The sequence below is a fragment of the Silene latifolia genome, chromosome 7 (genome assembly GCF_048544455.1).
Source record: "Silene latifolia isolate original U9 population chromosome 7, ASM4854445v1, whole genome shotgun sequence".
NCBI lineage: Eukaryota > Viridiplantae > Streptophyta > Magnoliopsida > Caryophyllales > Caryophyllaceae > Silene > Silene latifolia.
Window position 1 is genome coordinate 10,459,205 of NC_133532.1, and position 121,774 is coordinate 10,580,978.

Consider the following 121,774-nt stretch of genomic DNA (forward strand, 5'->3'; position numbering starts at 1 on the left):
TTCCTAAATTTCTCATTTCAGGTTTCTTTCTAAATTTCTTAATTTCAAGGACATTATCAAAATCACTCCACTTTTTATTCCATTTTTTTGTTTTGTCACAAGACTATTTTCTAAGAAAACATCTAAGCCTCTTCAATTTAGTGAACAATTTAATGGTAGGAGAGCCCTTAGCTAACGACACCAGTGAGATTTGACCCCTCATATTCCAAGCACCAGGCTTCCACTTTGTATAATGATTGGATAACTAAGCAAGCTTGACAATTTAATGGTGCTGGATATTTGCAAACCGTAGATGAATTTTTGCAATTATACGTTGAAAAGAATCTACAAGGCCTTGATCTTAGCTATAATTCCTGTCAGGGCTCATTCCGACCGCAATCGACCAACTGGGTTTACTTCAAAAGCTTGATTTCATAGAGAAGCTAAATTCATTAAATTTTGTTGCGTTGATCAATAATTAAGCTAAAGAGCAACTTTCCTGATGGTTTGACCAAACTGGTTAACCTGCACTGCAGTACTTTATCATGGAAAATACCCCAATGATGATGACATTACATATTTACATTCACAATTTGGTAAATTGGTGAAATTACAAGAATTTGGCTTGCAATTTCCTGCTACTCAGGCGCCCTCGTTTTGCCAACTTGTGAAAACTTAATCACATTATCATTGCAAAACAACAGATTAACTGGTGAAATTCCTGCAGGATTAAGCTCCTTAATCACATTTAACATCTTAATGTTGCAGAAATTTCTTGGGAGGGTTTTATACCTTTTAATACAAGTTTTATGAGAAGATTGGTAAATGTCAAGCTTAGGAAGTAAGCAAACCTTGGAATTGGCCAGAAATTTAGGAAGAACCTAGGTACTCAATTGAAGATGACTATTCTACTGGGTTTAGGGGTTGGGGGCTTTGTTGTTAAGATAGATGGGTGAAATAAGTAAGGGTAATTTGGTCATTATAAATATCCGAAAGTCGTTAAACTGAAATCGAGTCAAAAAGTACACAAACACGTCAATACGATGTAAAATAGGTGAAAATGGTGGGATAAACACAAAAAGTAGGTGGTTATTTGTAAAGTTAAACTAAATAGGTGGTAATTTGTAAAAAATAAAACATAATAGGTGGTAAATCACAATTTTTCCTTAAATTTGACTAGACCAAAAAAAAGACATGATGGTAGGGTTGATTGTATTGCTTTGGACCGCTTGTGTAAAAAAAAACATGGCACTTTTGTGATCAAACATTTTATACGTAATAATGATTAAAACCGATGTTTGATTGATGTATGTCGTAATTTCTAATTCCTTTTTTCTTTTTAATTGCATCATTTCTATAAAACAAAGTAAAATTAAAGAAAATTACTCGGTATAATTTATTTTCGTATTAGAACATGCAAATACACAATCAAAGGGTATATCGAGCAGTAAGTGGATTATACATTTGATGTAGTACATCAGATATTATAGTTTTTGAGCACTAATATAAATTTTTTGAGTTTTAATCTAAAATTTTTGAGTTTATTTATAAATTTTAATCTCAAAAAGTTACATTATAACTCAAAAAAATTACATATAAGCTCAAAAAAATTTGATTTTTGACATCATAAAACTAAAATGTAATTTATAAACTCTATAATACTCGAAAAAAATACACAAAAACTCAAAAAGTCATTAAATATGATGTAGTACATCCGATGTACAATCTTTTTTCTCGTATACAGAGTACTAGTTCAATATCTAATACGAGTAGTACATGTCAATTATTTTAGTGAAGCAGTATCGAGACCGGTTTAACTGCGAAAGATTTGGTTATAATTATTTAATAAAATTGTAGTTTAAATCATCGTTAAATATTCAAACTACGCGACGTTCTCGTGAAATGTCAAAGGAAATCAATATAAATAAAAATAAAAAAAACAAGAGGAACAAGAAAAATGGTGGACATTAATAGAATCAAATGTGGTGAGGGTACGGAATTGAATATAGCAGTATGCAACTACCTGAGCATGATCAACATTTATGGGAAACTAGTTTTTGAACCCGTGCACTGCACGGGTGGCAACGTAAGGTTATTAGTAGATTTTAGTAGATCATAACTAAAATATTTATCTTCTGGACCGAGGGTGTAACGTTATTAGTAGATTTTAGATGGTATAATTGTTTGTTCACAAAATCTCATTTGTGACGGCATGTATCCGTCACTTTGAAGTGACTGATTTTTCCTCACAGCGAAGGGCAAATAGAGGAGAGAGAAGAACGTGGGGGTCTTCCCACCTTGTCCCCCTTATCCTTTTTGTGAGTGACATTATCCGTCACTTGCTCCGACCCGTCTTCAGCAAGACTAATTGTTGTTTGTTTTAAAATTAAGATGGGCCAAATATCAAACCATTTTTTTTATGTATGAAAAAATATATTGATTTCCTCTATACATACTTATATACACAACTGATGAATAATTAATCCGTCTTAAACTCAAAACGGATAATACCATCTTACGTTAAACTTACGAATACCCAAAATGAAACCGCAAGATAAACACCACATTTTTTTTGACACAACAACATTATTATATCCATAATTAAAATAGATAAATTGAATTTTCCTCAAAAAAAATAGATAAATTGAAGTGGCATTGATTAGGATTTAGGAACATTAATTAGGAACCATTCTCTTGTTAATTTCACAATAATGTACCAACCTTTCATCTTCATCTTTTAGATCTTACAATAAAGCCGGGATGTCAAATTTGATGAAAGCTTAGGATAATCTGATGAAAGCTTATATGTGGTGAAGAGCTACTATACATAAGTGGGTACAAATTTGAGTTGTTGTTGGCATTTGTGGTTATACAAAGCCAACTTTTCTATCTTCAATCCTCTATTTCCATCATATTTGCACAACCATTCTCTTTTGCATGTCACGGTATTTTTTCAGTTTTGTTATTATGATTGGTTTATTGTGATTTTTTTTGTTGCTTCTAAGATGAATTAATTTTAATCTTTTTTATGGTTCAGTTATGTCGTATTTTGTTGTTTCTATCAAAATAAATTTGGGGGCAGTGGTGGAGTAGGGAGGGGCTAGCAGGGGCGGTCGCCCCCGCTGACGTTTAAAATTTTCGAAATTTTTAGTTAAAATTTTTAAATTTTTTTGAGGCTCCCTTATAATATTACCGTTTCGCCCCATTGACTTAAATTCCTGGTTCCGCCAGTGTTTGGGGGTTTGACATGCAAGGGTCAGATCTTCATTTTATTGTATTGAATTGAATGAACTTGTTATTGGTTGATTTTTCTGGATATAGAATATGAAAAATGTTTCAGCTTACTTGTTTATCCCGTCGTAATTAATAATCAAATTTAAGGGTACTAAATTAACAATAGTTAGGCAATGGTGATAATAATAACAATGGTCTACAGCTCCAAGTGATGCAAATTGCTACGTTAAACTCAGTAAATAAGAAGGTAACACAGATTTGTTAGTACTATTGTTAACTAATCCAATCCAGATAAGTTACCTTGCCATTACAAATTTTTAAAGATATCCTTAAATACTACATTAGTCGTAGCATTAGAAATCACACCGTCTTTGTCACAAATAAGAATTTTCAGCCCCTTCTTGTAGTTTACCCTTGATATGGCTAGGTACAGTTGTCCATGGCTATAAACGGATTTCGGATGATGTCGGGCCTTTCACAAAATTCAGTAGGGTCCTCAAATAGAACCTTTCACCACAATTTGGTGAAACGTGATACATCCTACCAAGAGAAAACCCACGTTGACTTGGTGTCCACACTCGATTTTCTTGATTCCCGACAAATTTTGAAGGGATCTCGACATACGTTAATTCCCTAGCTTACGCATACTCCTCATTACATCTCATCCTGGCTAGGAACATTGTCTTCTCAATCAAGGGCCTTTGAATGACACTGTCTATTGGATCATCGTCATTAAAGACAACATTATGCTCATTCGGCAATCAACATGAAGTTTTAATTTTATGTTATAGTGCACGACATTAATTTTGTAAAAGGGTACAAACCTGATCATCCACTAGAATCATGTATATTGCAAATAATGCGAATTTTTTGCTGTATAAATCTGGGCATTCCCATTTGCGGATCACCTTAGCGCGAACATTGATGTACTCGTTTGGTTTCGTTGAACCTTGTGATGAGCGCGAACATTGATGTACTCGTTTGGTTTCGTTGAACCTTGTGATGAGCGCGAACATTGATGTACTCGTTTGGTTTCGTTGAACCTTGTGATGAGCATGCTTTGTACCATGGTTGAGAAATGAATTGTTGAAAAGTTTAGTTTTATTTTGGAAAAGGAAGAATGAATGGTTAAAAAATGGAATAAAATGGGGCCTATTTATAGAATAAGTTTTACATTTTTTAGACCCTTATTAAAATAATGTAACAATATTTTTTTATTTTTTAAAATGATATGAGCGAGATTTTTGATTAAGTTAAGATCACGGTTGTTACATATGACTTATTTTGTAGAATATTTTTGGTAGAAAATTTCGGTAAAATTAGTAGAACTGATATGAGGGAGATTTGCGATTATTATTGTCATTTAGATATCTTTGAAATTAGCTTGGAGTAAATGATATGATATGATCACTTCGGTAAATTGGCCGAGATTGATGTGTGATATCTTTTTCAAATTGACTAAAATATGGAGGCAATCATATTTTATAATCAAGGAGGAGGAAAGGAGATTTTATGGAATATTTTTTTTCATATGGGTACTAACGTTTTTCCTGGAAGTAATCAGTATCATTCGTAAAAATCGACCATAGAATATAATAGGGGAATCAGTTCGTTTTTCTTCAGACGGTTGTTTCTCGTCTGAAATAAGACGGGTAACATGTCATCATTTTACAATAAAATGTTGTTATTTTCTAATAACATGTTATCATTATTTTTCACATCATTTTCAGGATAAAAAATGACACCTCTAGTCATAACATTTTGTGGATTAAATGATTAAATTTTCTTAAAAAATGTCAACATTTTATCCGTCTTATTTCAGACGGGAAAACAGCCCGCCTGAAATAAGAATTTGCGTTGGGGAATATCTTAGTATAAAAAAGATGAGGTAAGATTGTTCCTAATGTAGGCAAGATTGTTTACTGACCGTGTCAACAGTGGATAATAGGATGAAATAGTTTAACAAATTAAAAAAATCATAAATTGATTCCATAAATTTCTCCTAAAATATTAAATGGCTCCATAAATATCTCCTAACAAAATTGTTTCCCTGATTGACCCGTGATTCACGGAACTAAAAAGACCAGGAATCATTCATTTCCATAAATATTTTTTGTCAAATATTTTGTAAACGCTAGTGGGGATTTAAAAATTTCGATGACATGTGGCAAGTAAATGGGGTGTGACACGTGGCAATCAAAGAGGTAGATGGTTGTTGTTTTAATATAATATATGATGGGACCATATTTTAAAACAACAATGTGTGTTGCACCGACTACTCTTCGACAATAACCCATGGGTTGTGCCCGTTGTCTGCGGGTGTTGGACCTCATTACATTGATTGACTAAAACGGTATAGGCTCCCAAGTGGGCTAGTTACGAGGACGGGTCGAAATGGATTTAATCGGGTCGTATCCGTGTTATGCTAGGCCTTTGAAATGGTCCGAGCTGTCTAGGTTTCTCGATATATCATTTTGGGTCGTGGTTGTGTTTATGGCGTTATAGCCTACATTGGACCTGACAAATAGGTCAACCAGGCCGGGTTCGGTTCAGGTCAGTTCAGGTCGGTCAATTTCGGGTTGACAAGAGTTTGGGTCTGGTTGTGTTTATATCATTTCATATTTTTGTCTATTGTACCCAATTTAGGATCTTGATTTATATAAAATGGGAAAGTATTAAACTTGTGGCAAATCTTAATTTATAAAATAAGCGGCCAAGATTTGAACACCTACTTTAGTGTCTAAATACTTATATACTAACTTATCGCGTACTAACCCTTCTATCGACGTAAGTATGTAACTAAAGTCCTCTATTATTTAAAACCGACCTAATTCATGTAACATATACTGTATACAACTATATTTGTTAGTTTGTTACATAAGAAAAAAGTGCTCAACTCAAATACAACAAAAATAGTGTTGTAGAACATTGTTGTACTAAATTTAACCATGCAATTTCATACTTCTTCCGTTCCTCATTTGTTTGTATTTGATTTTGAGTTTTGACATAGAGATTAAGGAAAAAGAAAAAGCCCAATAATTAGATTATCAGTGGATCGAATTGAGTTGAAGGATTTAATTACTCATCAACCTAAAATAGAAATGCAAATTAATAATCGGGATGGATGGAGTATTCATGAACAATTGAGAACTCACTATCCACTATGCTTGCTTGTTCAACTAAGGCCCTGTTCTTTTGGACTGAAACTTATAGGATCTGAACTGAACTGAACTTATAAGATCTCGAATCGAATCGAATCGAATCGAACTTATAGGATCTCGAATCAACTTATAGGATCTGAACTTAACTGAACTTATAGGATCTGAACTTAACTGAACTTATAAGATCTGAACTAAACTTATAGGATCTGAACTGAACTGAACTTATAGGATCTGAAGTTAACTTAAATTAAGTGAGTATAGGATCTGAACTGAACTTATAGGATCTCGAATCGAATCGAATCAACTTATAGGATCTCGAATCGAACTTATAGGATCTCGAATCGAATCGAATCGAACTTATAGGATCTCGAATCCCGAACTTATAGGATCTCGAATCGAATCAAATTATAGGATCTCGAATCGAATCGAACTTATATGATCTCGAATCAACTTATAGGATCTCGAATCGAATCGAACTTATAGGATCTGAAGTTAACTTAAATTAAGTGACTTGAAGTCCAAAAGAACAGGGCCTTTAACTAATAGAGAATGCGCCATTGGGCGTGAGATAATGAAATATATAATCTAGTGGTCTAAATGTGGCTTTTAAATCAGTGTTATTAATACACAAAATCTCATTATAGACGGTACATATCCGTCTATAATTAAAGAGGGGTCAAATACAACACCACATTTTTAATAAGACAAACAACAAGTGAGATGGTTGAGGCAAAAAATATCACCATTTTCAAGTTATTTAACCCGTTTTAAGTTATAGACGGATATATTCGTCTATAACAAGACTAGCTGGTGTTAATATTGATCAACTTTTGATAGTGCACTTCTTATGAGACTCCTCCTAAGTCATAATCATCCCTAATTGCTGCCTAATCTAGTACACAAATTCTCATTATAGACGGACACTATCCGTCTATATATATAGACGGATACCATTTCTCCTCACAAAATACCCATTTGTCATAAAGTGGGAAGCACATGGGGGGTGCCCCACCTTGTCCCCCCTACCCATTTTATTAGAGGTCTTTATCCGTCAATACGCCCCACCCATCTATACCAAGACCTATTGAATCTAGTAATCTACTAGTTACTTTGTTGACTTATGATTACGAATGTGGCTAATTGGGATCAATGCATAACATAAGGCAGTCAAATCTTGATTGGTTCGTCTCCCTAATTAAGACCGTCATATATTCATCTTAAGTATAAACTGGGTAAAATAATACGAATATCCTATAGTAAATGAGATAAGAGTTTGTCATTTATCTTTTTTACCCGTTTTATTATTTACAACTGTTCCGGGTGTAATTCCGGAGCAGGATTGTGACCACTTAAGCTTGTAGAATGATGTCGTTGCTCGTCTCTTCCTTTCACTCTTTCCTGTAAAGATGAACAAACTGAGGGCTCGGCTTGGGGCCGAACGTACTCACTCCGACGCTCAAGTCAGTAAACTTAGAGAGATAAGTTGTATGTTAACTTGGCAAAGTATATTGTAGAGAGATAAGGGAGTTTATACCAGATTTTCAGTTAGTTTCTCAATGAGAGATGATGAGTATTTATAGACTTTCACCTTTTGTCACGTAGTGGCCAAGTGGTCGTAAATGCGAGTGGAAAGATCGCTTACCCTCGGCCGATGGACCCATGACAGTCGGGCAGCTGGTTGACTCCATGCCGAGGGGACCGGATGTGAGTATACGGATATGCCTCTCGGCCGGCTAGTTGCCGAGCCGAGACCCAAGTGACAGGCCGACAGGCTTCGTCGGTTAGGCCGCTTTTCGGTTGACTTGTTGTCTTTTAGCTTTGACCTTTGGTCAATATGTTGACTCGGTCAGCGGGTGCAGAATATGCCCCATCAACAACAAATATATCCGTGTTAAAGTATAAAACCGATCTTGGGACTCCAACCGTCAGTTTAAGCTTTTGATTGAGATGATTTCTTGACATGATATCAGTCTATCAGAGCCACTGTGACCAAAAGGTCACTGGTTCGAATCCCACCCCCCTCAATTCTAAAGTGGAATATTAAGCACAAGATTATAGGAGCCTTGCAGTTGCATCCACACTTCAAGTTCAACGGATAACCTCACATTACTTGCTCATAAAGGAAGCATAGAAATAGGGGAAATTTCATTCCCTGCATTCATTAATCCGAGTCGAAAAACGACAGTTTATTTCAGAGCTTTGATTAAAATACTTCTCACGTATGTTGAGTGAACGTGTGAAAAAAAACATTAATCTTTGTGTTAAGCCTTATTTCTGGCATATAAACTTACTTCAGTTTAGGGATGGAACTAGACTTGGATCTGATCAACAATGTTCAAATTTTTAGAACGAGGTTCATGGCCAATCAGTTTGGATCGAGTTTGGGTCTCCCTCGAACCTGTCTTAACGTAACCGATATCAAGCTAGCGTGTTATCTTGGTGAAAAGAGTACTCAATATTTTCACACGACAAAAATAAATTCTAATACAACTTTCATAAACCCTATAGATAAATTATACTCCCTCTGTCCCGGTCATTTGTTTTCCTTTTCCATTTTGGGGTGTCTCAGTCATTTGTTGTCCTTTCTATTTTAAGAATGAACTTGATGAGTAATTTGATCATTCTCATTCAATTTGTTCTACTTGTCATTTAGTTATTGGCCTTTTTCCCATTCCTTGGTCTTTGTGCCAAAACGAAAGGACAACAATTGACCGGGACGGAGGGAGTAGTAAATATATTAATTTACTCCATTTATAAAATTTTAAAGAAATATTTTAGTTCATGTAATACACTATTAGTAGTCAGGTGATGTCTAGAGGTGGCCAATTGCACAAATTGGCCCGACTCAATCTGCTCGTGTCTCGTGACCACGTCGGGCCCTCTCTTACAAGGCCCCGACATGCCCAACTCCGACCTATGACAACCCCTTGATCACTTGGGCCGGGTTAGGGCTCATAATCTTGAGCCTGACCTGCTTGATCTTGATCCGGCTAAGGCCGGTACCTGAATCGACCCAACTATCCCGCCACTCCACAAGGATTCATTCAAGGCTAATCGGGCTGAGCTCGGTCGTCGAGTTAGTCCAACCCGACCCCTAAACCGACCCGTAACCACCTCTAAATTTTTATCAATGACATTTCCTTGTAAAGAAAAATTAAATGAAAATGGGGCAATCATAAACTTGAAATGAAGAACTATCTAGAAGACTAAAAACCCCTTAAAACACAACACAAAAAGTCACACACTCTTAAACCCCTCAAATTGACCAATTGCAAACCCCTAATCTCAATTCTTAAACCCTACTCAATTTCATTCTCCATTTTCTCCCTCATTTCACAATGTATCGAATCACATCTTCATTAATCAGGTATCTTATTAAATCAACCATTATTTGCCACTCTATCCGTCCCAATCATTTATTTACGTATTTTATTCTTTGTGAGGGGAATTTTAATCGGATTTATGGATTTCTCATAGTTGGTGGTGCTGCAAAGGTAAACAAATGATTGGGACGGAGTCAGTTTGATTGAATTTGAAATCTTTTTTTTTGGGTTTTTTTTACTTACCCTTCTTCAAATCATGTTTGTTGGCAGGTCCTCTGCTTCAAGGAAACTGGTATTTTCTTCTCTTTTCAATTACTTATGTCATACACTTTTCTGTAGTAGCGGAACTAGGATTTGAGGTTAGAGAGCGAAAAATATCAGCGGGGAGAAGCATCAATGTAATGTAATAAAGTAAAGTAGAAAAAACACTGTAAATTTTGATTGAAATCTTCAATTTTTAAATTGTTTAGGTGGGCGTCCGCCCTTGCTAGCCCCCGCTTAGCTCTGCCAGTGCCCAAGATCAATTATTTTTGCAATTGTGTAGGATTTTATTTGAAATAGAAAGCTTATTTGATTGTGGAAAATGGGTAGTGCAAAGAAGTAAAATTTGATTTGATATAGTTTATGATGTGGGTTAATTATGTTATTGACAAATAAAAAAACTCGATCGCCTTTGCTAGCCCCCACCTAGCTCCGCCAGTGCCCAAGATCAGTTATTTTTGCAATTGTGTAGGATTTTATTTGAAATGGAAAGCTTATTTGATTGTGGAAAATGGAGAGTGCAAAGAAGTAAATTTGATTTGGTATAGTTTATGATGTGGGTTAATTCGGTTATTGACAAAAAAAAAAAAAATCGATCCCCCTAGCCCTCACCTAGCTCCGCCAGTGCCCAAGATCGATTCTTTTTGCAATTGTGTAGAAATTAATTTGAAATTAAAAGGTTATTTGATTGTGGGAGATGGGTAGTGCAAAGAAGTGAATTGATTGATGTAGGCTTATGAGTGGGTTAATTCTGTTACAACAACAACAACATTACCCTAGTGCCTCAATGGCTCCCGCAAATTGCGGGGTAAGGGAGGGTCGGATGTACGCAGCCTTATCCTTGTGTTAGTAACACAAAGAGGCTGTTTCCGAATGACCCAAAATGAAACTTGCGTCGAGAACTGCCACTTCACAAAAGAAAGAAGCGCAGTCACTTTAGTGAGCCATTTTGATTTATTCCATTAGAATCCATAACCAAATAGTAATGAGTTTTTGGCTCCATTGGAAATATGGAAATGAGTGGGTTAATTCTGTTATCAGGAAAAAAATCGTTTTGAACAATGCAACATTTTTCGATCATTGAAGTCTGATTGTTTTTATATGGATGAATTTCTAGGCGAATAGTAGGTTAGTTGCCAGTAGAAACTATGTTGCAAAGGATATCAACTTTGGTACTGGAGCGCGGGCTGCGATGCTGCAAGGTGTTAATGAGCTGGCTGAAGCTGTGAAGGTGACTATGGGACCAAAGGTATGATACTGATGCTCATAGTGTCTTAATTGAGGAAGAACCGCATTACTGTAGCATTATTTGTGCATGTTAGTGAAGTGTATTTGTAATTCTTTCCTTACTTATCATATATGGTGTATATGGCCATGATGAGGCCAATACGGGGGGTATAAGTTAGACTACTCAAACTCTTCACATATTCTTGCGTACGTATGTTATACACTCGACACTTGTACATAGAACTTGGGAGATTTTATGAAATAGATGTGTTTGGACCTTTACAAACGTACCCATGGGGGGGTATTTCTAATCGAGTCTAGTAACTAGGCCAATAGTGGTGCTTCTAATTGAGATCGAGGGCATATAGTTGTAATGATATGCATGATATGTGCAATAAGGAAGCATGTGCAATCACCAAGACCTAAAGTTTGATCTTCAATGAAATTGAGGAGACATCCCAAATAATTTTTTTTTTTGCCATGTTAAATTTTATATGTTCGGCATTAAATTTTAGAGTAAGTGGTGGCTAATTATAAGTAACATTTTTCCGAATGTTTTTACAGGGTCGCACCGTCGTTATTGAAAGGGAACATAAAGGTCCCAAGGTCACAAAGGACGGTGTTACAGTTGCCAAAAGCATCAAGTTCAGTGACAGGACAAAGAATCTTGGTGCAGAGCTTGTGAAACAGGTTGCAAAGGCTACCAATACTGCTGCAGGAGATGGTAATTATCTTCTTTTGCTTTCACGATTATTTTATTATTACGCTAAACCTCTCACTATGCCATGATTTACTCAGTTCTGAATCTTATATCTGGTATGCACAATTTCATAGGCCTTTTGATATCATTGTGGTACTCCCATGAAAATAATATTTGGTGTCTGTTTTTACTAGAAAGAAAATATGTAAAAATGGGGTTCATCTATTAGTCATTCGGACGCATAGGGGTGTGCTCACTAATGCTTGAATTAGTTTATAAAGGGCTTTATCTTTATATTTAGATATTTGGTTCCAGCTCTTATAATATGACAATGTGATTCATCTGTTAGTCGTTCAATAAGAACTAGAGTGAAACAACTTTGAAGAACGTGCTGCTCTTATAGATGAACAATAGAGAATTTTAATTAGATTCAGTAGCTCAAGTTGCCACTAGTTAGAGCTTGCTTGGGATGGGGGAAGGAAACTGGTGGTTGTGAATGAAGTAAAATGAGGCGGGAGAAGTGGGCAAGCCCATTTTCCTCTTTTAGGTAAACTTTCGTGTCAACCATCGTTCTAAGCTCCCATAACCCAATCAAGACATAGTACACAACTTATTTAGTCAATTAGACGTACTTATTTAGTCGATGGAACTTTGACTTACAGCTTGTCATAATGTTTTGGAGAGTAAGGATCAACTTTGATAACATGTCATACATTAGTTGGTAGTACAAGTTGAAAGCTTTACCCCTTTTATCTAAGGCGTTCTTTGTATACTTTAGGTACAACTTGTGCCACAGTTTTAACCCAGGCAATCCTAGTGGAAGGCTGCAAGTCTATAGCTGCTGGTGTTAACGCAATGGACTTGCGGACTGGAATAAATATGGCAGTCGACGCTGCAGTATCCAACCTAAAGAGCAGGGCTGTGATGATAAGCACGCCAGAGGAGATCACTCAGGTAAAACTACTCAATACTTAATTGTGGCTGTGAGTATATCTACCTTTTTTTTATCCTATGAATCTGTGCTAGCAGGGTTGTTTGTAATGCCACATAATCGTGTAATTCACTGTTAAGTATACTATGATTCTCACCATCAGGTGGTGGCTGTATTTCTCAATCTTCTTTATAAAAAAATTTCACTTTCGTAAAAGGATATTAGGAGAAGAAATTTATGGGGACATTAGTTCATGAACTGTTGATATTTCTTTGTGAAACAGGTGGCTACTATTTCCGCTAATGGCGAGCGCGAAATTGGTGAGCTTATTGCTAGGGCGATGGAAAAAGTTGGAAAGGAAGGTGTAATTACTGTTGCTGTAAGTTACTTTCACATCTGTACCTTGTCCAGCCAGTTTCCTTTGGGGAAGTTCATAAATAATAAGCTGTTAATCTCAGGATGGTAACACATTGGATAACGAGTTGGAAGTGGTTGAAGGCATGAAGCTTGCCAGGGGTTATATTTCTCCTTATTTCATTACTGATGTGAAGACTCAGATTTGTGTAAGCAACACTCGCTAGAATCTCTGCCTAAATTGTATATGTATCACAAGATTCACAACTGTTTTATCTCAGAATTTTTGAATTTGTAGGCTCTCCCACTCTTTTTCTCTTGTTGTTTGCTATATGTATTTTGCGTCCTTGTTTTTAGAAATAATGAACTCTTTTCTTTCCCTTTTCGATTGGTTTTCTCTGCTTCTTGTGTATATGGTGTTCTTTTATGCTTGTATGCCACATTATGAGTGAGTTGTTTTGATCAGCTTGCCACTTATGATTCCTCTTGACAGGAACTGGAAAAACCTCTTGTGCTTATCCATGAAAAGAAAATTTCAAATGCAGAATCACTCGTCAAAGCATTGGAGTTGGCTATTCAGGTATTTTAATTTCTTCTTGTTTTATTGCTTAGAATACTTGGAACAGCTGGTGGCCAATCTTCTCGTATAATTACACTTATGTTTAAATGGGTTCTCAACAGACAAACAGGCCTTTATTAATAGTTGCCGAGGATATTGAGGGTGACGCTCTATCGCTATTGATTCTTAACAAGCATCGTGGTGGGCTTAAGGCAAGTGCTGTCCTTGCTGCGTTGCATTTGTTTTTTTGTGCTCTGTGATTATGTTGTTGTACTCGAGTTAATTAATGTGTTTGCACAATTTGTTTCATTCTGATTAATGATCAATTCATAGTTTTTAGAATGACAGGAAGAATCACGCTATGAAACATCTGCACGTTTATGGAACCAGAATGAGACGGTTTTACAAGTGATACCAACCCATTAGTCATACAATGTGATGGTTAATTGAGAAGAATTTGGTTGGTCTCACTTGCGAGACCGTCTCATAGAAGACTCATTGCTTCATAGGTGTATGTTTTATTTTGCCGATGGATTTTAATGTCGCTGGTTCACTCTTATGTAGTTGTGTGCCATTAAAGCTCCAGGATTTGGTGATAACAGAAAAGCTAACATAGATGATCTGGCTGTTTTTACAGGAGGAGAGGTATGACATTTAGATACACCGGCGAGCCATTGCACATGCATGTAATTATAACATCTCAGTATGTAATATGAGTGTCTTACTGTGCAGGTTATTTCAGAAGAGCGTGGGTTGAAACTTGACAAGATTCGACCTGAAATGTTGGGTAGTGCTAAAAAGGTATGATCGTTTTTATATTTGTTTTGTACACTAACAATTTGGAAGCCTTCTGCGAAACTGACTCTGAAATGAAACAGGTCACTATCTCTAAAGATGACACCATAATTCTGAGCGGAGGTGGGGACAAGAAGCTGATTGAGGACAGATGTGACGAGGTACGCAAATATCTTTGAACGGTTCAACATTATAATTTTACAAGTTGTAGTTATTTATTGTTACCTATTGACAATACATTTTATTGCATATAACCTTTTTCACCCCCTCTTTCTGTTAATGAGTAATGATCACAGTTTTAGCCGTGACTACGGAAATGGATGGAAAGGGAGGAGGGGGATAACAATTTCCTTATTTGGATACTTTGTCGGTTGGAGGGCGGCGGAGTGATTCATTTAGCACCCTTCTCAAGCCAATTTAAAAAAATTCCAACATAGGAAAATTTAGCAAGACTTAATTTTTTGGTAACACTCCGCCTGTGAGTGTTTTCGGGCATTCGCTGCCGGTCCCAAGCCCGGATAAAGGAGGAGGGTTGCGGTAGGTCTGTGGCAGCCAGCATAAAAACTTAGTCACATTTTATGGACATGAATCGGAATTTGAACTTCGTTGGGCGTCTCCTCTCGAAGCGCCGCACTTCTTAGACCGGGTGTAGTGAAAAGTATGTGAGGGTTGCTGGTCGTCGCCGGAAGCGACGCGCCATCTTTACATCCGGGGGTGGTGTCAAATAAGCAAGGGTGCGCTACATCTTCTAGACCCGGGTGTAGTGAAAAATATGCAAGGGTTGTTAGGTCGTCGCCCAAAAGCGGCGCGCCACCTCGAAGTATGGGTGTGGTGTCAAATAGGTTTGGATCTAGGAAGCATGGTCAAGAGCGGGTAAAGAAATCAGGACATGACTTTAGGAAGGGTAGTAGGTTACGGTTTGGTACGTGGAATGTTGGCTCTTTGACGGGAGATTAGGCGAGGTAGGGGAGGTTATGAAAAGGAGGAGAGTGCATATAATGTGTCTACAAGAGACAAAGTGGGTCGGAGATAAAGCAAGGGTGATAGCGCCTTGGGGTTATAAGCTTTGGTACACGGGCAAAGACAAAAGTCGTAATGGAGTGGGTATTGTCATTGATAAAGATTACATTGATGATGTAGTAGAAGTATCGAGAAAGAGTGATAGGATTATGAGTATTAAGCTTGTAGTCGGGGATGAGGTGGTGACGGTTATAAGTGCTTACGCACCTCAAGTAGGTTTGGATGCTTCTTTTCGACGAGCCTTCTGGGAAGATTTAGAAGAGGTTGTAGAACGAGTCCCTATTGGAGAGAAATTGATCATTGGTGGTGACCTCAACGGGCGTGTGGGTACTAGTCGAGTTGGTTTTGAGAACATTCATGGGGGTTTTGGGTTCGGGGAGAGAAATGAAGCAGGAAGTGACATATTGGATTTTGCTTTGGCTTATGACTTGGGTATAATGAACACTTGGTTCGAGAAAAGACATTCTCATTTGGTGACTTATAGAAGTGGAGGTAATGTTAGTCAAATTGACTTCCTTTTGGTAAGGAATGTGTGGAGGAAAGAGTACACCGATTGCAAGGTCATACCCAGGGAAAGTGCCGCAACACAACATAGACTAGTGGTTCTTGATTTTCGGGGTAAGAGAGACTTGAGGAAGAGAAAGATAATCGGTGAGGCACGGATCAAGTGGTGGAAGCTACAAGGGGGAAACCAACAAGCGTTTTTGGATAAGGTTGGAAGTAGCGATATTTGGTCGGATTGCGAGGAGAAAGATATTGATGCAACGTGGGATAAATTGGAGCATGTTGTAAAGGATTTGGCGAGGAGGTGTTAGGGAATCTAAAGGGAATAGACCATCAGGTAAGGACACATCTTGGTGGAACGATGTGGTGAGACAAGCGATAAAGACTAAACGTGAATGCTATAAGGTTAAGGGAAATGTATGAGTGATGAGAACTTTGAAAAGTACAAGGAGGCTAGACGAGCCGCTAAAAAGGCCGTACGGGATGCGAGGGCAAAAGTTAACCAAGAAGTGTATGCCGGGTTGGACACGAGAGAAGGAGAGAAGGATATCTATAAACCGGCCCGCATAAGAGACCGAAAGACGAGAGATATTGGGAGAGTTAGGTGTGTGAAAGATATGGACGACAAGGTTAAGTTCGGATAACGAGATAAAGGCTAGATGGTGTTCTTACTTTGATAATTTATTCAATGGACATCAGGAACAAGGTTTTGGGGATGTAGAGGTAACACCAAGCATGGTTAATCGGGAATTTGTGCGTAGAATACAAAAGAGTGAAGTTAGAAAGGCGTTAAGGAAGATGGGGTCAAAGAAAGCAGGACCGGATGGTATACCCATAGAAGTTTGGAGGTGCTTCGGGGAGAAAGGGATTGAATGGGTAACCATGCTCTTCAACAAAATTTGGAGGAGCATTAAGATGCCATCGGCTTGGAGGAAAAGCACTCTAGTCCCTTTGTACAAGAACAAAGGTGATGTCCAAGAGTGTTCCAATTATCGGGGAATTAAACTTATGAGTCATACAATGAAGTTATGGGAGCGGGTAATCGAGCAAAGGCTTAGGAGATATGTAGACATCTCGGAAAACCAATTTGGATTTATGCCTGGGAGATCGACTATGGATGCGATTTTTATCATGAGACAGTTGATGGAATACCATCGGGACAAGAAGAAGGATTTGCATATGGTTTTTATTGACTTGGAAAAGGCGTATGATAGGGTACCAAGAGAAGTACTTTGGTGGGCTTTGGCGAGAAAGGGTGTGTCGCGAAAATATATTGACCTCATAAAGGACATGTATGAGGGGCTAGTGCAAGTGTTCGCACTAATGTTGGGAGAACGGAAGAATTTCCTATTACCATCGGGGTGCATCAAGGTTCCGCACTTAGTCCTTTTCTCTTTGCTATAGTTATGGATGAGTTGACAAGGGATATTCAGGACGACATCCCTTGGTGTATGATGTTTGCTGATGATATTGTGTTGATTGATGAGACAAAAGAGGGGGTGGAGAGAAAGTTGGAAGTGTGGAGGCGGACCTTAGAGACTCGTGGGTTCGAGTTGAGCGGGAGTAAGACCGAGTATTTGAGGTGTCGGTTCACTAAGGTGGCGGGGTTGAGATCGACAGAGGCGGGGAGTATTATTTTCGATGGGAATGTTGTTGAGGGTTCGGATTTCTTCAGATATCTAGGATCTATTATTCAAAAAGATGGGGAGTTAGACGGAGATGTGGCTCACAGAATTAAAGCGGGATGGTTGAAATGGAAGAGTGCTTCTGGGTTTCTATGCGATAAAGATATGCCCCAAAGATTAAAGGGAAAATTTTATCGCACTACGGCAATTAGGCTCGCCTACTTTACGGCTCTCCGAGTGTTGGGCGTGAAACATTGTCACATTCAAAAGATGAGTGTGGCGGAGATGCGCATGTTGAGGTGGATGTGCGGACATACAAGGAAAGATCGGTTAAGGAATGAGGTGATTAGGGAAAAGGTAAAAGTGGCGCCAATAGAGGACAAGATGATGGAAAACCGATTAAGATGGTTTGGCCATGTGAGAAGGAGACCTATGGACGCCTTTGCCATTAGGAGGCCGAGACTTGGAGAAAGAAAAAGGTCCTTAGAGGCCGAGGAAGACCGAGACAGACATGGTTGAGAGTGATAGAGCACGATATGAGAGTTCGGGGCTTGAGGAGAGTATGGTGACGGAGAGGGCACAATGGAGGAAAGGATACATGTGGATTTTTAGTATTTGATGTTTTTGACAGATTTAGTGTTTTTTTATCCATTTAATTTAAAGAAATTAATTTATTTATTTTTCTCTCCTTTATTACACACTTTTTCAACAACCACTTTCCTATAGTTTTGACCTGGTTCATTCCGGATCCTTAATTCTATTTCGTTTTTCAAAATCGTTTTAATTTTTATTCTCGATTTAAATTTTAAGTTTTTATAAAAGAAAACCGGAATTCGATTTTAAAACCTGTAAGTTTACCTTGACTTTGTATTCCATTTCGCTCTCCCTTTTGTTTTTCATTTTTCCCTTTACTATTCGCATTTTGAGGAGGTGTGCGTTCACCCATTGACGGTTCTAAAGGATGATTCATGTCAGCCGACCCCAAATTATTTTGGGATTAAGGCTCTGATGTTGTTGTTGTTGTTAATTTTTTGGTAACCAAACAAAGGATTAAAGAGTGGTGCTGACTAGTAAAGTTTTGCAGCTTCGGACAGCCATGGAGGAAAGTACTTCCACGTTTGATAAAGAGAAAGCACAAGAGCGGCTGTCAAAACTTTCTGGTGGTGTGGCTGTTTTCAAGGTGTGCCTAAACTTCCTGAATCATGGTTGATATCTCTGAAAACTGTATCACTGTACCATATATTAGCAGTATATAATGTATTGTTTTTATTTGTCACACAGGTTGGAGGTGCAAGTGAAGCTGAGGTTGGTGAACGGAAGGATAGGGTAACAGATGCTCTAAATGCAACACGAGCAGCAGTGGAGGAGGGCATTGTGCCTGGTAAGTTTGTAAATCTTTATTCTTAACTTAGGAACTAGCGGCACACCCACGGAAACTTGTTTACGACAATACCAAATTTGTAAGTGATTAGGCTATTATCTAAAATTATATCAATCGTAAATATTTGAAAAATGCGACATAAAAAAATACTCATTAATTTAGGGTTTACAAAACCTCATTTGAGGTTCTCGACCTTTTAATAAACTCTAGCGATGTCTCTATTTCAGGTGGTGGAGTTGCTCTTCTTTATGCTACCGAAGTCTTGGAAAATCTCCAGACTAAAAATGAAGATCAAAGAAGAGGGGTTCAAATCGTCCAGAATGCTTTAAAGGTGTTTCTTTTTATCAAACAACAATTTATTCTTATCGGGAGTGTATTTGTCATCTATTCTATAACAAAATCTATGATTTTTTCAGGCACCTGCGTACACCATTGTGAAAAATGCTGGCGGTGAAGCTCCTTTAGTAGTTGGGAAACTGTTGGAACAAAATGATCATAATTTGGGCTATGATGCTGCAAAAGGTATGCTCCTATGTACCTTACCTTACTCGATAACATTTTACACACCAGTGAGGTTTTGCTCGAACCCAATTCCTTTTGATGAAAATATGTCTTGTCGAAACTTTTACAAATGTCGAAACTTTTGGAGGTAAGATGTCATCTCAAAAAATTGGCGAAGATCGGAAAACCGGTATCCTATCCGTCTCATCGTCATTATACAATTATCGTCGTTCTCGCTTTTGGCGCAGGCAAATATGTGGATATGGTAAAAGCCGGAATTATAGATCCTGTTAAAGTGATCAGGACAGCCTTGGCTGATGCTGCGAGGTAATTAAGGGGGCTTCTTAATTACTCTATGTTTAATATACATCTTGCATGGAATATTTGACTGCATAATAAATAATCTTGTTAATTCCGGTTTGTAGTGTCTCCTCGCTTCTGACAACAACTGAAGCTACCATTACCGAGCATCAGGAGCAAGGCAATAGAGCTCCCCAACGAGTACGGGACATGGATCAGATGGACATATGATTAGTTTGAGTCATGTACTCATGTAGAACTAGCTTGCATGCACCTTCGACTAGACGACTACAGACTAGAAGAGTTTCTAAAAATTTTTCCGGCAAACTTAAATCCTACTTCAAATTGAATGAGTCATTATATATTTACTTGGTTCTTGATCAAGGAATACAGGACCTCGTTTAATCGTTTTGTTCTTATAAATATACCTCAGTCGATGCTTTGATTTACCATTTTATTGCTCGATCATCGTAACCATTTTTTACTCAGATGCTCATTATAATGTTTTATAGATAGATATAGCCACAATACTCGAAAGTCTGTGTATTGTGACCTACAGTATATTACAAGTGTTTAACCTTTTGCATCTGTGGCCTATCGCCAATGTATTTTGATGACGACATGATATACGATTTTATTGTGTCATATTATCTCAATTGCAGTGACGGGTACCAATGTACCATGGTGTGACGATCCGCACACTTGAACCCTTAGATTTATTTATACTTATGTAATTTCATTTCCCTTGTACATTTGTAGTAAGTATTTTCTTAGTAGTTTTAGAATAGGTTTCCATAAATAGGTATATCGCTATTCTGAACTAAACTTGTAAAATCAATGTTTTTTATACTTCTGGGATGTAAATATCAAATTTCCCTCTTTAGGAAGTCTTAGTGAATGAAAATCTACTTCCTACCTTGTGCCTTCGTATTGCTTGTTGTTGCTTTGTTGTGAACGACTCTTAGCCTTCACTTTACTAACAAGCCGTGTTTGTGGGATCGACACTAGGATCCCGACTCACACCCCGAGACCCGAGTATCGTGCTAGTGGGCGATCCCTCGCTAGTACGAAGATCCTTGTCGCTTGCATCCTGCCTTGAGACGGGCAAAGGTGCGCGCCACGGTCCGGCAAAAGTAGCGGACCGTGACACATTGGTAACAAAATGGGTTAGTGGAGAAAGGGGACCACATAAATAGTGTTGCAGAGAGAGAATAAGTGGGTACTTTGTGAGGTAAAATGGTATCCGTCACTCAAGAGTGACGGATATGTGCTGTCACAAACAAGAATTTGTGCATAATCAAAGCTAATACACACTCTATTCCATATTTCCATTTATGTCCTTTTTTTCCCCTTGCATATTCAACTTTGATCGTTATTTTCTCATAATGGCGCTGTTTGGTAAATACATACTGCGTATTAGGTGATATATTCCGGCTTAGAAAGTATATTGACCGATCAATCTACTAATTTCATGTGTTTGATTAATAGCATATTGGCTGGAATTTACATGAAAATGGTAAATTTGTTCTATAATCTACTAATTACCAAACGCATTAAAATCTTCTATTTATAATATGCTTTTACAACCTGCTTTTGCTAATATAACATGTTGTTTACCAAACATGGTCTTAATTTGATGGTCAAACCTGCTATTAAAATCTGCCAATCGTATCCTACTAACGTTAACGGTTATTATAAATTTTCTGTGAGCCAACATAATGTAACTAAAATATTTTACAAAGATCGTATGAAACCAGTTCTTTTAAAAAAATCAATAGTAACGAATGTAACCTTATAATTTTACATAGAGTAATTTGATAACTTATACCTTGAATAAATCACTTTTTCAAATCTTAATCTAAGATAATTTTTTTTAAAAAAATCAATAGTAACGAATGTAACCTAATAATTTTACATAGACTAAATTAACGATACGACAATGTTTTTAATTAGTAAGGCTAAGTTTGTCAATTCAGGGCTTTCTTTCAGATATGGTATAAAGTTTGAAAGAAAATGTTATTTTAGGTATAATATTTTAAAGAAAGTTATCTTAGATTCTTAGGTATAAGATTTGAAAAAGTGACTTATTCAAGGTACAACTTATAAGTTGACAATTCGCTTTGTCTTATCTAACCACATAGGTATTACTTGACCGGTCGCAAGCTTGTGACGGTCACACAAGAGACTTGTTGTACCTATATTAATAGTTAAAGTTGACAATTCAATTAAACTCGTTAATTAACTAACCAAAGAGGAGTTTAATAAGAAGATTTTCACATAAGAAATACGTTGTACAACCTTTACTAGCACCCCTCTTATCTACTGTGTCCGTGCGCATTGCGTTGTTTATTTGATCTGGTATTCTTCTCAACTATCCTTTCTTTTTTCGTTTTCCATAATTTTATTCCCATTATTTCTTTGCCTTATTCTGCAAAATTGATACGTCAGTTTAATTCATTGATCAAGGTAATAATTTGTTGGGTTTTAACTAATGAATGTAATGATTAGATAGATTTGATTATCATGATTAGATCAATTGATTTGTGTTGTTAATTGAGTAGATGAGTACCATATTGAGTAAATTGAATTGGTTTTTTTTCTGATTGATGAATGATCATTGTTTCCTAATTTAATTACTACCCAGATTTTAATTTGAATGAAATTGTGTAGAATTAGCATAATTTGGATGATTTAGGGTTATGTAATTGTATCTGGTTGATTGCTTATAGCTAGATTGTTACTCCCTTCATCCCACTCAATCAATCATCTGTTTACCTGTTATATTCTATGTGACGGGTATTTTAATCAAAGGTAAACAAATGATTGAGACGGAAGGAATATATGATTGATGGTGCTTATGGTGGTGTTCTTTGTAGTTGAGAAATATATAGTGATAGGAACGATGGATAAAGTGAAGAGCTTGTTTCAAAAACCAAACCCTCAGGAGTTGTTGAGAGATTGGCAAAGGAAGCTTCGACAAGAGTGTCGAAACATTGACCGACAAGTGAGAGGCATGTATATACTGTCTTTCATTGCTTTCTAATCCTTTTGAGTTCCTGTATCATGTGAAAGATCAAAGATGAGAACTTGGTTCTTAAAATTGGGATATTTATGTGTGGCTTGATTTGTGTGTGAATGTTTAGATATTGAGAGGGAAGAGAAGGGTGTACAGAAGGCGATTAGGGAAGCTGCAAAGAGAAATGACATGGTTTCTGCTAAGGTACGCTACATACGAACTAAGTTTAGATTTTGGAGATTAACCAATGTTAAATCTGATCGTTAATATTTCCAAACTTATGTAGAGATACAATGTAAGATTTGTCATTTTTGATTCATCAAAAGAACTGTTCTTGGGTTATCATCTCTGAAAATTTGCAACTGTTGTGTGTTGAGAAAATATCGTTTAAATTCGGACATTGATTGACCAACAAAGTCAATTGGGGATAAATGGACAATATTAATGGGATGGGAGACATGGAGTGGGAGCGTCGCGTAAGTAGCATTGTTTGATTAAGTTTGTTCTGCATGAACAAAGGTCAAACAAACTTAATGTCGCTTCCACTTTATTTAGACTAGAGTACCCAACTATCCATGCTCATTGCACCGGAAATAAGAGTTGAAATTTGATCCTGCCCTTTGTTTAAACTTCGTCCCTGACCTGTGTTACTCCGACTCTCCGACACGGTGTCGTGTCTGACACGTGTCGGAGTGTCGGACACGACTATTTTGGGTGAATTTTCCTATTTTGTGGTCTAAATTGAAGTGTCAAAGTGTTGTGTCGGCGACACGTGTCTGACATGCGAAACGGCAGTTAACTGGTCTTTATTCATCTTTAAAGTGTTTGCAGTACATCCTGCTGCCTTTTTTCTTTCTCCTCTTACTCTTATTTGAGACCACTGATATTCAATCAATCAAGCGACGGTGTCATGTTTGATTGTGGCGGCATGTCGGATATGTGTTGTGTCGGCCTCCGTATTCATGTTGGACATGCAACACGATTTCTAACTGAAGTGTCAAAGTAACGTATGTTTAATTGCTTGAGAGACGGACTTTATTGTGCCCTTTTAATCACTCTTTTCACACATAGTTGATTTTTTTCTGTATCATCACCAGGTAACGATTCGTATCCGCAAGGATTTATATTGTAATTGATCGCATACTAACAATACATGTTTACTTTATTCGTTCAATTGAGGTCTCCCTCACTGCCAAGAGAATTATTTTGTTTGTTCAGTGACTAGTTTTTTTTTTTGGCTTTTAAATGTATCAGTCACTTGCCAGAGAAATTGTCATGTCAAGGAAGACTGTCAATCGTCTTCACGAAAATAAAGCTCAACTAAACTCTATATCAATGCACCTTGGAGAAAGTGTTGGTATGTTTATGCTTCTTATTCCTTAGATTTTTTTAGTTGTAACTTTCACAAATACTACTCTTGTGGCATTCTTCTGAGCGTTGTTCCCTATACAAAGCAATTGCTTTATATGGTTTGGCATATCATCAGATTTTAAGGTCTTACGGCTTCTGATAAGCTTGTACGTGTACTTTACTTTGCCCTACAGCAGGGTTGTTTTTTATCTGTCAGTATTCATGTTTTTGAGCTGTTGCTCGTGTGTGCCTCATTATTTGTCGCATCACTTTATTTCATCCTATTTATACGAAATTATTATGTTGTAGTAATCTATTTATGGTTCTATTGCAGCAATCGCTCGTACAGTGGGTCATTTGCAAAAGAGCGCAGAGGTAATGAAGATTGTTAATAACCTTATGAAAGCTCCACAGGTAGCTGTCACAATGCAAGAGTTTAGCAAAGAGATGGTCAAGGTACCTCTTCTTAGCATCTTCAAATTATTTGGTGTGAGCTGTTAAAGTGTAACAAGATTGCCATTTTGAAAGATCATATGACTGAGGCTTCATACAAAAAAATGAGTGCAAATTTTTTCCGTGTGTCGTAGTAAGATGTGTTTTCATTTCCAGTATAGCCGAAGGCTCACTATTATGTGCTTCTTTATTAAAGCGAAACAAAGCAAAATGACTATCTAGATTGGCTATGCCTCTTTTTATTGTGATGGGGCAGTCATGCAAAGCAATTCTCGACGCAATTTTATTACGGGTCATTCAAAAGCCTCTCTGTGATGTTCAGTGGTAAGGTTGCATGCATATGATCTCGTTACCTCGCCATATTGTGGAGCCCTAGAGGCATAGGCATAGGCATAGGCATTGGCTTTAAATTATTCAACTTTGTTTTACTTTTCTTCTTCAGTTTCACCTAATAAAGTTGTTTTCTTTCCTGTCATAACGCATAAAAAGAGATTCCCGTATTTATAGGGTTCAATTTGAGAAAACAAATGAAAAATTCACAAAAAGATTTATGAGACGTGTCGTATCCCTGTCTACAAAATTGGGCAGACACTCGTTTGGCGGAGTTCTGGTATCGCCAAATTTTCAAAATTCCGTCAGACACTGGGATTCGTGTCGGACATGACATTTCTCTGTCGAGTCGAAGTAACATAGTTTTATTGTCAGAAAGTTTTTTCAAAGACATTCTTGATTTTGTTTTGGACCAAACTTTAGGATTCTATGTGGTTGTGGAGCTCATTTGGTCATCATCGAGCTTCCCCGTGTGTAATATGGATTATGCATTTTTTTTCCCTGTTCACACATTCTTTTATAGGCAGGGATCATTGAAGAATTTGTTAATGAGGCTCTTGACGATGCGTTGGACTCGGAAGACATGGAAGAGGAGACGGAGGAAGAGGTTGAGAAGGTTTTGACGGAATTAGGCACTGAGACTGCTGCACAGCTTCCAGTTGCTGCAGGTAGAGTGAAGACCAAGGTACCTGCACAGAGCACAAGTGTACAGGTGAGTCGTTTGCATTCACTTTCTTACGGTTAATGGTTCTCAGTCCCGTATACGGAGTCTTAAAGTAGGGCCTTACCGTTTTAGTTTTGTCCAAAAGAATTAATCAATAATTAGTAGCCTAGTACGTGAAAAATGGAGGGGCTATTAAACAAGAGGGTAACATTCTTATCGAGTATAGAGGGCATTGGTTGGGAATACTTGGGATGACAATGACTCGGATTGTGTTCCTGATCCCGATCTGTGATGTCGAACTTATATACCTAGATCCGATTTGAATCCTTATGGTCCAAAATTATTACTTCCAGATCTAAGCGGGGATATCAAAGATGAAAAATCCTCATCAGAATGCGTGTTAACCTGAAATATGGATGATCCATATCAGACCAAATCTGTATGGTCTAAAATTTTAACGCCCCAGATCCGAATCCAACAGATGTAGATGGACCCGACAACCGTGGGATCTGGGTTTTCTTTCTATATTCTAAGTTATGAGCTTCAAATAATCTTCTATGTGCATATCTTGCAGGACGATGAACCCATTGCAGAAGGTATAGACGATGAGGAAGAAATGGAAGCGATAAGGGCACGATTAGCCAAAGTGAGATCGTAAAACTGTCATGTCCTGCCCAACTATCGTGTACTCTGAATGAGATTCTAATCTATTCGCAGATTTGGAGGTCCTCTGATTTGAATCATGTAACTATATTATTGCTTGATACCGATATATGTGATCCTGTAGCTCTTTAGATTCACATACATACATGTTAGTATGAAGGCATGTTTTGTTGTAAATAGGAAATAACCCGATTTTGAAAATTGGTACTCGTCTGTGATTTCACGGTATTTTAACCATGTAAATCTCATCGTTTTTTTCCTTTTTTTTCCCCCAATTTCGCTATTCACGAGCAATTGAGCACCATACAAATATACAATACACCCATCTTAACCATCAAATCAAAATATTGATACAATATCGGCTAGGGCTGAGCAAAAAATCCGATTATCCAAACTGATCCGATATCCGATCTGAATCCGATCCGAATTTTTGGATATCCGATTCGAAAGTTATATTTGGTTTGGATATCTGATCCGAAATCTTTGGTTTTGGTTTGGATATGGATATTAGAATTAAAACATTTGGATATCCGATCTGATCCGAAACTAAAGTTTTCTAGTATAATTTCAAGAAAATAAAATTTTATTTGATACAACAACTTAATTAATGTTTAAAATATTAGAAAAATATCTAAGTGGTACTTAAATTTTATAGCGAGAACATTGGAATAAGAATACGAAAGAAAATATCTTGTAAAACTATGAATATAATCGTGTTTCAAACTTAAGTTTAAAGTAAATTCAAAAGTATGGATATCCGATGGATATCCGCATCCGATCCGATTATTTTGGATACCCGAACATTGGATATCCGAGACATTTGGTTTGGATATTGGATATCTAAATTCAGGATTTCTAATATGGATATCCGATCCGAACTAGCACTTTGGATCAAATACCCGATCCGTACTCTGCCCTAATATCGGCTACGCGTTCATCACTATAGTCGACCCGTGCCTGGTAGCGTACTCTAGTGGTTGGCTTGTTGCAAATCAGCCATAATGAACGACCTGCATGATTACCGTCTCTCTCTTTTTGGGTGTACAGGGAGCCACAAGGGCAATATGTTGCCGGTGAAACTCAAATTGAAGTCGAATATTACCACTCATGATTTTAGTCTCTTAAGACGGTAATATTCGTCTTAGATAAAAATAGGTCATAGATGCTTCCACTTGCATGTTGAACAAGCCTTTTGTTAGTTCATAGACATCCTCCTTTTGTCTCATCTATCATACTTAATCCATTTTAAGCTTAAAACGGATATTACCGTCTTAAACACATACTTGGGTTGGTAATCTTAAACTAAAGAAGGGACAGGCGTCAAGAGCACTAGAAAAGTGAAAAGCTGAAACACATACACACATATAGACCTAACACAATAGCAAAGTGACAAAATTACGAGCATCTTCTCATCATCTTGTTGCATTGCATGTCTGTTTTTCTGTCTCTTTTCATGGGATCTTTCTTAGTTTAATCATGTCTTCAATTTATATTATTACTTAAATGATTGATCTAACTACTTGTTATTGTTTGGTAATCATACATGTTGGGTTTGGGCCCCCGAAACTTGAACGGTATCCGTATCTGTTATTGGGTTAGGTCTGTCTTGGGCCTTTATTAGGTCATTCTGTATTAGGTCTTAGAGAGTATTATATATACTCTCTAAGCCTCTACCTAAAGATCATACCGTCCAAATCAGAATCAAAACTCCTCACATATCAATAAAACTCTCTCCCTTCTGCCCTGTGGACGTAGCTAACACACCGTTAGTGAATCACGTAAATCTGTGCATTTGTCTCTTTATTGTTCTTTATTAGTTCTTTCTTGCTTCTGTTATAACAATACATGTTTATACAATTCTATCTACATACTCTCTAGTTAGTAGGTACACATATGATTAGACCATGATTAGTACCTTTAATTTCTCCCCACCATGCATCCGTAAATTTAATACTCTCGGAATTGAACCTAGGTTATAAATACCATTTCTCATGATTTTATTAGCTGAACTAGCAACATTAATTAAAATAAACAAGATATACAAATATAACCGTATTAAATAAGAATATGGCATATTTGCATATAGGACCCAAATTCTATTCCTATTTCAAAAACTTATAATAATATATATGGCATATTTGCATATATAGGAGTACCTTAAAGTGAAAGGTGAATAATTGGGGCATATTCAAGTTAGATCTACATCGTAAATCGTGGTACATACATACTACATGGACTATATCGTAAAGCTTAAGTTATATCTTCACTCTGAAAAAGTAAAGGGAAAGTGAAAAGAAAAGAAAAGGTAAAAGAATCCAGTTTTCATGCAGTAAAAGGACGACTCAAGGAAGTAGAAGTCAACTGTTGGGATCATGCATCCTTCAATATGTCATGTGTAAGTCTTTGTAAAATACTACTAAAACGGTTTTATAATATCATACTGTAAAATTGTATAACGAACAATCTTAATATCCTTATTATGAAAAGTGATAATTGATGAAAATTATTACTCCAACAATTTTGTATAATAAGAATTATTATTTAGGTAAAAGTAAATAAATAATTAAAAATAAAGAAAGTTATTTTACTGTAAAACCGTTTCTAAATCCTACCGTTTCTAAATTTTGTGTTATTTCAAGAATGAAGAACTTTATTAGGGTGGTATTATACACCACCTGGTTACGCCTTATCATCTTCCTTACTTACAAATCGTTTTACTTTAGTAGAAGGGGCGAGGCCACTAATGCCTTCGGCGTCGCAGCCGCTACACCAAAGTCGAAAAATTCGGTTAGAATTTTGTGATTTGCTACACCAAAATTTACCATTTTCACACTAATTATCTATACACTTTACCTTAAGTATATATTTTGCTACACCGAAATCAAAATCCTAGACTCGCTACTGTTTAGTAGTATAAGTCTTCTTCTATGTATATATATACTGAACAAATTGTCTGAATATTCGATTATTTTTTAACATGTCATGGTAACTTTCTTTGTGGATTTGGAGACATTTTTATCCAAATGGCTGACCAAAGTCAAATTGTAGGCCCCTTACATATCAACATCGGATTCATATAATGGCCAAAAAGCTATCACTCCAGTAATATATAAAGCATACAGTATTTACAAAAAAAAAAAAAAAAAAAAAAAGTTGTCCAATAATATGTTTATGTATTAAGAAAATAATTCAATTTTCATAATCTAAAGCGTACTTTTATGTCTCCAAAATGTCCTTGAGAGTACATAATTATATATATTGCTTAAATAAATATGGTTAATGATAATTTATCAATTCTTTTTTTTTTTTTTTACGAACTTAACTAGTTACAAAATACTTTCGAAAGCATTGTAGAATTGTTCTGTATCAATTATCTACATAATAAAAAGCTAACTCGTTATCACAAGCTAGTAGACTTGTTCGTCTTTGCCAATTAACAATAATGTAAATGTTCTTCAAAAAAAAAAAAAATTTAACAATAATGTAAATGAGAAGAATTTATTATTTCATGTTTAATTGTATGTAACTATGTAATTTATAAAAAGTTTCATGTGAAACATTTTCACAATAAAATTATCGTAAAATTACATTTTATTTGTCTAAACAACCGCATAAATGTAACTGGCCGGTAACTCTTACAATCATATAAGGGTAATCAAATGGGTTTGGTGTGTTGCTCACTTCATCCCTTAACCATGAAATCAGGGGTTCGACCCTTTTCCATGGGAATGGAGCAAACTCTTTGACCAGCCGTTTACCTCTTTGTGAGAGCACCCGACGAGGAGATTATACACTGTTGTCGACGATAAACACCCCAATTTAAACCAAAAAACAATCATACAAGGGTAACTATACTATACTACTATAGCCTCCAGATATGTAAAACAACGACCGATTTTACAATAACACTTCTGTAGAACGGTTTTTAATCAAATATTTTTCCTAAAAAGTAATGATTTCATGTGAAAATGTGATTAAGACTAATAAGGAGATTATAATGTGATAAGGGTGGACCACGTGCGGTGCATGGCCAGGCTAGAGTGGTCCATGAGTCCATGAACAAGAATTGACAGAAAGATAAAAGAGTCACTCATCTAATCTGCACCATATCACATGCACTACTAAGTACTAACACTATCATCAATATTATCTCTTAATTATTGCTAACAAATTCACCTAAACTAGCCTATTTTTCATTCCCATTTTTTGCCATACATAGAAATTTACGTATGCTTTTGCATTCATTCATTACTCTACTAGAGCTAAAAAAAACACTAGGGCTTCCTCTTAGGTTACATAAATATAGTAGTAATAATACTTCATAATATAACGATAATGTCTTAGTCTAATGATTGAGACGTTTATATAGACAAAGGATACCACGCTGTCCACGCGTGAATGTTATGTCCCTCCTCTTCGATTGGTAGTTATATTCGAAGATGTATTAGCCCAGTGGTTATCATTTGTCTTTTGTACGTTTATCAATGCTTATTTCATTTCGCTAATAACTTTATTTACATATTTATAAAAAATAATAAAATTTCATATTGTTAACTTACTCATTAAAATAAATCACATAACTGTATTTTATATAATATATTAATCCGTATAAATTATTTTGCATATTCTGTTCACTTATGAATAACGTCTAAAAAGCAAATAATGACAATTGACTAGACAGAACGAGTAACACTTAATTTAATATTTATGGAAGTATATAATAAATAAATAAAATATATATTTAACACCCAAAATAATTCCTTTGGGAAATAGAAATAAAAGAGCAAAATTGAGCTAATTAATTAACTTGCTAATTAATTAAACAAAATAGCTAATTAAATTTACCATGGTTTATGTAGTGTTTCTTGTTGATGAAGAGAAGTGGCATTATTACTAGTAGTAGTAGTACTAGTAGCATTGGTAGTTGTCATGCAATTCCCATAACCAGAAAGGGTAAAAATGTCATTTTGTGATAGTGGAGTCAACCCCAAAAAATCCCTAGTCAACCCCTCACTCCCACCACCACCACCACCTCCACCTCCACCGCGGCCGCTACCAAGTGCTTGTTGAAATGCCAATGCATCATCATAAGATGAGGAAATAGAGTTGACCATCATGTCTTGAAGAAAAGCTGATGGGCCTTGGTTTGGGCTTGGGCCTGACCCGGGCCCACTAGTGGTTGTTGGTGTGGGTGTAGCAGCTTTATTATTGCCAAAAGAAGACAAACCATGGTTATTATTACTAGTAGTACTAGATGACTGGTGTTGTTGTTGTTGTTGTTGGTCACGTGAGGATAAGTTTAGTCCAAACATCCCAGCTGTTGAATTTGTTCTTGTTATTGTATTTGAAGTATTCTCTGTCACGTGACCCTGTCCCTGAGTAGTACCCTGACCCTTGTTGTTGCTCATGGTTGCTCCCATTTGTGCTGCCTTCTGCAGCAATGCAGTTGCTGACATGTGCGGCGCTGCTATTGCTTGAGTATGATACCCTCCTCCTCCTCCTCCTCCTCCTCCGGCTACGCCTCCAGACGACATTGCAAATGTCGGTCCAATGTTAGGGTTACTAGGGTTTTGATGATTTTGTTGATACTCAATTTGTTGCATCATTAGATATTGTTGTTGTTGATCTTGATGATGAGGGGTATTGTCCATAGGAGGACAAGAAAGCCATGGCGGAAGATTAATCAAATTCGGCTGATGCTGCTGCTGCGGATGATGCTGTAGTTCTCTTTTGAGTGAGGATGCATGTAGAGAATCATGTTGTTGTTGTTGCATGTTCATGAAATGTGAATTTGAATTTGAAGGTCCAATTGTTGATAAAATTGGATTAATATTAATAATATTCATTGGATTTGTTGTTGTTATTGCTCTTGCTGTTTCTTCAGCTAATGCATCACAAAATGCCCTGTGTGTTATAAAACTGTCCCTCCTGCAACAAATTATCGACTCAGTAACATCTGGTGACGCCGTCTCATTTTAATTTCAGACACATGCATGCACATAACAAAAAGAAAAATGATTTCTGAATAATAAATCAGCTTTTGCTGTTACCTTCTCACTTGCTTTCTGTCTCTTTTATATCCCTATTCCTTTTACTCTGACAACCTCTACTGTTTTGGTGAAAGAATCTCTGCTAGTACTTACCTAAAGTCTATGCCATGAATAATAATTCAATCAAAAGTTAAAATAAAAGGTAAACTTTCAACCATGAAATCATTCTCTACATTAATTTTCATGAATTTATTTCCTTTTTCAGTATGTCCCTGGTCGTCTTAGTTAAAACCGTCTTAATTTAATCCTTCGTCTCACATTTCTTCTTTTATTTTTGCTTAGCATGAAACAAGGCCGTCATATCTCATATGTATACAACGGCCTTATTTGCGAGTAGTTTCTACTATTTTTGCTTTCAAAAACACATTTAATCACGATTTTGTAACAATAAGGAGTACAACATAGACACATAGTTACCTAAGTTAGCATTAAATGAGTCGCATAGCATGAAACAAGGCCGTCACACATATGTATATATACATCTGTCTTATTTGAGTTTTTCCGTTGCTTAGTAATTACGGAGTAGTTTCTACTATTTTTGCTTTTGAAAAAACACATTTAATCATGACTTTGCAACACAGTAAACATAGTTACTTTAAGTTAGCATTAAATAAGTCGCATAAGCATGAAACAAGGCCGTCATATGTATACATCAATCTTATTTCAGTTTTTCCATTAGGGAATAGTGTTACTCTTTTAATCATAAGTCATAACTTTGTAACATTGCATTAATCAAACAAAAATTCTTACTTGTGACAGTCACAAGTTATGACGACATCTCACAACCAATTTAAGTAATGTCAAAACAGAAAGGAGGATGTGAGACGTTACAAGCTTTTAACCGTCACAAGCAGAACTCGCTCGTTATTAATCAAATTGAAATATATACCTGGAAAAAAGAGTGCCACAGTCACATCTATATTCTCTGGTACCACAAACCTTAGAATGAGCTTTCCAATCAGATTGAACAGCATATTTTTTAGAACACTTGTCACATTTCCATTTTTTTTCACCATGTTTTCTGGAAAAATGTTTCTTAATACCAGTCAAATCACCCAATGCTCTTGATGGATGATTATGCACACAAGTTGGTTCAGGACATACATACACTTTCTTCTTAATTACTTCAGTTTTTGACCTTTGTTTTAACTTCCATGGTAAATTATGCCCTCTTCTGTGTAATTGCAGGTTTTGATCTCTTTGAAATCCTTTGTTGCATATTTCACATACAAATCTGTTTGTTGCTAGTAATGTCTTTGGTGATAATGCTATCACTTCTGATTCCGGGTCTGAAACAACAAACATAATTTCATCATTTTATTGCTGACGGGTTTTGAACCCAAGTTGTGAAGTACCAACCAGTGTCAGAAATTGTATTAAACCTTAGAAAATAGTGAAAGTTTGAATCTTTTTAATGAAATTTAAAAACCCATATCAGAAATTGTATTAAATCTTCAGAAAATAGTAAAAGTTTGAATCTTTTTAATGAAATTTAAAAACCCATATCAGAAATTGTATTAAGTCTTCAGAAAATAGTAAAAGTTTGAATCTTTTTGATGAAATTTAAAAACCCATATCAGAATTGTACTAAAACATCTAAAAAATGGTAAAAGTTTGAATCTTTTTTATAAAATTTGAACAAATTTTACTACTTTAAGACAAAACACTAAAAACCCATATCAGAATTTAGCTAGTAGCAATGAAAAACTACACAAGTTTGAATTTTTTTTAGGTCGTCTTTCAGAAACAGTCTCTTTGTGTTGATAATAACACAAGGGTAAGACTGCGCAGATTACAGAAGCACTTAAGGCACTAGGGTAATGTTACTGTCGTCGAAATGAATAAAATTTAGAAGTTATATATTAAACAGACCTGGATTTCCTGGTAGGTTTCTTTTCTTCTTAGCAGGTGGTTCATCAGACTGTTCTTGATGAACAGACAGATCATCTTGCTGCTGGTTTGAGAAATACTGAAGTTGGTGAGGATAAGTTGAACTACTCGGTTCGCCTCGATTATTGCTTGATGAAACACTTGCTTCCCCAGATACTGGTGATGTTAAATTTGACAAATTCTCTTCCACAAATACTTGCTCTTGATGTTTTATCATTTTTCACCTTTTTTTAAAAATAAAATAAAAATTTGGACTAACTGTATATAGACTATAGTATATCTCTAGTAGAAAAATACCCTATGGTGACGGTTGTACATGACCTTTTGTGACGGTTTTGATTTTACCTCATAGATCTTGGTAGATCTTATGTAATATATATGTATGATTATGAACTGATATATAGCATGTCTATATATGTATGTAGAAGAAACAGGTGCAGCAAGAACATCAGCAAAACTCTTCTTCTTTCTTTGGCTGCAACCTAAGTGACAACTTTCATTTTTTGTGGAGTTAGAGAGAGAAAGAGAAGGGAAAGAGAGTATAAGAGTATGTGTGTTTAGAGAGAGAAAGAAAGAAGGACAAAGAGAGATAGATGGAGGTCTCTTTAAGGGTAGAACAAGCCTGCCTCTAGGTACTATGTTACTTGGTTGTTTTGATAAGTATGCTTACTAAAAACCAAGAAAATTATATCCTAGGTTACTCCGATTTTTTACATTACTTCACGTAATTTATAGTTTTATCGGGAGGTTTATATATGATCTGAGTATGATATTTGAACATTTTATTTTAGACTTGAAGTATGAGTTTAACTTAAATAAGAAATGAGTTTAATGCTTGGGTATGCACTGTATCAGATACTTCTAGCATTACTTTGCGTAGTTTGTAGTTTTAGCATTTAGACTTGTATATGATCTGAGTATGATATTTGAAAATTTCATTTTAGATTTAAAAGGTGTATATGAGTTTATCTTAAATAAATAAGAAATGAGTTTAATAAACAGGTATGCGCTCTGTCAAATCCTTGTAACATTATTTCGCGTAATTTATAGTTTTACCGTTAATACTGTATATATGATTTGAGCATGATATTTGAACATTTCATTTTAGATTTAGAGTATATGAGTTTATTTTAATTGAGAAACAAGTTTAATACTTAGGTACACATCGGATCCTTGTAACCGGGAGTTTTAGTTAGTACTATGCTTTCTTGTTCTCTATGCAAAAATTCAATGCTCTCATACTCAATTTTAGGCAAAAAAAAAAAGAAAGAAAGAATAAAGCAAGTAATAATAAATGGGTTTTTCTTAATAATAATATTGGGTTTAAATTAATAAAATGAAATAATTTGTAAAATCTGACGTAGCAAATTTGTCTTGTCCTTTGTTTTGGGGTGTTTGGGAGTATCTTTTTCACCCTTACACAAACAACTACGAAGTATTTAATATCTTTTCTGTTGGTTAGAATTGTTAAATGTTTTTTAGCTTTTAAAAAGTTAGTAATTTATCATCCTCCCCACTCCCATAAACTTTTCTTTAATCTCACCATCTTTCCCATCTATGCTATAAAGTGAGGTGGAAAAGCAACCTTGTAGAAAGGGACAATCATTTGTAAATCAATGAAAATTGAAGAGGGAAAGAGGTTTGATCTAAAATTATTGTAAAGTTTGTAATACAAATTCAAAATTTTAGTGTGTGAAAACAAGTCCACAAATTTTGAATCCATTTTTAAAATAATGCTCAAAAATAAAATATTTGTCGTTTTGGGTCGGTTTTGAAAATAATTGTCAAAATAGTGTCCACGTAGGCTCGGATATGTGAAACACGGAGTAAACACGCCACTGTGAATGGCGTGGGAGAAATTTTTACTTGAGGTAGACACGCCACTATGAATGGCGTGTCTTTATCTGATAAAAATTTTCAAGTCGCTTTTTCAGTGCTATGGTATTTTAATCTCTCTTTTTCAATCCTTCCATTATCATCAACCTTCCATTCTGGCACCTCCATTACTTCCACCTCATAGCCCACAACAACAAGAGCCCACCATAAGTCCCTCAATCACCATTGATTAATCTCTCAGCATCATCGTAAACCACCATAGGCACACCATTAACAACTTAGCTCAACAATTAACTTCACCACACCCACTCACATAAACCAAATCTCTCTCCTCTCTAATTTTTAATCTCCCTAAGTGCAGTGATTACACATTAATAATATAATTGAAGATAGAGACCCCGACTGAGACAGAGGAGGAAGAACAACACCGTCGCCGTCGTTCGTCACCGATACTTCTGTTCGAGAAAACCGTCAGCGCCACAAAAGGGAGGGTAATTAGGATCGTAGCCACCGATATAATTGATGGACATGGTGTGTTTTGGCATTGACATTGTTTATCGCTAGAGGGCGTCCCAATCTTGAACCGTTGTATACTTGTATGTGTCCGAGTGATTTGGGAAGCTAGTGGTCATCTCAATCTATAGTCTTTTGCAATTTGTGTGTATTGAAGAGGACTTGTGAGTGGAGGTTGAAATTAAACATTGACGCAAAGGAAAAAAGGGTAGGAAATTTCTGGGTATCAAAAATGATGAAGTTTCTGGACATTAAGAGACACGCCCTTTCATATGGCGTGTTTATTTTAATAGACCCGCCATTATCAATGGCGTGTCTATTTTACAAGACACGCCATTCGTATTGGCGTGTTTGAGTCCAGTAGTTGCGCAAACTTGACACTTTCTTAGTCACTATAAACACGCCATTGCTAATGGCGTGTTTGTTCAAATTTTTAGGTTTTGAAAACCCGATCCTACGTGGACACCATTTTAACAATTATTTTCAAAACCGACCCAAAACGACAAATATTTTATTTTTGAGCATTATTTTAAAAATGGATTCACAAATTTTTCATTACTTAAGTTGAAAATTTAGTAAATCCTACGTAATTACGTGATGTTCCTATCTGACTTGATTTAGTAAATCCTACGTAAATTTTTCATTACTTAGTTGAAAATTTAGTAAAGCCTTAAAGGTCGCAAATGACGTTAGTATTCAAAAAATTATGAATCATTACAATAAGATATAAGGCTATTTACATTTGTTATTACCAAGAAATGTTTCATAAAATATATTTTTAACAATGATATATAAGTGCAAAGAAACGTGGTTAAAGTTCGTATTTGACCGTAAATATTTAGAAAGTTATGAAACATTATAATAAGATATAAAGTTATTTACATTTGCTAAAAATAAATATTTCATTAAAATAAAAATTTAACAAAAAATAATACTCCGTAGTAATATATAAATCAATAAGTGTAAAGAAATGTGGTTAAAGTGTTACCTAACAGACTGCAAAAAGTTAAACGGAAACATCATATCATGTACTGTAATTAGGAAGAGAATATTTTTTTTACGAGGGGGCCACTGGCTACGTAGTGGCAGACCGCGGACCTAATGGGTTTATCTTATTATATTACTCATTTTTCTCTACGAAGTTATTTTTTTTTTAATAGTAAATCCTGATTCCGTCATTGACACAACGTGACTTGCCATCCCTCTCGTTGCATCCGTCCAATCGCCCACTAATCTCGAAAAATAGTAGACCAATAAAATAAAATTAGGGCAAACAAGCGCTCCTGCTAATCGTCTCGTTCCGTATTTATCTGGAATAGTATCAATTTGTATATTCTGTAACATGACATGAAATAAAGATGATTAGTAAAGAAGTAGAAAACCTTTTAGGTAGCAAAGCTTTTCTTCCGGTACTTAAATTTGATTTTACGAACTTTATTGCTTACTACTTTTGTGTGAATATTCATTTTCTGCTTTTCTATTATAGTTGCTTCCACATGCATTATCGATCTTTATTTCACTCTCCAAATAATTGTTATCCTTAAGCTAAGAATTAGATCATCATTCTTATGAAGTTTTGTTACTAGTGATTTGTTTCTTCAATCTTGGCTACGTAAATGGATTTAATGCAATTATTTCATCACAATGATAGTCGATAGAGTTACCTAGAGATACTAAAACTCGATACTACCCTCTCACGCGCCCGGTTTAATCAATTTGATGGATTCTGCAACAGTGAATTTAAGTAGGGGCTATAGCAAGGGCGCTCGCTTCGATTGGCCAAGGAAAAATTAGAAAGTTTTAGTTAAAAGTTCTGAATTTTTTCATGTTTACGTTATGTCATTACTTTTTCGCAAAGCCAAAATTATTTAACTGTAAGGTCAATTCTTATGTAGTTGTATTCATTTCTTTTATTACGGAGTCTTAAAGACTTCAAATTTTCAAATCAGCCAAATTTCGATCCTGAAAAAGGTCAATTGTCGAAAAGTTTTGGTGTCTCAACTCTCAAAAGCCCGCTATCTTGTATGTGGCTACGCCACTAGCTAAGATGGTTAATCTAACCAAGTGGTGTTAGTCTAGTGGTAGCTGGGTTAAACCTTGAAGCTTGCAGAAATGAAGGAGTTGAGAGGTCCCGGGTTCGACTACCAGCTGGGGCGATGATCACTTGGCCACTGCAGCCTCTGAAAGGGGTGGCTTACATGGTCCATGTGGTGGTGCGGGAATGCATGGGCTTGGGGGGATTCAACCCCCTCGCCATCAAAAAAAAAAAATGTTTAATCTATAATTGTAAATCTTGGTTTTGTCAGTGTCCACTGAACATGCTGCATATATGAGAGGGTGATACGGAAACCCAGATATTATCGATGACTTCATATTCATTATTTTTTTCATTGCCTAATAGAATTCGGTGTATGAGTATGTATAGAACTTGGCAACTCGAAAGGTCACAATCTTCTATCATTTAAATGTTCCACAAAAATATTATACGATGTAATGAAAAAGCTGAATCCATCACAAAATGACAAGTTCTTTTTATAAATTATTAAGTGATTCAAATATTTATTTCTTGTACGAGTAGGTAAATTAAAAGCCACTCATTTTAATAATGCTTTGTGTTTTGATATGATGTTGATCCAACATTACTTTTTATTTCATGTTGGGTGTCATGCTCTATTATTATTAATTTGTTAGCAATTGTTGGTCTTTCATAATACACTCTCCATATTAATTCTATAACCTTTTAATTTGTTTATCATGCAAGTCTTTTACTTTCAAAATTAAACATTTTATTTCTTATGAAAGTTTTTCATATATAAGACTATAAGTATAATTTCATACAGTAACATTTAGTTTTTCTAACGTGTGCCCTTAGAGCACACATTAATAATCTAAATGTGGTAAGATTAACAAGATATTCTTACAGTAACATTTAACTTCTATAAATGTATAAATAATACACATTAGGTCTCAGGTTCGAATTACTCCACTCGTATATATTGTAATGTCATGTGGCTCATTTGACACACACACAAAACGCCTAATTAACTAATAAAATAGAGGAATATTAATACTTTGTATTATCCTTGACTCCTCGACGAAACTTATTTATCCGTCCAATTAAAATTTTTAAGTTCGCGATTCTTAGTCAAATCCAATAAAGTCAACTTTTACTAGTGTTTTCTCAATATTTAAAATTAACTACAATAATTCTTAAATAGGGAGTAACATAATATATTTGAAGCCAAAACGTAATATCAATATATTTTTGAAAAATTAATAATAATTACTATAAAAACACAAGATGCGGACGGTAGGTCCAGGGTTTGAATTCAAGAACTATGATTGAATCAGAATAACACCGTGTCAGTTGATCTGAGTGCTTATGAGTAGTGTTAACGCGTTATTGATTTAATCAAGTCATACTTTAATTTGACAAACATACATTTTGTAATAATAATAACGTAAATTTGATATCCATCCAATCCAGCTCATGTCATATTATCCACATCTATTATCAGTTTTGTTTCTTTCTAAATATGAGAATAGAGTCTAACAATATTGGTCATTTGTTATCTAGTAAAATATAGATGAAGCATTTAAGCTTGTTATCAAAATGATCATGCTCGTTCTTATTGTGACGTTTCACCCTTTTATTTCCTAAATACATTTCATATTGGTTTTAACATTTGTCTCTTCCAAATGCTTTTTTTCTTGAAATGAAGACTAAATTTGTCTTGTAATATTAAGAAACACAATTAATTATCTAGTATATTACATATTTTGTACACACAAGAATTTGTTTATGACAATTGACAACTTACCATTTAATCTAATTAATACCCGCATAAAAGAAGTGCAGATGTCAGCTAATAAAGTCATTAGGGTAGTATACTGGTATTCATGACCTAGGTTAAAATCCTGTTAGCGGCATATTGCCCTTGTGACTCCATGTATGTTACACCCAAAAAAAATTACAAGTAACCACCAAGTTTTTGTCATAAAAAATATACAATTGCGCGAATATTTAATGTACAGAGTAATATATAATACAAAGTACATAATAATAATAAGGGATAAAAACTAATTTAATTAAATATTTTTTATCGCGAATAACGATCTAACAAACTAAGTTACTTGTATTAATATGTTTTAAAATTAGTATACAATATATATATTATTAGCTCATCATATCCAATCATTGAAGTAAAGTGTAAAAACATTTTCCATAATGTACGTAAACTTAAAAGTTAAATATTAATCATGGTATTAAGATCAGAAAAGTAGGACGCTAATAATTATCCTAAAACAAAAGATTAGAGTGGTGTTCACTCGAAAAAGACTCGAGAATTGCTTGGTCACCTTCTATATAACTTCAATTTGTCACTTTGATATATAAGTACAATGGAATTCCTATACTTTTTCCATTCCAACACTTCTACAATAGCGTTAACTTGTACTCCCTCCGTCCCGGTCATTTGTTGTCCTTTGGTTTTGGCACAAAGACCAAGGAAAGAGGAGAGAGCCAATAGCTAAATGACAAGTGGAACAAATTGAGTGTGAAAGATCAAATTACTCATCAAGTTCATTCTTAAAATAGAAAGGACAACAAATGACTGAGACACCCAAAAATGGAAAAGGACAACAAATGACCGGGACGGAGGGAGTATGAAATTTGCTAAGATAAATAAAGCTGAAATAAGTTGAGTTGAGCTGAGGTGTGCTGAATTGTGCTGAACTTAAATGAATGCTCCGTTCTTTCTAGCTTAATTTCAGCTTAGTTCAACTTTATTTAGTTCAAGTTCATTCAGTGCAGTGTAGTATAGCTCGGTTCAGCTCATCTCTTCACTAATTAATCGTTACTTGACTACATTCATTCAGATTAATTTCGATCATTCGATTCAATTCATTTAATTTCATTCGATTCATTGTAGCTCTATCTGCAAAAAAAAAAAAGGGCTAAATAAAGTACATAACATAGAATAGACGAGTAGGGTAAAAATAAAAAAGAAGATAAAAGTCGATAATAAACTATAGTACGTTTAACTAAATTTGGCCTAAAAAAGACATCAATCAACGAACAATTGAGGTCAATTCCAGTAATAATACAAGAAGAGAAGGCAATTTGAATTGAATGCAGTTTTGTTGAACGTTCTAATTTCAATGGGACCTAAGATATTGTATTTTTCTGTTTTATGTTTTCTCGTAGTTTTTATTATCTCAAAGTTTATCGCATACACCCTTCAATGGCTGTCGTTTACTCGTTTATATCCCTAAAAAAAAGTTGTCATTCTCACTTTCTCAGTGTCATAAACACGTACTTGGCCCATCATTAATTTAAAATCTCCCTTTTTATTATTTTACAAATATTATAATATAAAATTATTGTAATTTCTTCACTTTTCTTACGTAAAATTGAGCAAAATATAGAAATGTTAGTTTATATGTTAAGTGTCGCGACACCAAGAATACAAGTGTGCATGGGATTAGTGTATACGACACTACGTAACACACTAACACCATCACTTATTCAAAGCTATACATTTGGCACGCACGTACATAAGCATGCTAGGGTTTTCCGTAATATCCGTCTATGACCACTGCACTAAATTTATCAAGATTCACTAAATTATTATCACAACTTCATCCAAATTCTAATTGAAGCGTTATATTTTCAAATGGGACTAAGCAAGCAAGGTTTTTGAGGTTTCGATAGAGATGGGAGTGGGTCGTGTTAGGCAGTGTGTTGAGAAGAAAATATCACGAATTAAAAATTTGTTTTTTTTTGGACCAAAATGATCTGATCTCAACTCGAAATTAATCGACTTATAAAATCTGAATCGAATCAACTTATAGGATCTCGAATCGAATCAACTTATAAGATCTGAAGTGAACTTAAATTAAGTGACATATAGGATCTGAACTGAACTTATAGGATCTGAACTGAACCGAACTGAACTTATAGGATCTGAACTGAACTTATAGGATCTGAACTGAGCTGAACTTCGTCCCGTGCCCGACAAAAGAAAATGGCGGTCCAAGCACAGTCCATGGTCCATGCGTGCCATATCATGTCGTACTATACTTGAGCGTGCCTTAACAATTCATTCACCTTAACCAAGTTTCTTTGTATTTTGAGCGTGCTGAAGCGTGTCGTGCCAAAGTGGGTTGTGCCTAGGCACGGTCTTTTTCTCAAACTTCGGCCACCGCACTGCCAATAGCCCACGACCAATACGTATCGTGTCGTGCTGGTCATGTCAATTCTATGTCGTGCTAAAATTGATCGTGGGCTGTATTGGATCGTGTCAGCCCGCGTACCACTTCCATATCTAGGTTATGATCAAAGTTAGTTTCCAAGGGCAACATTATTTTATTGAATTTTTGAAATAAAGATTAATTAACAAAGCACCATAAATTTGACTAGAACATCATAAACACTATAAATTTAAATAATTTAAATTTGGAATTGTATATTTAGACCCCCACATTAAATAAAAATCCCATGTCCATTACATGTGAACCCAACCCCACAAAAAAATATTCCTTACAAATATCCACATTATTATATTCCAAACTGTACATGCTCCAAAATTATTCAATATGAATAATATAAATCAAGAAAATGACACAAAAAAAGGCTTACAAGAAAATAATAAATCAATATATTCATCATGTATATTATTATTATATGGTTGATTGCTTAAAATGTCGTATGGTATGTTTGTTAGGATGCACCTAGCAATCGAATATTTGTAGCCATAATCATTTGATGGAAGAAGACAATTATCACTCTACTATTATTTATTCTATACATTATTTCTTATTTTATTCATTTGTAGTTTTGAATATATTCAAGAATTTTTATGGGATTCCCTTTATTTTCTTCAATGTCTTGTACTACTCCTATAGTAGCTAGTGTATCATTATGTTTGGAAAAATGGAGAAAAAAAATTTGTATTTTACGTTCGCTTTATTTTTTTTGTCGGGTTCTTGCAGGACGTAGCTAGAAACGAAATTTTGAGTAGCAAAATTTCTTTTTGCAGTTTAGTATCTTTGCTAAGGTATTTAAACCTGAAAAAGGTAACTAAAAATAGAAAAGTTAACTGAAGCATGAAAAGGTAAAGGCTAAAGTAGCTGAAAATTAGGAACTGATAAGATAACTGATTATATAAACAATATTTGACAAACTAGATGATAAGGTAGTTGATGTTCGGAAAATGATGTAAAAGGATATGATAATTATTTAATATTATCAATTGAAGGGGTAAAAATGGAAAATCAAATAAAATAGGTTATTTCAGGTACCTTATTTTTCAAATGCTACCCTAGTTAGCATTTCATTTCATGTAACTTACTCCCTCTGTCCCGGTCATTTGTTATCCTTTTCCATTTTTGGGTGTCTTAGTCAATTGTTGTCCTTTGTATTTTAAGAATGAACTTGATGAGCAATTTGATAATTCACACTCAATTTGTTCCACTTGTCATTTAATAATTGCCCCCCCCCCTCCCCAATTTCCTTGGTCTTTGTGCCAAAAACAAAGGACAATAATTGACCGGGACGGAGGGAGTATTTGGTTAAATAAGTTACTTGTCAAACACTTGCAAAACAACTAAAATATGGTAGCTGAAATTTTGGTTCAATAAGCTACTTAAAATGTTTTGCCAAACAGAACTTAAGAGTTCGTAAGAGTGGTCTAATGGTTAAAAATTGAGTGAAATTTCTAAGGGTCTCAACTAGAAGCAATTTTGTTGAGTGTTTATGCCTTGAGAGACTATGCCTTATATAAACTTGTGTCATTCTCGAATGACTTACCTAATATACATGGTTTGCAGGCTATTATGTATGTCCGAAAGCTAAAGGTTTACCCTGTATACAACAAAGGTCAGGACTTATTTCTGGTGAACATATATATACTCCCTCCAATTACCTATGTTGTTCTTTTTCTTTTTTGCCCAAGAATTAAGAGAAATCATTTGGGCCACACAATATACATGACTTCACATGTAGTTGAATTTTGACCACACAAACTTGTCCAAAAAAAAAAAGAGGGAAAAACAATGAAATTGGACAGAAAGGAAAGAGGAACAACATAGGAAATTGGAGGGAGTATTTTTTTTTTTTTTTTGGCTTTCAAAAAAAATTGTGGTGAACATAAAAGGTAGAACCACCTACGACTTTGAATACAACGTCCAATTTATAACATTCCACGATTTTTTTTTTTGCCTAATATTTCTTTATTGACTATTATTTGTTGTAAGAGAGCTTGACATTGATCTTGCTAACTTATTTGCCAAATATTAGAATTCCACGTGAGAACTCTATATTATACTTACTCCATAAATATATGGCGATGTTGTCAGTTGAATAAAAAGTCGAAATAATAATTTTAACTCTCTGAATAAATAAAACCCTATGAAAGGATTTAAATAATTGCAAAACGGACCAAATTATAAAAATTTTACATAATAAAATAAGAAAGATAATCAAATAAAAAAAGACTGATAAAATATTACTTAAAACCGTTTTAAATTGGCTACCAACAGGGTAACACAAGTCGCCGAGATTAGTTAACCGTTTTAAATTAGCCTTCAATAATTTGAATAATGGAGGTATATATGGACGACCTTCTCGACCTAGGGTCGTAGCGTTGTGTACAAACAACTATCAAAGGTAGGTCGTCCCTCGTGCCTCATGCATATCATGGCGGCTAATTCTTTTAAAATTAAGGCATGGTGCAAATTCGTGATTCAAACGTGTAATGTGTTACACAGTTGAAATTTTAAGTTAAAAAACCTATTAAGGACTCGAGGGTAATATAGCTTTTACAAATGTTTTTTCTTTTATAACGAGTTACAAAGCTAGTTTTAATATTAATAATACGATGACTAGAATTGAGATTATACTTGTACATATCACATGACACATGTTATGAGTTATGACTTTATTTTTATTTATTTTTTTATTTTTTTTTTATTTTTTTTTGGTGACGAGGGGTTAAATTCCCCCGGCACATGCAATATCCTGCAAACCACGTGTGCCATGTAAGACATCCTTTAGGATGACGGAAATCATGAAGACTCACAGCAGGGAGTCGAACACCTGGACCTCTCAATTGCTACTGCATTCGCAACGCTGGCGACTCCCAAACTCCACTACACCCAAGCCACTTTGGTTATGAGTTATGACTTTAATCAATTACGATAGTTAACATTTGTGGCTAGCCATTAGTGTTGTCCAGTTGGTGTATTTACAACCACCGATTTTGGTTAAGATAAATCAACCCCCATCAGTTAATCATCTAAGGACTAGGTAAGACTTAAGAGCATCCACAACAACAAAAACTTTTTGTTATTTTCTGCGGCTCTTCAACCATCCACCTCATCTTATCATAAAATGATTTTTTTTGCAAAAACTTTACACAACAATAATTAGTTTTAAATGAATCTTTACCTCCACTCAACAACAAGATCACATAAAAAAAAATAAAAAAAATACTTACCAACACCTACAATTCTCATTGTCAAACTCATCACATTTGGATGACAGTAGCAAAAAGTCATTTTTAGATTAGTACTTTTTGTTGTTGTGTGGTGATGAGCGTAAAAATATCATGTTTAGGTATAGATCTTTTTGTTGTTGTAGATGGTCTAATTATCAATTAATTTCAGTAGTTTTTGATTTCGTGGTTTTTTTTTTTCGTAAAGGAGACTGAAGCCGATTACATAGTTATGGATCGAGACATCAAGTAACACTCATTCCTTCATGAACATTCTGAGCCATCCCGTCTTAGATCCCGTGTGGAGGGATGTGAAGCTCATGGTCACAAAAAGACAATGTCAATGTCATTAATCGAATCAAATACTGTCCACCTTCAAGTAGTCGCTTACAAATTACCATCCTTGATAAAAAGCTCGTAAATTAAGTTACCAATTCCTTTTTTATTGATGAGGTTTACCACTACTTATGAGTTGGACTCAAGATTTTGCATTATGAAAGACCCCTCATAATTGAGATATATATACTCTTCATATCAGTCATATATCTAATTAATATTCATATATATAAGTTGAAAACAACATTCCTAAGTTGCATGTAGTACACGAAACAAAAGACCATATCTCTCTGTCCCGATTATTTATCGTCCTATTTTATGTTGGGTGTCTGAGTCAATTGTTGTCCTTTCTATTTTAAGATTGCATGCATTTGATGAGCAATTTTATCTTTCACGCTGAATTTAGTTCACTTGTTATCTTTTAATTGACCCATTTCTTTTTTCTTGGTTTTTATGCCAAAATCAAAAGATAAAAATTAACCGGGACGGAGGGAGGAATATAGAGAGGAGTCAATTTAGAGGGAAGAGACACAAATAACAACCAATTAAAGTGTGATTGAGTTGTCAATTTAGCAAAACTGTACTGTGTAATGGTAGTTCACGAGGGAGTCTTGAGCAGGCCATACCATCTAACCCTGTCGTATGATAATGAACTTAAAGTGTTATTGATTATGATTTCTCAGTCCCACTTCTCTTCTTCATTCAATCATTCACGTCTCGAGGTGAACCAACTCGAGCTATAGAATAAAACCATCTTACTGTATTAAAAAAGAACCATTGTATAGTATATAACGATCCTACACAAACAATAGGGTCATCAATAAACCACCATTCGATAAAGTTTTTCACATTTTCATCGGATTGTGTACTATGAATCTATATAGGGTCGAAAAAACAATTTTAAAAATCTAGCGAATATATGAATTCTTTGTTTCGGGACAACCATTGATGACTATACCGGAATCAGTTGTATTTGTCAAGATCAACTCTTGGTCTACCAAAGGACAGTCATTTCTGTCTTAAGGGTAAAAGGGATCAAATACTACCCATATAGATAGATGGGACGAGAGTTTGTCATTCCCTGGCATAGCTTGTCCACACCTAGGCATTCTGTTTTTTTGTCTCATCTATCTATTTGACCCGATGCTTATGTCGTGCATGTATTACTGTAGCTTCTAAATTCCACCTGAAAGAGCCACCTTCGGCAACCTCGTCATAACGAGTCAAGATTCTCAACACTAACTCACATACACCGTAAAACCAAGTATAAAAGTATTGGAATTCACCAGAATGCAGTATAAAGGATAACAAAACTTGTATACGTTTCATCTCCTGAAGCAGTACCGTCAATTTTGAGGGACGCGTCAAGGTGAATATCTCAAAGACAAATGTACATGTGAATACAAATTTGAGGCTTCAATGGAAGGGATGCAATTTGCATCGAATTCTATGAATGAACAATATACGGTGTATAAATCATCGATCTTGGAGGAAAGATTGTGACCTACTTAGTTATAAGGTGAATGAGAGAAGAAGACTAGAGTGTCACGGGCACACAGAGTCCGTCATAGCTCAACTCCACATCAAGTCCTTCTGTGTCCTTTAATTTTGAGAGGTACTCGCTAACTTCTTCGTGATCCATAAGATGCATCATTCCTTAAAATTAGGGACAGGTCAAAGAAAAGAAACAAGGACAGTCAGCATCCAACATACATCACAATCTTTCGCCTTCTAAACTTGATTATGAGACCAAATGCGGATAACAGAATTGATGAACGAAATGAGTCGAAGATAATTCATCATATGACATACACAAAGCTACATGTAGACATATCAAATCGGAACATGTAGTTGGCATTTGGGTAGGGTAATATGTCTCAAAATTTATAAATTATATAAAATCAAATTTTCAAAATTTATAATTTAAATAATTACGCATACCTTTATTATTCAACAATCAAGACACGACTAAACCCCAACCCTAATTTGCGGGTCATTTCAGATTCGCGTCATGAAACAAGAGATTTACAACTTCATGGCTGAAAGCGGATTGGATTAGGGTTACCGGCAAGATCATATTTTGACAAGTCTGACTGCATGCCCACATTCGTGGAATTATGACAGGCGAAGCGTAGATTAAGACAAACCTGTGAAAAGTGTCCTCTTTGGTTGGATTTTCCGTACTTCGTCTAATGCCTGAGGAAAGCATTGGTCAATAAATTATTGAGCAGTTAGACCACAATAGATGGAACAAGAAGTAAAAAGATCATACCCTCGGAAGCCCAAAATGGGTCGAAGAAGATCGGTCTGGCCTCAGAGCATCCTGGCAAAATCGACAACATTTGTTAGAATTCTAATGACATGAATTAGAAACCACTGTTAAAGTAACACAGAATATTTGGGAAGATACAGTACTATAATTAGCAGTTCACAGTTCTTCATAAGCGGGTAAGTTTCGTCCGGGATATCACTCACGTCACTGCGAGCAATAAGAGAGATTGATGAATGAATACATATGAAAATATTTTAGTAGTTGGACAACTACAAGTGACATTAAATGGCGTAGAAGCTGGAATACCTTATGTAACAAACATTGCCAAATCGAAAACCCAGTGAACGGTAGCCTTTACCATGCCACACAGGCAAAGGGGTAATCTGCAACAGTCGGGAAATGAAAAGAAAGCTATCACCAACAACTACGGTAGGTTACAAATCAAATGATCAGCCTTTTTTTTTCCGAGTGAATATATCTGCTATCGGCTATACAAACCTTTAAATCATGCACAACAAAAGGTTCTTCACGGATAATTTTGAACTGCAACTCAGATACAGCAGCACCAGGTATAATTACACTCGTATCGACCAAATAGTAATGGGTCTTCTTCATTACCTGAAAGTATTTTAGCAGCTGTCAGCATCTTCCAATGGAGAAATTAGAGCAATTGATGTCAATATTGCATTGTAGTCACCAGTTACGACAAGGCAAAAGTGATGGTGCACTGCAACATTTAAAGCTTTTAAGTTACATGACTCAGGCGTAGCTGAAAGCGAGATTGGTGTGTGTCGGACTGTCAAACACAAACTATTTTGGCGAAAATAGTTTATGTTAGTGATCTAAAATGAAGTGTCCGAGTGTCGTGTTGGAACCTGATAAACTTCCTAAGAACTCTTCTGTATCTAATAATGAGCAGTCCTAACACATCAGCTGACCCTATTCGCAGCCACTCACCATTTCCCAAAATCCAGTATAAATTCATGTAACAACTAACAAGTAACAACAATCTCCAAACGAAACATAAACTATAGAACTAAAAAAATGGAACATGGAGAACAGACCTCAAAATCACGCTCTGCAACATAGATTGGTATGGAGGGCTGAACATTGTTTGTCCAATCTCGAAGATCATCAAGGCCTAAACAATAGCCAAATACAGGAGGATCAAGCGAGTGATCACAAGTGTAACAAGACTAGTAGAATCTAGGAAAAGTAAATCTTAAGAGTGTTAATGTCGAAGACCTCCAATAGCATCAGCATGCGAATGAGTAATGACAACCGCATCAAGTGTTCTTATCCTGGCAGAAATTTAACTAGTCATGAAAAGGCAAGAAGGCAGTGCAACATACATGACAGCCATGTACATATTAGGATGCCACGTATTGTTTCAGATTTTTTTTTGCTAACTAGTACTGAACTACTGATAAATAACAATTAAGATACGAAGATAACTTACCCGTAAGTGGGAAACCAACGGAGAGCACTGTGGTAGAAAAACCTGCATAATATTAGAGCAAATTCAATGAGTATAACAGAATATAGAAGAACTGGTTACAAGGATGTGAATACTGAATACATAAACTTCTTTTTGAAATTAAGAGGCACATAAACCAACCAGTGAATCTTGTGACGTGACAATCATGCGAGATGAACATGACATACTGGATAATTTTGTGGTTGTCGGGATCTCAAAAAGGGGCCAGTTTGATATGTTTCGGATCAGGCAAAGCTTCTACATATGAGTGAAACATGCCACACTGGATCTAATTCTTAATTTCAAAATAACATGCCAGATTGAATAGACAAAAAAAAAACAGTACCCAACACCGAAAAAATTACAGGTAATGAGTATACAGATAATAGATTCTAAGGATCAGAACATAACATTTTTTACTTTAGATAATTGTCTATGTTTTCAACCCGAAAAGTAAAGAAACTACCAGGAACAAGCCACCTCAGACTCTAGATGGAAGTTTCACTTCGTACGAATATTTGGAATATTCGATTAGGAGACCTTCATATAATCTAAGTGCCTGGGCATATAATCTAGTTATCTAGGTAGCGAATAAGTACATACAAACTCACTTTCCTTCATCACCCCCATCCCCCTTATCCAATGTTTGCTAAACTTCACCGCTCTGTTCTCTCAGTACATAGTTTTAAAAAGAAGCCAGTATTTTTCTGACATGAACTTACTTTCCAGCATCTATAAGAATGTTGCGCATCCCTGAAGATCCAGGGTAGCGTACTAAGAGGCTTGTGTTGAGTCTCTTGTTTTTGCTACCTGGCTGAGTGGCCTTCTCGCACACCTAGAAGAATATTACACCTCATTGTTATTATTTGAAGACTAAGGAAATTGATGAATAAAAAATCACAGTATTCTAAAAAACACACAGTTCATACTGTACAAGTCTTGGCAGGATTAGTCAGGCAGCTCACACGCGGAATGCCCTCACTTGTTCCGGTTCCCACAAATATGATTTCTGACTTTTCTACAGTAGGTGTCACATAGCTGTTGGTGATAGGTTCTGCAGTTTAATGAAAAATTTACTTTTGTGATATCTCCGGCACTTCATAAATGGCATTCAGTAAATAATACAGAGTAACTAAAAGTCATGGGACCATTCTACACTAGAAAGACTCACTACACGTCGTCAAACGATTCAGTAAATGAATAGGATTGTTACCACCAGTAAAATAGTCACTAACATTATGAAAACGGTTAGTCGCTAAAAAGGGTCGCGTTCAGCATTAAAAATGTGTGATTTTATAAAACCCACTTTAACATCTGAGAAAAATCTTAGTAGTTAGTACAACTAGAAGCATCACGTACAATATCCGTAATGCTGCATATCACTGAGATGTCATTAATGAATTACTCTTTATAGTTAACTTATAAAAACTTAACAGGTTCATCTAATGAACTTAATGTCCAGCAGATGCATCACATGAAAGTTACAGACTTCATGCCAGCAGAAACTAGCTACTAATTGAAGTCAATAAGTCATTTCTTGAACATTTCGTATCCAAAACTTACTTTTAAAAAGATTTCATCAACAAGAAATTTCATTTGCATTAAATCAGATACCTCGCGCACAGACTACCAGTATCCAAACATTTCCTAGGATGTGCACATTAGTAGAACCAGGATGGACAAACAAATTAGTCATATGATAGGCAAATTCATATTTGCATACCCTTGATTAAAACTTAGAACTCTTCTTCACACACATGTCACACTTTCCGCTTCATTTAGCCATGTCCTAGTTTCAATCCATCACCCAGAACATGGAAAAGACGATGAAATCGCAAAGCCACTAACTAAACAGTCTACTCCCTCAACTTCTGATAATGGTACGCCAATTCCTAATAATGGACTCTAATACCATGTTAACTTGCTACATAATCCCAAATAACGTCCTATCCTAAAACCAACTGACGATAAGAGTAGTTCTAGTTCCTACGCCTTCCAAAATGATCGATTCTCCCCTCTCTTCGAGGTGGACTCTCACATACGACATTTATATAGGTTAGAGCTCTTCTTTGCACCATTTAACATCAATGTATTGATCAATCCCACATAACCAACTGCCATCATACATTATTCCCAAATTCTCAAAATCCAACTTCTTTGGAATATCTAAGATTAACTTAGATAGGTGCCATTACCAATCTACCAACAATACCTAACTCTATGATTCACACTCCCGCGTCCCAATCATTTGTTTACCTTTCTTATTCTTTCTTACGGGTAATTTAATCAAACGTAAACAAATAACTCCGTCGTCTATCTAAGATTAACTTACATGGGTGCCACTGCCAAACTACCAACAACTACATAACTCACTATTTCACACTCCCTCCGTCACAATCATTTATTTAACTATTTTAACCTTTCTGAGACGGGTATTTTAATCAAAGATAAACAAATAATTCTGAAGACGAAAAAATCAAATATAAGATGAAAGCAACATTAAAAATTAATGAAATTTACAAATTACAATAACAAGATTAATAAAGACTTACCAGAATGAAGAGAAGCATAAAGTTTAGGTCTGAAATTAGAAAAAGATAACCCATTTCTGGAAATAGAAATAGGGATTGGGAAGGAAGAAGATAAAGAAAGTTTGAGTCTTTGATCTGCAAATCTGCTTATACATTGATAATAAGGTATTGGTCTAATTGTACCCAGAAATGCCACCATTTTTTAGATTCTTAATTTTAGTTTATAATAAATATTTAAGCTTTGATTAAATATGGAATTAAGAAATAGTAGTACAATTTATATTGGATTGAAACTAATCAAATTGAATTGAATATATATTGCTTGAAGCAAGAGCAAAACAAAAAGAAAAAAGAGAGGAGCTCTTTTTCCTTTAGTATGGCTGAAGTTGTGGAGTCCGAGTTACTGGGAGATACACGTCGTCGATTCTTTGCAACTACTCCCTTGCTCTAGACCTGGCAAACGAGTCAATCAAGTCGTGGTCGGGTCGGAGTCGGAGTCGGGTTATTTCGGATTTTTCAAATTTTCGGTTAATTTGGGTCGGTGCATTTCGGATTACGGGTCTGTTTCGGGTGAAGCGGGTAGGTTATTTCGGGTCGGGTCATTTTCGGGACAATGATTAAGAGAGAAAAAAAGGCATTTCAAGTCTTTCGGGGTCAATTAAAATTATGTTTTGTCGGGTCATTTTCGTGTCTGTTACTCGTCAATGAAAGCTTGGGTCATTTTCGGGTCGGGTCGGGTCAATTCGAACTTCGGGTGTCATTCAGGTGTGACAGTTCGGGTCGAGTTAATTTTGCCCGGTCTACTTGCTCCTAGCATATGGATCATTCGAGCAGGTTGAGGTCGAATCGTTTTCGGAATTTCGGATCAACAATTATCGAGTTACATGGGTCGGCCGTCAGTGATTATTGGGTCGGCTCGCTTCGGGACTGGATTCAATTATCGTATCAATTTGTAAAAAATGTAATTCTCCTGTAAATGTTGTCAGACCTCAGACCAGTAGTAGAATGCACACATAAAGTCCAATTTGAATGTAAAAATGACAAGGACACCAAAACAGTCACTCCTATTGAGTCGAGTTTGGCTTCAGAGCTTCAATGACAGCTGAAAAGTCATGGTCGCTCAGACCACGTGATTTGGCGATCTTATAAAGTTCATTGGCAGCCGCTGCTAAAGGTATCGGCTGAGACACAGATTCCGCTAATCCAAGAGCAAGCCTCAGATCCTACCATTATTCCAAAAAAATGTGTGAAATTCAGCAATTGATCACACTTCACAGGGTGAACTTGTGGCAGCTATTGAGCTATGAATCTAAGATTGTTGTTCACTGACCTTCTGTTGATGCTTCAAGGGGAACGCAGTGGGATAGACGGATTCCACCATTGACGGCCCCTTCATTTTATACATTGGTGCACTAATTGCACCCTGTGAGACTACCTGAAATGTAACACAGCCAAGGCTTTTTAATGTATGGCATCACTGGCATGGACTTGAAAATAATGGTCATTGCTGTTTTCACGGGTTTACCTCCACGAGAACTTTAGGATCCAGTCCTGCCTTTTCACTAAGCAGCAGTCCTTCGGCAAATGACGCCATCATACTGTAAAAGGCAGAAGAGAATTTTGAGAGGATGGCATTTGTTTCAATCTTCTGAACACGTCACAAACATGCGTAAGCAAATAATCGCATTACCTCCCCATGATCATGTTGACTACAAGTTTCATAGCTGCTCCATTACCAACATCTCCGAGATAAAATTTTGACTACGAAGATAGCACAAGTTCACTGAGAGCATATCAGATTGAACAAGGAGAAGATATATTTTTAAGAAGAAAGGGATACCTTTCCCATGATGTCTAAAAGGGGAGCAACCTTTTCATATAATGACTGATCACCTGTGTGAACTCACAACAGATTCAAAAGTGTACAGAAAGACTACCGTATATGACGAGGAAAGGGAGGGTAAATTGTACGGAATAGAGACAAGACATGAAGACAACATTAAGAAATGGAAAAACAAATGCTACAAACTAAATAGAGGCAGATAGTTTTCAGAAATCGGGTAAATTATGAGAATGACTTGCCTGCAGTTAGAAATATCAGCTGACCATCCTCTGCTGGCTTCTTGGAACCAGAAACAGGAGCCTATTGCAAAACGGAAATGCTTGAGATTGCAATTTGCACGCAAGTTAAGTTTGATAGTATGATAGAGGTAGAGGTAGAGAATCAATGTGAATACCTCTAAAAATAACGCCCCAGTAGCTTTGATACGCTCACTAATAAGTTTAGAAGTAGGGCCATCAACAGTTGAAACATCAACGTACCTTCACATATCAAAGCAATAACAAGGTTCGGAACATATTCAGCACACAAAGATATAAGGTCAAAGTGACTCTCGTCAGATATTAGGCAATGATGCATAAACTAGGATATTATACTCTCTCCGTTCCATTTTTTTCTTGCCATTTCAAAGTTCCCGCTATGGAGGTTAGTATCGAATTATCAAATTATCAATTGTGTTTGACATGGGGAGACGGAAAAACTCACCCTTTGCCTGGACCCATCCCATTCGCAGCTCCATGCTCTCCACACGCAACTTCCACCTAATCCAAAGGAGTCATGTATGATTGTCACCACTACAAAATACAAGGTTGAATTACAAGGAAGAGAACAGAAACAAAACATACGCACTGCACTATCAGGATCGGCCAACATGGCAATTGTCACATCACAGGATGCGGCAACTTCTTCTGGGGTAGGCTTATACCTGTACATGGAACAGAGTAATAACTAATACGTGAAGCGTACCGTACCGTATAGATAAAAAGAAACTCTTGAGAATAATTGAAATTGACAAGATTGAGGATAGCTGTCAATACACGAGTTCCAAAACTAGTAGTTATTCTGTATTTTGAATGAAAGCATTCAGCTGTAATTACTAACTCGTCTGTAACATACTTTTGAGTTTTGATGGAATATTTATGTGTAGGCCAACGAACCACCACAAACCTTTTAGCTCCACAGACGCTTTGACAAAACCCCGCAAAGAGAAACAAATAGAATGAAGAAAGACTATAATTAACTATAGCTGGTGCAGAATACATGTAGCTCATTTGAGCAGGAAAAGGAGGATTTGATCATGTGAAAACGTTCATGGTTCGTAATTTAGACTCATCCGTGACATTATATTATATAGAAAAAGGTGAGAAAAGTAATCGTTTTGAGACATCTTAAAATAATAAATCAACATTTCATAATTCACAAATCTCCAACCTTTGTCCATTGATAACAAAAATGCGCTCAAAGTTACCAGATGGTGAATTTTAGGACAAGGTTTCTTTTGCTTTATACGGGTACCATACAAAGAGACCTCTTCAATTTGGTGACTAGGTTTATTTTCAGCAAAATTACTCGAGAATAAATAAATTTCCAAAACAACAAATTTGGCAAAGTGTTACTCTTTGGAATTTTAGGAGCATGTTTGTGAATAAATTGCAAAACTTGGATCATTTTTGCGAATCATGAAAGCTGATTATTTTCTAAGAGAGTGACCCTTTCGGAAAGGATGATTAGTTCCATGCGGATCGACTGACTAAAGTAGGATTATTTTTGTAAATTTTTGTAATTCACTTTTCGGTAGAGCAACAATGCCGTGCCACTGAATTTTTGAGAAGCACATAAGTACACAATCACTTACTTAGCACCTAGGCTGATGAGAGAATCACATTTGCTCTTTGTCCTATTCCAGACGGTCACATCACACCTACAACATGCATGTTCATTCAGTAATATGAAACCGTTAATACTTAAAACCGCATACCTATGTGGCTAAACCATACATTTCCTAATATGTCAGCAAAAATGTGATGCATTTCTTTGGATGCAAGAATTCTATTAGAAAAAAGAATAAAATTCCCAACCGCAAGCTGGGACTGAAAGGGGAAAAAAACTATGCAATCGAGGATTATGCTAGGTCATTGGAAAATTTGCTTCAGAAAGGAGAGTCTCAAAGTCCAAATTACAGAATACAAATCATAATGCTCCTACTATACTACCTCTAACATTCTCAATTTCTCATAGCCAGATACGATAGTACGATACACTAATCTTACAGTTCTCACCCAGCATTTATAAGATTCAAGGCCATGGGAGAACCCATAATTCCGATACCAAGAAATCCAACACGTCCTGAAAATTCATCTGCAACAGCACAAGGTCAAGGATTCATAAGTTGGTGACAGACTGAAAGTAACTACATAACAGAAGGAACTACTCAGCACTACCAACTTCGGCCATTCCGAAAATACAATTGACTTTATTAGGCACTATCCTAGAAAAAAAAAATGTATAATTGACTACTCCCATCAGTATAATTCCACAGTTTATTTTCTAATATTGGCTACTCGGGTCTTGATTAAACCCTTTTCTACATACTAATATACTATAACCAGTACATCCGACCCTCCTTACCCCGCAATTTACAGGAAACATTGAGGCACTGGGGTAATGTCAACATGCATTATCTGTAATAAGTTGATTAAGATTTGGCAACAGCATAACCACACAATTATTCCCTCCAAATTCTAGCTTAGGCAAACAGAATTTTGCATCAAGTTAAATCAATCACCTATACCAACACAACATTTGATGCATTTCTAAAACTAAATTTCCCAAAATTAATCATTCAAATAAGTAACAAAAGAACACATTTTCCCCCCTAAGATTCTTACTTGCAACAAAATGAAGTTGACAATACTCAAAATTAAGAGAAACCCAACAAAAAAGTTATTACCTTTAGCAGAAGCAGTGACAGTTTGAGAAGAAAACTGCCTGAAAGAGGGAGAAAGAAGGGATTTTGAGAAGAAGAGTGAAGTGGGTTTAGCCCTAAAGTTCAAAGGAACCTTGCTATAAAATGATGAGTTTAAGTTTAATGCCATAGAAGTTGGTGTTTTTGAAGAGATTAAGTTAGTTGTTTTGGGAATTAAGGAACTATGATAATGGAGTTTGAGAAGAGTCATCTGAAATTAGTAGTTGAAGTTAGATTTGCAGAACAACAGGTTTGATGTCTGGAGTATCAAGGTTGATTTGTGAATGTAGCAAGTCTTGAACTGATCAGTGGATAGGACTCAAAAAATGAATTGTCCCTTTTTATTCCGTTTGTGTCGCTTAAGACCGTCTCACTTTAAACCTCTCACAGTCTCACAAAGTGAATTGGTCTTGCCTATACATTTCGTTTGAAATTTACATTACGTCATTTAGGTCGGGTCGGGTCGGGTCGGGTCATCCTCATTATAGGTACATCCGAGCAATTAGTCGTTTAGGTCAGGTCAGTATAGGTACATTTCGGTTCTAATTACATTACGTCGGTTCAAGTCGTGATTAATACACTTCTGCTTCAGGTCATTTTGGGCCAATTCGATTTTTTCGTATTATTCATATTCGGTTTTGCTTCAGGATTTTTTTTATATGGGTCAGGTTATTTTTCCAGGATTTATGGGTGATATTTTGAACATCATTCGTAATTGGCCCGAAAGATACGGAGTATTAAGATTTCACACGCGAAAATAATACTAAAAGTCTAAAAGCCTTTTTAGCATTACATATGCGTCATCCTACAACATTCATTTTTTTTATACGGTAAGGAAACTAGGTTAATCGAAATAAACCCATTAACATACATTGATTACATAACTACATAACACAGATCAGTACTCCGTATTACAGTATATGCCGCCTAGAGCCCTAGACTATTTACGCATGAAAGGCCATGCTATGAGTCCAAACTACATTGTCATTATCCGCGGCTCCATGCCATCATTCCTCCATTTCATCTGCATCTTCATCCTCGACAAATTCTTCCTCCTCGTCATCGTCTATGTCATTTTCATCATCTTCTTCTTCTACATCGTCCACAACGAATCCTCCCAAGGTCTCATCCTCCTCGTCCTCATCCACATCTTCTTCCTCGTCTTCTTTCTTGGAACTTGACCTGGAAGGAATGTTCTTGTTTGTTCTCTTGTTGTCGGATTTGCGAGAGTCTCTGGATCGAGTATGATACTTTGTTCCCCCAACCTTGGGGGCCTTCGTGGTTAACACCTCGCTGTCACTGTCAGCACTCCATTCCTCATCCACATCATCATGTCCACTAGTTTTCTTCCGCTTTCTCAATCCCCCCTTCTTTCTTCTCGTCTCTCCTGATCCCTCGTCATCACTTCCTCTTATAGGATCGTCAAGAAACCAATCCCAGTTCTTGATCTCACGGATCATGCTCTTCGGATACTGATCAAACTCGTGCCCAATCACAAGGAAACCAAACTCTGAATTTCAAAAAAAAAAAAAAACAGATAATCAATTTTAGGTATAAGCATGACATGATATGCAAAAAACTAGCATGGTAAACATACAAATTGATATCATGGAATATTGGACAAACAGAAATAGTATAAAACCGCCTTACACTAAGAACCGTATGCTTTTGTTATAGTATTAACTTTTAGACTTGTTGTAAGACGGTTTTACACAAAACTTAGAAGAAACAAATGACTAACGAAATGAGCCGCTGATGTTTGGGTAAATATCAATTTTCCCTCCTTTACACTATCATCTCTTCCAAAACTAGCTCGTATAAAGCAGCTAGAAAACGACATTTCTCATTCTGTATCCACAAAACATCCTCAATTCGCGACAACTCAATGTCGTTAGAACTTGGAAGCATTGCCAATGTCACATTCAAAAGAGCATAGAAATGCAACAGAAATGTTGAGACTCTAAATGCAACAGAAATTAACTAATTTGGTAACAGTTTGCAGCTTTGCAACATACACTTTTAATTAGATTTTAACCTTGATTATACGATTAAATTATACTACAGCAAAACTTATAACCCTGAAATATTCAACAAATTCTCAAAACAACAAGACAACAATAAAAAATGAAGACTCAATTGCACTACACATTTTCAACCAGAACACTGAGAAGCTTCTAGATAATGAACTATCTCCCCTCCTTTCCATTTTCATCTCTCGGTTATTCAGGTCGTCGAAAGCAGCTACCAAAGCAAGTTTATCATTTCTGTGTCCATAACATCCTCATTCAAGACAAGCAGACAACCAGTGACAATGCAATGACTGCCAATGTCAACATTCAAAAGAACATTAAAATACAACAGAAATTAACCAATTTGGTAACAGCTTACAGCTTTCCAACATACAGTTTCAACAATAACTTCAGCATTCAGCAGGGACTAAATTTAACATTCGCAATCTGATACAACAACATTACCCCAGTGACTCAATGACACTGACAAATTGCGGGGAAAGGAGTAAAGGGGGTCGTATGTACATAGTTTTACCCTTGTGCTAGCAGTACAAAGAGACGGTTTCCGAATGACCTAAGAACAACAATCACACACTCAATTGCACATTTGCACTACACATTAACAAGAAAACAGGAAACAGCAAATGATCTAACTCAAAAAAATCAAACTTTCTACATAAGTAAATTACACAAACCTTGAACTGGATCAACATCAGAAACATCAACAAAATCCAACCCAAATTCACCAACATCATCTCCCCCAAAATTACCCTCCAAACTTTCACTCAATTCACCACCAAATCCGCCTCCAAGATCCAAACTTTCTTCTTCAATTTCACCCAAAACACCATCTTTTACCTCATTTACCTCCTTTAAGGAAAACCAAACAGGATTTTTACCAGAAACACAAAACAAATCATCAATACCCAATTCACCCTTTTGAAATTTCTTCAAAGTTTCAAACTTTTTACCACAATCTTTACTGTAAACCCAAACTGGGTTCTTTCCAATCACTTGAAATAAAACCCTAGAGTTTGTTTGATTATTGGGTGAATTTGGGGATGAACTTAGGTCAAATGATATGTGATTGCGTGAGACAGTTGAATCTTTGGTGTTGGACAAATTTTGTCTTCCAAAAATGGTGGTTGTGTTGGGTTTTAGTTGGGTTATTGACCCATCTGTGCCATGAATTTCCATGGTTTTTTAACTGTTTTTTTGGGACTTTATTTTTCAAGTGAGAGACTGTGTTCTTGTCTTTGGAGGGAAATTGTGTATTTTATTTGTTTTTCTTTGGTCTGCAGAAATGACATGCTTGCCACCTCTGTGTAACATTGGGTTTGTGCTGTGGTTTACGGAATTATCGACCCGTCTCAATTACTTGTTTATCTTTAATGAAAATACTCCATAGAAAAATAAAAAAAGCGAATTTCTTTTTTCGTTGTTGAGATGAAGGGAGTATGATTTACGAAGAAAAGTGTCAAATCACTTCTGCTAATTCTAATTCACCGTTTTTTTTCCCCCAAAATATACAAGGGCGATTTTAAAAGTCACTTTAACATCGAGGCTAGAAGGACGACTAATGAGTGATCGCTTGAAGGATCTCGCGGCTAATATTGGTTGTTGGGTCCGAAGACTTAAAATGGGACCGATTCATAGAGTGATTACTCAAGAGTCAAGATGTAAACTGCAGATCTTACTGGCAATCAAGATGTGAGTCGATTTTGAGAGGTATTCCAATGTCTATCAAACAAAATAATATATTCAATCAGCTCAATAGTTATATAACTTTGAACGGCAAGTCTCTCTTGTGACGGACATTATCCGTCACAAGCTTGAAAATCAAACTAAAGGTCACACTTGGATACTTGATACAAACTGAGTATATGACTAAAACAGTAAATGTTGATTCTGTAATGAAGTTATCTTGTCACACCCTATATATATATATATTGTTTTGTAAATCAAGCTTTTTCTTAATTTTGACGGATTTTGAACCTAGGTCATGGAGTATATCTCTCAATGACTTCACACCAGAGACCTATCTAAAATTACTGTATTTTTCACAAACTCATGTTCTTCACCGCGAATTCTTCCTTTGCAGGATGTCGTATAGTACTCGTATCTAGTCATCGGTAGCAGCATTTTGGGTATTGTAAAGACCAGACCAACAAGGTGTTGAACTCTTCAAACAACAGGGCAGAAGAGCAAAAAAAAGGATTCTTCCAATAACCAAAAGCTTCATCGATACTTCCAATCGAATCTGTCCACTTGAAAGGGTGGATAAAGATCCTCACAGATTGGTGCAGAACAAGGGACTGATACTGAATCAATGCTGCTTCTAGCGTCTCCACTGAACCGGGTTTTAGCCAAAGAGAACTGAAGATTCTGAATTTCCTGAAGTGGACGCCTTTTCGAACCATGCAATGAGAACCTGTTACTGAGTTGCTTAGCCTGGTTGGATGCTGTAACACTCATGTATCTCGGTTTACTAGTACTGCCTTCTTCTGTCTTATCTGAGTTGCTAGAAGCCGGAGTCTTAGACGCGGATACAGATGAGGTAGATGTTGAGGCCTCTTCAATCAGAAGCCTCGAGTTTGGCTCAAATTTATGGTTGTTTCTTCCTGTGATGGATTTATTCTGCATTGAGGATATCTTCGACATAGGTGACGAAAATGGAAGTTCATTGCGAACATCCTCCATTAATTTGCTTTCCCATGGTTTACTCGCCACCCAACGGTCTAACCAACTCCAACCGAAGGAATTCTTGTCAAATTTAGGAAGCTGAGTTGCAGTAGATGTCTTTTTCTTCGATGGGGTTAAGCCGGGGCTCCCTCTAACTTGCTGAAACAATGAAATTTATAAAGCGATCACATCTAAAACAATTACTCTTGAAATACCGAATGTGACAGCTTAAAATTTACCACAGAGTACTACTTACTACAGAATGCATACACCTATAAACAGAAAACCAGAATAAAATCGCTAAATTATGTGTCGTCGTGCTGTACCTGTTGTGAGACAGCATATGAAATTGCCCTTTCTCTTTTGATGGCAGCTTCATGCCTCGACTGAAGCTTCGTCCTTACTTCCTCTGCACTTCCCCTTATATTACACCATCCCTCCTGCAGACCGATACAGTTGCAGTAGATTGTTAGACCAGCAACAGCATTGTGAAATTCACGCGGTAAAAATGAAATGGCAGTCAGTAAGTACCTCTGCTTGCTTAACAGGATCATTTCGGAAAAGATTCTCAAGAGATTTTGTAGACTGTCCTTCCAATGAAATTCTCAAACGGTGTGCTTTGACAGTCGCTTGAGCTCGAACAAGAGCTTGCATACATCTGAGTGTCACTGCAGCTTGCTTTCTTACTAAACGGCCTCGTACTATTGCCTGCAACCTAACCAAGGCTTTTAATGCTCTCAGAGCGCGCTTAGCCTGCAATAATCAGAATTAAATTGTACCTTCAGAATTCATTTAGAACAGAAATTAGCTCGGCTTATGTTTTATCGCGCTATCTTTTGTGTTTGGATTATCTAGTTAAGTTCGGAATTGAGCCGGGTAGGAATGCAAGTTGGGCAAAACTGTTACTCCTGTGTTAAGACTAATAATGCATTCACAGGAAATTAAACTCGAGACCTCTGACTAAATTCACTTAATTATTCACTAAACTCGGTAATTGGTCAACCATCAGTAATCTTTAATACCATAATTCAGAATTCAGATGGTTTTCACTACCCCCAAACCGCTAAAAAGTATCAAAATCTTTACCAATCACGGAACTGCACACAACACATTTTAAAACAATTGAATAGACACTACAAGAATACAAGTTTCAGGCGACTAAACATGTCGACTGAAAAATCAGTCTCCAATTTTTTTGACTGAATTCCGCGACTATTTCCAACAATCGCTTTTTTAAGTCGCCCGATTACAGAAATCTTGTAGTGAGACAAGACGATTTGGGGTCGACTAACATAAGTTACGATAAAAATACCAATCAAACATACTAAAAACCGAAGAAAATAATTTCAATAGAACAAAATAATACACACCAAAAACCCACGAAACGCGGTTTGTATACGAATGACAGCCCATTCTTGACGAACAACCAAGAAATCCTTAGAAGGAACACGTAAAACCGCAGCCATGGCAGCAGTAAATCCATCATCAACACCCGCCGTCGATTGATTATGTTTCAACGGCTCTGATTTTCTATTCACTGATGTACTCCTCCATAGTCTCCATCTTTTCTTACTCTTCCCTCCTACTTTCTCCTACACGCATTAATCCAACCATTAAAAAACATTAACAATAACAATAATCTTCACAATTTCGGTTTTTCTAACCTGTACCCTTAGGCCACAAACTAAAATTTTGTGAATTATTAACGGTTTTTCTAACGTGTGCACTAAGACACCAGACCAGACAACATAATTATACTTCCTATTTTGTCATACTTCCTATCTTTAGGGAACATGTTAGAAAAACCATTAATTTAAAAGAAATAAAACACAATAAAACAAGAAGCTTACAAGATCATTAGGGTTTGGTTTTCTAGGAGAAATAAGAGATTTAAGCCAATTTCCAGGAGAACCCATTTGAGAAAACAAGAAGAATAAAAATGGGTTAATTTCAGAATTTAAAGAGAGGTTTTATTTATTTATGGTGGAAATTTGAATTTGAGTTTAAAAAGGGTTGGGTGTAATTAAGTAGTGTAATTAGTGAAGGTTTAAAATTTGAAAATTTGAAAGAGTAAAAAGGGGAGAAGAAAGGGAGTGATGTTGGTAACGGTAAAGAAATGAATATGTAGGGGCTCGAAAGCGTGGAAGTGTATTGATGAAGTGGAGTTGCTTTTTACTTGGACAAGGTTCCTTATTTGGGTTTTGTTGTGTGTCACTAATTTATAAATTTGTTTAGTTGGGGTATTAACATTTAATTATCTCTAAGCGGCGCTTTAAAGCCGGGAATAAGTAGTTGTTGTTTTATAGGGCTATTTAACAAACTATTTGAGACCAATGGATACACGTCATCGGCTTTATTTTTTTTTTCCGAATTTTATGTAAAGCCGCTAACTTTGGTTTTACCTTGTTTTTTACAAAGGAGAAGCCGCCAATTAAGTCAGCAAGTTTATCCCTTATCAAATTGGCAATGCTCTTGTGTCCTCCTATAAGCTGGCATATTATTGCATATTTGCATGTACTCCTAAAAGGCAAAAGCCGCTTGGAACCCAAGCGGTTTCGGCAATTTTTAATACTTCCTTCATTCAACTCCATTCTACCATATTTTCTTTTTCATCCATTCAACTCCACTCTACCACTTTCCATAAAAAGCAAGTAAAATGACCATTTTATCCTCATGCCAAACAATTATTTACACAAAATGCCACTAGTTGACCCACATAATTACCCACTTTATGGACAAATTAATCATTCATCTCATTTCTCATTGTACTTTTATTACTACTTTATTATTTTCTTAACATTTGTGCAAATTGTACTATGGTAGAGTGGAGTTGAATGGAGGAAGTATTAAAAAAAAAACGCAAGGATGACAGGAAACAAGGTAAAGCCGTTAGGCGTTAGTTTAAGTGGCGGCTTTACATAAAAAAAAAAATGATGATAATGTGGACTCATTTGTCCCAAATTGTTTGAAAACAACCCCAAAAATTCAATTAATTTGTCAAATAACTTTATTTAGCCAAAAAAAAATCTCATTTGAAACATGTGGCTCTTTACCTGAAAGCTGGAAAAAAATAGAGGCTTTATCTGAAAATTGAAAAAAAACAAAAATTATTAAAAATGATGACGTAAACCCATTTGGAACAAAAGTCACAAATGACCTCCAAAGCACGAAATAGTTTGTTAACAACAACTCTCTTATAAGATTGTCCTATAATATAGGAGTGTCACACAAGAAAAGACGCCCAAAAATAACATTTAATTTCATTTATATTTTATTTTTATTTTTACAACTCGACATTTTATGATGAAAACTATCACGGTTAAATATACAAGTTATCAAAAAAAAATCGATTATCAAAATAATTTTTTTATGTACAAATTTATTGAGTAATTCATTTGAGCTTTTGATTATTAGACCAGTCTTATGTGTAAATTGGTCTTACACAACAATTTGTGATTTTTTTTTTTTTTTTTTTGAGAAAAACAATTTGTGATTTATTAAATAGCCTCAAAACGATAAAAAATTCAATTGCGCCATTGCAAACTTTTGCTAGTCCTTCGACAATTTTATGAAAAGATATCTATTTGATCCATTTTAATATTAAAAATAAATATGTTCCGTTTTAAATGAGAATTTGTGATCCACCATGTGTCAGTCGGGTCGGGTCGGGTTATATCGAGTTCAAGTCATATCGGAGCACTCTACCCTGTCATTTCGGGTGAAATGATGTATTAGGGCGTGTCAGCTCATTATCAGGTTTAGTTATTTTATCACATAACTTCAATTTTTAACCATTAAAATTAGTTTTTTCGACCATTATTCGGATTAGTTACCTCATTATTAAGTCAAACTTATCAAACTAAAGACTAAATCACTTTCACTAAGATCAATATTAAACTTAATAATTGACGGGTCGTCAATCTAATCGGGTCAATACCGGGTCGGTTCATATGAATCATATTGGTCGGAACGACTTCGGCTTCTACTCACTTATTAACGGGCCGTGTAGGGTTACAGGTCAAGTCGAATCGATTTCGGTTTGCAATATTCTCAACATCTGTCGGGCCAGGTTTGCTCTGGTCAGTCAGTCGGGTCGGGTCAGGCAAGACCTAGATACAAGCTAGGTTGCACCAAAACGGACATGGACACTGACACGACACGGACACGGACACGACATCCCATGAAATTTAGGACACGGAACACGTCATTTAATTTTAATAAAATATATATTCTATAGTTATATATGTGTGATTTTATTTTTGAAAAAGTATTGAATATTAAATTTAAATAAGTGAAAGTAAAACTTACGTTAATTATAACACATTCTCATTTCCAAAACCAAAAACCAACTTATAATCAATCTATTTCGACATCTCATTACTAGTCTAAAGAACATCATTTGTCTCCAATTCAACTTATTTCCCTACCAAATTCAACCATATAACAATTCTCGTCATTTACCTTAAATTCAACTTGAATTCGTTTGGAGGTGTGTCCAAATATCATAGAAACGACTCAAAATACCATGGACATGTGTCGGACACGTGCCCAAATAAAATATGAAAGTTAGACACGGCTTTACAAGTGTCCGACATGTTTTGACGTGTGTCCAGCGAGTGTCGTGTCCGACACGGGAACGCCGATTAGGAGGAGTGTCCGTGCTACCTAGGATACAAGTAGTATACAACATAAATGACATTCTAAATAAAATCATTTGAGAATGATCCAAGTTTGAAACTTCTACATTGTAGATGTGTCCAATCCACGGTCGAAAAATTGGCGTTACTGTAGATGACAGATGCACATAGAAGTATAGAACATGGACAAATCAGATCTGAAATGAGGATAGTAGAAGTACTTGACAATCAAGCAAGTCTTGTTATAGCAGTACGGCCCTAGTAGAATACTCTGTATATATTGTGGATCATCAATTGTTTTGTCATCTCATTTTCATTCAGACTTGCCACCCTTCAATGCTCTGTGTCATCTGTATAACTCTCTCAAGTCTCTTCTCTATTTCCAGCAGTGATTAATCAACATCACTCCAATCTTTCACTCATCCCTACACCCTAAATTCCTCATCTTCTTTGACTTTTGACTCACTTTAATTCTACACAAATTCTTATTTAAGACGGTATTATTCGTGTTAAGTTTAAGACGGGTCAAGTATCATACCACTTGTGTATACAAGCCAAAATATATTGTTTTTCCATATGTATTATTATATACACTAGTGGTATGTACTTGATCCGTGCCATTTTAACACGCGTAATCAAACCCGAGTATTTGAAACACAAAGAGGCTCAATGTGAGTTACTACTAGTCAACAAGGGTTGGTCTTTACAATTGTTAGGGGGCGGGGCAAAAATGACTTTTCCGATAAACAAAAACTTACTCGATATAAAAGTACAAATAAGTGAATAACCTATTAAAACGGCCAAAAGAAAAAGAAAAAAAAAGTAATTATTAATGCAATAAACATAATGTAACATGTACAGCCAATTCAATTCAAAACTAAAAATGACAAAATCAGTAGAATGTAGCATGTCCTAGAGCTTAAGACAGTAATAGTCAACAAGAACATTTAACAATAGAAGTACAGCCTTCGCAGTAATTATTGTGTAAGACTGTCTCCAGCCTATTTTACATATAAAGATAATCATTTATTCATAGTAATAAATGAGTGTTCAACCAATAAAAGAACCGTCTCACATTACAACGACTGTAACCTTTGAAATAGTATAACAATAATATAACTAACTCATTAAAAACAGCTTTGAAGAAGCACCTGCTAACTAAAATCAGTGATCCAATAAATTCAACTTCAATAAATAAGCATGAAGATTGAAGAGAGTTCTGCCAATAGAAGATCTTTAATTCCCATTTCTAGGAATAAAAAATAATAGAATTAATGGAAAAAAACAACCTGAACAAAGGTTCCCTGCCCTATTTGTGCTACTCTATAACTTTCCTTCTTCAAACAAGCCAGAGATTTTGTCAGTCTGAAGAATGCTCAATGCTCATCACTATCTTCTGTTTTCTTTCACTCTATCTTAGTACAGTACTATCTTCAATAAACTGGTAGGAAGAAGGTTGCTTGCACTTTAATATAATGTGCTGTACTTCTTTAACTTACAAATGATTTTTGGATCTCCGGGACGGATTTTTACACCCCGTCCAGCGAGAATACGGTCCCGGCACTACTTTTGCATAACAACGAAAAAAAACTTGTAGAAAGCCATATCGGATTCCGCTATTCTTAAAAAAAAATTAAGAATGGAAACACAAATACGCAAATAAACCGTTGCATGGCGTAAAACGACTTTATAATAGCTTACGCGCCGTATTTAATGATGATATTAAATGAGGTGCATAAGCTATTATGGAGCGTTTGTAGTTTGTACAGGACTACAACGTTTGTACGGGAAACCAACTGCAACAGAAAAACGGAAGTAAAATCCCTTGTTTAAGATTGTCTTACAGTGGGGAGACGGTCCTTTTATTCTATAAACATCCACTTATATTGATAGTAAATAAAATAACCGTCTCAGACTGTAAGACGGTCTTATTCGATAATTTGTGATCAAGCAAATTTCTTCCTCTCTCTTCACCCAATGCAAGAAAGGAAAGGTAGAGCAGTAGCACAGAGGAAGAGCATTAACCAAGAAACTTAGAAAGACCTCTCTTGGCTTCTTTGGGAAGAGGGAACTTTTCTTGGTCAGCATTCTGACTTCTTTTATTTATATTTATATATATATTGAATATTGATCAAGATTTTACATCTGGGCTTCTCTAACTCCAAGTGTTTTGGAATTCTATCATTTCTATCTTTCCCTCTCTAAAAATATAAACATTTCTCTCTAATCATAATTTTCATCATTTGATTTCCTGAAAAAATGATGATAAAGTTCCTCTCTTGTTTAGCATTACTTCTGCATGTAATGGCCTGGTTTCCTGCAGCTAGTAGACATTTACCTCCTACTTCTCTGCAACCAGGTATGTCTTAACCAGCAACTATTAACGAAACCCGTTATACCCGTTATTGAAGCATGACACGGGTTTGAAACCCGTCAGCATCAAAATTCATTCGTTATACTAAAACTTCATTTATTTTGTTCAGGTACTGTAGTCAGTCCTGAGAATGTAGAAGCTTCATACAGTTCAAAACAGGTATTGCCTCTTATCCTTCTATCTGACTCCTACAATCTTCGAATCTCTTTAGACCTGGTAACTTCTACAAAATTGCGAAAAATTTGAAATTGAAAATTGTATTGACTGGCAGGTTTCGGAACCAGGAAGCTACAAAGGAATGCACATGAACCAACTTGGGTCAAGACCACCAACTTGTGAGGGCAAGTGTGATGGTTGTAACCCGTGTATAGCTATCAAAGTTCCTACAATCACAAGCCATGTAGGGATCCAATTTGCAAACTATGAGCCTGAGAGTTGGAAATGCAAATGTGGGCCCTCGGTCTACACCCCGTAAATTTAAAGAGTTTTTGAAAGTCTATTAGAGATTTAGGCATATACTCCGTATATGTCAAGTTTAAGAAATGTTGTAGGGTTTGAGCAATGTAGTAGTAATAGTATGCAATCAGATATTCAATTGAGACCGGAATCAAATCAATGTAAGAATTATATATACTATATTAATCAATCGTCTTTTCTAATTTAATGAATTTCGAGTATTCTTTGAGCCATGGGTTACATGGACCAAGATAAAGAATCATGTGAGCCTTTTGTTTGAAATCTACTGAAGTATGTCATCGAATTATGGAATAAAAATAACTTACGACTGTTCGCGTCTTTACTTGTCCTCGTTGCAAAATGTTAATTTAGCTTCTGCACATCACCCTCCAGATATTGCTGGTCGCTTATGATGAGGCGTCAGATTTAACCAGGATTTCATTATGTCGTATGTTGTAAACCCGATTGCCACGGAAGGTACGACTTTGATATAGTTAATGCTAAGACCAGCAAATAGCTGTCTCCATCCTTGACTGTTGATAATTCCGGTAAGCCCTTCAATGGTATTCCTATACCTTATACCATTACCTTGTAGGTTCTCAACCTAGAAGAGAAACATTGACCAAAAATCAGCTCGTAATTAATGAGGCAATGAAATCAAATTGATTGGAAATCAAAGATCCTTTCTAGTATTAGCAACGGAATCGTAAATAAGCATCAAGAAGAATCTGGAGAGAAAAATGGATACAAAACTTTACGGGAGCGTCTGCAAACTCAACGAAAAGGTAATCAAGCTGAAAATACTTGTAAGTTACAGACACAGATTGTGCACAAGAGGACGATAAATTTGAGAATTCGGGTCAATTTCCTGTCCTCTAGTGAGTAGTGACTGACCAGTACATGTCCACCTACAAACTGTGGACACCATATAAAAGATTGATACACAAAAATTCTTTAGGGGAAGATCTAGAAAGATAAACGGAGTTTCAACAACTTGAAAACATAGAAACATACAAGCAACTTCTATGAATGCAGAATTGCAGATGTTTTGACGAAGTTCATAATACTGAGAGATCGTATTACAAGGGAAAGAAACAGGGAAGGACAACGACCAAGTGAGTAGGAAATTTACCTGCATTTGTCGCCGCACAACATCCAATGGGTAAGTGAAGGTTTGTCCGAACAAGCCAGCCAAAGCTCCACATGAAAGACGCAATATGATAGACTTCTGGTGCTCTTCGGGAACCTTTCGTTTGAGCTCCTCGTATATATAGAACTTCAGACCAGCATATGGTAGAATTCCTACTAGAGTTGGTCCTGTTAAATAATAAGCGCCATGTGAATCTCATATATAAGGAAGTATAACGATCACATGCCATGAACTCAGGTTTGGTAGAAACTCTTGAAATCAGAAGTAATAGTTAATTCACTTAATTGTTTAATTAACCAGAAATCAACTTCAATTACAAAATGACACGACAAAATTAATACTATAGTCTACTGTAATATCTTAGCCTGGTAGAAAAACTAGTAACAGCACACTTATTACTTGGTCAAACAATCACTTGCTTTATTTATCTTTAAGAATACGTACCTACACCACGGTAAAGGCCGCGTGCACCACCTTCATTGTACACCTTCCTAAACACATCTCGTATTCCAATATATGAGGCTGAGGAGCGACTGAAGCCCGTACTAGTGCCAAAATTTGAACGACTGTCAACTACCTATGGAAATCATTGAAATAAGCATCAAATTCCAACTATAAACACTAAATTTGAAGCATCACTTAATGAAATCCACGAGTTCCTGTCGAGGACGCACTGAGATTTGTATGTAATGTCAAAGCTGAGCGAATCAAATGTAATGAACTCCATTTAAAATTGTAAATGTGGATAACATACCTGATATGCAAGCTTTGTTCTGGCCAAGTCCAAAGGATAAGTGCACAAAACTGCAGTTCCACCAGCTGCTGAGCCCGCTAAAAGATCTACAATAGATCCTGTCCCCAATGAAGGACAATTATCATACAACCAGTACCGATACCTCTCATATGCCATAAAATGCAAAGCTGCATAAGGAATTATCCTTATGACACTGGCACCATTGCCTCTGCAAAAACAAAAATAATTAAAAACTGAAATGCAGCCTTGGATTCAGAAACAAATCAAAAAGAGAAAGCAATACTTCTAAACAACAAAGGATCAAACAAACACTCACTTGTATAGTCCTTGAATGCCTTCATTCTTAAGCACCTTCTTTAATGACCTGTAGACCCCAATAGATTGAAATCCATCTGGCCGAGTCTATAAATGTATTCAAAGAGACTGTAAGTATAAAACCCAAGTCCGATTCTTCAGAAACAAGATGTGCAAGAACACAAATGCACAACACATCAAAGCGACATAGTCTGGCCACAACTACTTTGCTAAAAATGACATAATAACACACTAAGCATCTAGTGCATGTAATTGCCAGGAGAGTAATTAAGTTTGTCAATAACCCAAAATGAAATATGTTATTGCAAAATGAAAATGTCATTATCATTCATTAGTATCTCGTACAAGTATCCGGCTTGTGCAGCATAAAAGGCTATTCCTTATAAGCTACGTAATAACGATTATTCCTCCAGCATGATCCCTAACAGTCACTCTTACCATTTTAATATACGGAAAAAAACGCAGACCTCATTTTCACACCACCAAAATTGAAAAAGATGTAACTTTCAAACACAACTATATTCATAACATTAAAAGAACACACAATTATTCACACCACAAACCGTTGGAGGAGGCAGCTAGTAGGTGCTACACTACCACAGTTTTTGCTCTAACACAAGGGTAAAGCTGCGTACATCCGACCCCCCTTACCCCGCAATTTGCAGGAGCCATTGAGGCACTGGGGTAATGTTGTTGTTGTTGTTGTATAGAATTTCCTATCTATATTAAGACCCCCTCCCCTCGAAACCACACTCATCAGTCATCACTACCTCAAACACAAACTCAACAAAAAAATGCACTGCAAACGTAATGCGCATATGTAAACAAAAACAGCCGATTGATATTACATGATCCTTAATGCGCATCCTCATCCACACTACCTTTTCATACACACTCAATTCGTGTTCACTTTCATAACAACACCATCAAGTATCTATCATTCAAATATCCAAACCAATTATCTATTATCTACCCCCTCTGTCCCGGTCATTTGTTGTCCTTTTCCATTTTGGAGTGTCTCAGTCAATTGTTGTCCTTTCTATTTTCGGATTGCATTTGATGAGAAAATTGGTCTTTCACACTCAATTTGCTCTACTTATCATCTTATAATTGGCCCCCTCACCTTTCCTTGGTCTTTGTGCAAAAAAGAAAGGACAACAATTGACCGAGACAAACGGAATATAATATTAATGCTATATCATTGGCAAACAGCTACATTACATCTACAACAAGGATAAAACTATGTACATTCGACCCATGCACCGCAATTTACCTACCTAAAGGCTAAAAGGCACTGGCTGAACTAGGGGAGCTAACATGGGCGCTCCCTACTCCCTAGGCATTCAAAATTTGATAGTTTTTGGTTAAACCATTCTTTTTTCTAGTTCGCCCCTAACTAAAAATCCTGGTTCCGCTACTGCTAAAAAATACGATTGACATTATTAAAACAAAATTAACAAAAAAATTAACCTGAAAAAGAATCTTGATTCTCTCAAGAGGAGCAACTGAGGATTTAGCGAAAGCTCCAGCAGCGCCACCGGCGATCAATTCACGTACATAAACCGGCAAACAATCGACAACAACCGTCGATTTATCGTCGACAATCAATCCACCTGCAACATTCGACGCAGACAACGTTGTTGGGCTTTCCGATGAGCCCATCTCACATAAATCTAAGCCCAACCCAGTTAGTAAAATCCAAAAGTAAAATCTGGGTTTTTATCCCAGATGGATTTACTGAATTGGGTAAATTTCTAATATCGATTAACTGCATCAATCTCAGGAAAATGTTAATTACTGAGGGATGAAACAGTAAAATCCAAAACGAAAATCTGGGTTTTTTACCCAGATGGATTTACTGAATTGGGTTAGTTTTTAATCTTGATTATTTGCATCAATTAAAGAGGATTTGTGTAATTTATAGATGTACAATGAAGGAAGAGGGTATTATTTTATTTTAATTATTTTAATATAAGGAAAGAAATTAGGGAAGTTAGGTCGTTAAATTAAGAAAGTTTGAATGGAAAATTATTAGGATGAAGAATAAATTGAATAATGTTGGGTGGGATTGATTGAAGGCCACGTTTGTTGTGATTGATTTGCTAACGAAATTCGTTAGATTCTTAGGAAAGTAGTTCTGTTTATTAATGCGCAATTACGTTGCGCGTAAGCGTAAGAATGCCTTTATATTGCGTTTAATTTCATGAGTTTTTGTTGGCGGTTTTCTGGATTTAAGTACTGTTTTGAGTTGACCTGAGTATATTCCTATGGCTATCTAACGTTGAAGTTGTCTCCAATTTAAAGTTGGAATCTTTTGTAGAATGATTCGGTGTTAATATTGCATAAAACGGATCATTAATAACAAAGTTATATGATTGAGAATCTCAGATTTTATATACATACTACACCTAATCAACTCAATTCGAGCTGGCAAATCGGGTCGGGCCTAGTTAGATGGCGAACTGGCCGACCCAACACAGCCTGGCCCGGCTGAACAGTGTGGCACAACACGGTGGGCTGGGTGGGGGGTCAGGCGTAAAATTTGAGAAAATGCATGCCTCGGCACTGCCCGGCCAGAGGCACAACTGGCCAAGCACGGTCCGACCCAAAATGACCGTTGTTGTGAGTCCAAGGCTTGAGCAAGGATGCATCAGCAGGCCCCAGACTTGAAGTTGTACACTGTAAGGCATGAAGCTCCTAGCTCGGAGTGAGTCCTTGAGCAAGCCCGACCCAAGGTTAAATGGATGGAAGGCGTCATAGGTCTTTTGGGGACAAAGACCATTTGTGTACTAGAACTGTTGATAAGGTGGACGATTATGAGGTTGGCTACCACGGATTTGGTGGGTCGTCCTTTCCAGGTTGGATGACATAGACCATTTGTGTTCTAGGACTTTTGAAGTGGCGGACCCGGTCCAAGGTAATTGGATGCAGAGTATGTTCGATATGCATGTGTAGCAAATTCTCAAGAAGGGTACATGGACATGCAGGCTCAGGAGCATGCAGGGGCACTCATTTGACCAAGCGGTGACATGTGCAAGACATGGCTCATGGTAGCATGGTGTGTCGGCTAAGAGGAGGTTATCAAGACTTGTGATGTTTCGTGTGTCTAAAAGTTGGGACTGTAGAGTGGGGGAGTTCTCCATGGATGTCAATGTCTGAGTCAAGATGATGGTCCTTGGTTTGAGGGGAGGATTGTTAGGGTGCAAACCCTTGTCGTTCTTTTGGGAAGGAGCCCAAACGTAAATCCGTGAGGGTTTAGACGGATAATATCGTACTATTATGGACAATAAACACCGGCGCAGTAAAGGCCACTGCTCGGTCCATGATAACCTCTGAGCAAGGTTTGTGACTCGGTTTAAGAGCGTTAAATAATCTTTCGATGTTGTCGGGTTTCGAACCCATGACATATGATTAGTATACGTACTCTATATTCTACAGTCTCTCCTCTTCTTAAAACTCAATAAATTACAGTGGACTTCTCCGTTCCGTTTGGTTGTATGCGTTTTATTTAAAATATATGATCGGGGTTTTCAGAAATGTATACAATTCAATGGAACGGAGGAAGAATGTGTATATGCCGTTTGTTTGTTTGTCAATATTCAATGCGATGTACTCCCTCTATCCCGCTCATTTGTTGTCTTATTCTATTTTTGGTGTCTCATTCAATTGTTGTCATTTCTATTTTAGTATTGTATTTGATGAGCAGTTTGATCATTCACACTTAATTTGGTCGACTTGTCATCTCATTATTGGCCCCCTCCTCTCTTTACTTGGTCTTTGTGCCAAAACCAAAAGACAGCAATTGACCGAGACGGAGGGAGTAATTTACTGTAGGACTCAACCCCATTAGTGAAAAACATTCTGCTGCTTGATTCCGAAGGGAAAAGGGTAGCTGTCAACACATGCGGCAAAATTGGGTTACGAGAAATCTGTTTTTTTTTTTTTTTTTTTTTCCAAAACTCAGAAGACCAATGCAAGGACAGAAGGTAGCTTGGCTCTAAATTAAGCTATGTCGCTTGATCAATGTATACCTCGTCCTGCATTTGTTTTGGGACCGTGACCCTGTGCAGTTTCCTGGTTTGCTCGGTTTTCTTACTTATGTACAGAATGTGAGTTTAGTCTATAAGACTGTCTGTGCCAGGTGATCAGGTAAGGTAATTTAGCCTATAATACATTTGTTCAAAATATTGTGCCTTGTCATGATTTGGCCGTTTGGGGGTATTGGGCGGGTCATTTTATCGTTCTGGTTTCTCTGGAGTTCTTGTTGGTACCGAGACATTTTACTTCTTTACTTCCCCTTGGAAGCACACACCTAATGTTTGTTCAGTCATCTTAGAATGCTGTCTGTGATTTTCTGTATTTAATTGGTTTTAACGAGGCTTCCGAATTCCTGTGATATCCCAACATCTATATGCGGCCAATTATGATATATAGATTTAAGAAAATTGCATGATTGCCCTCCTTCAACTTCTTTCATTTCTCAGATAAGTAATGTAGTGACACACCAATGTCGAAAAATCTTCATACATAGAAAATCTTTGTATGTACTGCTGAAAACATAAAAAGTTACATGACTGTGTTAATCGAAAGTGAGATAATAAATAAATAATTTGTATGTTGGTAACCAAATTTAGTTTGTGATCTTTATAATCAAAATATGAAACCGATCTACAACAAAGTTCTAATGCTTTTACTATTTGCAGCTGAGATAACTATGTTTGACAATCACAGTCATATATAAGTTTGTGCAAGACCTCTACTTCTTTGTCACCGGTGGAGACTATGAGAACGAACTTATTTTAGATGCGGTTCTTCAGGGTTTCTTTGCTGCTGCCACCCTTTTACTCAGGTATCGTTTTCATACATTGATAATGGATTCATGACGTGCTTTCACCAACTGATTTTAATATATGCCTGTTGCCATCTGTATTTCATATTGTTTAAGACTGGAATAGTCATGATAGAATCAAGAGACTAGTACTGATTTGAACCGTGTAACGTTCCTGTGCCTTACAAATTACGGACTGTTTTCCTACTATGCTCCCAGAGTCAAGACTGGAGACTTTCTGCACATTCTAATTCTATAGTGTGAATTGCTGAAAATTTAGCTCAATCTTTATTGATCTCAATTAGTCTCCTTGAAGACTGGATGACGGTCTCATGTTAATATGTGATACGAGCCAATTAACCTACCGACTAAGGATAATTTTCCCATCTGTTTCCCTTTGCAGGATGATTCTTGAGACAGACGGGAATGTGATTCTTGAGACTGACTGGATGGCGGTCTCATTTTTTCAATTGGAACCAAAACTCGCCTTTGAGGCTGAGTATTTGTTGCTGACCGCTGAACTAAGACTGAAACATTTTTACTGTTAATATACAGACTATATCTCAGGCGTTGGCCCTAGCTCGTGAACACCTAACAAGATCGCTCTTGAGCTGAATATTCATCGACGGTTTAGGCTTGCTTTGCTCAAGAATTGAGTCGGGAATCGAGATCCTCTCCAGTAACTAAAAGGTCCAATATCCCTTTTAACAAAGAGAAAACGGCCAGAAGTATGTGGTGTGATCACCGGATCACCCTCTCATGTCTACGGGTTCAGAAAGTGATAATTTTATTTTTCAAATCGATTATCATTCCGAGAACTACGATTTGGAAAAAAAAAAATTGTCTTATTTGGATCCCGTGGCTAGGAGTTTTTGTATGTCAGTTTTTTTTTTACCGAACAAACTTTGAGTGACCATATATCTTGGTCACGAATTCCAAACTCGATAAATTTTTTTTCTCAAGTCATAGTTCTCAAAAAGATAATCAATTTGAAAAAAAAAATTCGTCACTTTTTGAGCTTGTAAACACGAGTTATAGCCTCTTAAAGTTTTCCGGATAAAAAAAATTGGGTATTTCAGGCAAAACATCAAAGTTCAAGGACAACACGTTCATTTTCCGGAAAAAAAAAAAAGACCCGAAAATGTGATCGATTGGATGTTATAAAGGCCAAAAATCCCCATCTCACTATAACTAATTGTCATCACTTTCTTAAAAATTAATCAAGACCTGATTGGACTAATAGGAGAATGGTAAAGATTGTCCTCAAAAATTCCTGCACGCTTATAGCCTTATAGGGTATCAAATTGGAAATGTTAAGTTAGATCAATCAATTACTCCCTCCATTTTTGTCAATAATCATCTATGTTGGAAGTTTTACGCAATCTATCATTGGTGATATTTTCATCACTTAGGTCTTCTTCTTTTGAGCTCTTCTTCTTTTGAGCTGAATGTAGTTAAACTGAATTGAATTGAGCTGGACTATACTGAAGTGAACTAAATAGAGCTGAACTAATTGAAATTAGCTGAGATAAATAGAGTTGAAATAAGTTAAATTGAACCCATTTTAGTTGAACTTAGAGCTGACCAACTGAATGGGCCGACCCCCTGGCCCACCCAGCGGGTTCCCTTTGCCTACGGCCTGGCCCGTCCCGCCAAGCCCATCCCCCTCCATGGCCTGGCCCGGGTCCCAAAACCCAAACAAGGCCCGCCAATTTAGCAAAAAAAAAATACACAGGCCCGCCAGTCGGATCCGCCATCAGCCCGCCCTCCACTCACCACGGGCCTATCCCGGGTCTTACACACTCCAAGCCGACCAAGCCTGCCCCTCCCCCGGCCGGTTCAGGGCCTAGCCAGGTGAGCCCGGCCCGAAGAAAGTTCTAGCTGAGCTGAGTTGACTTGAACTGAATTGAACGAGAGTTGAAATTAAGTCGAAAAAAAACATAACTTTACTACTAAAACTACAGTTGCCATTAGGAAAAACTATCTAGTGACTAATCTTGAAAAATTGATCAATGAACGACAAGTCTAAATTCTTAACTAAGCGAAACCGCGTTTGAATCATATATCTTACAGCTACAACCAACTAAAAGTAATTAAGAGGGTCGGTTCATTCCTTCTAAAATCTTTGGCCGTGTTTATATGTAGTATTTTTTGCTGCAAATCGGGAGTTGTTCACCATTGAGAACAGTAAGTAATCCTTCGTTACGACTTCTCTTACAAAGAGGTAAACAACTGGCTAAGAAGTTTACTCCATTTTCATGGACTATCCGACCTCCACATGAGTGACACCTAATAGGGCTCACAGGGTACGACCTACTAAGCCAACCCGAGGCCCGAACCGTAAACCAACCAATCTACGAACCACTCGTGCAAAATAATTTCGAAGTCAGGCTAAATCCAAATCAATATAAAAGTTGGCAAGAAAGTGTCGTGACATTGAGGTAGTCTATTAAGTTATAGGTTGGTGAAATGTTAAATCGTGTTAAAGTCATCACCAAGACGTGTCCATAGTGTTTATGTACTTATGTAGTATTACTTCATAAAGCTAGACAAAACTATGCCTTTCACATATGAATATTGAAAGCTCTATATTCCATAAACAAATTCTAATATACACCGTCGTACCTGCGATTAGGAAAATATAATTGCTTTTGAGTAAATAATGACTATTATTTATCATTAAAAAATGATTATTTTTTAATTAAATTGTCACTATTTAACATAAATTGATTATTATTTATCAAAAAATGGTCACTTTTCGACAAAAAACGACTGTATAAGAGAATTGTTGTATTAATAATTCCATGGTGGTCCATTATACAAATATAGATAACCCAATTTTTTAGCTACAAAAAGTATACATAGCATACTGTACTAGATTTTGCATATTCCTTCTTTTACTTGCAAGATAGGATTAGTTTATGTTCTTTTCTCTTCACTTTCGAATTTAAGCCAAAGTTACTAGGGTCGGTGTCCTATATGTATAGGTGTTGCCCTAATATAGTCTAATGTATAAGGCTTGCACGTTTTATGTTTCCATATGTTCTTACATCGAGTTATTATTTTGCTGAAAAATTCTTATGTTTTTGAGAGGATCGTACTCCTTATAAGTTATACCTAAGTCTTTATAATATTTTATTTGGTCGATTGTTTTTAGGTATAAACAGGACGGTACTCCCGGAGAACACGATTTTTTTTTCTATTTTGTTCATCAAATTGTCTTATAAAACGGTCATCTCTATAAGACGAGTCTAATTTGAAGTGTCCTATATAAGATCATACTTGTATTTATTTATGCATGTAACCTTAAAATTTATTTTAGTAACTTGAATTGATAATCACAAATTCTTATTTACAGTTAGTTGTAAATGAGAATAATTTGCAATTAGAGTGTAAAACCATCCAAACCAATACTTTTTTTTAGGGGTGATAGTGCATACGCACCTTCATTATAACTTACAACGATTATAAGCAAGACTAATTGCTTGATAATCTATGATAATGATCGACATATTTAAATGTGTTAATTCTCATCATAAAATACCACGTTATCATAATAAAATTCTAAACTCAATTATGATCTCTCTTTTAGTTTGGGTTTATTGAAATTGGACTTGTCATATAGTAAGACCATCATCTTATATATACAATAATTTTTGTATTTTGTTTTTCCTAGCAAAAAGTTTAGATAAAACATAATGAGTTGAACAAAAACCGTAAATGGTATTTTCTGTAATGAGGTTTATTTATAAACAAAAGTTAGAGAAAAAGTTGTAAATGACGTTACATTTGTTAAGTGAGTTACATGGATGATACAATATTAGTAATAATTAGGGGCATTTGGACTTATGACTTATTGTCTATTACACCTCCTTAAATCTTAATCGCTAATTTAAGAATTTTCGATTAATTGTTACTTTATGAAGTGTAATCTTAATCACTAATTTAAGAATTTTCTGTTTTTTATTACTTTATGAAGTGTGTGAAAGTGACTAAAAGTGCAAATAAGTTATGGTGACATACAAAATATGTATGTAGTAGGTATTAAGATCAAACCATCACAATTTAGGAACTAAGCAAATAGGTAGAAACAAAACGTAGTTAGATTGTTCCATCAAATTAAATTGTTAGGTGTGTTAGGCAACCATCTTTGGTATTTATAGAATGATGAATAAATCACTATTTAAACTATTGTCAAATAAATATCTCAACTATGGCTACTTACAAACAATGACTATAAACATTACGAGTAGCTACTTAGAATTAGGAGTGTACCGACACTTTATCGGTTGGAGCCTGAAAATCGCGTAATTTTGGGGAATATAGTAAATTAACTACTCTATAAAATATGTCTCGAAATATATATGGTTTATACGAAGTAGTATATACATGGTTTTTAGTTAGATTATTTTAAGTTCGATGTTAATAAAATCCTACATAATGCTTAATTTTTTTGACTACGTCATTGTTTAAAAACTATTTATAATTTCCGACTAATGTCACTTAATATTATTATGCTCCGAACATATAGATGAGCATATCAAATGTTAAAAATAGATCACCAACTAATCCCTCTTATACTAAAAGAATAAGAGATCTCAAAATTTTCCCGTCTAAATGAAAATTACTCTATAATTGGGTTTCATTATGTAATATCTATAATTGGGTCATGCTGTTTAATTTCAATTACTCCCACTCATTCAAAGTTCCAAATCAAAGCTTACATTCTCTTTTCGGAGTCCAACTTCACAAATTTTGCCTGTGAATACTATCAAAAGTATAAAATTTTGATAGCCGAAATTTAAATATATATAGATTTGTTATGAAAAAAATTACATAAAATGTTAATTTTTGATAAAAAGCGACAAGTATTAAAAGTGTTGAACTTTCTCTTTTCTACTACCTCTTATACTAAACATTATTAATAGTAAATTTTATAATTAAATTTCAATTGAAGTTAATACTATTACTAATTGTTAGTTTCTCTAATATATTTATCTAGAAAACCGCGCATTTGTGCGGGATCTATACTAGTAATTAATCAATTGGATTGAAGATTCTTTTTGGACATCGGACGCTAGAATGTTGACAATTGGAAAAAGTCCAACGAAATACATACACAAACACGTGTTATAGTAATCATAAAATCAATTAGACCACATTTTATTTTGTGTTTATGCCAAATTCGATGATCATAAAGTTGTTGAAAATTTGGACATTTCCACAAATATCAGAATAATATCCTACTTTTTTTAATGCTTGATAAAGTTATATAGTAATGAGTAATTAATGATGTACATATTAGCAATCATGAAATTAAATTAAGTTGATCAATGTTAAGAGTAGCAATATCTCATTCTAGTCTTTAGATTTTGCATCTAATTTTTCTTGTGGGGCTATGAAAGTCATAACTCATAACAAACAATGTTGAATAATGCCTTGAATTCGGTAGTTGTTACTTTGAATGACTATCTCGGGAGTCTTGTTATATCTGTTTTCTTTGGGCTACTCGATAATTTTTCTAGGTCATACTTTATTGATTTTAGCGAGTTTTCTATAAACTTTTTAAGTCCCACCCTAACAGTTTATATACGTTGTAATCTGTAATCCTTCAATATCAATAAAATATCTCTCCCTTTTGAAAATGGACGTAACTATATCACATAGATAGTGAACCACGTAAATTCGTGTGTCTGTTCTATTGTTTGTTCTGTACGTTTTATTTATCTTTCTCGCATATGTTATAACATGAAAAATGATGTTGATGGGATTGATTATAAATCATGAGTATTGTTACTCATGACTTTACTTGTCATTACTCGTTAGGTTGTGTCGATAGATCAATAAACGTGTATTGCTCACAAATATGAGTAATCCGAACTTGTAAAGTTATACTCTATAAAAACCTCGAAATTTTAAACTTTATTTTGTGAGTTTATATTTTAACGCGTTTAAAAAATATTTTAAACATCGAAAAAACCGAGTGCTTACCATAATTCTGATCCTCAATCATGATTATGACATATGTAATCATATGTATGATGATTATGTAAATCAGTCTGAAAATTGCAAATAATAATACATACTGTAGCATTATAAGTTGTCAGATTATCTAATCTGCGTGAAAATATCATTAGAGCAGTGAGCAGCAGACACATAAATCTAAATCACCCAAGTTTGATTATTATAATCATATGATTGATAATTGATAATGTCATAAAGTTTGTTATTTTACAGTTGACCAACCGCCTAACGACATAGAAGCATTTTATTAATAAAGAATGACATAGGATAGGAGCATTTTATTCATAAAAAAATGACTCAAAAGCATTATGGGCTAGTTAGAAATTATCGCGGATATCCGGTGTACCAAATTATCGTATTTCCTAATTAATATGAAATTAGTTTAAATTCCGTGCAATGTATATACGGTATATATAGAGTTCTACCTTTTTAGTATATTATTTATGAAATTTAAATTAACTAATCTTTATTTTTTCTAATGTTTCTCATTGATATATTTTGATTTAATCATGAAATGAGTATTTCAATAAAAATTTTCTTTTACCGAAAAACTAGGGTTGTTATTTTATACTCCCTCCTATTCTCCATATTGTTCCCCTTTGTTGGGGGCACAAGAATTAAGGAGGGAAATAAAATATTAATTGTGAGTTGGGTGGGGTTTGGTTATAGGAGAGAGGAATGAATAAAATAAGGAATTGTGAGTTGGGTGGGGTTTGGTGATAGGAGAGAGAAATGAATAATTAGGAATTAAATAAGAAATTGTGAGTTGGGTGGGGTTTGGTGATAGGAGAGAGGAATGAATAAAATAAGATTAAAAGTTTTCAAAAAAGGAAAGGGGAACAAAACCTGAATAATCCGTTTTAGGAATAGGGGAACAAAATGGAGAATAGGAGGGAGTAGTAAAATTTTATTGATACTATATTTTTAGCGGAACTTTTTATCATAAAAAATTTCCATGTATTAGAGTGTCCGATACTACGATATATACGAATACCGAATATACCTTAAAATATTTTTAGTGGTAGGATCAATCGAAATGCTTCATGCCGTTCGTTGTAAGCTCTAGCAAATCATGACTCATGACTTGAGGTAGTCTTAAGTATTGACCATTGACCTTCATCTTTAACAGTCAAAAATGAAAGTTAACCACCAACCCATTATACTTATACGGAGTATAAAAAACGTCGAGTAGAAAGACAAGAACGAGGTACACTCAAACGGTAAAAATGTAGAAATAAATAGGGGAAGACAAGCTAAGTGATTGGTCGAGGGTTTTCCTTGTCCATTCTCAGCTTGCTGAGCTTTTCAGAAAGTTGGGTTAAGATCTGTAAATATCGGTCATCAAGGTGTATGAGAACCTCCTCCACCGGAAACAAGCTTAAATGCTCGACCTAAAATGATTGGAAAGATATAAAAGGTCTTATTTTGGAAGAATATATACTTGATATTGAATATATTAAAAGTAACAAAATCTATTATAGTCATGGCCTGCAATGATTTGAATCAAACCGGGTTGGCCTTACTCTCTAGTCGCAACTACTAAAACCAAAATGACTAGTATTCGAAGTGACCCAATTTAAATTAACTCAAAAATAAACAACTACATAACAAAATATTTGAAACAAACCCAAAATATATAATATTATCAATATATATACGACATTAAAAAAGCAAACAAGTTTAACTCGATCTAAATAGCCTTTTTACGAACAGTTGGTGATGCTTTAAACCGTTTTAATTTAAGACATCTCACACCTTTCTTTTATTGCCACTTTTATTTTAATCAGGTGTAAGAGTTATCTATCCGTTTAAATTAAGACATCATTGAACAAGAATTGGTGTTTTACAAACCAAAAACTCTTATTTAAGACAGAACTATCCATCTTAAATTTCAAGACCTAGCTCAAATCACATCACATGATAGTATTTGAATTAGTTTTAGGGATAAAAACGAATAGTCCAACCTAAATAAGACTTGCGATTTACAAACCTATACTTAGAGAGTGCCACGTGGCAATATGGACCCACCAAGGCCACTATGTCCCAAGATACAAGCAAGGGATTGAACTTGAGAAATACTCCTAAGACTTTGACCAAGTTCTCCTCCATTCTGTTGTCCACGTTCCATTTACCGAGAAATTTCCGTTCACTAGTCGCCAATGACTTCATTAATTAATCAACTAAACTTACAGCTTTGGAGCTCATCAAAGTCAGTAAGTGAACCCCCCCTTTTAAACCACAAATATTATCCTACAATCGCCTCAAAGTTATTGAGCTATTTTACAAGTTATTGAGCTATTTTACAAGTTATTGAGCTTACTAATTATTCTGTTAAGCTTAATAACTATGCATCATAGCTCGATAATTTTGTTAGTAAAACTCGATAACTTTATAATAAAGCTCAACTACAATGAATAAGTTGTATATACAACCAGTTGTATAATACATTAACTGCTTTTAAACACCCTTACTAATAAATAAACCTTTATTAAGAGTACAAAATTTTATTTTAGACGGACAAATTTGATGCTAACGGAATTTGAACACAAAATCATGAACATCATCTTTTATGATTTTGCCAATTGAATTAGTTGACATTAGTATATAACAATCCCATGCTAAATTCGGAAGAGGATCATCTCCATTTCTTTTTTATCTCATTTTCAATCATTAACCTTTTACTTTTCAAGTTAATCTACAACAGCCCGATTAACCCAAAATTAAATCCGAAAGGTAATGAACCCCAGTCTTAGACCTCCCATATACTTCCTCCATTCAACTCCACTCTACCACTTTCTTTTTTCACGTTTGCCAACGCGTGTTTTACACGCTAAATATCGTTAGCTACGTATTTGCAAAAATTATAAAAGTTAGATATTTTTAATGTACTCATAAAGACGAATCAAACAAGATCCCACATGAATATATTTTTACTTACGAATCGAGAGAAAATCGTATTTAAATACACAATTGTGAATAGTATACAAAAGTAAAATAGGTAGACCTCAAAATATCATTTACATATATATTAATAAAATAAAATATACTTAAAAAAAAGTTTTGCAAAAATTTGACTAAATTAGTTAACATTTGCATATTAGACCTCTCATATAAAGAGAACTCCATTTTTTTTTAATAGAATAGAATATATGAAGAGGGAAATAAAATATTACTATAAATATTTTTAAAGTATTTTAATCAATAAAAAAACATAAAAAAAAAGTCCCGCAAAAAACTGGTAATTGGTTCGAAGTTTTTCCGAAATGAGAAGACATTGGAACTTAAACCCTGTTTTCTCTCTCTTTCCCAATTTTATGTTGTTTCATTTCTTCACATTCTCTTTGTTCTTCCTTCTTTCCCTCTCTCTCTAACAAACATACATACAATTTACATTTTTTTTTACATAAAAAAAGCTGTCTTTTTCTATTAAGATCTCATCATTTTAACACCTGGGTTTTTGTTTAATTTTGATTTTAAGGTTGTTTTTTCAGCATTTTGATTATCTCAGGTATACCCATTTTCATTTTTTTTAATTTTTTTTGTGGGTATTTTTTTATTTTATTAATCATTGTGTTTTTTCATCTGGGTATGATTTGTTTTTGTGAAATGATTGTTATTTTAGGATGAATTTGAGCTAAGAATTGTGAAGATTGTTAATTTATTCTGTTTGTTTTACGAATTTTAGTAATTGGAATTTGATTGCATGTAATATGAAATTTTGAATTTTTATGTGTAAATGCATGATCATGTTATAATTTGACAATGTATGATGAATGATTTATATCCTCTTTTTTTGTATTGATTAATTGGGTATTTTCTAGGATGAAATAAGATTAATTGATTGATTTGTAAATTTTTGCTATGAATTTTATAATTCTTGATTGATAAAGGTCATGATTTTTTTGGGGTTCACTATCTGTCTTAGGCTTAAAACGGGTCGAATAGGATATATGAGACAAAAGTAAGATGTCTAGCTCTAGGAATTATCAAAAAATAAAATAAATTTTGTCTCATCTATCTAAGTGGGGGCGCTATTTGACCCATTTTAATAGTATTAAGACGGATATGTCTGTCTCAAGAGAGACGAACTTGTTTGGAGTTATGGAGGACAACTTTTTCATTGTTAAATGTTAACTGTAAATTTGAAGGTATTTTTAGTTTTAAATGAATAGTATCAAGTGTGATTTTGGGTTATTTTCTTGTCTGATTGATTTTGTAGGAAATTGTTTGTATCAGTGAATACAAAATTGAGCTGTGAAGGTATCTTGGAAATTTGACTTGAAAGTAAAGGGAAGTTTTCAGTTTTGGGGATATGATTTTGCTTTGGTTAAGGTCTCTATTGAGAGTTGTTTGAGCTACACAATTTTAAGAGATGGCTCGGGGAAGAATTAGGGCGAAGATTCGGAGGAGTAATCTCTATACATTTGCTTGTCTCCGTCCCAGTGTATCTGAATCCGAGGAACCATGTACTTTGCCAGATGGTCCTGGGTTTTCTCGAATTGTACATTGTAATCAATCTGATCTTCATCGTAGAAAGCCTCTTAAATATAGGACTAATAATATATCGACTACTAAATACCATTTCATTACATTTCTTCCTAAAGGTCTGTTTGAACAATTTCGTCGTGCAGCCAACATGTATTTTCTTCTGGCAGCATGTTTATCAGTCACATCAGTATCCCCCTTTGGGTATGTTAGTATGATTGCTCCTTTGACCATCGTGGTTGGGCTTACAATGGCCAAGGAAGCGATAGAAGATTGGCGTAGGTTTATACAAGATATGAAGGTAAATAATCGTAAAGTTAGTGTTCACGGAGGAGATGGTGTGTTTGGAGATAGGACATGGCAAAGGCTTTGTGTTGGAGATGTGATAAAAGTAAAAAAAGACGAGTTTTTCCCTGCAGATTTACTGTTGCTGTCATCAAGCTATGAAGATGGTATTTGCTATGTCGAGACCATGAACTTAGATGGTGAGACGAATTTGAAAGTAAAACGAGCTATGGAAGTAACTCTACCATTAGATGATGATGCCACATTTAAGGGTTTTAAGGGGATAATTAGATGCGAAGACCCTAATCCTAACCTTTACACATTCGTTGGCAACTTGGAGTACGAGCGTGAGATATTTCCCATTGATCCAAGCCAGATTCTTCTAAGGGACTCAAAGCTCAGAAACACGGCTTATGTTTATGGAGTGGTAATATTTACTGGACATGACAGTAAAGTGATGCAAAATTCGACCGAGTCTCCTTCAAAAAGAAGTCAGATAGAAAAGAAGATGGACCACATCATATATATTCTCTTCTCCGTGCTTGTATTGATCTCTTTAATAAGCTCAGTTGGCTTCTCTGTGACGACTAAGTATGACATGCCAAACTGGTGGTACTTAAGAGCTCCGGACTCAAAGGGTCTCTACGATCCTCGTAGGCCGGAATTATCGGGTCTTTTTCATCTCGTCACTGCCCTAATATTGTATGGGTATTTGATCCCAATCTCACTATATGTATCCATTGAGTTTGTGAAGTTTTTGCAAGCCATCTTTATTGATCAGGATATTCACATGTATGATGAGGAGTCGGGCACACCGGCCCAAGCAAGAACATCAAATTTAAACGAGGAGTTGGGGCAAGTCGAAACAATTCTTTCAGATAAAACCGGGACTTTGACTTGTAATCAGATGGATTTTCTCAAGTGTTCTATTGCCGGTGTAGCGTATGGGACCCGCTCTAGTGAAGTCGAACTTGCTGCAGCTAAACAGATGGCTCAGGACCTGGAGGAGCAGGAAGGAGAAATAGAACTAGAAACCGTGATAACTTCAACAGATGAGACGAATCAAAAGCCTGCGATTAAAGGCTTTGGCTTTGAGGATGACCGACTTTTGGGTGGCAATTGGCTTAATGAGCCTAATAGGGAAACCATGCTACTGTTTTTCCGCGTTCTTGCAGTTTGTCACACAGCAATCCCTGAACTGAATGAGCAGACCGGCTCTTATGCCTATGAGGCAGAGTCCCCTGATGAAAATGCTTTTTTGGCTGCTGCTCGAGAATTTGGTTTTGAATTCTGTAAAAGAACTCAATCAACTGTTGTTGTTCAGGAAAAATATCCCAACTCTAGTCAGCCTGTTGAAAGGTGAAATTGTGTTACTCGTACATATAAGTTTTGTCCTTGCTTGATACATACAAAATAATTAACGCCTCCTCCTTGACGAACTTTACAGGGAGTACAAAATTCTTAATCTTCTGGATTTTACAAGCAAAAGGAAGCGCATGTCTGTAATTGTGCGTGATGAAGATGGGCAACTACTCCTTTTCTGTAAAGGTGCTGACAGGTTTGTATGTTTGATTTATTCTGACTTACTCCTACTTAGCTTTGAGAAACAGTAAAAACTTTTTTTCTGATACTGGAAACCAGCCCAGGATTTAAAAAACCTAAAGGAGTGTGACTCATATATTCACTGAACGTCGTTCATGTCATGGTTGTATATCTTTTTCTTAGCCGACTCAAGTCCAAAGCATTTGACGATATCATGTATTTTTCATTGACGGTCTATGACTCCTACTATTATTTTACATTTATCAACTTATTGTAATTCTTCGGTGCATAGGAGGAAGTAATGCATTTGGGTGTCAGGTGACAGCCCTGACAGGTGTCACTGGTTGTTCCCCAGCCTTCATACTCTGATTTTGGAGGTTGATCTCGTATTATTTTAATTCTTCTTAAATCTGTTGTTATGCAGCATCATTTTTGACCGCCTAGCAAAAGATGGAAAGACTTATCTAGAAGCCACCACTAGGCATTTGAATGAATATGGAGACAATGGGCTGCGTACATTAGCTCTGGCTTATAAACCACTTGAAGAATCTGAATATACTGCATGGAACACCGAATTTCAGAAAGCAAAGAGCACTATCGGGGCTGATAGAGATGCAAATTTGGAACGGGTGTCAGAACTTATGGAGAAAGATTTAATTCTTGTTGGTGCAACTGCTGTTGAAGACAAACTGCAGAAGGGGGTGCCTGAATGCATTGATAAACTTGCTCAAGCTGGTCTCAAGCTCTGGGTTCTCACTGGAGATAAAATGGAAACTGCTATTAACATTGGGTAAAAACCCGAGACTCCCGATTTTTTGTCCTGTGCTCTCTCTCCTCCTTTATCATCCACTATGTCACTTATATGACCATCGTACTGGAAGATTAAAAATGTTACGCGTATGTCCATTTGTCAATGATCACTGATAATATATAAGAGGGTCACTAACTATAAAAAGAGATGCTATTAAGTTATATGAGTGTCACTTCTAGTGGTCTCGTGCTAATCTCATCACGAAATCGTCTCATATGAGAACCTGTACTCAGTCGTGGGGGAGAGAGATCCTCAACAACTGTAAAAGTGCAGCTGAATAGAATGGAGAATATGTTGATTTTCAGTCTCGATAGCGCTCAAAAGGTTTGGTTGCTGATACTGTTTCTTTCTTTTACAGCTTTTCATGCAGTCTTCTTCGGCAAGGCATGAAGCAGATATGTATATCGAGTGCAAGTATTGAAGGAACTGATAATGAATCCCAAGAGGTACCTATTATCTACAAAAGAATAAAATTTGTCTTAACAGAAAAATTATTACATCTCATGCTAGAAAGTTTGGGTGTTGAAAACTAAACAGGCTATCAAAGAAACTATTTCATTACAAATCACCAACGCATCTCAAATGATCAAGCTAGAAAAGGATCCTCATGCTGCGTTTGCCTTGATCATTGATGGAAAATGCTTGACCTATGCTCTGCAAGACGACATGAAATACCATTTCTTGGCCCTGGCAGTCGAGTGTGCTTCTGTTATTTGTTGTCGTGTTTCTCCCAAACAGAAGGCGCTGGTATGTGTTCTCACCCAATTTATCCTCAATTTATAACACTCATATTTATTATTCTATCAGTGAGTCTTAGACAAATCCAAGTCCTTATGTTTTCCTCGTAATATTATAGGGTTTAATAGTTGGCCTCATGTGTGAAACTGTCTCACATATGTTTTTGTGTTTAAACTGTTACTATACGGATAGTGTTATTTGTTCCAATAAAAAACCATCGTGGCTTAAACAAAAAAAGAAGGGAAAAATCTGACGTGATTTCTTATTAGGTGACAAGATTGGTCAAAGAAGGGACTGGGAAAACCACTTTGGCCATTGGTGATGGTGCAAATGATGTTGGAATGATTCAAGAAGCTGATATTGGCGTGGGCATCAGCGGATGTGAGGGGATGCAGGTAGGTCACCTTCTTTGATATCGCTGACTGCTGATTGCTGAACGGAGTAATTATGCACTTGTGCTTGTTTTACTTCTTAGTCAACAGTTTCACAGTTTTACTTGCTTAGTAATCATTATGCGCTTTGGTTATGGATTATAATGGAATAAATCAAAATGGCTCACTAAAGTGGTTGCGCTTCTTTCTTTTGTGAAGTAGCGGTCCTTCAATGCAGTTCCCGACGCAATTTTCATCTTGGGTCATTCGGAAACAGCCTCTTTGTGTTGCTAACACAAGGGTAAGGCTGCGTACATCCGACCCCCTTTACCCCGCAATTTGCGGGAGCCATTGAGGCACTGGGGTAATGTTGTTGTTGTAGTAATCATTATGCGCCTCACGTAATTGATTCAAATAAACCTCTGGTTTAAATGCATGATTGTTCCATCCTTGCAATTACCATGCCTTAATTTGTTTAAATCTGAAATGCATGGAATTCGTAAACTATTGGCTGGGACAGTGGGACATAGTGAGTATATAATGGCATAGCATTTTTTTCTGTTTCGAAATAAGTTGTTTTTCCCGTTTTAGGTAATGTACGTAACATAGGTCGTCAAATGTGAACAAATAATGTTTTATGTATTTCCACTGGAATGCATATATTATATTGATGCGACTTACCTAGCTTCCAGCTATGTGCAGGCGGTGATGGCTAGTGACTTCGCAGTTGCTCAATTCCGTTTTCTGGAAAGGCTTTTACTTGTTCATGGACATTGGTGTTATAAGAGAATAGCTCAAATGGTAAGGATTCAAACTCAGCCACTCGTGGCCTTGGCTTCTAGATAACTCAAGTACATTATCTGCTCTTTCGATTTTGTGGTTTTTCTTTTAACATATAAAGCTTTGTTGATATATGCTTCATTTACTGTGGTCCAGATTTGCTACTTTTTCTACAAGAACATAGCTTTTGGGCTTACCCTCTTTTACTTCGAGACGTTTGCTGGATTTTCCGGGCAAACAATATATGATGATTGGTACTCCCTCTCCTTCAACGTTATTCTCACGTCACTACCAGTCATTTCGCTTGGAGTCTTTGAGCAGGATGTTTCTTCTGATGTGTGTTTGGAGGCAAGTTTTCATTTTCTGCCATATTCATGAACACATTACGTAGTTCCCGTTGTCACACAAGTTTTAGCTGACACCCGTAAAGAATAACCTGAACCAGAAATGATGATCTGACCTAAACTGACTAATTCGACAAAACCTAATAGTAACCCAAAATGACCTTCAACTAACCCAAAAATGTCACAAATCTATAACAGCGCACTCAAATCCGTCTCAAGACCGGCCTGACTGACCCGTTTGGCAAATTTAATTCTGTTTTCCACAAATTTAGTTCAAATGTCAATACTCACATAAAGCTGGTCCTTTCAGTTCCCAGCCCTATATCAGCAAGGACCACGAAACCTGTTTTTCGACTGGCCAAGGATTCTCGGGTGGATCGGAAATGGCCTCTACACGTCTCTCATAGTATTCTTCCTTAACATCATCCTCTTCTACGACCAAGCCTTCCGGGTTGGTGGCCAGACTGCTGACATGTCAGCGGTGGGGACCATCATGTTTACGACCATCATTTGGGCCGTCAATTGCCAGATTGCCCTCACAATGAGCCACTTCACCTGGATACAACACGTGCTAGTGTGGGGTAGCATCTCAATGTGGTACATCTTTCTATTGATTTACGGGGCGATGCCTTCTACCATTTCCGGAAATGCCCATAAACTCCTAGTCGAAGCCCTAGCACCCGCCCCCATATTTTGGGCCGCAACCCTGTTAGTCACAGTCGCCTGCACCATGCCCTATTTCGCCCACATTGCATTCCAACGAGCCTTCAACCCGATGGATCATCATATCATCCAAGAAATCAAGCACTACAAGAAGGACGTCGAGGACCAACACATGTGGGTCCGAGAACAATCGAAGGCAAGGCAAAAGACCAAGATCGGTTTCAGTGCACGAGTCGAGGCAAAAATCAGACAGTTGAAATCCAAATTACAGAAGAAACAGTCAGGAGCCAGTTCGACATACCACTCCTCGGAACAAAAGTGATCATTTTTTTCGGTCTTTTTTCTTAGGTCTCGTGGCCCTCGGCTTTTTTCTTCTTTTGTAAGTTCTATATATATATAGGAGCAATTTTTTCATGAGTTAATGTGGGGTGAATGTTCATGTATCCCATATTCATTAAATCGAACAACAGTTTGTTTAGATAAATTGAATGTAACATATATATATACGAGTAAATGAAAAAGTACAGCTTCTGAATCATATCGTCCTGAATTTTTCCTTCGTCTTGTGAGTTAGTTTCGTATTACCTCCGTTCCAACCATTTGCTTACAAATGATTGAGAATTTGAGACGGAGGGAGTATATTTAGTCGGATGATGAATAAGATAACGTGTGAATTATGACCAGGAAAATAAAACAATGTGAATTGGTTGGTGTCAATAAAAATTGCGCGTAAAGTTGGTATTGTTTGTTGTACCTTAGCTGTTCAAGTAATTGGATTTGTTGGGCATTTTTCATGTTTAATTAATTAATTTGTTTAAACATATAGAGATGTAATAGAAATGTATGTAAATAGGTTTTTTTATTTTTTATCTAGATAATAATGTTTGTGCATCGTCGTTTGATACTTTGATTATGAAGAAATGAAGTAATGAAAAACAAGACGACTTATAAAAAATAATGGAATAATTTACATGATACCCGATAAACCGTCGAGTCACAAGATATTATCGAATAAACAAGTTCCATGACAAAATCTCGTAGATTTTTTTTGTTTCATGGCAAGAAACTAAAGATTTATTGGTTTATGGTAAATTAGATTATTAAATTCATAACAAAAATTGGGAATAATACCATAGTACCCTTATAAAAACGATTTTACCGACTTTCTTAAGTCGTAAATTACAACACGAATACTACATCTACAAATACGTTTGTCTAATCTATAAAACAACTTTACAAACAACTTATACGGCATTACCAAATATACAAGTTAGATAACAAAATCTTGTAGATTTTTTTATTTCATAGCAAGAAACTCAAGATTTAATTGTTTTATGGTAGTTTTGATTATTATAATTATAAAATTGGGAATAAATTATAAATTATAAGTATATACACACACACCAAAAAATACAAAATTGGAAAAATATAAAACTTTTATTTAAAATAAAAAATATAAAAAATTAGGCTGTAAATAAACGCAACATCTTCATCATCATCGTTGTCTCATTTCTCATTCTTTTCTTCTTCTTCTTCCTCAAATTTTCCCCTTTTTCTCCAATTTCTGCAAATTACCCATTTCACCATTTCATTAATTCAATATTCATTTCAATTTTTTAGCTTTAATAATAAATTCCCATCATTTCCCCCCTTTTAATTTCATCATAAATTTCATTTTTTGATGAAAGTTTCAATCTTTTACTTGTTTAATTAATGGGGTTTGCATTTTTCCCAATTTAAGGATTGTTTTATTTCAAATCACCCTACTTTATTGAATTTTAATTGAAATAAAATTAGGGTTTTTTTTGGTTGGTTGATTGATTGATTGGTTAATTGTTAAATTTGGAGTGATTTGATTAGATTTGTATGGAGCCTAGGGTTGGGAATAAGTTTAGGCTTGGTAGAAAGATCGGAAGTGGTTCTTTTGGAGAGATCTATCTTGGTATATGCTTAATTAATCTTGTTTAAAATTTGTAATTTTTTGATATTTAATTTGGTATTTTTATTAATATATTTGGAATTTTTGTAGGTACAAATATTCAGACTAATGAAGATGTAGCAATTAAGCTTGTGAGTCTTGCTTATTGTTGTATATATATGCATTTAATTTGTTGTTTGAAATAGTTTAGTAAGTAGAAGTATTCGGAAACAATCTCTTCGTGTTGCTAAAACACGGTTAAGGCTGTGTACATTCGACCCCTTACCCTGCACTTTAGGGTGTGTAATGTGGTTTTTATGGATTTGATATAATTTGCTAGCTACCCCTTGATTTGATGGTGAAAGGAAGTTCATGAGTGTGGTTAATTACTATATATCGCTTTGTGCGAATGCATTCCAAAGTATTTTTTGAGTTTATGAGTGTGGTTAATGTTATCAGGAGGGGTTTGTTGTTTGGAATTTCGGTTCAGTAAAATTGCTGTCGTGTACGGTTACATTACATGAGCTGGTCATTCATGTGACTATGTGAGAGTTGAGACCAACCTTAATTAATAAGGAATAAATAAGGTTTTGGTTGAGCTCACATGTGAAACTGTCCCATTACTCCCCCGTACAAGTCGTACCGTGGTCATCAAGCATTCCCTTGGAAATTCCATAATTTGATCTAAGTTGGTGACTGAAATTGATTGTTTCATTGTGGGAGAGAGGTTGATCATGGTTCAAACGGCTTTGTTTCCTATTTTGTGGTGCTGTGTTGAATACTGTTAGCTATGTATTTCTGACCCCCTTTATTGCGCCATTTGCGGAAGCCTTGAAGCTTCGTGGTATTTGTTGCTGTCTTGGTGGTATTGTTATTGTTGTGTGGGTATTTAGAACTCGTGTTCGAAAGTTGGTGCTCTGCAAAAAGCCATCATTGTAGTCATAGTGAAGACATGCTAGGTCGTAGGATGTAGCGTTAGACATTCATTTGATGTGTTGATGGGAGTACTCCCTTTCATTTTGATATCTGCAATTATAATACTCATTATTTTTATTTGATTTATAATTCTCAGGAAAATGTAAAAACCAAGCATCCACAACTTCTGTATGAGTCCAAGTTGTATAAAATTCTGCAAGGAGGAAGTAAGAATTTGTGAAATGTTGATTATGTATTTATTAACGCAGTGTTATGGACTGCTGTTTTTCCCCATTTCGTCTTTTTTTTGTTGCTCATATTTCTGACTCTTTCTTATTTGTAACTTTGGCAGCTGGGATCCCAAATGTAAGATGGTTTGGTGTTGAAGGAGACTATAATGTTCTAGTTATAGATTTACTTGGGCCTAGCCTAGAAGATTTATTCAACTTTTGTAGTAGGAAATTTTCGTTGAAGACTGTCCTTATGCTTGCTGATCAGATGGTATATGATTCTTTTGTGATCTCGCATGTTTTGTCTATCATATCTATGTTGATTTTAGGTTCTTTGAAAACTAATTACCTCGACTTTTGTCAGATCAATCGAGTTGAGTTTGTTCATTCCAAATCTTTCTTGCATCGTGATATTAAGCCAGACAACTTTCTTATGGGATTGGGGAGACGTGCTAATCAGGTTACGATACTTTTTAATAGTTCTTTTGCTGGGTTATGCCCTGTCTGAATTGATTTTCTTTTAATGGTATTCAGCTGATTTACTAATTTGCCATATGCCTTTTACCTCGTATGTAGGTCTATATGATTGACTTTGGATTAGCCAAGAAGTATAGAGACAGCACAACCCATCAACATATTCCATACAGGTGAGTCTTTCAGAAGGGTTTATACTCAAATGTGTCGTGTTAAAAACTGTTGGCAATGCTTAATGGCTTAGATATGATATTGTACGGACCTTACACATAACAATCTGTTCTTTGATTTCTGGGAGTCAATGCTAGTATATTGGGGTCTTAATTTTGTAGGTGTAGTGAATTTGGAAACAAACTATATCTTTCTGAACTTCTGGTCAGATTAACTAAGTAAAAAAATACCGAAAAAATAAATCTTTGTGTGGAAAATTGTAATAGGGGATATCTCATCAGACATTCAGACGTGTAGACTTTCAGTTAGCAATATGTAACTCTGTCAAGTATTTACCGTTTGATGCTCATGGTTTTCAGACTCTTCGTTCATTATATTTGAAATATTTTGTGACAAGTTTGGGGAAATTATCTTGCTATCTTGGCGATATTTTTGAGATTGTTTCTTTCATCTTCCCACCAGATTTTGGTTTAAGAATTAAGGCCTTTGGTCAATGATATAAGTTTGGTCCTCTTTCCGGTTGTTTAGCTGCTATGTTTGTGTAAACAAGGCGGGTTAAAGTAAATATTCTTGTTAATTTTTACTTTTTCTACTCTCTACCCTTTACATGGAGAAAACAAGACCTCCTTTTCTAGACAACTAGGTAGTCATTTACTCCCACATATAGGTTTCCTTCAAGTCATCACGCTTTCTGGCCACATAACATATTTGTTTTGCTAAATCTTTTTGTTGCCTTGCACGAATAATTGTGCATGTGCTGTTTTCGTGTATGGTATGTGCATTCAAATACTCTTAAACAACACGCCATATTAGTGAAGTTTGCTCTTGCACTTAAGCTCCTTTTTTATGCAATGTGCTTTAGTCTTATTACCCTCTTCCGACATGAAGATACAGGAATAGAATTTTGTTTTAAATATGCAATAATTTTTTGTGTTCAATTAATTGACCTTTTTGGTCGACGATACAGGGAGAACAAAAATTTGACTGGAACTGCTAGATACGCAAGCATGAACACCCATCTAGGCATTGGTATGTTTTTTCACCTTTTAATTTTCCACTTCTAATATTATTTCCTTTCCCTTTAGTTAAGAAATTCTTGATGTTCTTTTGCAATTGCAGGTCTATATTTGTCCCTATATTTTTGGTAGACTGATTCATTAAAGCTTATAATCTCTAGTGGGTATTTTAACGGCCGGTTCTAATTCTGTCATTAATTTTGATGTACAGAACAAAGTCGGAGAGATGACTTAGAGTCGCTAGGTTATGTTCTCATGTATTTCTTAAGAGGAAGGTGAGTTTTCTGTTCCATATTTAGTTTGTAATTAGTTCTTCGTTCAAAACTTATTTGTTTCACTGGTTTTGAGCCATTGTCTTTCAGTCTTCCGTGGCAGGGATTGAAAGCTGGAAATAAGAAACAGAAGTATGAAAGGATTAGTGAGAAGAAGGTTTCAACTTCTATTGAGGTAATTTCGTTCTCGCTAAGATGTTTTCTAATCACAAGCCTGTTCTAGCTTCAATGTTTGAAATGGGCTGGTGTATTGTATGTACTTGAACAACTTTGCATTGCCTGAAAGGTTCTTGCCAGAGGTGGGATAAATGCGGTGCAATGTACGCAATTATAGGCTTGTGTTAAACGACTTTTGAAGAATTACCCACCATAAAAATTTCTTCGAGAATTACGTCAACCGTTGCATTTTGGATGGGAGTCATTTTGCTTTGATCTACTATATTTCCAGGCCAAAGAGGAGACCTTTCAAACTAACCCGGCTCGAATGGCCGCCAGACACTAGACTAATTAACCTGAATTGCACAACACGAATCTACTGACTTGACCCATACTGGACCTAAGCTCTGCTGAACGTGAAATGACCCAAATTGGCCCTACTCGAGTGTCTCGATAACAACACATCCTAAAGATACCCAAAACCGAGTGACCAGATCCAACTCAAAATGTGTGACACATTGAAGTGACCCAATTGAAACGTACTTGAGCTAGACCCAACCCCTGAAAGACCCGTTTGTCAAGTCTGTCAAAGATTTATTGAATTGTTCGATTGATTGGAAGTGGAAAAATAACAATCCTTTTTCAGGCTTTATGTCGGGGTTATCCAACAGAGTTTGCATCGTACTTCCACTATTGCCGTTCATTGCGTTTCGATGACAAGCCAGATTATGCTTATTTGAAAAGAATCTTCCGTGATCTTTTCATCCGTGAAGGTACTGAACTTTTTTTTTTTTTCTTAACCAGTGTCTTGCTTCTTTGTGGCGTAATTAACCTTTGATCTTGGTATAATTTCTTTCAGGATTTCAGTTTGATTATGTCTTTGATTGGACCATCCTGAAGTACCAACAATCCCAGATTGTTGCTCCACCCCCACGTGCTATGGTGAGTATATACTGCCGTGCACCTGTGCCTTAGTTTAACTATTAAGCATCAACTCGGTTGTTTGTGTACTTATCAACTATTCTTTTCAGGGTGCTGCTGGACCAAGCTCAGGATTGCCTCATGTTGGAAACGATCGACAACCAGGTACTCCTAGAATGCAATTTTTCAGCTGATTGATTAATCTACTAGTTTTGGCATACATTCCCTGCTGACAAGATCACATTTAATTGAACTGCTCCTGCTAAATTAGCACTAGTCACCACAATCCATATTTTTTATTGATACACCTAATACTGATTTTGAACCTTACTTTTTAAATTGTAGGGGGTGAGGATGCGAGACCGTCTGGATGGCTTTTACCGGATGCATCTCGTAGGAGGATGGAGAGTGTGCCTAAGCAGAAAAGCCCTGTTGCAAATGATTCAACTGCAGCTAAAGATCAAATGGTAAAGTTTTAATACTTGATTTTGCTTACCTCCGAAGGACTACTGTAGAGTGTAGAACAGGTTAACGAGTGATTTGAGTCGGGTTGTTTTGGGCTTGGAACATCTGGAATGCGCTTTTATCGGTCATTTTAGGGCTTAGGTACCGGTTAGCTCATGTTTGGCCTAGTGTTCATGTTCAAGTCATTTTCAGGTTGTTTCAGTTCTTCACTATTGGGTCTATTTTGGGTTGTTATTTCGGGTCTGGATGAGGCTGATTTGCGTTGGGTGTTCAGGCCGATCAACTTGGTCGGGCCTACCTACTTAGGAGCATTTCTGAATTTGCGAGTAATAGTTGGTAGTATGGTACCCTTGTTTTTTTGTGTTTCAATTACAACAATTTGGCTATTACGCCTTTTTGGGATGAGTTTTGTTTCTAAGTCAAATTTTAGGTTCGACAAGTTGTTTTTGCCTTTTTGGTAATTACCCTAAATATTCTGCATCACTGTGGCTCACTAAAGTGGCTGTGCTTCTTTCTCTTGTGCTTCTTTCTCTTGTGAAGTAGCAGTGCTTTGATGCAGTTATCGATGCAATTTTCATCTTGGGTCATTCGGAAACAGCCTCTTCGTGTTTCTAACACAAGGGTAAGGCTGCGTACATCCGACCCCCCCTTACCCCGCAATTTGCGGGAGCCATTGAGGCACTGGGGTAATGTTGTTGTATTCTGCATCACCGTAGTGGACTAGGTGGTGTTGGTTTATTCCCGGTGATTGTTTTCTTCCTTGTTTCTCAAATGGTTTCTTGCTTCCTATATGGCAGATGTCAAGCTCTCTGATGAGAACAAGCACGTCAGCAAGGCGTGGTGTTGGGTCAAGCAGCCGTGATGCAGTATTTGCAGGGAGTGATGCCGATACCACTCGTCCTGGAACTGCAGAACCTACTCTTCATAAAGTTACAAGTGGACATCGAAGTTCACCATTCATGTCGTCAGAGCAGCAACGTGCCTTTTCTGGCAGAATCTCGTCGAATGAACAGAATCTGGATTCTACTATCAAGAAATTGGAGAGCCTTAATGTCAACAATGAAGATAGGTTACTTTGACGACTACCGGCAATACAACTTAAACACACAAAATCTCCCTTGTAAATTCAAATTAACATTTTTTTCTTACATACCGCGGGTGTTATTTTTTTCTAGCTTTACATTTTTTATTAATTTTTGCAACCTTTATTTTCTCCCTATTTTTTCTTCTTATTTTCGATGTTCCGTTTTAACTTTTTTAGGACAAACTAGAGTTGAAACAATTCGTGAAAAAAAATGGGGAACGTAACTCTATATTAGAAACTTGTAAAGAAGTTACAATGAAGCCCTCTTTCTCTTTGCCTCTTTCATGTTGAGCTTTAATTGTACTCGTTTTCTGATGTTTTTAATTCGAGTTACTATTGTTCTAATTTAACTTTGGTAGTAAACGAGGTTGAGTTTTACTGCTTTACGTACTGTCGAGAAAACCTTTGTAAAACAGGAAGAACAATACTCTAGAGTAAATACTCGATGCATTTTGGTATTCAACCTTCATACTAAAGCTCGAAAATTATTGTTCAGTCTTTTAAGAATTTTAAACTAAATGTCACATTAAAGTCTTAACAAGAGCAACAGCAATAGCAGAAATCTCTTGGAGAACCCGGGTTCGATCCACAAAATATTGTGGTACATTCCCTTGAAACGCTCTTTTACAAGCATCGGCTTCACCACCCGCATCTTCCATGGCATCCAATGCATATTTCAGGAGACCCGCGTTGATTCCATTCACAGCCGATCTCACACCAACGTTCACCACGAAGGTATAGCACTCAATACACTTGTTTAAAGCTCGGATCATATTCGGGTCATGGGTCGAACTGGTCATTTCAGTGGCGTGCGTGGCCGAGTCCGAGAAGTTGAACTTTAGTATGTCAATCATGATTAATGTAAGGGATTTTGGGTCGGGTTTATTTGAGCTTCGAGGATCCGAACGTAAATCGGTCTCACAAGTTGATGGGTATGGTGTCTTCTGGCATAAAGTTGAAATAAGATCGTTGTATGCATGGTCATCAGTCGATATGGACATAATAAAGGTCGTCAAGAGTAAAAGAAACCAAAGAAAATGTTTAGGACATGGTTTCATGTTGAAGAAATTCAAACAATTTTAAAGAGAAAAGTTTTGAAATTGCCTAAACTTTTTATATTGTGAACAGATTATAGTAACACATTTGATTTTCGAGTACTACTTATATACAACGGCTTAACTACATACTTCCTGATACAACTTCTAATATATAACATAAAATATAGTCATGTGAGATCTTGTTTAAACTGTCTTACCGAGTATATTATGAATATCAAAAATTTTATAATTTTTAGTATATGCCAAAAGAAAACGAGCATTTATATACGTGTATAAAGTAAACGTATAGAATTTATTTGAATGGAGAAAGTATATTAATAGGGTTTTGAGACCCCGTAACTTTTTGACAGTTAACTTTTTTCATCATTAAATTTCATCTGATATGATTTTAAAATGTCTTTAAAACCACGTACTGTATTACAAACGAATAACAATTAAATTAAAACTAACCTCACACTTAAAACGTTTTCAGCAAGTCTCCCTTATAACGAGTATATACGTCATAAGCTTGCTACGGGTTAAATATTACGACAAAAGTAGAATACTAATAAAGAAACGGTTATGATGAGGCACACAGTTTTTGACTTTTTGTGGTATGGAAAGTCAAACTTCGTGTACCTTTCTAAATTCTAATACTTATGTTTTTTTTAGGAATAAAACCACACCAGAGAATAAAGAGATCAACATAATTTGGAAGAATACATGGGATCTAATAATACTATATATAAATATATAGAAATGGAAATGATAGATACAGTTATTAGGAATGTATTTAAGAAACTAAAAATGAAAATAAATTAGGGTTATTTTATAACAATAGTCAATAATCCATCATATTGGTGGTCTGCAATAATTACTCTATCCTATCAGTAATCCCAATTAAATCCAACCTAAGCATCATACCTTCTAATAGTGAACCAGCTAATATTTTTTGAATTTATGTTGAAATATTTGATAGTTTTTGGACAACCTAGCTGGTATATGTGAAGTTTATGTGTAATATTTTCAAGTAATGAATCAAGAACTTTGTTTATTTGATACACATAAACAACATAAAATATCAGCTGGTTCGTTATTAGAAGATGTGTTGTTTAGGTTGGATTTAATTAGGATTATGATTATTGCAAACCACCAATAGAATGAATTATTGTTATGAAATATTATTACATGTATTAATTGCATTGGTTGTGTAATCCAGTCCTTAATTCTTAAGTTAGTATATCAAATTTGGAAGGTATTTAACAATGTTACTCCGACATTTCACTTAGTTGTCGTATCGTGTGTTCGACACGGACACGGCATTTCCATACTTCAAATTAGACCAAAAAGTAAAAAAAATTCACACAAAATAGTCATATCCGACACTCGATACATATCAGACACGACACCTGTATTGGAGAGTCGGGATAACACAGGTATTAAATGCTTAAATAAAACTTTAAGGGCTAGAGTTGTATTTATCGTTACCCTTAATTTTATGAGCTTTAATAAATAGAAAATGAAATGATATTATCGGGTGGTACCGCGTCTTCTTAGTCGTTACTACCCTAACATGTCATGTAAACCGTAAAATATGATGGCCACTACATAAGGGCATTTTGATCCGAGGGGTATAGTATCACGACTTTGTATTATTTGTAACAACATTACCTTTGTGCCTTAATATAATTTGTATTTCTGATGGTGTCTTAATATTATCCTTATTTAATTGTATTGTATATATGCATGATTCAAACATAAAAAGATGATCATACATTGAATTGGATCGAATATTTAGCTTGGCTGAAACCGAGTTTGATCGTAAGAAATCTAATTCAACTCATTTACCGAAGCCAGGTGTCCATTCGAGAGGGATGTGTCACTTTCTTTAATAATCATTGATTGATTGTTGAATTGTTGATCCCATTGAATCGAAATCAAAATAAAAATATTATTATTGCAAGCTTCTACAATTCAATGGATTAATAGAATTTTTAATTATAATCTATCACTACGTACTACGTTGGAAACTTGGAATTTAATAACCATTTGTACCCTTCAAATTAATCAAATCATATGATCATAGATTCACATACATCAAACATCATTTAACAACAAAAACATTGATCATAAAATTCATAATCACCATTCATCTAGTACACAAATCTCAACATACAAATTACAAAGTAATTTAACTATAACTACCATACTAATAACATGACATTCGACACCAGTGTCACGACCCAGATTTAATACGAATAAAACATAAAAACATTATAAAAACATACACAAACCAACCAACCAAGTGGTGTTATTAGTCCAGTGGTAGCCGGGTTAAACCTTGAAACTTGCAGAAATGTAGGAGTTGAGAGGTCCCGGGTTTGACTACCAGCTGGGGCGATGATCACTTGGTCACTGCAGCCCTCGAAGGGGGTGACTTACATGGTCTATGTGGTGGTGCGGGAATGCATGGGCCGAGGGATTCAACCCCCTCGTCATTAAAAAAAAAAAAAAAAAAAAAAAAAACTTACATGGTCTATGTGGTGGTGCGGAAATGCATAGGCTGAGGATTCAACCCCTCGTCATAAAAAAAAATAAAAAAAAAAGAAAAAAAAAAAAGAAAAAGAAAAGTGACACAAGGTATTAAACAAAAAGGGTAACAGCTGGCTACGGATTCCCTCGTCATCATAACCAAAAAAAGTAGTAGTCTACCAAATGCCATGAACAACATGAGAACAAGTATTCTTAACCCACTTAAAACTCTTTCTAAAAGAACCTTTCATTTTGCCTTGAACAGCATAAACTTTATAAGAAACAACTCTTTTTTTTCTTTGCATTTCAGGATCACTTAAACTCCATCCTTTTGTAGAAGAAGATGATCCACTTCCTTTGCTTTTCTTATAATTACTCACACTATTATTATTATTATTATTTGATTTTGATGAATCTTTGTTATTATTGTTGCATGGTTGAGGATGAACTTGCATGTATGAAGCATATGAAGTACTATATGACCTTAGATCTTGCATGCTCGTCGGTGGACCAACATTTTCCATTATTTGCATGTTATTTCTGCCTTCTCTGCATGACATGGATCTAAAATTCTCCATTTTTTTGGGATTTTTTGGGTTAGTAGTTAAGAAAAATGGTTGAAAATGAGGTTGATGAAGAAGAGAGTGTGTAGGAAGAATAATAATGAGGTTTGGTTTGTAAAAGGGGTTTGGTTTAGGTGGGGGTGGGTTTGTATTAATTATAGATCATGATTAATTGGGAACAGTTACTAAGTGCTGGCATTAAGTTGTTTAGGAATTTATTTTTGTGGGTGTTAGTACTCTTTTATGTTTTAAATTCAACACCTAACTGGAAATAAAATAGCAGGTTCTATTCTTTTCGGTTAAAAAGAGATAAATTGAACAGACTGAAGTTGAGCTGAATTGAGGTAAAACTTAATATGAATAAAGCTGACTTGAATTGAATGGAGCTGAGTTGAATTAATTAAATTGAATGAAATTAAACTAAAATGGACTAAAGTTAAACAAAAAAGAACAGGGCCTTAGTATTTTGTGGGTGATTAAGTGAGTAGCGATTAACTATAGAATAACAGTGTCATATATTGTTTAACAATCATCTTTTTTTTTTTTTTTTTTGTTGATCAGGAGTATCTCTACTGACAGTTGGGGTAATCTCCGCCCAATTCATGGACTATACAACCAGTTGTATATGTTGTACGATGTAGAATCTGAGCTTTGTGATAAAGTATCCGAGCTTTATGTTAAATAATATGAGCTTTATTAAAAAGTATTGAGTTCATCCATTTACACATTAAAAACATGAACTTTAAATTAGCTCATAAAGAATACACATAAGCTCGAATTCTTATACTTGGTTGTACCATGCTTATGGTACAACTGGAAGTATAATCCTATTTTTGATCTCCGTCAGGGTAATAAAGGCAATTTAATGGGTTAACCTTTCCCAAGTTTGACTTTTCCATTCGCAAGAGCCAGTAATCGAACCCCTGAGCCCTGACCACTTATTTAAGAGATGAGAATCTTTACCGCTCACACCAACCAACTTTGGCTGCTTAACGATCATTTGGGATGTCCATTTCGTTGGGCCAGTTTTAGTTCATCAAAATCAGGTCGCATTATTATGGCTTCTAATATCATAGTAGAAACATATATAGGTCTGATACAGGCTAAAAAATGATTCATGCTAAAACCAATTGATAATACGAGGAGTAGCTTAGTGGTTTACAAATCAATTCATTGATGCATTCATATCTAACACATTTTCATGTGTTAAGAGAGTTATGATCGGAATTTTATTTACCATATACGGACAATTTACAAATGACGATCATTAAATAAAGTACTTAACATATAATTGACCGTTGTAAATTCATTGTATAACAATCTTATACATTAATTACTCAGATTAAATTAGGATAGCATGAGATAAACTACGGAAAATTCACGTGGTGTCCTCAAACTTTGCCATTTTTCACATGGTACCCAAATTTTTAAGTTTGTGCACATAATATCCTTGAAATTTGATTTTCAAGCACAACGTGCCTTTTTATCGTTTTTAAAATTTTCGATTGGTCATAAATTATACTCCCTCCCAGTCAAAATAAACTTCCCTATTTCCTTTTCCGTCTATTCACAATAACCTCCCTATTTCCTTTTTTGGTAAGTGTTTGTGTGGTCCAAATTTAATTGTATGGTGGGGTAGTGTATTTGTGTGGTTGAAATTTAATTATATGGTGGGGTAGTGTGTTTCCTTAATATTTGTGCCAAAATGAAATGGGAGGTTTATTGTGAATGGGAGGGAGTAGATCAAAAATCAGAATTGACTAATTTTTTTTTTCAAATTGATTACCTCTTCGAGATCTATAAATTGATAAAACGAAAATGGTCATTCGGAAATTTAAGATCGAAGATATAGTTAATTTGAGAATTTCGTTAAAAAAAACCCAATTAAGTTTGAAATTGACAGAGTACTTACTCATTTGTTTTCAAACTATTTATTTTATGAAAGTGACATATACTCACATATGTACCAACTCAATTTATAATTATAATGGGCTACGAAGTATAAAACAAATCAGAATTATAAAGTGATATTTTTAATAACCATTTTAAATTAGTATGTGGAAAGTTTTGCCTTTTCTCGTTGTATAAAGGTCAGAGTTCCACTTAGATTGGAGTGATACTTTGTCACTTTATTTAGTACTAAAACAAACTTAGTTTACAAGCACTAATTAAGAGCCTAAACATGATCTAAGTTATCTTTAATTAAGTGCTAATTGTTAAAGGTGACTACTCCAACATCACTAAATAATTTTGTTTAAGAGTGTTATCCGATTTAAAAAAATAATACGGATCAAATAAATGAATGAAATAAAGGCAAAATGCAAAAAATAATAAACTGTTATCTCATCTACCTACACGATGAAGTAATATTTGAAGATGTTGAACCATTCTTCAATCTTCATCGTTCACTTGTAATTGTTGACTCGTTATGTGAATCATTCGTCATCATTCATTTGTCATTTTGACTCGTTGCACGAACCATTCATTGTCGGTTATTTGTCATTTGACTCGTTGGGCAAATCGTTCGTCATCATCACTGTTCCGGGTGTAATTCCAGAGCAGATATTCGTTACCACTCGTAGCTTGTAGAATGTCGTCTTTGGTTGAATCCTTCTTTCCTTAATTGTTCCTCTCGGCCTCTCCTGCAACAATGAACGAACTGAGGGCTTGGCTTTGTGCCAAGCGTACTCACTCCGACGCTCAAGTCAGTAAACTTAAGGGATAAGTTGTTACTTGGCTGAATGTATATTGTAGAGAGATAAGGAAGATAATACCAGATGAATAGTGTTTCTTAGGTTAAGTTGTGGATCCTTTCCTCAATGAAGGTTGAGGAGTATTTATAGACTTTCACCTTTTGTCACGTAGTGGCCAAGTGGCTAGCGGTGGAAAGATCGATCTACCCCTCGGTGAGGGACCTATGGCGGCCGGCGGGCCCTGTTGACTCACCGCCGAGGGATCTTGGATATGAGTACGCGGGTATGTGTCCCGCCGGCGGTTGCCATCCGAGACCAGTGACAGTAGATGGGTCAGATCGGCTAGGCTGTCTAAGCCGTTGACTTGTTTGTGGATATCTTTGACCTTGCTCAATATGTTGACTTGGTCGGCGGTGCGAATATGCCCCATCAATTTGCCCCCAGCGTAGTCTATGCCGTGGTATGGGCTCCGATGTACGTTTGAGCGTATATTCTGCGCAAGTAATTTGTAAAAAATTTTCTCAGATCGGCTTCTTCTGTGGCGGCTTCTTTTACCTCGGCCTGGTCTTTCTTAGGCCGTACCATATCCCCCTCCACATGGATGTGTAAAGGGCATCCGATGTGGAAAAGAAAGTGACGCCGGCCGAGACCAGGGTTGAGTGTGCTTGGTTGTTTTTGATTGCCCCCGGCCGCGCTACCTAGCTTGGTTGATCGAGTGGCCGGCGGAGAACGGATGCTTGGGAATTTGTTGAGGAAGGTGAATAGGCGGAGAGATATGAATGGGCGTGTTGAAGACGCTTGGTCACTTTGTTGCATTGATTGACGTCCAATCGTTGCAACGATTGACATCCGTGGTTGCATGTCCGACACGTGTCTGCATCTTTGATTGGTTGACGCTTCATGGGCTTTTCTCTGATTGGTCCTTCTTTATGGGCTTTTCCCTATAAATAGGGCAGTTATCCCGTGAAATTGGCCACCAATTTCATTCTCCAAAATTTCCCTCTCTAAACTTTCAAGGGTTTCATTGTCTTCTAATTTTCAGAGTTGTTACTCCGGCGGGTGTTTTTCTTCAAGGTAAACAAACAAACTTTCCAATTTCTTAACTTTGTAAGTTTTTATTGTAAACATGTCTTCTGCTGATGCCGGGCCTAGCAAACCGGCGCGGGGGGGTTCCCCGTCGCGTCTTGATGAGGAGGAGATGTTGGACGCCCTCCTGATAAGGCCTGGGGGCCCTAGGTCACCTTCTCCTGAAGTTGATCCTCGAATTTTGGAGGAATGGGAGGATGACGATGATGTTGATGATGACGCAGACGATTTTGGTGATGATGCTGAAGAGGCTCGTCCCAAAGAGGGGAGGCAGTACGTTATGGATCACGGTGACGCCTGTAAGGTACGCGTTGACCGAGCTTGGACCCATAAGTTAGCCAGTTGTTCCGGTGAGACATTTTTCGAGGACCATTTCTTCTTTGGCAGGGGATACAAGATTGTTATCCCTGAGGAGGGTCAGACCGTCTGTTGCCCTCCACCGGGCCATACCGGCGTATACATGCGACACTTGGAGTACGGGCTCCGGTTTCCGCTGAATGAGTACGTCATGGCCATCATCAAAGCTATGAACGTCGCTGTGGCCCAACTGCATCCGTTGGCCATGAGGACGATAGTCGGCTTTGTGTGGCTTTGTCTCTTCAAGGGGGAGGCCCCGACGGTGAATTTATTCCGCCGGCTTCATTATCTCCACCACAATCTCTGGCCGCGTCGGTTGGTACAGTGTGCACATGGAGAAGGGTTATGTCTCTGTTGACAAACTTACTTCTTGCAAAGACTGGAGAGATCGGTGGGTGTACGTTAAGGTGCCGGATGACTATCCGCTGCCCCGCTGCTTTCAGCACCAAGTTAACTTGCGGTGTGAGACTAAGGCGGAACATGACAGATGGGTCACCCGGAAAAAGCTCAAGATGGATGCCAGCAAGGTCCTTCTTAAAGAGGATGAGAAGGCGCGATGAGGCTTTTTGAGGCGGACAAGAGTGGGGTGCCGAAAAGATGGATTCCTCCAACGCAGATCATTCTTCAGGATGAGCCGCTCTGCCATGTCGGCCTCATACCGGCCTTAGCACAGGGTGAGTGGGGTCGGTATGAGGCCCATCACCGCTGTCAATGTTCCTGTTTTTCGAACTTCGATTTATTTCTTCTACTTAATTCTTGCTTTATTTCCTTCGCAGACTACTTTGGACCGGATTTGTCTGAGGATATCCTCCGGAGAATGGGGCTGCACAAAGACAAAACCGTTGCTAACTTGCATCCCAAGGCTCTGACCCATGACCGCAGGACGTCGCCGAATGATCTTATGGACCAGCAGCTGAAAAGCTTGAATGTGGTGGAGGCCCAGGCGAAGGTTGTTAGTAACATGCCGCGCCATACGCGAAAAACAAAGCCTTCGGCGGTGATGGCGTCGACATCGGCTCCGCCTTCCATCCCCCGTTCGAAGGAGACGGTGGAGATCGTTTATATCTCTAATGGGGATGACTCCGATGAGGAGGAGGGGTCGCCCCTTGTCCGTAAAAAGAAAGCGGACATGCCTTTACTGCTGCCGTTGTTTCTAGCTGCGACGATGAAATGCGCCCTTCGGCCAAGAAGGCCAAGCACGGTATTGATCTATCCGGTGGCTCGGTTTAGCTTGGTTCATCAGCGCCGATGACAGGCTTTTCGGCATGCCTATGTATGTTGATACTGATGCTCTCTTTTTTTTTTTTTTTTTTTTAATTTTGTAGATCAGCCGCTGTCGACCGCCGCTCTTGTTGAGCAGCAAGTGGAGGAGAACCCCGCGCAGGCTGGTGATCATAACGTCGCCATTGACTCTTCATCCCAGAAGGTTTCCCTTTCCCGACCGCAGGGTGGTGATCGAAACGTCGCCACCGGCTCTTCATCCCATAAGGCTTCCCCTCCCGGCCTTGTAGCGGAAAGCGCGAGGTTGATCAAGAGACTGGCGAGGTGGAACGAGCTGACCGGTGCTCGTATCATGGAGCAGGAGAAGGCCGTGGCTCAATCCGCTTTTGAGCTTAATGCCACTAAGAAGGTGGCCGCGAAGGCGAAGCTAGATCTTCTCAATGAGCAGAGGCTTAGGGGGGAGGCCGAGAAAGCGCTCTTGGGAGAGAAAGCTCGGGAGGACGCCGAAAAGGAGGTCCTTGCCGAGAGAGCCAAGGCCGAGGCTGCTGCGGCCGAAGTTGAAAAGCTGCTGGCGAAGTGTGACCTTGTTCAGAGGCACGCCGACCTTTATCTCCAGCAGAGGAATGAATTCAGGGAACGGTTTCAGATCCAGGGGAAGGTGATTCGGAGCAAGGAGGCCATCATCAGGCAAAAGGAGGACGACATTGAGATGCTCCAAACCGACATGCTCCCTAACATGTGCGCCGAATTCCGGGATCTGGCCGAAGACGCTGCCAGGGAAGTGATTGGGGAACTCTTCCCTCTTGATGGTTCCTTCCCGTGGGGCAAATTTAACGAGCTGTTTGACGACAAGCTCGAAGCTAAGGAGAATGCCGTGGAGGAGAAAGCCAAGGAGGCGGTGAGGGTGAAGATAGAGAAAGAGGCGGCCGAGGAGGCAGCAGCCCTTGCTGAGAAGGCAAAGACGGCCAAGGAGGAAGCCGAGAGAATGAGGGAAGCTGAGGAGGCCGAGGCCAAGGCTGAGGCTGCTGAAGCTGAGGCTGCTAGGGAAGCTGCTGGGTTGCCCATCGAAGAAGATGCTGCTACCGCTGCTGATGGCGAGCAGCAACAGACATAGGGAGATGATATATGTAACCTTTTGCCTTTCCTTTCTTTGTATTTTGTACAACTTTGGTAGGTGGTCTTTTGGCTCAATCCTTATGGGGACGGCCGTCGTTTGCATTTCTTGTAATTTGTTGAACATATTTAATAAGAGCTCGTTTCTTCTGCCTCCGGCTTGGCCGAGGTCTTTACCTCATTCCTTTTTCGTGCTAACAGTTGAGCGTCTCAATCTATACTTAACGTTTTCACTTTGTCTCTAGCTCGGCCGAGGTCTTTTCTCGTCCTTGTCTGAGTTTTTCTCTTATGCTATTAATTGGGCGTCTCCTTTGTTTCCGCCTCGGCTTGGCCGAGGCAGTCTAGAGTGCGTTCCTCAACTGTGTAACGCTTCTAAGGCGTTTTGATCGCTTTGCAAGTATCAACTGCGCTGGTCGTGACCGTCGAGGTGTTTGTTTCCTGAGGGTGATTGCCATTCTTGCCGGTGTGACGGTGTCAGCCGGCGTGTGCTCCTTGTTATTGACTGCCGTGGCGTCTACCATTTGGAGTGACTGCGACGACGTCAAACCTCTTGATGGAGACTGCCGTGGCGTCTACCACTTGGAGTGACTGCGACGGCGTCAAACCTCTTGGGGTGACTGCCGTGGCGTCTACTACTTGGGGTGACTGCGACGACGCCTACTTCTTGATGGAGACTGCCGTGGCGTCTACCACTTGGAGTGACTGCGACGGCGTCAAACCTCTTGGGGTGATTGCCGTGGCGTCTACTACTTGGGGTGACTGCGACGACGCCTACTTCTTGATGGAGACTGCCGTGGCGTCTACCACTTGGAGTGACTGCGACGGCGTCAAACCTCTTGGGGTGACTGCCGTGGCGTCTACTACTTGGGGTGACTGCGACGACGCCTACTTCTTGATGGAGACTGCCGTGGCGTCTACCACTTGGAGTGACTGCGATGGCGTCAAACCTCTTGGGGTGACTGCCGTGGCGTCTACTACTTGGGGTGACTGCGACGACGCCTACTTCTTGATGGAGACTGCCGCTCTTGTCGGTATGACAGTGTGAGCCGACGTCTGCTTACTGATAAAGACTGCCGCTCTTGTCGGTATGACAGTGTGAGCCGGCGTCTGCTGCTTCCTAGCGACTATGGGGAAAATGAACATTTTGATGGAAGACTTGGACGATTTTTCATTAGATAAAAACATGCGTCGGGGTGCCCACAGCTGTTTTGGACACCTCCTCCGCTACACAGAGTTTTCCCGAGATTACCAGTGTCCTAATGGTTTATCAAAGGCACACCTTCCCGGTCAGCCGCTAGTTACATCCATGAGGTCGCCCTCCTGTTGTAAGGATAGACTTTTCCCTTTCTCTGATTTCTTTGCCACTTTGAGGGATTGCATGTTGCATCCTCCGCGCCTATCTGGACGTTGACCACCTCGTCTTTCTCGTCTTTGGAGACGAGCTTATGCGCTTCCCCCCGGTCCGAGACATACATCAGTGTTAGGGCCCGGATGGACATCACTGCGTCGGCCTCGCTCAGGGTGACTCGGCCTATGAGAACGTTGTAGGCGGACGAGCCGTCGATGACCACGAACTCAGCTAGGACATTCTTAGCCGCATTCCTTTCGCGAACGTCACCGGAGTCCGATTGATCCCGGTGGTACCGGTCGGCCCCGCAGAAGTCGTATAGTGGGTTGGTGCGGGGGCTCAAGTCCTTGACTTTCGGCCGAGGCCGAGGAAGCACTCCCTGAACATGATGTTTGTGTACGCGCCTGTGTCAATCAGGCACCTCTTGACCAGGTGGTTGGATATGTCCAAATTGACTACAAGTGGGTCGCTGTGAGGAGCGATGACTCCTTCGTAGTCCTTCCTTCCAATGGTCATATCGGGGATGTTGGAAGCGGGGATCGCTGTGTTGGGCACAAAGTTGATGGCCTGATATAGCTCGTTCAGGTGTCGTTTGTGCCCATGAGCGGACCCTCCGTTCTCGTTGCCCCCGATGACAACATGGATCACTCCTATCCGTTCGAAGACGGATTTCTTACCTGAACTGCCGGCGTCAGTCTTTTGGCCTTTGGCAACGTACTTGCCGAGGCTCCCCTTCCGGATCAGCTCTTCAATGGCATTCTTCAGATGTCGGCAGTCGTTGGTTAAATGGCCGGTGTGGCCGTGGTACTCACAGTACTGGCTCGTGTCACCGTCACTTTTTGGCTTGGGGGTCTCTCCCACTTCCGGCCCTCGTTTTGCTCGGGCGAAGACCTCGGCGGCCGATACGACGAGAGGGGTTTTATCATTATACCGCCTCGGTGGTACGTTCTGAACTCCACCCGGCGCCCGTCGAGTCCTGTTTCCCGGCGATTTGTCCGACCGTGACCTATTATTCTCACGGCGTCTTTCATCGCACCGTGACCCGTTGTTGTCACGGCGTCTTTCATCCGGGTTGTCCTCCCGCGCTCTTCTTTTCGAGTGCTCGGCCTCGCTGGGGCCTACCCAGGTCTTGTGATAGTCTTCTACCTTGATGGCTTGGTCAGCCATCTTCCTGGCGGCATCCAAGCCCAGGCCTCCGCACTTGATGAGCTCATTTTTTAAGTCTCCCCTTGGGAGGCCTTTCATCAGCGCGAAAGCCGCCAATTCGGGATTAATTTCTCGAATCTGCTGGACCTTTCCGTCGAACCTCTTCACATAGCTTCGTAGAGACTCGCCCCCCTCCTGTTTGATAGTTAGGAGGTCCGACGTCTCCACGGCCCTCCTCTTATTGCAAGAGTACTTGGCTAAAAAGGCGTCCCTTAGGTCGGCGTAATAGTATACCGAGCCGTCGGGAAGCCCCTTGTACCAACTTTGAGCCATCCCATGCAAAGTTGTCGGGAAAACTCGGCACCATACCTCATCGGGCTGCTCCCATACCGACATGTAAGACTCGAAAGCCTCAGCGTGGTCGGCTGGATCACTGTCTCCTTTGTATGATAGAGGTGGCAACTTGAGCTTAGTTGGCACCTGGACTTCTAGGACGTAGGCGCTGAGGGGCTGTCTGACCACGTGTCGAACGACACGCGGCGATCGGCTCCTCGCATTCCTAATCCGGCTCCTCTCCTCGTAGCGGGAAGGACTCCTTCTTCGACTTGGACTTCTCCTCCAACTCTGCTGAGTCGGACTCCTCTGGCTCCTTTGGGGTAAGCCTCGTTCGTGCTGCGGGGACGCTGTCCTCCCATGAGTGCGGGAAGGACTTAGGTCTACCACGCCCACTTTGGGCTCCCCCGGCGATTTGACTGGGTCAGCTTCTCCTAGTGCTCCGTTCAAATTTCTCGGAGTCACGTTTTGGGCCCTGGTCTCCTGGACGGTTTCCGCCGCTCTTGTCGGCGTGACAGTGTGAGCAGGCGTATTACCAATTAGGTCCAGGAGCATTTTCAGTTTTGCTACGTCAACCACATGTCCCATGATGGTGACCTGGTTGGCGGGCAGCGGCGTGTCTGGTATTATTGGCATCCCGAACTCCGGTTGGATTACTCCGCCGGTGGAGGGCTGCACGACTCCAGAATTGTTGAAGGTATCATCTTGGTAGAGTGCGGTTTCGTCGGTCACGACTGCGTCTTGTTGTTTCGACATCTTCTTAGCTTTTTGGGTGGGTTTTTGTGTTTTTTTTTTGTTTGGGAATGAATGTGACTAGCTTCTAGTAGCGATTTCCCCACAGACGGCGCCAATTGTTCCGGGTGTAATTCCAGAGCAGATATTCGTTACCACTCGTAGCTTGTAGAATGTCGTCTTTGGTTGAATCCTTCTTTCCTTAATTGTTCCTCTCGGCCTCTCCTGCAACAATGAACGAACTGAGGGCTTGGCTTTGTGCCAAGCGTACTCACTCCGACGCTCAAGTCAGTAAACTTAAGGGATAAGTTGTTACTTGGCTGAATGTATATTGTAGAGAGATAAGGAAGATAATACCAGATGAATAGTGTTTCTTAGGTTAAGTTGTGGATCCTTTCCTCAATGAAGGTTGAGGAGTATTTATAGACTTTCACCTTTTGTCACGTAGTGGCCAAGTGGCTAGCAGGTGGAAAGACTGATCTACCCCTACCGGGGGACCTATGGCAGGCCGGCGGGCCCCGTTGACTCACCGCCGGGATCTTGGATATGAGTACGCGGGTATGTGTCCCTACCGGTTGCCATGCCGAGACCAGCCGACAGTAGATGGGTTTGCATCGGCTAGGCTGTCTAAGCCGTTGACTTGCTGTGGATATCTTTGACCTTGCTCAATATGTTGACTTGGTCAGCGGTGCAGAATATGCCCCATCAATCACAATGAGTCAATGACAAATGATCGATAACGTCTGGTCGATGAGAAATGGTTCGCAAAACGAGTCATAATGGACCATTTCCATTTCCCCATGAGAAAGTAACATAGGGCAGTGTGCATGAGAGTGAGTCCCATATTAAATATGGCGTTGATCCATCAAGGATTCAAGGGAAATAGCATGCAGCTATTCTTGCTATAGACGGATATATCTGTCTATAATTAAAGATGGGTTAAATAGCTTAAACGTGGTAATACTTTTTGTCCCTACCACCCTACTTATTACTTGTCCTATTAGAAATATGGTATTATATTTGATCCGTCTTTAGTTATTAGAAAAGGAACATACATCGGATGTACTACCTCTAACTTTTTTATTTTTTGAGCATATATGTATATTTTTTGAGCTTATTACCTTAAATTTTATTTGTTTTTGAGCATATATGTATTTTTTTGAGCATAATAAAGTATAAGTTAAATTTTAATATTTTTTCCGTCAAAACTCAAATTTAACTAAACTTATGTAATGTTTTTTGAGTTTTATTATAATTTTTTAGAGCTTAATGTTTAAGTGAATAAACTCAGAAACTTCATAGTGAAACTCATAAACTTTTAAACAAAACTCAAAAACTTTATTATAATGCTCAGAAACTATAAAATTAGAGGTAATACATCAGATGTATAATCCTCTTACTGCGAATATGTGCCGTATATAACGTTATTTTGTGAATAGCCTGAACCTTACTCTTTGTCTTTGAGTCTTTGATTACCTTCCAACTTTCAAGGCCTAGGATCCCAAGTTGGATTCTGCCGTTCTGCAACTTGTAAGATCATCGTACTACCTGCAAATCTACAATAATTTAGTAAGGCCATTAATGATGCATAGCAGCATAGGTCATAAATTTTAAAACGGATCAAATACTATCATATGGTGCTAATAAATATAAAAAATTTGGTATTTTGTTAGGCAACTTGCCATGTAATTGGTATTTGACCCGTCTTAATATTTAAGACGAATATCTCGATCTGAAACAAGAATTTGTGTTAATAATTGTGATTGGAAACCCCCCAAATGAATCAGATAAGTATGTTTTTTGAGATACGGTCTTGTATTACCTAAATTTATTTAGAAATTATTTTACCATTTGCAGTTAAAATAGTATTAGTAAGAGTGATCAAATAGTTTTACTAATGAAAGTAATGGTAGCTCACAATAGAATGTGTACGCTCGTTATGAAAACACGTCAAAGAATATGGAAAAAGTGATGTCCTAATAACTTAATAAGAGAGTCAGCATCTCAGCTCTCATCGAGTTACAAATACCACAAGAAAATAAATAAGCCGACACAAAGTTACTCGTATCGTCACGTATAATACCGTCCCCCTGCATAACCGGGGTTACCCGTATCTCTCAAAATTGTAATATCAATCACTTCTATAATATCAGAAAGTTAATTTAGAAAAATGTGTTTGGTAATAAGATTTAAGAAGGTGATTAACACAAAATTTACTAGGGCACCTATCCACCATATTTGATTACATCATGTGTTTCGGTCATTTGTTGTCCTATTTTACTTTGGTATGTCTCAGTCAATTATTGTTCTTTTTATTTTAAGAATGAACTGGATGAACAATTTAATCATTTACACCCAATTTTGGTCCACTTATCATTTAATAATTAACTATCTCCTCTTTTCTTGGTTTTTATACTAAAATCAAAATATAATAATTGACCAGAACTAAGGGAGGATTTAATAAGTCCGAGCATGATGTTGTTTATGAGGCGGTGCCTCCACCACATTGCCCAAAGTGCTAGACCAAAATCTGCAAATTATGTGCTCTGTATACAACCTCATTTGCAAAAGATTAGTACTGTATGAGTTGATCTTCGTCGGTTCTCTTAACCAAAGATATCTTGTGATAACAACATACTAAGGACAAAATTTAATTGAGTTGAATTAGATAAATTCAAATTAGAGTTGATCATGCATAATCGAGTTCACTAAATCTGATTTGTAGTGTTGGATTCAGGAATTTAGTACAGGTGGTGTTGGGCCCTAAATTATCCTGTCTGACCTGAATAGGCCAGACAACAGCCAAGGACAATTCCCAGGCCAAAGATAACTAAAATCAGGCATTACTTCAACGCGGATAGGCACCAAGCGGAATTGATAAAAGATAAAGGCGAAAGACAACCAAAGAAATGAAAAGGAAAAGCACCAGGCTACTTCGTGCTACAAACAGGGCGGTTTATGTATATTCCCTACAAAAAAGGAAGACCAATTCAAGAAGCCAAAAGATATAAGAAGCAGTCAAAGCAACGGCTAGTCTAAAGGCAACCACCTACGAGTAAATAGGGCACATCCCCTATTTACCAGGAAAACCTAAACGGCACAAAAACAATTGGAAATAACCACCTATAAATAGAAAGGAGGAGAAGACAAGAAGCATTATCTGAGAGACCATCACTTTTACTCATATTCTTTGTATTCTTAAGCTATATATTCGCCATCACGCCCGATATAACAATACTCACGGGCTACCCAAAATCATAGTAACAATCACTCCTGGCTTGGTGCCCGTGGTTTTTTCCCTTATTCCCGGGGTTTTTCCACGTATAAATCCTTGTGTCATTATTTATTAGTTTGTTTTACATTTAATTATACCAATCAAAGCGAGTTATTCGAGTTAGATCACCCTATACATAAATCCTGGCGGACGCTCTAGATCAATAAAAATCCTGCCAAAACAATTGGCGCCCACCGTGGGGCATCTAACTCAAAAATAATCAAAAGCCCACCATCAAATACCACAGAAAACTAAGAAAAATGGCAGGAGATAGCATTGAGCAACAATTAGTCTGCTGCAAACAACAATTGTTGGATATGGAACAAACAAACAAAAATGATCTAGGTTTGAAGTCAAGTGGCAAAATTGAAAGAATCAGAATCCAGCCTAAAGATACAGCTGGGAGAAAAAGCTTCAGGATCAAAATTGAAAGTCCAGCCTGGCACACCATTCTCCTCCATCATAAGGAACATTGACTTCTCCAATATTGGTACTCCAACTCCATCAAAATCCAAAGCAGGAGAAGAAATGGACTCAGGAGAACTCCAAAATCAAGAACTCCAAGACCAGACTAACACAGCCATTATGATGGCTATGCTCCAGGAAATCCAAAAACTTCACGAGAGATTTGAAAAGATCCCAGGAGTTCCTACCCCAATTGAAGAAGCAAATCCAGAAAGCTATGCTGATTCTCCCTTCGTGGATGAAATAGCAAAAATAGACCTGCCAAAGAAATTTGTGATTCCCTCAATGAGAATCTATGATGGAACCACTGATCCACAAAACCATGTTGCCTATTACAAGCAAAGGATGCTGGCAGCATCAATTCCCAGTGAACTACGTCAAGTCTGCATGTGTAAGGGATTTGGAACAACTCTGAACGGACCTGCCTTGCAATGGTACATAAACCTGCCAAATGGAAGCATCAAGTCCTTTGCTGACCTGGTCAATTCTTTCAATCATCGCTTTGCCGCAGAGGGAACTAGAAAAGAGATCCAGTGACCTGTACAGGGTTAAACAGAAGCCTGGAGAATCCATCAGATCATACATGACAAGATTCAACAAAGAAAAAGTGTCAATCCCCAGATGTGATGTTGGAACAGCCGTTGAAGCTTTCAGGCAAGGGCTACCCCTGGACAGTGACTTCTACGATGAAATGACCATGAAGCCCTGTCATACCTTTGAAGATGTCCAAGCATTAGCCATAGGCTATATCAGGCTGGAAGAAGACAAAGGCTACAAGGCGGATAATGCCGACAACAACTCGGATATGACAAAACCAACAGAAAAGCTTTAACAACAAAGGAAGCGTTCCGGCCATCTCCCTACACAAGACCCGACAGATCGAAGTCAACTATACACATGAACAACGAGGTAACTCCTATACTTATCCTCCCCGTCCAGAATATAACTTCTCTGTTGACATTGCAGGATTAATCAAGAGGCTTGACCATATGGGAGACATTGTCAAGTGGCCAAAGAAGTCAGACAACCCCAACTCAAGAAATGACACCACCAGGTGGTGTGAATTTCACATGGACATAGGTCACACAACAGAAGAATGCCTGGGATTACGGAGACAAGTGGCTTATCTGCTAAAGAAAGGATACCTGAAAGACTTGATGCAAACAAAGAACAGGGAAGATGACGGAACAAGAAGAAACACAGAAAGGCAACAACGTGACCTACCCCCTGCACCACCCATTTATGAAGTCAAATTCATCAATGGAGGATCGAAAATTTGTGGCCTGACCGTTCATTTGCTAAGAAAATTGCCAGGGAGTCAAAAATGAAATCTCCTTTTAAACCTATCAATTTACCTCAAATTACTTTTGACGACACCGATATGCGGGGCATTCCGGACCTCCACCATGACAACCTGGTAATCACCATGCAAATAGGGACTGCACGTGTCATGAGAATCCTGGTAGATGGAGGCGATTCAAGAAACCCGATCATGCTTGATGTCCTTAAAGCAATGAAGATTGATGAAAGTCAAATCATAAAGAAGTCTAATGTCCTAGTAGGATTCAGTGGAGAAACAAGAAACACACTGGGAGAAATACACCTGCCCACATATGTGGAAGGAGTATCTTCATATGAAAGATTTGGAGTCCTGGACTCGCTGTCATCCTATAATGCCATATTGGGAAGACCATGGATCCACAACGTAAGAGCCATACCCTCCACCTATCACCAATGCATCAAAATACCAACAGAATGGGAGTAGCAACCATTAAAGGTGAACAAAAATCTGCCCCGAATGTTATACTTTGAGTCACGAAGCCTTCCAAGGCAGGTAAGTCCCTCGCCTAGCAATTACAGTACCCTGTCAGGACATGACTCATGTGGCGAAAACCAAAATGGAAACCGATCAAGTAATTTTAGACCCCGAGTACCCTGACAGCACGTCTTGGTAGGATCGATGTCCCCGATCATATCAGGCTAGAATTAGTAAATTTTCTTAGAGGTAAATCTTCATGTTTTGCCTGGTCACATTTTGATATGACCGGAATAGATGCCAATATTATTACACATAAACTAAATGTTGATGAGTCTTATAAGCCTCGTCCAGAAAAAAGAAGAAAGTTTGCATTTGAAAGACATGCTATCATTAATGAAGAAGTAGACAAACTATTGGACATGGGGATGATAAGAGAAGTCATGTACCCTACTGGCTAGACAACGTAGTGGTGGTTCAAAAGAAGAATGGCAAGTGGAGAGTTTGTGTAGATTACACAGACCTCAATAAAGCCTGTCCAAAAGACCCATTTCCACTCCCACACATAGACGCAATGGTGGATGCTACAGCAGGACATGAACTCCTGACATTCATGGATGCCTCAAGTGGATTCAATCAAATCAAGATGCACCCATCTGATCAGGAACATACTGCATTTATCACGGAAAGGGGCATATACTGCTATACAGCAATGCCCTTTGGCCTGAAAAATGCAGGGGCAACATACCAACGCCTGGTCAATACAATGTTTAAAGACCAAATAGGGGACACCATGGAGGTCTATATTGATGACATGGTAGTTAAATCAAAGAAAGCTGAAGATCATGTCAGGGACTTGGAAACAGCCTTTAAGATCCTAGAAGATTTCAATATGAAACTCAACCCATCCAAATGCCATTTTGGAGTATCCTCAGGAAAATTCCTGGGGTACATGGTGACCAAAAGAGGAATAGAAGCTAGCCCAGAACAAATAAGAGCCATACTAGAACCGGAATCCCCAAGTCGACCAAAGATATTCAAAACCGACAGACGAGTTGCAGCCCTGAATAGATTCATTTCCGGATCATCGCAAGATGCAAGGCATTCTATGACCTACTCGGGAAGAACAAAGCATTCAAATGGTTGCACGAACACGAGTCGGCCTTCCAGAGCTCAAAACATACCGGACTACACCTCCGCTACTTGCCAAACCAGACAAAGGAGAACCCCTGACGGTCTACCTATCTGTCACAGAAACAACAGTAAGTGGAGTCCTGACCAAAGAAATTGATGGCCAACAGCATCCAGTCTACTATGTAAGTAAAAGTCTCCTAGATGCAGAAACCAGGTATGACCTACTTGAAAAATATGTACTTGCTTTAGTAATGTCCTGCACTAAACTTCGACCTTATTTTGAAAGTCACCCAATCATTGTAAGAACCAACTTGCCTATCAAATCTGTCTTGAGAAAGCCCGAGTTGTCGGGCGAATGGCAAAATGGTCGACAAATCAAAGCACCTATGATATAACCTTTGAACCCAGGACGGCAATTAAATCTCAAGCACTAGCAGACTTCGTGGCTGAATTCAGTCCTACCCTAGAACCAGACCTCATAAAAGAGGTCAATCTTCTTGACACCCAAAAACAGACCAGAATGGACTCTCCATGTAGATGGGGCAACAAATATGAAAGGCACTTTGGCCTAGGATTAGT

The 121,774-nt window shown here is 37.0% G+C and overlaps 11 protein-coding genes across 14 annotated transcripts; 5 read left to right on the forward strand and 6 right to left on the reverse strand.

Moving 5' to 3' along the window:
* Positions 1–9,546: 9,546 nt before the first annotated feature.
* LOC141591680 (chaperonin CPN60-like 2, mitochondrial) lies at positions 9,547–20,347 on the forward strand. Its single transcript, XM_074412098.1, has 18 exons — positions 9,547–9,741; positions 9,968–9,989; positions 11,076–11,207; positions 11,750–11,909; positions 12,664–12,839; positions 13,100–13,195; positions 13,275–13,379; positions 13,664–13,750; positions 13,852–13,941; positions 14,294–14,374; positions 14,462–14,530; positions 14,608–14,685; positions 18,758–18,853; positions 18,955–19,054; positions 19,282–19,385; positions 19,471–19,576; positions 19,804–19,882; positions 19,981–20,347. Exons 1-18 carry the CDS (start codon positions 9,713–9,715, stop codon positions 20,084–20,086), a joined length of 1,716 nt encoding a protein of 571 aa, XP_074268199.1. The 5' UTR covers positions 9,547–9,712; the 3' UTR covers positions 20,087–20,347.
* Positions 20,348–21,959: 1,612 nt separating this feature from the next.
* Positions 21,960–26,574, forward strand: LOC141591691 (vacuolar protein sorting-associated protein 24 homolog 1-like). 3 transcript variants are annotated; one of them, XM_074412108.1, is made up of 7 exons: positions 21,960–22,213; positions 22,732–22,866; positions 22,999–23,075; positions 24,126–24,228; positions 24,556–24,677; positions 25,528–25,716; positions 26,243–26,574. In XM_074412108.1, the coding sequence occupies exons 2-7, from the start codon at positions 22,758–22,760 to the stop codon at positions 26,324–26,326; spliced, it is 684 nt and encodes a 227-aa protein (XP_074268209.1). In that variant the 5' UTR covers positions 21,960–22,213; positions 22,732–22,757; the 3' UTR covers positions 26,327–26,574. The 3 variants fall into 3 exon arrangements, with proteins under 3 accessions (XP_074268209.1, XP_074268211.1, XP_074268210.1); XM_074412110.1 differs by having other exon boundaries at positions 22,100–22,213; positions 22,999–23,515; positions 23,667–24,228; XM_074412109.1 differs by having other exon boundaries at positions 22,190–22,321.
* Positions 26,575–31,005: 4,431 nt separating this feature from the next.
* Positions 31,006–34,992, reverse strand: LOC141591692 (protein indeterminate-domain 7-like). The gene is made up of 3 exons (XM_074412111.1): positions 34,254–34,992; positions 33,271–33,670; positions 31,006–32,259 (listed from the first exon to the last, which is right to left on the reverse strand). The coding sequence occupies exons 1-3, from the start codon at positions 34,486–34,488 to the stop codon at positions 31,173–31,175; spliced, it is 1,722 nt and encodes a 573-aa protein (XP_074268212.1). The 5' UTR covers positions 34,489–34,992; the 3' UTR covers positions 31,006–31,172.
* Positions 34,993–47,750: 12,758 nt separating this feature from the next.
* Positions 47,751–53,152, reverse strand: LOC141591681 (putative hydrolase C777.06c). Its single transcript, XM_074412099.1, has 12 exons — positions 52,752–53,152; positions 51,129–51,253; positions 50,922–51,034; positions 50,182–50,223; positions 49,968–50,023; positions 49,787–49,863; positions 49,221–49,340; positions 49,029–49,105; positions 48,866–48,929; positions 48,723–48,773; positions 48,598–48,646; positions 47,751–48,106 (listed from the first exon to the last, which is right to left on the reverse strand). Exons 1-12 carry the CDS (start codon positions 52,927–52,929, stop codon positions 47,988–47,990), a joined length of 1,071 nt encoding a protein of 356 aa, XP_074268200.1. The 5' UTR covers positions 52,930–53,152; the 3' UTR covers positions 47,751–47,987.
* Positions 53,153–53,658: 506 nt separating this feature from the next.
* On the reverse strand, positions 53,659–57,851 carry LOC141591682 (glyoxylate/succinic semialdehyde reductase 2, chloroplastic). Its single transcript, XM_074412100.1, has 12 exons — positions 57,521–57,851; positions 56,850–56,928; positions 56,426–56,491; positions 55,420–55,495; positions 55,276–55,331; positions 54,968–55,052; positions 54,813–54,873; positions 54,571–54,623; positions 54,421–54,491; positions 54,256–54,328; positions 54,061–54,165; positions 53,659–53,953 (listed from the first exon to the last, which is right to left on the reverse strand). The coding sequence occupies exons 1-12, from the start codon at positions 57,744–57,746 to the stop codon at positions 53,795–53,797; spliced, it is 1,110 nt and encodes a 369-aa protein (XP_074268201.1). The 5' UTR covers positions 57,747–57,851; the 3' UTR covers positions 53,659–53,794.
* Positions 57,852–58,250: 399 nt separating this feature from the next.
* Positions 58,251–60,858, reverse strand: LOC141591684 (uncharacterized). Its single transcript, XM_074412102.1, has 2 exons — positions 60,240–60,858; positions 58,251–59,045 (listed from the first exon to the last, which is right to left on the reverse strand). Exons 1-2 carry the CDS (start codon positions 60,739–60,741, stop codon positions 58,543–58,545), a joined length of 1,005 nt encoding a protein of 334 aa, XP_074268203.1. The 5' UTR covers positions 60,742–60,858; the 3' UTR covers positions 58,251–58,542.
* Positions 60,859–61,302: 444 nt separating this feature from the next.
* Positions 61,303–64,240, reverse strand: LOC141591683 (protein IQ-DOMAIN 6-like). The gene is made up of 5 exons (XM_074412101.1): positions 64,077–64,240; positions 63,597–63,818; positions 62,758–62,979; positions 62,553–62,666; positions 61,303–62,385 (listed from the first exon to the last, which is right to left on the reverse strand). Exons 1-5 carry the CDS (start codon positions 64,140–64,142, stop codon positions 61,783–61,785), a joined length of 1,227 nt encoding a protein of 408 aa, XP_074268202.1. The 5' UTR covers positions 64,143–64,240; the 3' UTR covers positions 61,303–61,782.
* A 3,489-nt stretch (positions 64,241–67,729) lies between these two features.
* Positions 67,730–69,744, forward strand: LOC141591686 (EPIDERMAL PATTERNING FACTOR-like protein 3). The gene is made up of 3 exons (XM_074412104.1): positions 67,730–69,222; positions 69,347–69,396; positions 69,509–69,744. The coding sequence occupies exons 1-3, from the start codon at positions 69,123–69,125 to the stop codon at positions 69,710–69,712; spliced, it is 354 nt and encodes a 117-aa protein (XP_074268205.1). The 5' UTR covers positions 67,730–69,122; the 3' UTR covers positions 69,713–69,744.
* An 85-nt stretch (positions 69,745–69,829) lies between these two features.
* LOC141591685 (mitochondrial carrier protein CoAc1) lies at positions 69,830–74,179 on the reverse strand. Its single transcript, XM_074412103.1, has 6 exons — positions 73,383–74,179; positions 71,914–71,999; positions 71,598–71,805; positions 71,288–71,420; positions 70,826–71,010; positions 69,830–70,297 (listed from the first exon to the last, which is right to left on the reverse strand). Exons 1-6 carry the CDS (start codon positions 73,572–73,574, stop codon positions 70,076–70,078), a joined length of 1,026 nt encoding a protein of 341 aa, XP_074268204.1. The 5' UTR covers positions 73,575–74,179; the 3' UTR covers positions 69,830–70,075.
* An 11,809-nt stretch (positions 74,180–85,988) lies between these two features.
* On the forward strand, positions 85,989–93,321 carry LOC141591693 (putative phospholipid-transporting ATPase 4). Of its 2 annotated transcripts, none has more exons than XM_074412113.1 (10): positions 85,989–86,272; positions 86,984–88,893; positions 88,982–89,092; positions 89,501–89,866; positions 90,246–90,333; positions 90,425–90,634; positions 90,895–91,020; positions 91,699–91,797; positions 91,933–92,124; positions 92,431–93,321. In XM_074412113.1, exons 2-10 carry the CDS (start codon positions 87,137–87,139, stop codon positions 93,103–93,105), a joined length of 3,624 nt encoding a protein of 1,207 aa, XP_074268214.1. In that variant the 5' UTR covers positions 85,989–86,272; positions 86,984–87,136; the 3' UTR covers positions 93,106–93,321. The 2 variants fall into 2 exon arrangements, with proteins under 2 accessions (XP_074268214.1, XP_074268213.1); XM_074412112.1 differs by having other exon boundaries at positions 86,025–86,272; positions 90,398–90,634.
* Positions 93,322–94,046: 725 nt separating this feature from the next.
* Positions 94,047–100,683, forward strand: LOC141591688 (casein kinase 1-like protein 2). The gene is made up of 14 exons (XM_074412105.1): positions 94,047–94,725; positions 94,813–94,853; positions 95,774–95,843; positions 95,969–96,117; positions 96,211–96,306; positions 96,423–96,493; positions 97,459–97,520; positions 97,719–97,782; positions 97,870–97,954; positions 98,582–98,708; positions 98,795–98,877; positions 98,967–99,021; positions 99,202–99,323; positions 100,119–100,683. The coding sequence occupies exons 1-14, from the start codon at positions 94,650–94,652 to the stop codon at positions 100,398–100,400; spliced, it is 1,383 nt and encodes a 460-aa protein (XP_074268206.1). The 5' UTR covers positions 94,047–94,649; the 3' UTR covers positions 100,401–100,683.
* The last annotated feature ends 21,091 nt before the right edge of the window (positions 100,684–121,774 follow it).

What these genes read in the sequence shown, in the direction of transcription:
- LOC141591680 (XM_074412098.1), top strand. Translation starts at nt 9,713, where the DNA reads ATGTATCGAATCACATCTTCATTAATCAG. An exon ending in AAGGTGTAATTACTGTTGCT is followed by an intron (nt 13,196 to 13,274) that starts GTAAGTTACTTT and finishes TGTTAATCTCAG; the next exon opens with GATGGTAACACATTGGATAA. An exon ending in TTGAGGACAGATGTGACGAG is followed by an intron (nt 14,686 to 18,757) that starts GTACGCAAATAT and finishes AAAGTTTTGCAG; the next exon opens with CTTCGGACAGCCATGGAGGA.
- LOC141591691 (XM_074412108.1), top strand. Translation starts at nt 22,758, where the DNA reads ATGGATAAAGTGAAGAGCTTGTTTCAAAAACCAAACCCTCAGGAGTTG. An exon ending in CATTGACCGACAAGTGAGAG is followed by an intron (nt 22,867 to 22,998) that starts GCATGTATATAC and finishes GTGAATGTTTAG; the next exon opens with ATATTGAGAGGGAAGAGAAG. An exon ending in CACAGAGCACAAGTGTACAG is followed by an intron (nt 25,717 to 26,242) that starts GTGAGTCGTTTG and finishes CATATCTTGCAG; the next exon opens with GACGATGAACCCATTGCAGA.
- LOC141591692 (XM_074412111.1), bottom strand. Translation starts at nt 34,488, where the DNA reads ATGATAAAACATCAAGAGCAAGTATTTGTGGAAGAGAATTTGTCAAAT. An exon ending in AAACCTACCAGGAAATCCAG is followed by an intron (nt 33,671 to 34,253) that starts GTCTGTTTAATA and finishes TTGTTGTTTCAG; the next exon opens with ACCCGGAATCAGAAGTGATA. An exon ending in TGTGGCACTCTTTTTTCCAG is followed by an intron (nt 32,260 to 33,270) that starts GTATATATTTCA and finishes AATTTGTTGCAG; the next exon opens with GAGGGACAGTTTTATAACAC.
- LOC141591681 (XM_074412099.1), bottom strand. Translation starts at nt 52,929, where the DNA reads ATGGTGGCATTTCTGGGTACAATTAGACCAATACCTTATTATCAATGT. An exon ending in CGTTGGTTTCCCACTTACGG is followed by an intron (nt 50,024 to 50,181) that starts GTAAGTTATCTT and finishes AATTTCTGCCAG; the next exon opens with GATAAGAACACTTGATGCGG. An exon ending in ACTGTGAACTGCTAATTATA is followed by an intron (nt 48,774 to 48,865) that starts GTACTGTATCTT and finishes CGATTTTGCCAG; the next exon opens with GATGCTCTGAGGCCAGACCG.
- LOC141591682 (XM_074412100.1), bottom strand. Translation starts at nt 57,746, where the DNA reads ATGACTCTTCTCAAACTCCATTATCATAGTTCCTTAATTCCCAAAACA. An exon ending in TGGCCGATCCTGATAGTGCA is followed by an intron (nt 55,332 to 55,419) that starts GTGCGTATGTTT and finishes CCTTTGGATTAG; the next exon opens with GTGGAAGTTGCGTGTGGAGA. An exon ending in CTGGGGCGTTATTTTTAGAG is followed by an intron (nt 54,874 to 54,967) that starts GTATTCACATTG and finishes GTTTTGCAATAG; the next exon opens with GCTCCTGTTTCTGGTTCCAA.
- LOC141591684 (XM_074412102.1), bottom strand. Translation starts at nt 60,741, where the DNA reads ATGGAAATTCATGGCACAGATGGGTCAATAACCCAACTAAAACCCAAC. An exon ending in TGATGTTGATCCAGTTCAAG is followed by an intron (nt 59,046 to 60,239) that starts GTTTGTGTAATT and finishes TTTGAAATTCAG; the next exon opens with AGTTTGGTTTCCTTGTGATT.
- LOC141591683 (XM_074412101.1), bottom strand. Translation starts at nt 64,142, where the DNA reads ATGGGTTCTCCTGGAAATTGGCTTAAATCTCTTATTTCTCCTAGAAAA. An exon ending in ATCCTGTTAAGCAAGCAGAG is followed by an intron (nt 62,667 to 62,757) that starts GTACTTACTGAC and finishes ATCGGTCTGCAG; the next exon opens with GAGGGATGGTGTAATATAAG. An exon ending in CATATGCTGTCTCACAACAG is followed by an intron (nt 62,386 to 62,552) that starts GTACAGCACGAC and finishes TCATTGTTTCAG; the next exon opens with CAAGTTAGAGGGAGCCCCGG.
- LOC141591686 (XM_074412104.1), top strand. Translation starts at nt 69,123, where the DNA reads ATGATGATAAAGTTCCTCTCTTGTTTAGCATTACTTCTGCATGTAATG. An exon ending in TCCTACTTCTCTGCAACCAG is followed by an intron (nt 69,223 to 69,346) that starts GTATGTCTTAAC and finishes TATTTTGTTCAG; the next exon opens with GTACTGTAGTCAGTCCTGAG. An exon ending in CTTCATACAGTTCAAAACAG is followed by an intron (nt 69,397 to 69,508) that starts GTATTGCCTCTT and finishes ATTGACTGGCAG; the next exon opens with GTTTCGGAACCAGGAAGCTA.
- LOC141591685 (XM_074412103.1), bottom strand. Translation starts at nt 73,574, where the DNA reads ATGGGCTCATCGGAAAGCCCAACAACGTTGTCTGCGTCGAATGTTGCA. An exon ending in GAATCAAGATTCTTTTTCAG is followed by an intron (nt 72,000 to 73,382) that starts GTTAATTTTTTT and finishes ATACATTTATAG; the next exon opens with ACTCGGCCAGATGGATTTCA. An exon ending in CGGCCTTTACCGTGGTGTAG is followed by an intron (nt 71,011 to 71,287) that starts GTACGTATTCTT and finishes ATTATTTAACAG; the next exon opens with GACCAACTCTAGTAGGAATT.
- LOC141591693 (XM_074412112.1), top strand. Translation starts at nt 87,137, where the DNA reads ATGGCTCGGGGAAGAATTAGGGCGAAGATTCGGAGGAGTAATCTCTAT. An exon ending in GAAACTGCTATTAACATTGG is followed by an intron (nt 89,867 to 90,245) that starts GTAAAAACCCGA and finishes TTTCTTTTACAG; the next exon opens with CTTTTCATGCAGTCTTCTTC. An exon ending in ATAAGAGAATAGCTCAAATG is followed by an intron (nt 91,798 to 91,932) that starts GTAAGGATTCAA and finishes ACTGTGGTCCAG; the next exon opens with ATTTGCTACTTTTTCTACAA.
- LOC141591688 (XM_074412105.1), top strand. Translation starts at nt 94,650, where the DNA reads ATGGAGCCTAGGGTTGGGAATAAGTTTAGGCTTGGTAGAAAGATCGGA. An exon ending in TGATCTTTTCATCCGTGAAG is followed by an intron (nt 98,709 to 98,794) that starts GTACTGAACTTT and finishes AATTTCTTTCAG; the next exon opens with GATTTCAGTTTGATTATGTC. An exon ending in CTGCAGCTAAAGATCAAATG is followed by an intron (nt 99,324 to 100,118) that starts GTAAAGTTTTAA and finishes CCTATATGGCAG; the next exon opens with ATGTCAAGCTCTCTGATGAG.